At 39.2% G+C, this 144,179-nt stretch overlaps 2 protein-coding genes and 1 pseudogene across 8 annotated transcripts; 1 reads left to right on the forward strand and 2 right to left on the reverse strand.

The window, feature by feature from the left end:
- Positions 1-25,376: 25,376 nt before the first annotated feature.
- On the reverse strand, positions 25,377-27,944 carry LOC129517920 (ATP synthase subunit d, mitochondrial-like). The gene is made up of 2 exons (XM_055338025.1): positions 27,941-27,944; positions 25,377-25,882 (listed from the first exon to the last, which is right to left on the reverse strand). Exons 1-2 carry the CDS (start codon positions 27,942-27,944, stop codon positions 25,377-25,379), a joined length of 510 nt encoding a protein of 169 aa, XP_055194000.1.
- A 106-nt stretch (positions 27,945-28,050) lies between these two features.
- On the reverse strand, positions 28,051-28,348 carry LOC129517529 (small integral membrane protein 14-like; annotated as a pseudogene).
- Positions 28,349-36,594: 8,246 nt separating this feature from the next.
- On the forward strand, positions 36,595-92,309 carry MAGED1 (MAGE family member D1). 7 transcript variants are annotated; one of them, XM_055337653.1, is made up of 14 exons: positions 36,595-36,642; positions 57,429-57,543; positions 86,068-86,141; positions 86,861-87,577; positions 88,225-88,893; positions 89,021-89,084; positions 89,324-89,403; positions 89,576-89,667; positions 89,896-89,975; positions 90,067-90,109; positions 90,368-90,430; positions 91,148-91,262; positions 91,510-91,895; positions 92,100-92,309. In XM_055337653.1, the coding sequence occupies exons 2-13, from the start codon at positions 57,453-57,455 to the stop codon at positions 91,885-91,887; spliced, it is 2,466 nt and encodes an 821-aa protein (XP_055193628.1). In that variant the 5' UTR covers positions 36,595-36,642; positions 57,429-57,452; the 3' UTR covers positions 91,888-91,895; positions 92,100-92,309. The 7 variants fall into 7 exon arrangements, with proteins under 7 accessions (XP_055193628.1, XP_055193629.1, XP_055193627.1 ...); XM_055337654.1 differs by having other exon boundaries at positions 57,429-57,516; XM_055337652.1 differs by lacking the exon at positions 57,429-57,543 and adding an exon at positions 75,526-75,734 and having other exon boundaries at positions 36,624-36,642.
- Positions 92,310-144,179: the final 51,870 nt, after the last annotated feature.

The following is a 144,179-nucleotide window of genomic DNA, read 5'->3' on the forward strand; positions in this document are numbered from 1 at the left end:
AAGGAGACATATGATGAACAAAATATCCCTATACTTCCTTTAAAAGATCAAAACCTGGTGAGGTAGTTCTGACTTACAGATTTACAGTAGTAATTTCAAAAAATATCAAGAATTCTCACAGAGAAGATCCTAAAGAAGGAGACTTCATGCCTGTTCAACACAGACTCAGGAATCTCAACAGTGTATCTTCAAGTGCCATGGCAGCAGTATGGAAAGTACAATGTCTTCATCTTGAGCCTAGCTGGACTTGCACCTGATTTTTTCTCCCTCCTCAAAACTGAAGAACTTTATTGAAAACAATGACTGATAGAAACTCCAGATTTTTGCTTTGAAGTCAACTGACAACATCTTCCAGATTTTCCTAGTACTGCACATTCTTGTCACTATTTTAAAAACTCTGAGTTCCGGGCAGCCCAGGTGATTCAGCGGTTTAGCGCCGCCTTCAGCCCAGGGCGTGATCCTGGAGACCCGGGATCGAGTCCCACGTCGGGCTCCCTGCATGGAGCCTGCTTCTCCCTTTGCCTGTGTCTCTGCCTCTGTGTGTGTGTGTGTGTGTGTGTGTGTGTGTGTGTGTCTCATGAATAAGTAAAAATAAAATAAAAACTCTGAGTTCCAAAACCAAATTAACAAAAACTTTGCTGGCAAAGATTCTGCTCAAATATCTAGCCCTCACGCTACTTATTTTTCTGGATTGCACATATGTACCTTTTTTTGTTACTATATTCCCTATGCTGTACATTATATCATTGTGTGTTATTTATTTTGTAACTGGAAAACTGTACCTTACTGCTTAATCCCCTTCACCTATTTCATCTATCCCTCTACCTCCTCCACTCCGGCATCCATTAGATTGTTTTCTGTAGCTATCTATGTTCCCTGTACTATGAACAAAACTCATAAATAGTTGGTAAATTTGTTAGATTGTTAGTTTGTCTTGTATTTTAGATTCTTCATATAAGTGAAGTCATACAGTATTTGTCTTTCTCTGTCTGGTTTATTTCACTCAGCATAATACCCTCTAGGTCCATCCATGTTGTCACAAATAGGAAGATTTCATTCCTTTTTATGACTAATATTCCACTGTATGTATATATGATCTTTCTCATCCACCCGTTTATCAGTGGACACTTAGGAGGCTCTCATATTTTAGCTATTGTAAATAATGTTGTAACGAACATAGGGGTACATATGTCTTTTCAAATTAATGTTTTCATTTTCTTTGGATAAATACCTAGAAGTGGAATTGCTGGATCATAATGTAGTTCTACTTTATATCTTTTGAGGAACCATCATACTGTTTTCCATAGCGACTGCACCAATTTACATTCCCACCAACACTGTATGAAGGTTCTCTTTTCTCTGCATCCTCCTAAACACTCGTTATTTCTTGTCTTTTTTATAATAGCCATGTTGACAGGTGTGAGGTAAAATATCAAATTGCTTTTTTGATTTGCATTTCCCTGATAGTGATGTTGAGTATCTCTTCATGTGCCTGTTGACCATCTGTATATTTTCTTCGGAAAAATATCTATTCAGGTCCTCTGTCCATTTTTTAACCAGTTTATTTTTGATACCGAGTTTTATGAGTTCTTTATAAATTTTGGATGTTAACCCCTTATCAGCTATATCATTTGCAAATATCCTTTCCCATTCAGTATGTTGCTTTTTTGTTTTATTGCTGGTTTTCTACGCTGTGCAAAAGCTTTTTAGTTTGATATAGTTCCATTTGCTTATTTTTGCTCTTGTTGACCTTGCCCAATGGTAAAAACGCAAGATGGTTTCTAGCCATTGAGAGATCATTGAAGCTGGGAAGTTGGCAGAGATGGTGCAGCACACACCATAGATGATATTGGTTCACAGTGAAGGTACAGTTCCACAGGGTTTGGAAGCTTCTGAAGAAGGTTTTCCAGAAAGTTCAGATATCATGGTTGAACATACCCCATCAGGTACACTACAGCACTACATCTTGTCAAAATTGGTCCATTTCTCAGTGCTAGTGGAGCCAGTGCTCCAGATGCAGGTGACACTGGATACCAAGCCCTCTGTATACATTTTTATGTATTTAACATATTATAATATTTAAATTACTGATCATAAGAACTTATATAATTTAGTCATCTTTCTAAATTTATAAAGTCATTTTATAATGCCCTTAACATATGTTAAGTTCACTTTAACAATTTTATTATGTATTATTCAGATATAAGCTGCTCTTACATAGCATACCATGATTTACCATGTACACTATATTTATATTCGTGTTTCCAAATTAGTATCTGAGGTAATTTAGCAATACATAGGTCTATATAAATGACAACAGTGAAATATTAAAAGAGTAGAATAGAATCCAAGAAATTTGAAACCCAAAACTATATTGGGCACAGACTGTAGAAAAATTAATAAGCAGAGAGGGAATGGGCTGTCAGTATGGAATCCAGAAAGTGGTGCATTAAGAAGAAAATTTGAACATTTAATGCCTTTTTGTAGGTGTGATGAATATGTTAAGGTCATTCACACAACCATGAAAATCATAACTCATAAGAGCTATGACTTACTGTGCACCAAGGAATCTTATCATTAGGATTTTATCCAGTGTAGATAGGAAAAGAACATGCAGACACAAAGATACAAATCACTGGTCTACTTGCAAACTAAAATTCTTATTAAAAATCACCTGTTGGAAAAAAAATCACCTGTTGGTTTATGGTTCTGGTACAAGATAAATTCTTCCCACCAAGTACAACTAAAAACTTTACACATGATACATAAAAATGGATTTAAAAAGATCCTGGACGGTGGGGAGAATGTCTTACAACTCTCCCCTCCAACTCAACAGAATAAAGCAACCCAGGTCTGACATTTTCCAAAGCCCAAACTATCAGTAGCAGATAACCCAGATAGGTTCATTTCTCCCTTGAATTGAAGTATTATCACCAATATCAATGAGCCAGGTGGCAATGGCCAGGAAGATCTATCAGGAGACCTGCTGATAAGCAGCCAGGAGAAGTGCTTTTCTTCCCTGCTAGGCTACCTTCCCTTGTCAGAGACAAGGGGCAAAAGTAGCTCCACCCAGGAAGCTTCTTCATCCCCAGGGTCTGAGATATCATCCATACTAAAAGTTTTAAAGCAACCATTATAAAAATACTTCAACAAACAATTTAGAATTCTCTTAAATGAAGAAAAATAGAAATCTTCAGTAAAAAATAATACAACTGAAATAAGAAAACTTTGCTTAAGTAGGCTCAATAGTAGAATGGAAAAGACAAAGCATAGAGTCAATGAACTGAGGATATATCCATAGCATTTATCCAATGTGGACATAGAAACAGAGTAGAAACAAACAAAGCAGAGCCTGAAGAACCTGTGACAAAATAACAACAACAACAAAATCTAACTGCATTCGGCTGTTTACAAGAAACTTCAAATTCAATGACATAGATTATAGTGAAAAATAGAAAAAAATATACAATGCAAGTACTAACAAAAGGAAATTTTTTGAGGAAAAGATCGATAACATTGATAAACCTTTTGCTAGAAGAGCAAAAATAGAATGAGAGAATACACAAATCATGATACCAAGAATGAAATTGGGGATCTCATTATAGATCCTACATAATTAAAAACATAACAGGGAATATTACAAACAACTTTATACTCATAAAGTTGACAATTTTTTCTTTTTTTAAAATTTGACAATTTAAAAGAAAAAGAAATATTCCTCAAAAATTACAACTTACCAAAACTCAACCAAGATAATATACATAATCTGATCATCTGATTAGCCCTATAACCATGAAAGATTTTGAATTTGTAATAAAAAAGTTCCAGAAAGAGGAATCTCTATGCCAAGAGGCTACAACCTCTGATAAAAGCAGTACAAAAAAGAAAACTACAGAGCATTATTTCTCATGAACATAAATGAAATAAAACAGTAAACTATCAAACTATTAAAACTAAAATCCAAAAATGCAAAAAAGAATTATTTTGATTTATTAATGTACATATGCCTATTCCCACTCTGCACAATGACTGGAACATACCCAATAATACTACAAATAATATTTACTGAAAAGGTAAATGCACCAATTGAAGACAAGCTACCACCATCCAACCACCTAAGCCCCAAATCAAAGGCTGTACAAAATGGTAAATGGCATACATTTTGGACTCAAATAAAATTGCATTCAAATTAAGGTTTGATATTTACCAAATGTGTGAACAGAAACAATTTTTTTTCAACTCCTCTGAGCTTCCAAAGAACTTTTTCTCACCATTTACTATCTGACTGCTAAGTCAATGCCATATATTTTAGGGTTTCATGGGTTTTGTTTCTGTAACATTCCACTTCCAGTACCAGTAGCTATTTCAGTCAGGCTAAACAAGATTAAGTTGTTGTAATAAAATACACCAAACTCTCAGTGATTTGACACTTATTTTTTGCTCACTGTACATGTTTTTCATGGATCAGATGGGGTATTTTCTCTATATTATCCTTTCTTGGGAACATAGGGTAATGGAGGCTACAACCTCTGAATCTTTACCAGTTACAGCAGCAAGAAGAAGAAAGCATGGAGAAACATTCATCAGTTCTTAACTGCTCCCAAAATAAGTGACACTTTTTACTTCCTTTTTAAAAAATATTTTATTTATTTATTCATGAGAGACAGAGAGAGAGGCAGAGACATAGGCAGAGGGAGAAGCAGGCTCCTCACAGGGAGCCTGATGCAGGACTCAATTCTGGAACCCTGGGATCATGCCCTGAGCCAAAGACCAATGCTCAGCCGCTGAGCCACTCAGGTTGTCCCTTTTACTTCCTTTTATATTTCATTTATCAGAGAAAGGAACATAGCTATGCCTAACTTCAAGAGAGCAAGGAAATGTGACACTTATCATTGCACAGCATTTCCCAGATTTAAAATTGATAAGGAATAGTAATATTTACTGCATATTTAATTAAAATAACTATTAATAAGTATTTGCCTCACATGGCATATATGACCCATCGGCAAACCCTGTCAACTCTACCATCAAAAATGTATCCTGAATATGTCCAGTTCTCATCTCCTGCAATATAAACCTCTGTCACAGATTGAGATTTTCGGAAAACAGATGCTGACGTGAAGTTGAGTGCAAAAATTATATTGCAGATTATAGTATATTTGTAAGTGTTCAAGCAACAGAACCAGAGATTGCTTAAAAGGAATTGGCTTACAGACACTGGCTGCCTAACTTGCTTATACCAAGCCCCATACTCCTGTGCTCTGTCCCAACTGCCCTTTTTGGCCACACTTGCCTCAGTCCAGTGAGGCAGGCCCCTCCCCTCGAAGATGAGCACAAGGACTTGTCCACACCACATCCCTAAAGCCTAGAGTTTTAAACGTTAACAGGCTTGGCTGGGATAGAGCCTAGAGGGCACTGTGTTGCTCCTGGAGAAAAGGCAGGCAAACAACCTGAAGGCAGACAGTGTACAAGCAGTGATCTGAGAAACAATTGAGACACACAGGGGGAGAATAGTCCCATCTTCTTAGATTGCTTCCCTGAGAGGCAGCATTCATAGAGATGCCTCTCTGGAGACAAAAAGAGCTGTCTGGCATCATTTTCCTCTCCTGCCCTTTAGTATAAACACAGAGCCACCTGCAGTAAACAGCACAGTTCCAACACTGGCTGCCTAACTTGTTTACACCAAGTTCCACAACCTTGTGCTCTGACAGGACTGCCCTTTTCAGCCAAGCTTGCCTCAGTCCTAGAGAGGTGGGCCCCTGCCACAGAAGACCAGTATAAACTCCTGCACATACCATGTCTCTTCACCAGAGAATTCTGCAGGGCTTCAATTCTAGTGGAGGTAGTACCAGATTTCATTTAATAAGCATACCAGAGCACACCTAGTTAACAATCACCATCCTCTGGCCAAGGACCAAACATTGCCCGCAGCAGACAAGTAGAGGCTCTGCAGATGATGGCCCTGAAGGACAGAGCAGCCAAAACACAACAGCAGACAGCATGCAGCATGCACTAGAGACACTCCCTGAGCAGCAGGTCCTGAACACACATGGCTTCTTCTTTATAAAGCCATTTCTTTCAAGAGCAGGATACACAAATGGCTTTTTAAAACATATTCAGAAAGGCAGAGACTTAGACAAAATACTAAAAGGGAAAAATTCATCCCAAATGAAAGACCAAGATAAGACTAGGCCAAAGATCTAAGAGAAACAGACAAAAGTAAAATACCTGATGGAGAATTTAAAGGGAAAATCACTCAGCATAATACCCTCCAGTTCCATCCACGTTGAAGCAAATGGTGGGTATTTGTCGTTTCTAATAGCTGAGTAATATTAAAAAAAAATAAAGGGAAAATCATAAGGATACTCACTGGGCTTGAAAAAGAATGGAAGACATCAGTGAGAACCTTACCACAGAGATAAATGAGTTAAAAAAAATTAGCCAGAAATGAAGAATATTATAACTGAGGTTGAAAACAGGCTTGATGCAATGAACAGCAGGCTGGAAGAAGCAGAGGAACAAGTAAGTGATATAGAAGACAAGATAATAAACCTGGACAAAAGAGAGAAAGAGGAATTATGGAACATAAGAATAGACATAATGAACTCAGTGACTCCATCAAACTTAATAACATTTGTATTAAGAAGTCCCAGAAGGAGAAGAGAGAAAAAGAGGGAAGAAAACTTATTTGAGGAAATAATAGCTGAAACTTCCTTAATCTTGAATGAAACTGATATCCAGACAAGGAGGCACAGAGAACCCCCATCAAAATCAATAAAAGCAGGCCAACACCAAGACACATTGTAATTAAATTTGCAAAAGTAGTGATAAAGAAAAAAATCTTAAAACCAGCAACATAAAAAGAAGTACTTAACTTATAAGGGAAGACCCATAAGGTTAGCTTCAGATCTCTCCACAGAAACTTGGCAAGACAGAAAAGAGTGGCATAATATATTTAAAGTGCTGAATGGGGAAAATCTGCAGACAAGAACACTCTATCCAGCAGGGCTATCATTAAGAACAGAAGGAGAGATAGAGTTTCCAGACAAACAAAAACTAAAGGAGTTCATGACCACTAAAGCAGCCCTGCAAGAAATATTAAAGGGGACTCTCTGGGTGGGAAGAACAGACCAGAAGTGACAAAGACAAGAAAGGATCAGAGAAATCACTAGAAACTGTAACAGAACCAGTAATAAAATGCCACTAAATACATATCTATTAATAATTACTTTGAAAGAAAATGGACTAAATGCTCTAATAAAAAGATATAGGATATCAGAATGGATAAAAAAAGACAAAACCTATGTATATGCTGCCTACAAGAGACTCATTTTAGATCTAAAGACTTGCAGATTGAAAGTAAGGGTATTGGTAAACACTTATCAAACAAATGGATGTCAAAAGAAAGCCAGAGTAGCAAAACTTTTTTCAGAAAAAGTAGACTTTAAAACAAAGCCTAACAGGAGATAAAGAAGGATATATATAATCATAAAGGGGACAATGCAACAAGAAGATAAAATAATTGTAAATATTTATGCATCCAACATGCAAATATATAAAACAATTAAATACAAACATAAAGAAACTAATTGATAATAATACAATAATAGTAGGGGACTTTACACCCCACTTACATCAATAGACAGATTATCGTAACACAACATCAACAAGGAAACAATGGCTTTGAATGACACACTGGATCAGATTGACTTAGTTATATTCAGAACATTCCATCCTAAAGCAGCAGAACACACATTCTTTTTGAGTGCACATGAGATATTCTCCAGAATAGATCACATACTAGGTCATAAAATAAGTGTCAACAGATACAAAGAGATTGACATCACACCATTCACCTTTTTGGACCATAACATTAAGAAACTAGAAATCAACCCAAAGAAAGATTTTGGAAAGACCACAAATACATGGAAGTTAAACAACATGCCACCAAACAATGAATAGACCAATGAGGAAATAAAGAAGAAATAAAAAATACATGGAAACAAATGAAATTAAAACACAATGGTCCAAAACCTTTGGGAGGCAGCAAAAGTGGTCCTAACAGGGAAGTATATAGAAATAGAGGCCTACCTGAAGAAGCAAGTAAAATCTCAACTAAACAACTTAAGCTTACATCTAAAGAAGCTAAAAAAAGAACAACAAAGCCTAAATCCAGCAGAAGGAAGGAAGTATTAAATATCAAAGCAGAAATAAATGATATAGAAACTAAAAACCAATATAGCAGATCAATGAAACTAGGAGCTGAGTCTTTGAAAAAACTTAATAATATTGATAAACCTCTAGCTAGACTTATCAAAAAGAAAAGAGAAAGGACCCAAATAAATAAAATCACAAATGAGAGAGGAGAGATCACAATCAACATCACAGACATACAAAGAATTTTAACAGAATATTATGAAAAACTATATGCCAACAAATTGGGCCACCTGGAAGAAAGGAACAAATTCCTAGACACATGTAAACTACCAAATCTGAAGCAGGAAGAAAAGAAAACTTGAACAGACTGATAACCAGCAAATAAATTGAATCAGTTATGAAAATTTTCCAACCAACAAAAGTCCAGGGCCAGATGGCTTCACAGGCAAATTTTACCAAAAACTTAAGGAAGAGTTAATATCTCTTCTTATGAAACTATTCCAAAAAATAGAAGAGGAAGGAAAACTTCCAAATACATTCTATGAGACCAGCATTACCCTGATACCAAAATCATATAAAAGCTCCACTAAAAAAAAGAGAACTCTAGGCAAACATCTTTGATGAATATGGATGCAAAAATTCTCAATAAAATACTAGCAAATTGAATGCAACAGCACATGACAAGAATCACACACCACAATCAAGTGGCATTTATTCCAGGGTTGCAAGGGTGTTTCAATATTTGCAAATGAATCAATGTGATATACCACAATAATAAAAGAAAGGATAAGAACTCTGATCCTCTGGGACACGTGGGTGGCTCAGTGGTTGAGCATCTGCCTTCGGCTCAGGGCGTGATCCCGGGATTGGGAATCAAGTCCCACATCGGACTCCCTGAGAGGAGCCTGCTTCTCCCTCTGCCTGTGTCTCTGCCTCTCTCTGTGTGTCTCTCATGAATAAATAAATAAAACCTTAAAAAAAGAACTATATGATCCTCTCAATAGATGCAGAAAAATCATTTCACAAAGTGCAACATCTATTCATATAAAAAAAAAACCTTCAACAAAGTGTAGTTAGAGGGAACACACCTCAACATAATAAAGAATGTATCTAAAAAACCCACGGCAAATATCATATATGGAGAAAAACTGAGAACTTTTCCTCTATGGTCAGGAACATGACAGGGATGCCACTCTCACTACTATTATTTAACATAGTACTGGAAGTCCTAGCCAGAAAAGTAGACAAGAAAAAGAAATAAAAGCCATCCAAATTGGCAAGGAAGAAGTAAAATTGTCATGATTTGCAGATAATATGATATTCTATATGGAAAACCCTAAAGACCACCAAAAAAACTGCTAGAACTGGTACAGGAATTCAGTAAAGTTGCAGGGTACAAGATCAAGGTACAAAAATGTGTTGCATTTCTATACACCAATAATGAAGCAGTAGAAAGAGAAATCAAGGAGTCAACCTCATTTATAATTGCACCCAAAACCATAAGATACCTATGAATAAACCTAACCTAAGAAGTCAAAGACCTGTATTCTGAAAACTATAAAACATAGATGAGAGACATTGAAGAGGACACAAAGAAATGGGAAGACATTCCATGCTCATGGATTGGAAAAACAAATATTGTTAAAATGTCTGTATTGCCTAAGGCAATCTACACATTCAATGAATTCCCTATCAAAATACCAGCAGTATTTTTCACAGAGCTAGAACAAACAATCCTAAAATTTGTACGGAACCACAGAAGACTCCAAATAGCCAAAGCAACTTTGAAGAAGAGAAGCAAAGCTGAAGTCATTGAAACAGTATGTGTTGGCACAAAAATAGACACATTGATCAATAAGACAGAATAGAAAACCTAGAAATAAACCCACAATTATATGGTCAATTAATCTTCAACAAAGCAGGAAACATTGTTCAAAGGGAAAAGGGACGATCATGAAATGTCCCTTTCCACATGAAAGGGAAAAGGACGATCTCTTGAACAAATGATGTTTGGAAAACTGGACAGCACCATGCAAAAGAGTGAAACTGGACCACCTTCTTACACCATGCACAGAAATAAATTCAAAATGGACTGAGACCTAAATATGAGACCTGAAACCATGAAAATTTTAGAAAAGAACATAGGCAGTGACCTTTTGGCATTGGCTATAGCTACTTCTTTCTAGATATATCTCCTGAGGCACGGGAAACAAAAGCAAAAATAAACTATTGGGACTTTGTAAAAATAAAAAGCTTCTGCACAGGGAGAGAAATAACCAAGAAAACTCAAAGGTAACTTATAGAATTGGTGAAGATACTTGCAATCCAATAAAGACTTTGTATCCAAAATATATAAGGAAATTATAAAACACAACACCCAAAAACCAAATAATCCAATTAAAAAATGGGCAGAAAACATGAAGAGACATTTTTCCAAAGAAGACATATAGATGACCAACAGACACATGAAGCAATACACATCATCACTGACCATCAGGGAAATACAAATCAAAACTATAACAAGATATCATCTCTGGGGATCCCTGGGTGGCTCAGCAGTTTGGCGCCTGCCTTTGGCCCAGGGCATGATCCTGGAGTCCCGGGATCAAGTCCCATGTCGGGTTCCCTGCATGGAGCCTGCTTCTCCCTCTGCCTGTGTCTCTCCCTCTCTGTGTGTGTGTGTGTTTCTCTCATGAATAAACAAAATCTTAAAAAAAAGAGGTATCATTTCACACCTGTCAGAATGGCTAAAATCAACAACACAATAAACAACAGGTGTTGGTGAGGATGTGGAGAAAGGGGAACTCTCTTGCACTATTGGTGAGAATGCAAACTGGTGCCCCCACTGTGGAAAACAGTATGGAGATTTCTCAGAAAGTTAAAAATAGAAGTATCCCAAGATTCAGCAATTGCACTGCTGGGTACTTAACCAATGAATACAAAAATACTAATTCAAATGAATATATGCACTCCTATGTTCATAGCAGTATTACTTTTAATAGTCCAATTATGGAAACAGCCCAAGTGTCCACTGGCTGGTGAATGGATACAGAACATGTGGTACATACCCGCTATATTAGCCATAATAATTAATGAAATCTTACTATATGCAATGACATGAGTGGAGATAGAGTATTATGTTAAGTGAAATAAGTCAGAGAAAGACAAATACCATATGATCTCACTCATGTGCAGGATTTAAGAAACAAAAGAAATGAGCAAAAGCAAAAGAGAGAGAGAGAGAGAAGCAAATCAAGAGACAGATTCTTAACTATAGTGAACAAACTGATGGTTACCAGAGGGGAAGTGGGTCGGGGGTGGGTTAAAAAGATGATGGGGATTAAGGAGTGCACTTGTGATGAGCACAGGGTGTTGTATGGAACTGTTGAATTACTATATTGGACACCCCAAACAATTACACTGTGTGTTAATTAACCAGAATTTTAATAAAAACTTAAAAAATAACTATCTTCTCTGGTATCCAGTGTGAAGTACCTTCAAAGAAGTTTCCCACTGTTTTCATTGTCCTCAAAGTCATAAAATCACAAATCCAACTGTGGCATTTCCCACAGGTATTCCTGAGCTTGAACATTACACTGAGTGCCCTTGGGTAAGTCACTTTCAACCCTGGCACCAGTTAACTACACCCTCAAAGTGTGAACATAAAGCATGATTCTATGGCACAGAGCAGAATCCACTTCTGACTCAGGGAATCCAGTGCTCACCAGCCCCTCGGCAGACTGGCATGTCAGGTAACACCTTTCAATGAGAGATGAAATAATTACTCAGAGTCCAATATCTTGGAACAAAGAGAGGCCTGAAGGGGCTACACCATCAGGCACCATCAAGAAGTGCAGGTGCTGAGATGAAGCCCGGAGTTTAGGTTGGCTCTCAGTGTTATTATTATAGAATGTAAAGTATGTGGAAACAAGGAAGGGAAAAAAACTCATGAAACCAATCATGTGAGGGGCAGCAGGAAACTGCAGAGGTGACTGAACTATACAGGTCTCAGAGGAGCATTAATTAGGGGGCTATGGAGGATGGGAGAACTGACCTCTGCAGAACTGGTTATCTATCCACCATCATTGCTGTTTTCAGCATGTACTGTTTTCAGTACAGACTGATGGCAGGAATAATTGGCTTTTGCTATACGCATAAAGCTGTTGCCATTTATGCATATCCTTTTTCTTATTGTTTCTTTTACCCACTGCGGTCTTGCTCTCCCACACCAGCAGATGCCTCACACCTTGGCAGGCTGCTCTTCAAACCATACTGCACCGCAATACTCCACCCATCTATGGCCTTCCACCCATGCAGCCCCCATGCCATTGTGGTTTGGTTTTCACAGGCATGAACTGTTGGCACTGTACACGTGTTCCTGCACTGTCTCAGCCTCCACATGGTTGGTGGTGGAGATTCCAGAGCCCACACTACCAGTCCATGGAGACTCATAGTCCTGGAAATTTTGAGTACAGCATAACAGTCATGGGTATTGATGTCAGGCCTAGGTTCGAGTCCAAATTTTAACTGAACCAGACAAGTCATATAACCTCTTTGAGACTCTGTTTCCTCATCTGTAATACTGTGATAAGGATACCACCCATTGCACAAGGTAGTTGTGATACTTAAGTGAGATCATTTTGTTGATTAAGATACTTTATCACAATGCCTGGCACCCAGTAAATATAGTTTCCATTGTCATTTTTGTGTCATCCCAAGCAGTGTAAGGGAAACATAAATGAGTAAGCCATGGTTCTTGTTTCCAAGGAGCTTGTCAAAAAATAAGGATAAAGTATACATAGCTACTGTAAGAACTATAATAAGATAAATGTCATAAGGGTAGGGTTACCAAAATGCTGTGAGTTCAAAGATTTGAAATGTGGTGTCTGAAGTCAGAATTTTGTATCTAGAGGAGGGGCAAGATGGCTGAAGAGTAGGGTCCCCAAATCACCAGTCCCCACCAAATTACCTAGATAACCTTCAAATCATCCTGAAAATCTACGAATTCGGCCTGAGATTTAAAGAGAGACCAGCTGGAATGCTACAGTGAGAAGAGTTCGCGCTTCTATCAAGGTAGGAAGACGGGGAAAAAGAAATAAAGAAACAAAAGGCCTCCGAGGGGGAGGGGCCCCGCGAGGAGCCGGGCTAAGCCCCGGGTGAGTGTCCCCAGGACAGGAGAGCTCCCTCCCGGAGAAGCAGGAGCTTCACCAAACTTCCCGGGCGGAAAGGCACCCGCAGGGAGTTAGAGCAGGACCCAGGAGGGCGGGGAAGCCCTCAGGCTCCCTGGGACACTAACAGACACCTGCGCGCCCAGGAGAGTGCGCCATACCCCGCGGCAGAGCTCCCTAAAAGACTGCAACGTGCACGGCTGGACCCGGACCAGCTCAGAGGGGCTCGGGCGGCGGCTCCATGGAGGGGGCTGCGCGGCCAAGAGTGCGAATCCAACAGCACAGGCCCCGGAGCACAGGGCGCCAGGACACAGCCCAGGATCAGGCCTCCCCCCGGGACACGCAGAGGCCAGGAGGGTCCAGGACCGCAAGGACGCTCCTACCCCGAGCTGAGCAGATCAGCGGCCCCGCCCCGGAGCCTCCAGGCCCTGCAGACTGAGAGCTCTTTAGTTACTGCAGGGGCTGAATCCAGGGCTCCAGAGCTGGCCGCAACCCCTGGGGTTGTTCCTCCAGGGGCCTCACGGGGTAAACAACCCCCAACGAGCCCTGCACCAGGCAGGGGGTAGAGCAGCTCCCCCAAGTGCTAACACCTGAAAATCAGCACAACAGGCCCCTCCCCCAGAAGACCAGCTAAACGGACAAGTTCCAGGGGAAGTCAAGGGACTTAAAGTATACAGAATCAGAAGATACTCCCCCGTGGTTTTTTTTTTTTTATTTCTGTTTGCTTTCCCCTACCCTTTATTTTCCTTTTTCTTTTTCTTTCTCTTTTTCTTCTCTTTTTTCTTCTTTTTTCTTTTTTCTTTTTCTCTTTTCTTTCCTTCTTTCTCTCTCTTTTTCTCCTTTTCCCAGTACAACTTGTTTTTGGCCACTCTGCACTGAGCAAAATGACTAGAAGGAAAACCTCACCTCAAAAGAAAGAATCAGAAACAGTCCTTTCTCCCACAGAGTTACAAAATCTGGATTACATTCAATGTCAGAAAGCCAATTCAGAAGCACTATTATACAGCTACTGGTGGCTCTAGAAAAAAGCATAAAGGACTCAAGAGACTTCATGACTGCAGAATTTAGATCCAATGAGGCAGAAATTAAAAAATGAGATGCAATCCAAACTAGAAGTCCTAACGATGAGGGTTAACGAGGTGGAAGAACGAGTGAGTGACATAGAAGACAAGTTGATGGAAAAGAGGGAAACTGAGGAAAAGAGACAAACAATTAAAAGACCATGAGGATAGATTAAGGGAAATAAACGACAGCCTGAGAAAGAAAAACCTACATTTAATTGGGGTTCCCAAGGGCGCCGAAAGGGACAGAGGTCCAGAATATGTATTTGAACAAATCCTAGCTGAAAACTTTCCTAATCTGGGAAGGGAAACAGGCATTCAGATCCAGGAAATAGAGAGATCCCTCCCTAAAATCAATAAAAACCGTTCAACCCCTCGACATCTAATAGTTAAGCTTGCAAATTCCAAAGATAAAGAGAAGATCCTTAAAGCAGCAAGAGACAAGAAATCCCTGACTTTTATGGGGAGGAGTATTAGGGTAACAGCAGACCTCTCCACAGTGACCTGGCAGGCCAGAAAGGGCTGGCAGGATATATTCAGGGTCCTAAATGAGAAGAACATGCAACCAAGAATACTTTATCCCGCAAGGCTCTCATTCAAAATGGAAGGAGAGATAAAGAGCTTCCAAGATAGGCAGGAACTGAAAGAATATGTGACCTCCAAACCAGCTCTGCAAGAAATTTTAAGGGGGACTCTTTAAATTCCCCTTTAAGAAGAAGTTCAGTGGAACAATCCACAAAAACAAGGACTGAATAGATATCATGATGACACTAAACTCATATCTGTCAATAGTAACTCTGAACGTGAACGGGCTTAATGAACCCATCAAAAGGTGCAGGGTTTCAGACTGGATAAAAAAGCAGGACCCATCTATTTGCTGTCTACAAGAGACTCATTTTAGACAGGACACCTACAGCCTGAAAATAAAAGGTTGGAGAACCATTTACCATTCAAATGGTCCTCAAAAGAAAGCAGGGGTAGCCATCCTCATATCAGATAAACTAAAATTTACCCCGAAGACTGTAGTGAGAGATGAAGAGGGACACTATATCATACTTAAAGGATCTATCCAACAAGAGGACTTAACAATCCTCAATATATATGCCCCGAATGTGGGAGCTGCCAAATACTTAAACCAATTATTAACCAAAGTGAAGAAATACTTAGATAATAATACACTTATACTTGGTGACTTCAATCTAGCTCTTTCTACCCTCGATAGGTCTTCTAAGCACAACATCTCCAAAGAAACGAGAGCTTTAAATAATACACTGGACCAGATGGATTTCATGGATATCTACAGAACTTTACATCCAAACTCAACTGAATACACATTCTTCTCAAGTGCACATGGAACTTTCTCCAGAATAGACCACATACTGGGTCACAAATCGGGTCTGAACCGATACCAAAAGATTGGGATCGTCCCCTGCATATTCTCAGACCATAATGCCTTGAAATTAGAACTAAATCACAACAAGAAGTTTGGAAGGAACTTCAAACACGTGGAGGTTAAGGACCATCCTGCTAAAAGATGAAAGGGTCAACCAGGAAATTAAGGAAGAATTAAAAAGATTCATGGAAACTAATGAGAGTGAAGATACAACTGTTCAAAATCTTTGGGAAGCAGCAAAAGCAGTCCTAAGGGGGAAATACATCGCAATACAAGCATCCATTCAAAAACTGGAAAGAACTCAAATACAAAAGCTAACCTTACACATAAAGGAGCTAGAGGAAAAACAGCAGATAGATCCTACACCCAGCAGAAGAAGAGAGTTAATAAGGATTCGAGCAGAACTCAATGATATCGAGACCAGAAGAACTGTGGAACAGATCAACAAAACCAGGAGTTGGTTCTTTGAAAGAATTAATAAGATAGATAAACCATTAGCCAGGCTTATTAAAAAGAAGAGAGAAGACTCAAATTAATAAAATCATGAATGAGAAAGGAGCGATCACTACCAACACCAAGGAAATACAAACGATTTTAAAAACATATTATGAACAGCTCTACGCCAATAAATTAGGCAATCTAGAAGAAATGGACGCATTCCTGGAAAGCCACAAACTACCAAAATTGGAACAGGAAGAAATAGAAAACCTGAACAGGCCAATAACCAGGGAGGAAATTGAAGCAGTCATCAAAAACCTCCCAAGACACAAAAGTCCAGGGCCAGATGGCTTCCTAGGGGAATTCTATCAAACGTTTATTTTTTTTTAATCAAACGTTTAAAGAAGAAACCATACCTATTCTATTAAAGCTGTTTGGAAAGATAGAAAGGGATGGAGTACTTCCAAATTCATTCTATGAGGCCAGCATCACGTTAATTCCAAAACCAGACAAAGACCCCACCAAAAAGGAGAATTATAGACCAATATCCCTGATGAACATGGATGCAAAAATTCTCAACAAGATACTAGCCAATCAGATCCAACAATACATTAAGAAAATTATTCACCATGACCAAGTAGGATTTATCCCTGGGACACAAAGCTGGTTCAACACTCGTAAAACAATCAATGTGATTCATCATAACAGCAAGAGAAAAACCCAGAACCATATGATCCTCTCATTAGATGCAGAGAAAGCATTTGACAAAATACAGCATCCATTCCTGATCAAAACTCTTCAGAGCGTAGGGATAGAGGGAACATTCCTCGACATCTTAAAAGCCATCTCCAAAATGCCCACAGCAAATATCATTCTCAATGGGGAAGCACTGGGAGCCTTCCCCTAAGATCAGGAACAAGACAGGGATGTCCACTCTCACCACTGCTATTCAACATAGTACTGGAAGTCCTAGCCTCAGCAATCAGACAACAAAAAGACATTAAAGGCATTCAAATTGTCAAAGAAGAAGTCAAACTCTCCCTCTTCACCGATGACATGATCCTCTACATAGAAAACCCAAAAGCCTCCACCCCAAGATTGCTAGAACTCATACAGCAATTTCACAGTGTGGCAGGATACAAAATCAATTCCCAGAAATCAATGGCATTTCTATACACTACCAATGAGACTGAAGAAAGAGAAATGAAGGAGTCAATCCCATTTACAATTGCACTCAAAAGCATAAGATACCTAGGAATAAACCTAACCAAAGAGGTAAAGGATCTATACCCTAAAAACTATAGAACACTTCTAAAAGAAATTGAGGAAGACTCAAAGAGATGGAAAAATATTCCATGCTCATGGATTGGCAGAATTAATATTGTGAAAATGTCAATGTTACCCAGGGCAATTTACACGTTTAATGCAATCCCTATCAAAATACCATGGACTTTCTTCAGAGAGTTAGAACAAATTATTTTAAGATTTGTGTGGAATCAGAAAAGACCCCGAATAGCCAGGGGAATTTTAAAAAAGAAAACCATATCTGGGGGCATCACAATGCCAGATTTCAGGTTGTACTACAAAGCTGTGGTCATCAAGACAGTGTGGTACTGGCACAAAAACAGACACATAGATCAATGGAACAGAATAGAGAACCCAGAAGTGGACCCTGAACTTTATGGTCAACTAATATTCGATAAAGGAGGAAAGACTATCCACTGGAAGAAAGACAGTCTCTTCAATAAATGGTGCTGGGAAAATTGGACATCCACATGCAGAAGAATGAAACTAGACCACTCTCTTGCACCATACACAAAGATAAACTCAAAATGAATGAAAGATCTAAATGTGAGACAAGATTCCATCAAAATCCTAGAGGAGAACACAGGCAACACCCTTTTTGAACTTGGCCACAGTAACTTCTTGCAAGATACATCCACGAAAGCAAAAGAAACAAAGCAAAAATGAACTATTGGGACTTCATCAAGATAAGAAGCTTTTGCACAACAAAGGATACAGTCAACAAAACTAAAAGACAACCTACAGAATGGGAGAAGATATTTGCAAATGACGTATCAGATAAAGGGCTAGTTTCCAAGATCTATAAAGAACTTCTTAAACTCAACACCAAAGAAACAAACAATCCAATCATGAAATGGGCAAAAGACATGAAGAGAAATCTCACAGAGGAAGACATAGACATGGCCAACATGCACATGAGAAAATGCTCTGCATCAGTTACCATCAGGGAAATACAAATCAAAACCACAATGAGATACCACCTCACACCAGTGAGAATGGGGAAAATTAACAAGGCAGGAAACCACAAATGTTGGAGAGGACGTGGAGAAAAGGGAACCCTCTTACACTGTTGGTGAGAATGTGAACTGGTGCAGCCACTCTGGAAAACTGTGTGGAGGTTCCTCAAAGAGTTAAAAATAAACCTGCCCTACGACCCAGCAATTGTACTGTTGTGGATTTACCCCAAAGATTTAGATGCAATGAAACGCCGGGACACCTGCACCCCGATGTTTCTAGCAGCAATGTCCACAATAGCCAAACTGTGGAAGGAGCCTCGGTGTCCATCGAAAGATGAATGGATAAAGAAGATGTGGTTTATGTATACAATGGAATATTACTCAGCCATTAGAAATGACAAATACCCACCATTTGCTTCAACGTGGATGGAACTGGAGGGTATTATGCTGAGTGAAGTACGTCAATCGGAGGACAAACATTATATGTTCTCATTCATTTGGGGAATATAAATAATAGTGAAAGGGAATATAAGGGAAGGGAGAAGAAATGTGTGGGAAATATCAGAAAGGGAGACAGAACATAAAGACTCCTAACTCTGGGAAACGAACTAGGGGTGATGGACGGGGAGATGGGCGGGGGGTGGGGCTGAATGGGTGACGGTCACTGAGGGGTGCACTTGACGGGATGAGCACTGGGTGTTTTTCTGTATGTTGGCAAATTGAACACCAATAAAAAATAAATTTATCATTTAAAAAAAGAATTTTGTATCTAATAGTTACATGTGTGATTTTGTTAATGCTGATGTCTGGGAATACAATGTTAAAACTAGGAGGGCAAGTATGCTGACACCCCCTTTCCTATATCCATTGGCAGACACTAGTACTCGATCTGAGATATGGCCTTAAAATTTTTGATATACTGCTTCAGGCATCAATACTGATTAATTGAATTTGTCCTTGAAATAGAGTATGGCACCTAAAGTATGATGTTCCTGGGAGGACATCAAGAAGAAAGGGGCATAAGCTAACAGTACTTAATAGTAGGGGTAAAAGAGATAGAAAGGTATCAATTTTGAAGAAAATTATTACTGGTAAATGTTGAGAGATAAATTATATTAAGTTGTAATGTATGATTCATAGTAAAAGTCATAGTTTGAGCTTGAAGTGGATAGAATTAATGGCTGTTGAATTGTGGGCAGGAGATTTGAAGCTAAATTTGATAGACAATCTAAAGAAATCTTGAAGTTGCCCCATGATGATGGTAGAAATTGTGTGGAAAACAATAACTGACTGCATAATGAAGAACAATCACTTAGAACACAGTGGATTATAACAAGGAAGATTTGTTAACATGTTCACTCCCTTTACTAGATTGTGGCATGTAAAAGCCAAGGAATTATGCCTTATTTTCTTTGAATCCCAAGATTTGAATGCAGCATACAAAGCATTGAATGAATAAATGAATGAATGAAGGAACGTTTGGTGATCATTGAGCACGTGGATGTAGACAACTTATATGAGAACAAGTTGAAAAAACACCCTAAAAGAGATTAGATTGGGACTAGAGAAGTAATAAAAATTGAGTATCCATTGAGCAAATCATATCATCCATTTCCTCTGTATTCAATAGGTAATTTGCCCTGCTAAGCAATCATTCCTATCTCAGTCTATGCCAAAGGTTCTTTGTCTACAAGTTAGAAGCACCTGCATACTTCTGAAAAAATCCAATTACCCCAGGGCCTCTCAGACAAATCAAATTAGAATATCTGGAAGCGTGATCTAGTCTTCAATATTTCTTAAACTTTTTTTAAGGTTTATATTTCTAAGTAATCTCTATACCCAATGTGGGGCTTGAATTTATAACCCTGAGATCAAGAGTGGCACAGTCTACTGACTGAGCCAGTCAGGTATACCTAGTCTTTCATATATTTAAGAGCTCCTCGGGTCAGGGCACTTGAGGTGATGAGCACTGGTGTTACTTGCAACTGATGAATCACTAAACTAATAATACACTATATGTTAATTAATTGAATTTAAATTTATAAACAAACGAAGAAATAATAAAAGCTCCCCAGGTAATTTATGCTGCCAAGATTGAGAGCTATGGGATTGAGACTAGATAAAACAAGATGCAAGTGTATTAAATTATCTAATTACACAAAAATTCAACATTATAGCTAGAATTAATTTATAGTAATTTTCTGTAAGAAATGAAGTATCTCAGTTCTCAACTTTTACTTACAATGGTCTTTAAATTAATAAAAATTAATTTATTTGGGTTTTTTTTTTAGATTTTATTTATTTATTCAGAGAGAGAGGCAGAGACATAGGCAGAGGGAGAAGCAGGCTCCTTGCAGGGAGCCCTAGATGGGACTTGATCCCTGGACTCCAGGATCACACCCTGAGCAGAAGGCAGATGCTTAACCACTGAGCCACCCAGGCATCCCACAGTTGTAACATAATAGAACAAACATATATTAGCCTCAGCCTCCAGTGTCTGGAGCAGAGCTCCTAAAACCCTTGTAAATTCCTAAGTGATAAAAAGCACCAGGAGCATCTTCTGTTACAATATTTGCTCTTTGACCCAGATTCCAGACACAGGGCTCCTGAAACTTATGCAAATTCCCAAGTGATAAAAGGACTAGTGATGTGGGAAACAAAGGCAAAAAAAATGCAGATTAAATTAAAATATCCTGGGATACCTGGGTGGCTCAGTGGTTGAGCATCTGCCTTCAGCTCAGGGCATGACCCCAGGATCCGGGATCAAGTCCCACATTGGGCACCTTGCAGGAGGCCTGCTTCTCCCTCTGCCTGTGTCTCTGCCTCTCTCTCTATCTCTCATGAATAAACAAATAAAATCTTTTTTAAAAAATCTCCTTACAGCTTGCAGACTTCTGAGAGATACCTGAAACATGCAGGGTGTGACGTTCCTCAAGGAACTCTTGGCTGCCTTTGTGACTTACTGTTTAAAAGGGACTTTATCCTGGCAACAGCTGGCCTCTCAAGGTCCTGATAGCCTTGCTTCCAGATTTCTGAGAGACTTGCACTATCCCCAATCCCCACTAATTAAAATGTATACAATCTGTCACTCCTCACAATCCCAGTGTAGCTCTTCCTGTCCACAGGTCCTGTCTTATGAATAGGGAAGGCGTTAAGGTATAGGTAGGAGAGATAGGAGGCCCCTGACTCCCCTGACTAGGGGAAACTATTCCTGGCAGATGTAGATGCTGTGACAGAGCTGAACAAGAGATAAGGGAACAAACTAAGATGGCACAAGAATCTCAAGGCCATGAGCTTCCTAGTAGGATATCAATAAAAGATTGCCACTAAAATCCCTCAGTGGGAACCCTTTGAGGACCCCTCTGATTTTGGAGAGCTTTTTTCTTTCCTTTCTGCTCTTATCTTCACTTAATAAACTTTCACTTCACTTCACCCTTTTGTATCCACAAGATTCATTCCTCAACTCTGTGAGACAAGAACCCTGCAATCCTGCAACACTAGAAGCATTTTTTGTTCCAGTGAGGTGACTCTAGGTGAGATCTTGGATGGTGATTGGTATCATCAATTTAGAAATCTTCAGCTATTATTTCTTCAATTTTTCTCTCCTTCCCCTCTCCTCTTTCAGACCCTCCAATTACCCGTCCATTTGTCACTTGGTAAATTGTCCCACAACTTACTGATCTCACTGATACTCTGTTCAGTTTGTAGGATTCATTTTTTTCCTCTGTGTTTTATTTTGGACAGCTTATACTATCAACTACATTAATCTTTTTTTTTTCTGCAGCCTAATCTGCCATTAATTCTATCCATCATATTTACATTGAACAGTTTAGTTTTCATCTCCATTATGTCTATTTGGGTCTTTTTATAAATATTCCATCTCTACTTAATTTTCTGAATAGATGGAATATAGCTATAATGTCTGTTTAAATGCCTATGACAGGATCCCTGGGTGGCGCAGCGGTTTGGCGCCTGCCTTTGGCCCGGGACGCGATCCTGGAGACCCAGGATTGAATCCCACCCACATCAGGCTCCCGGTGCATGGAGCCTGCTTCTCCCTCTGCCTATGTCTCTGCATCTCTCTCTCTCTGTAACTATCATAAATAAATAAAAATTAAAAAAAATAAATGTCTATGACTCCTAATTCTTTTTTTAAAAAGACTTTATTTATTTGAGAGGGAGACAGAGAAAGTGAGAGAGAGCACAAGAGCAAGGGGAGGGAGAAGCAGACTATCCACTGAGCAGGAAGGCAAGGTGGGGCTCAGTCCCCGGATGCTAGGATTAAGATCTGGGCAAAAGGTGGACACTTGACTGAGCCGCCCACTGCCCTTATGCTCCTAATTCTAACATCTCTATCAGCCTTGGATCAGTCTCAATTGTTTTAATTTTCTCTTCGATGTAATTTATATTTTTATGCATTCTTTTCATTCTTTGTTATGTTTAGTTGTATATTAGCCAGACATTGTAGATTTTACCTTGTTCAATGCTGAATACGTCTATATTCCTTTAAATATTCTTGACATAGGTCTGTGACATGTTAAGGTACCAGGACATACTTTGATCCTTTTGAGTCATGCTTTTTAAGTTTTGTTACAGTATTGGAATAGTGTTCAATCTAGGCCTAATTATTTCCCTACCAAAGCCACCCTTCCACGTACTTGATCCAGTGCCCAATGAATTTTGAGGTTTTTTAGTATGGCTGGTGGGAACAGGCATTGTTTCTGGTCCTGAATTCACCCCACAGTTAGCTCTAATCCTTTTGGATGATTCTCTACCTGGCCTGGAGGGTACTTTCCTCAAATGTGTGTTCTGATCAGTCCTTAGCTACATGCTGAAGAGGAATCTTTGTAGATATCTGGGGTTTTACCTCTATGCAGTTTCTTTTCTTTAGTACTCTTTCTTGAAAATTCTAGCCATCTAGATCTCTCTGGACACTTAGCTCTATCTTCTCAATGTAGGGAGTCCATCAATCTTTTTTCAATTCTCCCTCCCTGAACCATAGCCCAGAAAAATCTCTCACAGCAATAGACTGGGAAAATCTTTGAGCTCACCTCATTTGTCTCCAAACTTGAATCTCTGGATCTCCAGTGTCTTGAAAACTGATGTTTCGTATGATTTGAAACATTTACTTGTTGTCTCAGCTATGAGAGTATTTCTGATCTTTTTTACTCCACATTGCTCATAAGCAAAAGCATCTATTCTTTTTTCTTAATATCTTTTAGATGTAGGTATTTTACAGACAGTAATATGCACTGCTCATATGTGTACAGCTCAATTATTTATATATCTGTGCAATCACCACGAAGATCAAGATATTAAACTTTTCAAGCACTTCTAGAAGGCTCCCTCATCCTCCACCATTGCTCTGTTTTATTGAAAACTACCTTGTTCAGGGATGCCTGGGTAGCTCAGTGGTTGAGCGTCTGCCTTCAGCTCAGGGCATGATCCTGGAGTCCTAGGATCAAGTCCCACATCAGGCTCCCTGCATGGAGCCTGCTTCTCCCTCTGCCTATGTTTCTGCTTCTCTCTCTGTCTCTCATGAACAAATGAATAAAATCTTAAAAAAAAGAAAGAAAACTACCCTGCTCTTCATTTTGATCTTGAAGAAACTTATGCTACTGTCAGAATAAAGCCATATAATTTTATTGCTGCCACACTTCAACTATAAATCCCTGTCTTCTATAAGTAGTCTCATTTTATATATTCTGTATTTTTTTTGCAGTTGGCAATTTCAAAAAACTTTTTGCTTTTTTTGTTGAGGTATAATTGACATATAACATTATATTAATTTCAGCTGTATAGCATAGTGATTCAGTACACATATATATTGTGAAATGATCACAAGTCTAGTTAATATCTATCATTATACATAGTTATACAAAAGAATTTTTTTCTTGTGATGAGAACTTTTAAGGTTTACTCTCTTAGCAACTTTCAATGCAATGCAGTATTATTAACTATAGTCAACATGCTTATATTACACCCCAAAATATATTTATTTTATAATTGGAGGTTTATGTCTTTTGACCCCCTTCACCCATTTTGCTGACCCCCTATCCTCTGCCTTTGGCAACCAGTTGTTGTCTGTGTCTGAGCTTGGTTTTTGTTTTGTTTTAAATTCCACTGTAAGCAGGATCATATGGTACTTGTCTTACTCTGACTTATTTCACTTAGCATAATGCCCTCAAGGCCCATCCATGATGTTGCAAATAGCAAGATTTCCTTCTTTTTTGGATGAATAGTATTCCATTGTGGTGTGTGTGTGTGTGTGTGTGTGTATAACACATCTTCTTTATCCATTTTTCCACTGATAGACACTAAATTGCTTACATATATTGGCTATTGTAAATAGTGCTGCAATGAACATGGGGGTCCATAGATTCTTTTCAAATTAGTGATCTTATTTTCTTTGGATAAATATCCAGAAGTGGAATTCCTGGATCATATGGTAGTTCTATTTTTAATATTCAAATAACCTTCATACTATTTTCCATAGTTGTGACACCAATTTACACTACCACTAGCAGTGCAAGAGTGTTTCCTTTTCTCCACATTCTTGCCAACACTTTTTCCCAAAATACTGGGCCTAAATGTACAGGTTTTCCCAGTTTGACACTAAAACCCACCCCAATCTCACTGTTATCTGTTGTTTATCATTCACATAGTAGAATATTGGTAGATGGTAGCAAAAATGAGTGATGCTAATGGAATTATGATCATGATTTTAATTGGGAAAATAATGACTTCCTCTTTTTCATTTTTTTGTCTATGTAATAAGTCAAAGTTTTTGTTTTTAAATGATATTCTTTTCTGAGTTTACGATTTTTTTTACTGTATCATTATTTTTAATGTCCAGTGTTTATAATATGAGGGCCGGGGCTTTCTCCTCAACTCAAGTTTATAGATTTTCAATTGGCTTGTGAGGCCAATAGGGATACTTCTTCTTGTCTAATTTGGTTTCTGGGAAGACTTCATTCAGGTCCTCAATGGTCATCTGATCAAATGGAATTATGTTCTTCATCTTCTCCAGCTCTTTTTCATATTCTTCAATCCTGGCCTTTGAGAGGGACAAAAATTCAGCACAGCTTTTCACATCTTCTTTTTCCTCAGCATCCACCTGGACAGCGTATTTATCCTCTGGCACAGGAACCTTCAGGGCATTAAACTTCTTCTCAAAGTCATCTACCAAGCCAGCCTTTGCCACATTGGCCTTGTAGTAAGCCCAGTTGATAGCAGGTGGTTTCTCAGTAAGAGTAGCCAACCTGGAGGTAAGCATCTCATTCCAGGATTTCAGGGAGTTGGCAATGGCCTTCTGGTTTCGGGGTATGATCTCCCCAAAAGCTACCCAGTCAATAGTTTTTAGAGCAAGTTTTCGCCCAGCTATCTTGAGATCCTTCACCGACCCTGGTGGCCCACAGTCCACAGCCGAGTTTATGATTTTTTGTCTGCCAATTACCAATATTTCATGTTTCCCATACCTCAGCAACCAATAAATAAAATAATACTTTAAAAGGAATATTTCTTTTTTTTCTTTTTTTAAACAGTACAATGATATAGAGAAGTTTATTAGTTCATACAAGCAATTTCTCAGATCGATACAGTGAAAGGCTAGACTGATCTGGGGGGGAAATCCTTACATGATAGCAAAATATCTTCTAGTCTCCATAAACCATCTGTAATCACTTGCTAAGAAAAAAATTCCATAACCACATAGGTCATGCAGACTTGTTTTTATGCCATGTGTATTTGTTTTCTTTCAAAGTGAGCAAAACAATGTAACCTTTTACTTTTTATACATTGCAAAATCTTACTTTTATTAATGGAGCTCCCCACCCCAATTCATCTTATTAATTTTTTTTAAGATTTTATTTATTTGTTCATGGGAGACAAAGAGACAGAGAGAGGCAGAGACACAGGCAGAGGGAGAAGCAGGCCCCATGCAGGGGGCCCCACGTGGGACTCCATCTTGGGTCTCCAGGATCACACCCTGGGCTGAAGGCAGTGCTAAACCGCTGAGCCACCAGGGCTGCCCAATCCATCTTATTACTAAATAAGAATGAGATAAGGGGTGAGAAAAAGATCCTTGATTATTTTTTCATTTTCTTCCTTTTCCCTCAGAGTAAACCAAGAATTCATCAAATATTTTCTAAAGTCAGAAGGATAACAAAAGACTCGATTTTTTCTTCACAGAAAAAAAAATAGACTAAATAAGTAAATAGCATTCAAATTTCAGTAACGAAATAGGCCCCCAATACAGCTTTAAGATAGTTCCATTTAACAGGGAAGTGTTAGAATGGAAAAGAAGGTTCCTGAGAGGCACTCATTTAACAAATAAATTATAGCTTAAATTATTACTGTATAGAATATACCTGGCAAAGGCAGAAAGAATTAACTTTTTTCCTCCTTTCGCGAACCTTGTGAGCTATAATGGGCTGTAAATCATCCACCATATTTAAGTCATGTTTATTTAAAGTTCTCCTAATATTAGACATTTTTGTGGGAATAAAAAACTTAGTAAACAACTATTTCTTTCCCCCTCCTTTTCTAGCCACATAAGCCAGCTGTAGTGGATGACACAGATTTGTAAAATATTCCAAAGGTTGCCACTGTGGAGGCTGAGAAAAATTAAGGCCATCCCACCTAAAGTTTAGCATTAGCACAAGGACAGCCATCTTAGGCCCCTGTGAATAAGAGCTGAACCTTATGGGAAAAACTGCAGAATGTCCTCAGCAGGGAATCCCATATCAGAAAGACAACAGAGCCCACGCCCATGGTGGAAAGTCCCATATTAGAATGAGAACAGAGCTCAATGGCCTTGAAGGCCCCATATCAGAATGTAAACAGAATTTGAGAAATTCTTCCACCCCTTCTGAAAATCCCCTAGACCAGCCTATAAAAAACCCAGCTGTAACCCACTTTGGGGTCCAAGTCCTTGCTCTGCTGTGTCGGGTATACTTGGACCCAAGCTCTAGCTTGCAAATAAACCCTCGTGTGCTTGCATTGGTGTGGGCTCCTTGGTGGTTTCTCGGATTCGCAATCTTGGGCACAACAGCCACAGTCCCAAGAACTAGAAAAAAACACCACCCACTAAAAAGCATCAGGGTAAATGTAAATACAGTGTGGTTCTAATTTTTTTCATACAATCTCAGACAACCCCAAGTAACTTTATAAATACCTTATGAAAAAAAGCAATTTTAAAACCCATCAAAACTATTTAAAATATTTAAGGGCAGAGATCTCAAATTTCCTTCAATCAGGCCAGAAATCATCACCAAAAATTATGATCACAGTTACAAATAGAATGGGTAGAATGTTTAAGTTTAGGATAACCAAAAAAGCCCATGTAACTTTTTAAATATAATTATTTACTCAAATATACTGTAAAAAGGAATGGTGACAACTCAGGAAGCAAAAATAAGCTTGCAAGTGAAATTTCTAGAAGCTCATGGAAACGATACCAACCCATATTGCAGATGCCAAAGGAAAAACAGTCAAATGGGATTAAGAGTACTCTGGTTATCTTCGTTTATTTGGTCGTGCAAGGTGTTAACTATTTTCACTGCCTGTATCAGTTAGTCCACAGAAGGGGCTGTTGGATCTTGTCCATTATGAGGACTGGTTGGCTTGCCAATTAGGTTGGATCCTCTTAAATTAGGAGGTCTCAGTAGAAACAAGATCACTGCAATAACCATCCAGGTCATCAAGACCATGGTAATACTGATGCCATTATCACCAGAGGGCCCTGGTAATTCCTGAAGACATCCTGTCTGTATAGTAGGACTGGGACTGCCTCAAGAAATTGATCAGCCTTCTCATTGCATGCTCATGAGAGCAAACACATTCACGAGGATCGAATCCACCTTCTGCCATGATTGCCCAGCTTGATTTAACTTGACTGTTTAAATCTGCCCAGACAACAACCGATGGGTGGGGGAGGATGGGGGCTGGGACCAAGGCTCGGCAGAAAGACCGCCTGAAGCTTCCGGAACTGACTGCTCGGGGCGCCCGAGGCCGCTGCTGCTCCTGGCCGCTGGCTTCCTCCCCTCCTCTGTTTTCGGAATATTTCTTTAATTCTGTTCTCACTTTGTCTTCAGAAACTTCAGTTCTTGCCAAATTCTACCTAAATGGCTTTGAATAAACCTAGGGAGGTTTAATATGCCTCCAGGTTTCCTCACCTTGATCATTATCAAAATTATCTCAGATTCCATCCTCAGGGAATTGTTATGGTTCCTTTTATTTTTGCATCCTGCTTTTATTACCATAATAATCTTTCTCAAAAACTCAATCTTGGGCAGCCCGGGTGGCTCAGCGTTTTAGCGCCGCCTTCAGCACCTGGGATCAAGTCCCACGTTGGGCTCCCTGCATGGAGCCTGCTTCTCTCTCTGCCTTTTGTCTCTACCTGTGTGTGCGTGTGTGTCTCTCATGAATAAATAAATATAATATATTTTTAAAAACCCTCAATCTTTGGGTCCCTGAGACAGGGCTGGTTGACAGTCTGAATAACTGACAAGGTTATATTTATAATTCCTCTCTTCGTGGCTTTGATATACATTTTCCTGATGGCTAATGATGTTGAGTATCTTTTCATGTACTCACTCGCCATTTGAGGAATGTCCATTTGTATCTATCGCCCATATTTTAAGTTGAGTTATTTGTCTTTGTTTTTGAGTTGTACAAATTCTTTATATATAATATATACAAGTCCTTTATCAGATATATGATTGACAAACATTTTCTCCCATTTTGAGGGTTTTCGCTTTCTTGATGGTATCCACTGGAGCATGAAAGATTTTAATTTTGTAAGTCCAAGTTCACCTATTAGTTTTTTATTCTGTTATTTGGACATTTGTATCCTATCTAAAAGGACTTTGTCTAACTTGTAGTCAGAAAGATTTACTTCTATATTTTCTTCTTAGATTTGCATAGCTTCAGCACTTATATTTAGTCCTATGATCCACGTTTTGCTAATTTGTGTATATAGTATGAGGTAGGGTTGAGGAAGCTTCATTCTATTCCTAGTTTGATGTTTTGTTTGTTTGTTTGTTTGTTTGTTTATTTATTTACTTTATTTTCATGAAAGGGTGTTGGATTTTGTAAAATGCTTTTTTCTGTCTTTGTCCAAATGATTATTTGGGTTTTGTCCTTTATTTTATTGATATGATATCATCTTACTTTAATAGATTTTCAGATGTTATACCAACTTTGCATTTCTAGAATATATTCCACCTGATCATGAAGTATAATTCTTTAATTCTATAATTCTCATCAGTGAGTTTGGTTTGACAGTATTTTAAAAAAAATTTTATTCATGAGAGACACACAGAGAGGCAGAGACATAGGCAGAGGGAGAAGCAGACTTCCTGCAGGGAGCCCAATGTAGGGGCTCAAGGCAGACACTCAACCACTGAGCCACCCAGGCGTCCTGATTTGTTAGCATTTTATTGAGGATTTTGGCATAAATGCCTATGGTTTTCTTTTCTTCTCATGCTTTTGTCTACTTTTATTTGTAGGAAAATACCAGCCTTACAGAATTTGGAAAATGTTTCTCTTCTATTTTCTGTAACAATTTGTAAAGAATTTGTATTGATTATAATTAGTTATTTAAAAGAATTTGGACATGGGCTTTTTCTTGTGAGAAGTTTTTTAAATTACAAATTCAATCTCTATAGTTGTTATAGGCCTACTCTGATTTTCTACTTCTTGAATTTGTTTCTGTAGTTTGTTTCTTTCTAGGAATATGTCCATTTCACCTAGGTTATCTAATTTATTGGCAAACAGTTATTCATAGTATTCTCTTACATTCTTTCTCTTTCTTTAATGTCAGTAGTAACAACTGCTGTCTCATTACTTCTTTTAGTAATTTGAGTCTTTTTTTTCTTGTTCTGTTTAGCTAAAGATTTACGAATTTGTTAGTCTTTTCAGAGAAACATTTTTTGTTTATTTTGTTGATTTTCAATTTATTGAAGCTTATTTTATGGCCTAACATATTGTTTATCCTGGGGAAGTTTCCATGTGTACTTGAGAAGAATATGTATTCTACCTTGTTAAAAGGGAGTTTATTATTAAGTCTCGTTTCTTTATATTGTTGTTCAAGTCTTCTGTTTCCTTGTTGATCTTCTGCTTTGTTGTCCTATACATTCCTGAAAGTGGAGCGTTAAAGTTTCCAACTATTGTTGAATTCTCCTTAACATTCTTCAATTCTATGACTTTGTTTCTCTTCTTTGGGGCTCCGGTTTTAGGTGCATATGCATCTGTGTTTGTATTTTTAATATCTTACAGATGGATATACTCTGTTATCATTATAAAATGTTTTTATTTACTTGTAATAAATTTTTCTGTTTTCAAGTTTATTTTTTTCTAATATTATAGCCATTCCTGCTTTCCGTAATGCTGAAAAATAGAATGTTTTCCCTTTAATTTCTGGAACAAAGCAAAAAGATTCTTCTCATCACTCCTAGTCAACATCGTAGTGGAAGTCCAAAATGGTACAACTACTCATGAAGAAACAACATAATACTAATTGGAAAGGGGAAATACTTTCCCTACATGCAGACAACATAATTGTCTAGAAAAAAACTCCCAAGGAATCTATAAAACAAAAACCCTTAGAAATATCAAGTGAGTTTAACAAAAACTCAGGATTTAAGTCAACACACAAAATCTATCATATATCTGAAAACCAGTAATGAAATGAAAAAAGAATACAATAGTTCCAACAATTAAACAAAATTGAAGAAAACAATACTATTTATGATAACTCAAAAAAGGAAACAATTAGGTGTGAATTTAACAAAAAAAAATAAACAAGACCTGCATGTTGAAAACTATAAAACACTGATTTAAGAAATCCAGGAATATCTAAAGAAATAGAAAGACATCTAGTATTCATGGATTTGTAGAATCTACATAGTAAGATGAAGGATATACCCAAATCTAGATTTAACACAATTTCCACCAACACCACAAGATTTTTTGTAGTTATAGAAAAGCTGATTCCATAACATATAGGAAAAAATCAAAGGAATTAGAATAACCAAAACTATTTTGAAAAAGAAGACCAAATTTGGAGGAATAACACTACTTGAGATTAAAATTCACTTTAAAACTATGGTTATCAAGACAGTGTGGTATTGGTAAAGAGATGGCATATATATAGATCAGTGGGAAAGAATATTTAGAAATAGACCAATACAGGGATCCCTGGGTGGCGCAGTGGTTTAGCGCCTGCCTTTGGCCCAGGGTGCGATCCTGGAGACCCGGGATTGAGTCCCATGTCGGGCTCCCGGTGCATGGAGCCTGCTTCTCCCTCTGCCTGTGTCTCTGCTTCTCTCTCTCTCTGTGTGTGTGTGACTATCATAAATAAATAAAAATTAAAAAAAAGATTTAAGAAATAGACCAATACAAATATGGTGAACTGACTTCTTACAAAGGTGCAGTTTCAATGCAGAAATAATAGTCCTTTTAACAAACAGTGTGGATAATAAAGCCACAGACATTCTATCTACCACATACCTATTTGAATAATTAACATTGAGAAAAGTATGAAGGGGCTCCTGGCTGGCTCAGTTGGAAAAGCATACGATTCCTGATCTCAGAGTTGTGAGGTCGAGCCCTATGTTGGGTGTAGAGGTTACTTAACTAAATAAAAACTTTAAAAAAGTATGAATAATACCAAGTGCTAGCAAGGACGTGGAGCTATTAGAACTCACACATCGCTGGTGAGAATGCAAACTGGTTCATCCACTTTGGAAAACATTTTGCAGTTTCTTAAAAAGTTAAACTTCCACATACCATAACCATTCATGACCAATCCTACTCCTAGGTATTTCTTTTGAGATATTAAAACTATATTCATACAAAAACCTGCATATGAATATTATAGCCTTTAATTCATCATCTCCAGAAGTGAAAACTACCCAAATGTTTCAATTGGTGAATGGATAAAAAATTTGTGATAATCTATACAATGAAGTACTATTCAAAAATAAAAAAACTAATGAACAAATGATACATATAACAACTTGGATGAATCTCAAAGGTGTTATCCTAAGCAAAAGAAGCCTGTCTCAATAGGTTACTTGTTCTATGCTTCCATGTATGACATTTTAGAAAAGCAGAAACTAGATTGAAAGAAAACAGGAGGGCAGCCCTGGTGGCCCAGCGGTTTAGCACCGCCTTCAACCCGGGGTGTGATCCTGGAGACCCGGGATTGAGTCCCACATCGGGCTCCCTGCATGGCGTCTGCTTCTCCCTCTGCCTGTGTCTCTGCCTCTCTCTCTCTCTCTCTCTCTCTCTTTCTCTCTGTGTGTGTGTCTGTCATGAATAAATAAATAAATAAAATCTTCTTTAAAATTTTTTTTTAAAAAGAAAGAGAACAGGAGTCTTTGTCAGGATTTGTGGGTAAGGAAGACTGTGTGACTAAAACAGGGTATCATAGAGACTTTGGGGGGTTATGGGATTGTTATGTATCCTGATTGTGGTGTGGTTACATGAATCTATGCATGTGTTAATGTTCATGGTACTGTTCATACTAAAAAAGTAATCTACTATGTGTAATTTTAAGAAAAGACAGATCTCTTTATGTAACAAGGTGAAACACATGCCTGCATATATAGTTAAGTAAAAAAAATATTGATGCAATATAGTTTGTATTATATGCTGTTGTTTGGTAAAAATGTTAAAAAATATATGTGTGTTTACTTTCATATGTATAAAATATCTTTGAAAGAATAACTAAGAAACTCACCAGATGACTAGGGGCCAGGTATAAGGTAGAAAGTTTTTACTGCATATGATTTTGTGTCAGTTTTGGGTACCTGTTTAAAATTATTCTTTTTAAAAAAGATTATTTATTTATTTACTTGAGAGAGAGAGAACAGAGTAAGCGGAAGAGAACATGAGTAGGGGAAGAGTAGAGGAAGAGGGAGAAGTAGGCTCCCTGCTGAGCAGGGGCTTGATCCTTGGACCTTGGGATCATGACCTGAGCTGAAAGCCAGATGCTTATCTGACTGAGCCACCCAGGTACCTCTAAAATTATTCTTTATATCTTTATTATAATATATGATATATAGAAAATAATGCATGTGGTTATTATGGGCACCCAGAGGTGAGAACTACAGCTTTATAAATTCGTATTTATTATGTTATTTTGCTTATTGCTTGTGTTCCTCACTAAAATGTAAGTTTCAAATGTGTGAGGATTTTTTTCCACTCCTTTAATTAAACATGTATCTGTATTGCCTTGAACAGTGACAAGCACACAGTAGTTAACTAACAAATGTTTGTCGAGTGAATAAAATAAAGTGATAAGAACAAGATACATGGTGGAAGCAGAAAAGAGGAACAGCTGTCTGGTTTTGATTAAGGAGTGGAAGGAAGAGTCAGCAAGGCTTAATGATAGATATAAAATATGAGCTGATCTATGAAAGGTGATACTAGATAGCAGGGTGTGAAAGCATGTAGATTTGAGGTCTCAGTGCGCTTTCCAAATTGTAAGCACTTGTATGAGACTTTGACTTGGGGTGGGAAAAGGAAAAGCTGAGTAGTTAGAGAGGAGGCTGGAGAGAGAGAGAGAGAGACAAAGTTAGACTACCAAGGTTTTTGTATACCATGCTAAGGAGTTGGGATTTGGGGAGAAACATGGAGGGTTTGTACTTAAGTGATCCTGATGACTGAGAGAAATGGATGAAATCTATAACTATTCATACATCACCCTTTCAGTGAGTTTTTCCATAATAGCATTCGTCTCCTCTTCCCCTGTGTACATTGCTATCCTACTTACTTGCTTTGTTTCTTCATAATACTTGTCACCTTCTGGTATGTTTTTTCTTAAATATTTTATTATCTGACACAAAAATGTAGTTCCTGTGAGGGCAGAAATTTATAGCCATTTTGGTCATGGCTCTATCCTCAGAGCCTGGTGCATATTAACTGTTTGATAAATATTTGTTGCATGGATTTGTCAAAATTTTGAATGTGGAGGAAGTCGAGGAAAAATTATCAGATTTCGATGCCTCTGGATTTCTGATAATCCACTGGCTAACTTTTCCAGCTCAATTCCCAAATACAACTAATTATTAATAGCATAAGCCCCTAATTTTCTGTATTTATTCTTTGATTACACCAATATCCTCTGAATCAACCTCTCTGCCTCCAGATTGCACCAGTACAACCCATTTTCTGTATTCTGGTTTTAAATATTACTAAATACTTTCTTGCTTAAAATTCTTCTTTGGCTTTCTGTTTTCCTCATAATTAAGCTCAAACTCCATGATCCTTCCTTCTCTGGCCTCTTCTAACATTCAGATTCATGACCCATTACTACTCCTTTCACAGTATACTTCAAGTCCACTGCCATTCTTCCCTTTCATTTGTCCATTCAATAATCTATTCAACATTAAGCAAATCTTTATTGAGCACTCTCTAGTAGATAAGGTGTATTTCAGGTTTTTAGTATTCACCAATCAATGGGATAGTCATAGTTCCTACACGGTCTCCTTTACCTATTATTTTGTCACATTATAGCGTTGCTACTTGTTTATGTATTCATTTCCCCCACTGTTTGGAGGGTCTTGAAATCCAGGACTGGGTCTTATTCTTCTTTATATGGGCAATATCAGGAACGGAACCTTACGCTGAGTGGTTGTTCAGAATCTGCTGTTTGAATGACAAAATATGAGTTAAAATGTTGAAATGAACTATAAAAATACCATCAAAAGTAAGAACATGGTGCTGGCCCCTGTCATTTCCCTGACCACATTTTGGTTATTTATTCATCTGACAAACATCAATAATCACCTATTTTATGCCAGGCTCTTATGTGTTTAAAATGTCACATTTAGCTCCTAAGCTGTGGGTTCCTATTGCAATGCCCATGAGTGTAGCGCAGTATTTGGGACATGGTAGATGCTCACTGTATAGTAGTAGATTGACTGAAAATAACCACAAAAAAGGAAAACAGGTACAGATTTTGGGCCCAGTGTTTTCTGGAGGTAGTGGCAATAGGTAATTCAATACTGAACTTTTAACCAGAGTAAGGATTATTCTTATTATTGAAAATTTTGGGAATCCCTGGGTGGCTCAGCGGTTTAGCACCTGCCTTCAGCCCAGGGCATGACCCTGGAGACCCCGGATCGAGTCTCACGTCGGGCTTCCTGCATGGAGCCTGCTTCTCCCTCTGCCTGTGTCTCTCATAATAAATAAATAAATAAATAAAATTTTTTTAAAAAAGAGAAAGTTTTGTCAGTTGTCATTTTCTTGGGGGGGGTATATACATATACAAGAATGCTTTCTAGATGAATTTACCTTTATTTGTTAATTTGAGTATAGCATGTAACTCTTTGGATACTATTCCGAGACAAAAATGATTCAGATCTAAGATTTTTTTAAATCTCGAAATCGAAGTATGCCACTTATAAAAATGAACTTTTTACTCAACATGGTATGTTAGAAAACGGTAAACCAGTATGGCAAATACGTAACTGTTGACATCCAAGAGTCAAGGCACTAAGGGTTAGGAAGGTATTTTAAAGGCTAAATCAATAAGGCGAGGTGACAAATTTGGATACGTGGGGTTTGGCTGAAATAATGCAGTTCTTCGGATGACTAGAGTTAAATTTTGTTTTTTTTTTAAAGATTTTAGGGCAGCCCCGGTGGCTCGGCGGTTTAGCGCCGCCTTCAGCCCGGGGTGTGATCCTTGAGTCCCGGGATCGAGTCCCACATCGGGCTCCCTGCGTAGAGCCTGCTTCTCCCTCTCTGTGTCTCTCATGAATAAATAAATAAAATCTTAAAAAAAATAAAGATTTTATTTATCCATAAGAGACACAGAAAGAGAGAGGCAGAGGGAGAGGGAGCCCGATATGGAACTCAATCCCGGGACTCCAGGATCACGCCCCGGGCCAAAGGCCGACTCTAAACCGCTGAACTACCCAGGCGACCCTAGAGCTTTAATTTGTAATAAGTTACTGTTTCTTAGCCGGTTCACATCACTAACCAGCTTCTGATACGCTGAAAGCCAGAGCAATAAAGTATTGTAAAAGCTTGCTAGAGAGGCACAGGAAGTTGCCTGTAAAGGAGGCGTGGCGTCGGAAAATAAGTTTCCGCCAAACGAAGGAAAAGAGCGCTTCCGGTTACGCCATCGTTGTGTCGGGGCTTTCTTCACTGAGGTGAGTGGAAAGAAAGAGGCTCATAATTTTCACGAGTGAGTCTCCAAACCCTCCCGGGAAGCTTTCCTCCTTGCTTCAACATGGGGTGGAAAGATTTCATCCCCAGAGCACATTGTGTGAAGGATGTTTCTGACGCTTATGGTTCCGGTCGCCTGTCTACCTATTCTGAAGATGGCAGGCTGTCCTCCCTCTCTCTTTTGTCCTTTTATCCCTGGTCATTCTTCACCTCTCCTCGTTACCCCAGATCCTCTTCCTGATATTTCTGAGCCTGGGCCATTTCCTCTACCACAGATTTTTTCCTACCTCTTAACTTCCACCTTCTTCCCCGGCCCCTTTTAGTCTCAAAACTTTTGCAACCCCCTTCTCCCATTAGGAATCTACGCCCTTCCTTTTCCTTCAGCTCCAGTACTTTACTCTCCCCCACCCCGCCCCCCGTCCCTCCTGCCCGCCTCTTTCAGAGGCCATTGAATTAAAAACTTGCCAAAACCAGGTGTGACTTCGTTTCAAGGTCAACGCTGTTTTCTTTCCTTAAAATAAGCAGTGGCAGAAATTTTAGTCCTAAGACACAGGAGCTTGTTCAGATTATTATATTATTGCTGAGTTTATTTTTAGTCTAACCAAAATGATGCATCAGAAACTGCACTGATTTTAACCCTCCTGACATCAAAAAAAAAAAAATTGGCACAGAACTCAATCCCCACTTTTTAGAGGAGCAGTCATAGGGGTTTTGCCTGTAAAACTAGTGTCAATTCTTGATGGTGGAAGCTTTCCCATCTCCTTTAGAACTTGTCATAGGACAGAAATGGTTGACAGATATGACATCCAATCACAAATTTATTTTTTCATGAGTTATGCCTATTATGCAAATCTTTTTCTGGTCTTTGGTGGCAACATTGAACAGCAAGCTGGCAGATTTTCAAAGTTTTCCTGGGAACTTCGCAAGTATTCTCTATTTCGTGCAAGGTGAAATCTATTTTTCTGTTCCATTCATCATGTTTACTTTGTCTTGTGAGAACGTTAGTTAATCACAATTTATTATTCAGTTTTTTACCCAAGAGAGGGGATATGATCATTTTTTTTTTGATCATTAAACTTATAACGAGCGTCAGGATTATTCAGGCTCTAAAGAGGAATTTATTCACCAAGAATTTCCTTGAACAAACAATTTATTCCTTTCCTCCTGTAACTAGTGTGTTATACTTGCCAAAATAAGACGTAAATCTTTTTCTGGGCTAGGTGTAATTTTCAGTTCGTTTAGAAAAAAGTCAGGCGAGACTTCATGATACTAAAACACTTAAAAACTTTTTCGAAGGGTATTGCTGATGTCTCTGTATTCTCTAGTCAAGTTATAGTAAGACAGTATTTAAATATCCCACGGCTTCAACCCAGTGTGCAACCATCATTTATTCATCTAAGAATTTTTTTATTGAATAACTTTATGTGTCAGTGTTAAGCACTGAGGATACAACAGTGGAAAATAAAAAGCTTATTAAACTTTAGTTGAGAGACAGTAAATGAATATATAGTAAATATGAGTAAGTTGTAATGGAGAGGAGATATGTAGTATTTTAAATAGGGATGGTGAGGAAGGCTTCTCTGGTAAGGCAACATTTGAGCAGAAACCTAAAGGAAGTGAGGGCATGAACTATGTACAGCTATTAGTGGGAAAAACAGGATATATCTTATGTTGGTGTCTCTGTATTTGTTCACTCTGCTTCCACACCCCCCTTGCCCATTGTCACTTTTTAATGTAGCACTCTACATACTGAAATAACCTAATCCAGGCACATACATTTCCCATATTCTTTTTTTTTAATCTTGGCGAGCTTCTTGCTATCAATTAGGTATGTTGTTAGTTACCAGCCCTCTAGGAAGACATGTCTTTACATACATTTAGGTATGTTGTTAGTTACTAGCCCCTCTAGAAGACGTATCTTTACATCCATCCTCACGTTTTCTTCAATCCTTTATCCGCAGTGCATTGTGTGCTATTCTACAGCATATTTGCTTACCTCTCTCACTGCTCTTATCGCTGTGTGCTCATGATATGTTGCCCATAAATGTTTGGTATGTTAAATTGGAGGAATCGAGTACTTGACTGTCTGTACAGGCAACCTTTTAAATATAGTTGGCCCTGGGATGCCTGGGTGGCTAAGTGGTTGAGCATCTGCCTTTGGCTCAGGTCGTGATCCTTGGGTTTTGGGATTGAGTCCCACATCAGGCTTCCTACAGGGAGCCTGCTTAACCTATGTGGTGGTATTGTTTGATCTTTCATTTGTATTCACAATTTATTTGTAATTGATTTCTTTGTATGTTTTCAGTATGAGTTATCGGTATGAGTAAAGGCCCCCCTTTTTTACATTTTTTGAAATGGACATTCAAGGGTGCCTGAGTGGCTCAGTCGGTTAAATGTCTGCCTTTGGCTCATTTCATGATCCCAGGGTCCTGGGATCAAGCCCTGTATTCGACTCTTTATTCAGCGGAGAGTCTACTTCTGCCTCTCCCTCTGTGCCCCCACTTCACCTCATGCTCCCACTCTTTAAAAAAATGGATATTTAATCAACCTAATATCACTATTGAAAAGATAGCTATTTCCCTTCTATAGAGTCATGTTTTTCATAAATCAAATGACTAAGTTATTTATGTGGGTTTGTTTCTTCTGAATTTTGTTCTGTTTGGTTAATTTTCTATCCTTATATAAGTACCACTGTTATAATTGATGTCCTTTTATAATATATATATATATAGTCATTTAGTCTTACAGTTTTGTTCTTTTTTTTTTCAATAATGCCTAGTGATTCTTGGTCTTTTGAATTTTCATATGCATTTTTAAAAAATATTTATTTACTCATGAGAGACAGAGAGACAGAGGCAGAGGGAGAAGCAGGCCCCATACAGGAAGCCCGATGTGGGACTTGATCCTGGGTCTCCTGGATCATGCCCTGAGCCAAATCAGACGCTCAACTGCTGAGCCACCCAGGCGTCCCTCTTCTGCATTTTAGACTCAGCTCATCAATTTCCACAAAAATTCTTCTTGACATTTTGATTGAAATACCACTTAATACATCCATTTGAGAAACATACATCATGGCACTTTACCCTTAAATATCTCAGTGTTTATCTCCTAATATTAGGGACATTTTATAGATAATTTAATTACCATTATGTCACCAAGAAAATTAAGAATAATTTCCTAATATCATCTAATACCTAATACATTTTATTTTTTTAATTAAAAGTTTTTTTAAAGATTTTATTTATGACAGAGAGACAGAGCATGAGTGGGGATAGAGGGAGAGGGAGAAGCAGACTCCTTGCTGAGCAGGGAGCCCAATGTGGGGCTCCATCCTAGGACCTGGGATCATGACCTGAGCCGAAGGCAGATGCTGAACCGACTGAGCCACCCAGGTGCCCCACTTAATCCATTTTCAAATTTCTTTCTTTTTCCCAATGTGCCTTTCATAGCTGATATTTCTATTTAAAAAAAGACAAGTGCTTACTAAGGTTCTATTTATCATCAGGCAATGTATAACATTTTATTTAATTAAAACAAAAAAAGAGTTATGATGTACAAATTCTTCCATTTAATAGGAAAGGAAAGGAATCAAATTGGTTAAGAAACTTGTTCAATTACAAAGCTTCAAAAGCTGGGACGCCTGGGTGGCTTAGTGGTTGAGTGTCTATTTTCGGCTCAGGGCATGTCCCGCATTGGGCTCCCTGCAAGGAACCTGCTTCTCCCTCTGCCTATGTCTCTGCCTCTCTCTCTGTGTCTCTCATGAATAAATAAATAAAATATTTTTTAAAAAGCCTCAAAAGCTCTTCACATTCAAATGCATAGTTCTATAATATGAAATCCCATGCTCTTATCACTGTATATCATATACAAAAGAATAAAGGTAAAAATCAAATAATAAAGAGGTAGGGAGAGGAAGAAATCCTGCTGAGGGACCTGTTATTTATAAAATGCAAAATATAAGTCTTAAAGCTGGTATTTAAAACCATCACCCATAAGGTATATTTATATTTTTTGAGATGTTTTTGTTGTCCTTTTCTCTATTTGTTCAACTTGTGCATATTTATATATTTAGTACTTTTCAATCCATTGCAGTCATCATTTCTTCTGTTGATCAAACTATCCAGTTTGGAAGAAGCTAGTTGGAACCCTTGATGTTGGCTCCTTTTTTCATTTATTACTAAAATTTTCAAGTACATTTAAAGTTAGTAAAATAGACAAACATGTATCCATTTCTCAGCTTCAACAATTAATACCATTTGTACAAATTCCTTTGATCTTTTCTCCTCACCCACTTTTTTCCCTGGGGTATTTTAAAGCAATCCCAAACATTATGTCATTACACAGGTAAATAACTCACTATACATCTCTAACTCTTAAATGCGTTATACTAAGTAACCACAGGGCCATTATACTTAATAGGATTAACAGTAATTCCTTATATTATCTAATACCCAGGCCATATTCAAATTTCCATGATTGTCTCAAAGATGTCTTTTTAGGGGCACCTGGGTGGCTCAGTTGGTTAAGCATCCAACTTTTGATTTTGGCTCAGGTCATAATCTCAGGGTCATGATATCAAGCCCTGCATTGGGCTCAGGATTCTCTTTTTCCCTTGCCCTCTACCCTTCCCCCCACTTGTGCATGCACACACTCTCAAATAAATAAATCTTTTAAAAATGTATTAATTTTTTTAAAGATTTTATTCGTGAGAGACACAGAGAGGGGCAGGCTCCATGCAGGGAGCCTGATGTGGGACTCGATCCCGGAACCCCAGGATCATGCCCTGGGCTGAAGGCAGGTGTTCAACTGCTGAGCCACCCAGGTGTCCCATTAAAAAGATAATAAAAATGTCATTTTATATTTGCTTTGTTTTGTTTTTTAAAGATTATTTATTTATTCAGGAGAGACAGAAAGAGAGGTGGAGACATAGGCAGAGGGAGAAGCAGGCTCCATGTAGGGAGCTTGATGTGGGACTTGATCCCAGGATCATGGGATCATGACTTGAGCCAAAGGCAGATTATGCTTTGTTAAATCTGTATCTAAACAAGGGCCACTGTTTATTACCACTGGATATTTTTCTTTTAAGTCTTTTCCTAACCATCTGTAGTCACCCCCCACATTTTAAAGACCACTGGTTTATTAGAGAAACTAAGTCACTTATCCTATCAACAAATGGATTTAGATGATTGCTTCCTTGAGGTGGTATTCATTTTGTTTTTCCACTGCATGTTTCTGTTCACTGGCATTTAGAACTAGAGGATTTATTAGATTCAGTTTCAATGATTTTTTAAGGGAAGAAATCATTTCAGGTAGTGATATGCACTTTCTATGGCATTTATCATATCTGGTTTAACTTTTTAACTGGTTCTGGGGTTGATTTTTGTTTTCAGGTTTTGTCAGCCTGATCTCTCCATTGTAGCACCTCCTCTCAACCTTTCTCCTATTGATTTTAGCCATTGAAGATAATTGCCTAAATTCACTATTTCAGTAGTAGTTGAAAAAGAGTGGTCTAATTTTATCAATCCTTCTGCATTTATTAGCTGAAATTATTTTGTAAAAAATACCTTTTCTTTATTAGCTTTTTTTTGTCCCAAAATATTTTAGTAAAAGTCAGGATAAATGTTTTTTTTTCATCTGTCAGAGTAATGGGTTGGTTTCCTAGAGACTTTCGTTGTTTTCTTCAATATCCTTGGGAATTCATGGATTTTTATGTATTTTATTGTATATATCTACCGTGATTTATTTTTGATGCCCAGACTGTGTCATCTTAGAAATTAGGAGACTTTTCTGTTTGGCTCCTGTATCCTTTACATGATTTCATTAGATCTTGGCTTCCTTGGTTTCTTTTTTTTAATTTAAATTTTAGTTAGTTAATCTGCAGTGCAGTATTGGTTTCTAGAGTAGAATTCAGTGGTTCATCACTTATATGCAGTGCTCATCACAAGTGCTCTCTTTAATACCCATCGCCCAGGGGCACCTGGGTGGCTCAGTCGGTTAAGCGTCTGCCTTTCGGCTCCGGTTGTGATCTTGGGGTGCTGGGATCGAGCCCTACATCAGGCTCCCCACTCAGCAAGGAGTCTGTTTCTCCTTCTCCCTCTCCCTGTCCTCACCATTTGTGCTCTTTCTCATGCTCTCTCTCTGTTAAATAAATAAGTAAAATCTTTTAAAAAACCCACCCATCTAGCCGTTCCTTGCTTTCTGACACAAGATATTTTAGGCTCATTAATAATGAGTACATTTTCTGCGCCAGTCCTGGAATCAGCCATTTTGCAAGGAGGCATATATTCCTTCAGTAGTGATTGGTACTAAGAAAGCAAGATGTGAGTGCTCAGGGGATTATTTCTATTTTCAGTCACACTATGTGACCTTTTGTTTTGCCCTTTTCCTCACCTTTTTGAATACAAGTGAATGACTCCAGCAGCATTCCATTGAAAATTAGCTAAGTGTGGCTTTTATTTGTTTATGTAGTCATTCATTCAGTGAAAATTTATAGACCACACTACCTGGTATCTGGTCTCATGCTGGATACAGGGGATGTAAAGGTAAACCTGACTGGTTTCCTGTTCTTGATGAAGATTCATTATAGTGGGGGTATGAGTAAATGAACAGACAGTGTCTAAAGAGTATGATGAATACTATGGTGGGTATTGGCAAATGGGGGCAAATGATAGGCTGTGAGGAGGCCCAGAAGGAGCATTTGCAAATGATTTGGAAGGGAAGATAATGTTTGATATTGGATAAATAGAGGAAATATGAAGGTAGAAGAGCTATGAGGTATATTCTAGTCAGAGGAACCTAGAAGAAGTGGGGGTGGGAATCTAGATATATTTAAAGAAAGGCATATGTGTAGTTGGTTTTAACTGGAACATAAGTTTTATGTAGAGGAAGAGAAATGAAACTGAGATATAGATAAGGGCCAGGATATTGAGAGCTCCTAAAGTCAGGTCAGAAAAGTAGGATTTCACTCTGAAACCTATGAGGAAGAAATAATGGAATTGTCCTAAGTGGATGAGATATACAGTTCTCTTTGTGATGTACTGATGATGTGCGGGGTGGGCAGATGGGAGTGGGACAGTAGGAGACTCATGAGGAGGATAGAGGTGTAGCGGTCCAGGAGAGAGACAATGTCATGTTACGCTGCACCTTATATTTGTGTGTGGTATATGGGAGAGTTGTGTGTGTGTAGTAGTACATCTGTTATAATCTAGTGTAATACATAATTACATACATATATGTAATATATAATATATGCATACATAAACATAGAGTACAGTGTAGCATGACATTTTATATATAATACATACACACACAAACAGAGTACAGTGTAGCATGACATTTTATATATAATATATGTGATAAATATTACAGGTATATAAGATCTGTGCATACACATGGACATAGTGTTGCATGTCTATAATTTATATGTGCATATATATCCTGGGGCCATCTCATTGCAACAGATCTAAAATAGAGAATATTTCAGTGAAGAAACATTGCCCAAGGACAGGACAGCTGAAGAGTGGAAAAGGGCTAACAAATACTCCCTCCTTGACCAAACGGGAGTCATGCTCCTTGGAGCCCTCATTTCAACTAGATCTCATCTTTGGGCATGGTCTTTGACCTGCCTAGTCCAGTTTTAGAAAGAATCCTGCTGAATCAATTTAATGCGACTTTCCCCTACCCCTGATATATGTGATCATCCTGGTCTGCCTTCAACAAGAATTCTAAGTCTGTTTGGCAAGATTTCCCTGTTCTTAATGTTTCCTCTTAATTTTCTACCCACTGAGCCCCCCTCCCTGCATTCCCATCCAGATCTACTGCTTATCTATAGATTCCCAGGTGTCTTTACCCTATTCAGATTGCAGTCCATTTTCTCTTCCCTATTGCAAAATAGTCTTGACACTATCACAATAGTCCTTTTAATCTTATCATTTTAACAAGTGTCAGGATAATTTTTTCTTTAACAGGCCCCACCAGAACTTTTGCTGATTGTGTTTCCTCCTTCAAAGCTCCACCAATTGGCACTGAGGCCCAGTTGTGTATCCTTAAGTAATCTGAGAATTCCTCTTCCTTTTCTTCATGGGCTTCAAGAGTATGAGGAGGAATGAGATGTTTGTTCAGCATTCCCCAGAGGTTGGACTGTAGCCTTAACAGTTATCTCTGGGAGAGTGGAACGATAATCAAAGATACTTAATCTCCTTTTATGAGTTTCTGTGTGTCAGGCACCGTTGTATACTAATGAACATGTATTGTGTTTGTCTTTTAAGACTACTATCTTAAACTTTTTAAAATATAAAATGTGAAATTTCTGTACATAATTATATAGGATGTAGACTGAGAGGATTCTATTTAATCTAATAGATTTAGGGGAAACCAGGGCAGCGAGTATGTATGGATCAGTGTTAGTGAAGGCCCATGTGCTGAGGACTAATATAATTGGTGAAAGTGTTGATGAAACGAGTGTAGATTTTGATGTCAAAGATCTTATCTGAAAAGCATAATAGATACTACATGGTACATGTATATTTTTAAGATGAGAGATTTGAAGATGTTTAGGTGTTCTGCAGGGGAGGAACTGATAAAAACAGTTTAAATAATAGGAGAGAGGGATCCCTGGGTGGCGCAGCGGTTTGGCGCCTGCCTTTGGCTCAGGGCGCGATCCTGGAGACCCGGGATCGAATCCCATATCGGGCTCCCGGTGCATGGAGCCTGCTTCTCCCTCTGCCTGTGTCTCTGCCTCTCTCTGTGTGTGACTATCATAAATAAATAAATTTAAAAAAAATTAAAAATAATAGGAGAGAAAGGGGATAACTAGTGAAATAAAATGTAGAAAAGATTTCTAGAGACATATGAAGTACTGGCCATGAACAGAAGGGGCATTACTTTTGACATTGGAGTTAAGGAGAGTCAGAAAGGGATGTTTTTAAGGTTTTGGAGAAGCAAGAAATAGGGGGAGTTTCTTGATGCCCCTTTATTCTCTGTGAATAAGGTAGTAAGGGCATTTTGGAGTGTGAAAGGGGATGGCCAGGGGCCAGAGCAAAAAGGAGGAAGCTTGCAACTTTCTTTAGGGAATGAAAGAAGATTGATAGGCAGTATTGAACACCTATCTAGGTTGGAAATAAAATGTTTTTTAGTTTTGTCTTTTTATCCAGGTATGTTAAGCTGCCTAGAAGTAGGAGCAAAGAAGGCAAACATTGGGTTTGATTTTAGACTGAATGGGGTGGTGATGATTGTGGGTGGTAGAAGGTTTGAGGGGCGAATAAGTTGTTGAGGTTACTGATGAGATTTGTTCAGGTTATAGGCCATGGGATCTAGTCTCGTCAGGGAAGAGTATATTCTCAGAAAGATTATTCTGTGGATCCAGAGAAAGAGAAGCTGTGTGAATATGTGCATGGGCGTGGGAGAAGTTACATAGAAATTTCAAAGCTCAGGGATCCCTGGGTGGCGCAGCGGTTTGGCGCCTGCCTTTGGCCCAGGGCCCGATCCTGGAGACCCGGGATCGAATCCCACATCAGGCTCCTGGTGCATGGAGCCTGCTTCTCCCTCTGCCTGTGTCTCTGCCTCTCTCTCTCTGTGTGACTATCATAAATAAATAAAAATTAAAAAAATTTTTTTAAAAAAAAGAAATTTCAAAGCTCAGAGTAGAAGTAATAAGGTGATATGGCAGACAAGAAATTGTGGTCAGTAGGTTATTGGAACTTAGGATTTCAAAGGAAAAGTAGTTCTGGATGATGAGTAAGTTGGAGTAGAGGAGGTCAAGGAGCTGTGAAGCTGGGGTGATGCACAAGTTAGCTATGGGATAATCAAAGATATTGCAGAAGATAAAAGGTGATAAAAAGAGTAGAGAGGAAGACAAGGAAGATGCTATATTTTGTGGAGGGAGTGAGTATAGCACTGAGATAGATGGCATGAAAATCAAAGGAGCAGAGATTTTCTTTTTTTTTTTCTTGAGGCAGCCAGTTTATTCACATCTTCATTTAAGTTCTTCAAGTCTCTCAAATGTAAAAGGCAAAGTCCCTGCACTCTCACCTAAGATACAAGTTAAGGTGATACTCAAAATATTTATCGGCTAGTACAAAGTGGACACCAGGTCCTCGTGCTCTTACCCCGGCCTCCCCTTCAGCCTGTGCTTGGTTGCTTTCACGTAACCACTTTGTGCTTCAACAATGTAGATTCCATCTTACTTTGGCCCCTGAAAGATTCAGAGCTTCAGAGCTCATCTTATGTCCCAACTTTAGTAACAATATGGCCTACCAAAGCATGCATTTCAAAGCACAAACTTCCTTTGTAATCATGCTACTTCTGCCCATTTGTCCTTAGTCAAAATAGTAGTCCTAAATTATACATATGCATTCATTTCTATTTTGTATGTCTACATATTTTATGATATATGCATGATATAAATATGCTTAGGATATAAACGTAGAGAGTGGTGCGTGTGTGTGATGTTGGGTGTCCCAGAGAGGAGCAGAGATTTTCATAGCAGGAAGAAGAAGTAGGGAATGGAAGCAGCAGTGGCTAGCATGAGTTGTTGCCCTTAACCAGCTTAGCAGTATATTCCTTGGCCTTGGCTTTGTTTGTTTCAGTTCTGTCTTTGTCTCTGTCTTTGCCTTTTGGTGGTACATAACCAGGATTAGGGCCAAGAAAGGACTGGTGGTAAAATCTTGAATGTAAGAGCTAAGATAGCATTCTATATTGATCTCTATTCTTGGAGAGACTTGAACAACTGCCTTTAGCAACTTTAAGGTAAATGATATGGCTGGTAGAACCCTGGCTTGCCCAGGTGTGTGCTTCCAAAAATCCTATTGCAAATGGATATGATAGGCAGTCCCTGCAGCTTTTATAGAAGTAGATGCTTTTTTTAATAATAATATTAATCACCTCAGAAAGGTTGAGAGCACATGCTTTAAGGAACTTCCATAGGAAGGCCCTGGATTCTTCCTTTTTTTAAAAAAAAAATTTAAAATGTGCAATGTAACAAAAATACAGAAAGTTGCATAAAATGTAAATGTACACTAAAGTGAATAATTATAAAGTAAGCACCCATAAAAGAACCTTCCAGAACCAAAAAACAGAACATTGGAAGTTATTCAGAAGCCTCCATTTGTAATCCCCTCTCTCTCTCCCAGAGGTAACCATATTTCCTGACTTGACTTTGTCTATGTGTATAGACACATGTGTACATATACACCTATTTATACATTTTACTGTTTGTAGACACTTGGTTTGCCTCCCATATGTGCTGGTAAGAATGTTCTTGTGCACATCTGTTGCATCTGTGCATGAGTTTCTCTAAGATACATTTATGGCAAAGGGATTATGTGGTAATAGTATGTGCATCCTTTCAACTTTATTAGACAATGGAAAAATTGATCTTCACAAGAATTGTACCAGTTTTGACTATGAAATGTATGTGGATTTATACCTTGTTTTTTTTCCTCCCCCACAGTTTTGAGGCCAGAAAACTATGGCTTGGAGATGATCAGGGTCAGCCAGGACCTGTAATTTGCTGTGGATATGGGGGACTTGGTTACTATTTCACATTTCTCCTGGAACAGTTACATTTAGCTGCTTCAGGGGTCTTCTACAGGAGAACCTTGGTTTGGTTTTATCTTTTCCAGAATCTTAAGGCCCAAGAATTGGGCACCACAATTGAATGTGGTTGCCCAGCCTCTGAGGCCATTTGAGAATGAGGGAGGCTGCTTTATTATTCTGTGATATACACAGTTGATTTTAGCAATAATTTTTTAATTTTTTAAAAAAATTTTTTAATTTATTTTTTATTGGTGTTCAATTTACCAACATACAGAATAACCCCCAGTGCCTGTCACCCATTCACTCCCACCCCCCGCCCTCCTCCCCTTCTACCACCCCTAGTTCGTTTCCCAGAGTTAAGAGTCTTTATGGTCTGTCTCCCTTTCTGGTATTTCCCACACATTTCTTCTCCCTTCCCTTATATTCCCTTTCACTATTATTTATATTCCCCAAATGAATGAGAACATACAATGTTTGTCCTTCTCCCATTGATTAGCCAAGGGTTCTGTAGGGGGGCTTTGAGTCCGTTGTCTCTTCTTCAGACTCAAGGGTCAAGAATCAGAACCAGGAAGTTAATAACCAGCATCTGTGGATGGCAGAGTATAAAGACTAGTATAAAGACTAGGCTTAGATGACCCTGTGTCTTTGGAGGGTCCTTGAACAACTGTCTTTAGCCCACTCCCTCCTTATTCCTTTCTTTCCCAGAATCTGTCCCTTAGGGAGCCCTTGCATAGGGCCAGGAGGGCCCTGGCTTTTTTCTTTCCTTGCCAGAGTTTCAAGGTTTTATAGAAGTAAATTGTAGTGATTAAAAATTAGGAGTTTATTAACTTTCAGAAAGTTGACAAAATGTTCTATATGAAGATGTGAAATATCATACATATATATTGTTGATTTAATTATTTAATTTTTTAAAAGATTTTATTTATTAATTCATGAGAGACACAGAGAGAGAGAGAGAGGCAGAGACACAGGCAGACTGAGAAGCAGGCACCACACAGGGAGCCCGACGCCGGACTCCAGGATCACTCCCAGGGCCAAAGGCGGCGCCAAACCACTGAGCCACCGGGGCTGTCCTTGATTTTTAATTTTAAAACAGATAATGGAATAATAATTCCAAATTTTAATTACAATTAGTATTTAATGTACCTTTTGGACCTGACTATATTTTTTAGCTATTTCACAAAAACGAATGCATTAGCATATTTACACTTAGGAGATGCTTATTTCATGTTTTAGTTCATTATTTCTTTACTTTTTACTACTGTTACTACTTTTGCTTTCTCTGTACATGTTGAGAATTTGAATTTTCAAGATAAATCATTGAAAACAGTGGCATGTTGTAGCTCTTCACTTGATTTCCTTTCATCCTTTGGCTGCTACTTGTGTAAAGTTGTTTTAATGCCTTGACTACAACCTCTCACATATTTGCAAGGCAAAGATATTCTAGAAAACATGTCATCTTTCTTTATTATCAGTTGGACACTAAACTAACCCTGTTAACTTTTACATGTGCTTTGCTCTATATTACATGCAAACCCAGCTGAGGATGCCCATCTCACAGACACTGCTTGAATGTGTGTTATTCATAGGTTTGGCATACCAGGGTACTGGGGTTTACTAGTTGGGAATGTTGGAACCGAGTGGGGTTGGGGAGAATCAGCATGCTTATGAGAAAACTGTCTCATCTATGGCAAGGTGAAGGGTCGTTCTAAAAATACTGAAGGGTTTAGGTAAGCTTATTTTTTAAGGAGGGGGGATTCTAGAGGCCACTAAGGAAGGATTTCAAATGGGAAGGAGCACAATGAACTGATAGTTTGAAGGGGAAATGGGCATAGCTTACTACTTTTCACTCCCTCTATTTATCTTCTTGGTTTTCAGGAAAATGTTTTTCCCAGGTCCCTGAAAGACAATAAGTTTGAGTGAACAAAAGGGGAAGTCATAGAAGGTGAGAAGGGAAATATACATAGTCTAAGAATATCAGAAGTGCTGGGATACTACTGGGAAAGATAGAGTGGAAGCCTTAGAAAAGTTAGATATACCATTAACTATCAATCAATTAAGTAAGCAAATATATAGTGATCTAGACTCTGCTGGATAATGAGGACATAGATAAATTAGATGTATTTTCTACTGAGTCTGGTGGATGAGATAGACAATTGCAACAGGGAGTGCTATGATGGAAGGGAGACTGTACTGTCAGTAGAAACATGGAAGAGGGTCCTCCAACCCATTCTAGAACTCAGTGAGCCTCCTGGAAGGCATCAGGTTGAGAACTTATTTTGCATAGAAGTAGCCATTAATCTGTCAGATAAGAATCCCTGAGTGTGGGGCCTAGCGAGCTACTGGTCATTAGACCATGTAGCTACCTGAGTATGCCATATAGCTTTTGAGTTTGGAAAGTACCTGAAGAAATGGGCAGTTCAGAAGCCATTCTGGTTTAGTAGAGCTAGGGAACAGGAGTTAAGTAGAAGTGAATAGTTTCAAAATGGTTACAATGATTGATTGATTGATTGTATATATTTTTATTGGAGTTCAATTTGCCAACATATAGCATAACACCCAGTGCTCATCTCGTCAATTGCCGCCCTTAGTGCCCATCACCCATCACCCCAACCCCATGCCCACCTCCCTTTCCACTACCCCTTGTTCGTTTCCCAGAGGTAGATATCTCTTGTGTTCTGTCACCCTCATTGATATTTCCCACTCATTTTTTCTCCTTTCCCCTTTACTCCCTTTCACTATTTTTTATATTCCCCAAATGAATGAGACCATAAATATTTGTCCTTCTCCAATTGACTTACTTCATTCAGCATAATACCCTCCAGTTCCATCCACTTTGAAGCAAATGGTGGGTATTTGTCGTTTCTAATGGCTGAGTAATATTCCATTGTATAATAAACCACATCTTCTTTTTCCATTCATCTTTCGATGGACACTGAGGCTCCTTCCACACTTTGGCTATTGTGGACATTGCTGCTATAAACATCGGGGTGCAGGTGTCCCGGCGTTTCACTGCATCTGAATCTTTGGGGTAAATCCCCAGCAGTGCAATTGCTGGGTGGTAGGGCAGTTCTATTTTTAACTCTTTGAGGAACCTCCACACAGTTTTCCAGAGTGGCTGTACCAGTTCACATTCCCACCAAGAGTGCAGGAGGGTTCCCCTTTCTCCACATCCTCTCCAACATTTATTGTTTCCTGCCTTTGTTAATTTCCCCCATCCTCACTGGTGTGAGGTGGTATCTCATTGTGGTTTGGATTTGTATTTCCCTGATGGCAAGTGATGCGGAGCATTTTCTCATGTGCGTGTTGGCCATGTCTGTGTCTTCCTCTGTGAGATTTCTGTTCATGTCTTTTTGCCCATTTCAGGTTGGATTGTTTGTATCTTTGCTGTTGAGTTTAATAAGTTCTTTATAGATCTTGGATACTAGGCCTTTATCTGATACATCATTTGCAAATATCTTCTCCCATTCCGTAGGCTGTCTTTGTGTTTTGTTGACTGTTTCTTTTGCTGTGCAAAAGCTTCTTATCTGATGAAATCCCGATAGTTCATTTTTACTTTTGTTTCTCTTGCCTTTATGGATGTATCTTGCAAGAAGTTACCGTGGCCAAGTTCTAAAAGGGTGTTTGTTGCTTGTGTTCTCCTCTAGGATTTTGATGGAATCTTGTCTCACATTTAGATCTTTCATCCATTATGAGTTTATCTTTGTGTATGGTGTAAGAGAATGGTCTAGTTTCATTCTTGTGCATGTGGGTGTGCAATTTTCCCAACACCATTTATTGAAGAGACTGGTTTTTTTCCACTGGATAGTCTTTCCTGCTTTGTCGAATATGAGTTGACCATAAAGTTGAGGGTCCACTTCTGGATTCTCTCTTCTGTTTCATGAATCTATGTGTCTGTTTTTGTGCCAGTACCACACTGTCTTGATGACCACATCTTTGTAGTACAACCTGAAAATGAAATAAAAGGCATTCAGATTGGCAAAGAAGAAGTCAAACTCTCCCTCTTTGCAGATGACATGATAATGTACATAGAAAACCCAAAAGACTCCCCCCCCAGATTGCTAGAACTCATACAGCAATTCAGCAGTGTGGCAAGATACAAAATCAATGCCCAGAAATCAGTGACATTTCTGTACACTAGCAATGAGACTGAAGAAAGCGAAATTAAGGAGTCAGTCCCGTTGACAATAGCACCCACATGCATAAGATACCTAGGAATAATCCTAACCAAAGAGGGAAAGTATCTATACCCTAAAAACTATAGAACACTTCTGCAAGAAATTGAGGAAGACACAAAGAGACAGAAAAATATTCCATGATCCTGGATTGGAAGAATTAATATTGTGAAAATGTCAATGCTACCCAGGGCAATTTACACATTTAATGCAATCCCTATCAAAATACCATGGACTTTCTTCAGAGAGTTGGAACAAATTATCTTAAGATTTGTGTGGAACCCGAAAAGCCCCTGAATAGCCAGGGTAATATTAAAAAAGAAAACCACAGCTGGAGGCATCACAATGCCAGATTTCAGGTTGTACTACAAAGCTGTAGTCATCAAGACAGTGTGGTACTGGCACAAAAACAGAAACATAGATCAATGGAACAGAATAGAGAATCCAGAATTGGACCCTCAACTTTATGGTCAGCTCATATTCGACAAAGCAGGAAACTATCCACTGGAAAAAAGACAGTCTCTTCAATAAATGGTGCTGGGAAAATTGGACATACACATGCAGAAGAATGAAACTAGACCATTCTCTTACACCATACACAAAGATCAGCTCAACATCGATGAAAGATCTAAATGTGAGACAATATTCCTTCTATCTCGTTAAGCCTCGTCGTTACGACCTCCAGTTTGGATTGCATCTCATTTAATTGATTTTTAATTTTGGCCTGATTAGTTCTAAATTCTGCAGTCCTGAAGTCTCTTGAATCCTTTATGCTTTTTTCTAGAGCCACTAGTAGCTTTATAATTGTGCTTCTGAATTGGCTTTCTGACATTGAATTGTAATCCAAATTTTGTAACTCTGTGGTAGAGAGTACTGTTTCTGATTCTTTCTTTTGTGGTGAGTTTTTCCTTCTTGTCATTTTGCTCAGTGCAGAATGGCTAAAAATAAGTTGTACTGGAAAAAGGAGAAAAAGAGAGAAAAATCGGGGGGTGGGGGAACAAAGAAAAAACAAAAAACAAGGAGGGTATCCTCTGATTCTCTATACTGTAAATCCCTCAACTTACCCTGGAACTTTCTAGTGCTGCTTGGTCAATAACTTGCTTTTCCCCTGTCCTTCCAGGTGGTCTTCTGGGGGAGGGGCCTGCTTTGCTGATTTGAGGTTGTGCACCTGGGGGAGCTGCCCAGCCCCCTGCCAGGTGTATGGCTCAGTGGGAGCTGTTTATCCTGTGAGGCCCCTGCTCCCTGGTGGCCCTGCTCAGTCCCAGGCACAAGGTGACACCAGGAGGAACAACAGTGGCGGTGGCCAGCTCTCCAGTTCTGGAGTCAGCTTCCACAGGAACTACTGCAGTTCCCAGTCTATGGGTTCCTGGATGCTCCGGGGTGGGGGTGCTGATCTGCACAGCTCGGGGCCACCCAGAGGCAGGAGCTTCCTTGCTGCCCTGCGTCCTCCCGGCCTCTGCCGAGTTCCGGATCCTGGGCTGTGTCCCCCAGCGCCCTCGGCTCTGGGGCCTGCACTGCTGGAATCCCGCTCCCGGGGCCACGTGGAGCCGCTGCCTGAGTTGCTCCCAGGCTTGCCAGGCGTGAATTCCAGCCCTTTCCGGAGCTTGCCCCGTGGTGTGTGGCGCACTCTCCTCTGGGGAACAGTTCCTCTGTTAGTGCTCCTGGTAGCATGATGGTATCCCTGCCCCTCCTGGGATCCTGCCCGAGTTCCCTGGGAGCACCTTTCCATCTAAGAAGATTTGTACAGTTTCGGCTTCTCCCGGACTGGCCTTTCCTGTCCTGGGGGCACTCGCCACCCCCCTTAGCTCGGCTCCTGGCAAGGGATCCTCCCCCTTGGATGCTTTTTTATTTCATTTTTTCCTCGTCTTCCTACCTTGATAGAACCACGAACTCTTCTCACTGTAGCATTCCAGCTGTTCTCTCTGTAAATCTCAGGCCGAATTCATAGGTTTTCAGGATGATTTGAAAGTTATCTAGGTAAGTTGGTGGGGATAGGTGACTTGGGGACCCTATTCTTCTGCCATCTTGCCCCGCCTCCCTCTCTGTAAAAGTTTTATAGTTTTCTTTTCACAATTAGTTGGAATTTATTTTTGTGTATCGTATGAGGTAGAGAATTTATTATTTTTTTCTGAATGATATATCATTGGTTCCGGGACTATTTACTGCACTCTTCTTTCTCCACAGATTTATAATGCTGTGTCTATCATATACCAAGTTGTAATAGATGTATATGTCTGCCCTTAGACTTTCTATTCTGTTCTATTGGTCTATTTTTCTGTATCTATACTAATACTATATTGTTAATTACAATAGCTTTGTAATGCATGTTAATATTTGGTAGGGAAAGACCTCTTATTCCTCTTCCTCAAAAGTATATTTTTTACCCTTTACTTTTCCATACAGATTTTAAGGTAAGCTTAATATGATCTATAGGAAACATTGAGATTTTGACTTGAACTTCTTCCTATTTATTGGTTTATAGATCCTGTTACATCTTTTCAACAATGCAAGTGGTTCATCCCTCCTTTTGTCTAGGTATCTTTAATACCTTTGAAAAAATGTTTTATAGTTTTCTCCATAAGGGTGTCATGCATATTCTTTTAGAGGTATTTCTATGAACTGTAAGTTTTTGTTGCTCCCATGAGTATTTTTAAATTACATTTTTTAACTGATTGTGACTGGTGTATGGGAGTGTTTGATTCTGGTGCACTGTTTTTAGAACCATTCACTTTGCTTACCTCCTTCTCTAGGTCCAATTGTTGTTTATAGGTTTTGTTGAATTTTTATATAAACTTTATATAAAATATACTTAGAAGTATGTAAATCTTAACTATACAGCTCACTGAATTATCACAAAGTGTTTTGGGCTTGTTAGTGTAATTTGTGAATAATTGTAATTTTTCCGCTTTCAGCCCTATGCCTCCAAATATTGATATCATTTTGTATAAAATAAAATAGAATTTCTTTTCTAAAGCAATTTCACTGAAGTGTTTCTGAGGCTTTGTGCTCTAAATAGTGGTGTTTGATATCTAAATACTTTTGAAGTTATCGAAGAAAGGAAATTATCTTTATTTGGAAATTCCAACAGTACTTAATAAAAGAGCCTTGATCACTTATGCAAAGTCCCATTTGCTGTGTAAAGTGACATATTCACAGGATCAGGACATCTTGGGAAGGTTATTATTCTGTCTAGTATACCAGGTTAATGAGTTAATAAACAAGATATCTAGTTAGAATTACACATTTCTTTTGTAGGTTATTTTCATAGTTTGTCAATTTCTAAAGTTGTGGGAGTCCTTACAAAATGTCTTTCTTTAAATAGTACTTCTAAGGAAAGATTTATATTAACAAAGAATAGAACTAGTTGGTAAGTTATTATTGATAAGTCTCCGTATTGTAAAAGAGAACTAGATTGACATTCTTGTTAAAATGTTTCAATTTAATATCTAAATTAAATTTAGATTATTTGAAATAAGTGTGAAGTACTATGGTTTCTATCCCTCCACAGCTGGAGGGAAGAGAGTACAGAGCCTTTATGTCTCTGTAAGTTTCCTTTTTGTTGATTGTGAAGATTTGTATTTGTAAAGTTAGGCTCTGGATTCCATAAGTTAATTTTAAGTAAAAAGCGAATCTGGAGCCTAATTTTGCTTGTGGAAATGGAGAAAGGGCTGAAAAGAATTTTATTATCAATGAAACACTATATCTTGTGCCTTGTAAAGTAGTTAAGATTCAGTGTGATCACTTCACAAGGCCCTGACGCCTGTTAAGTGAGAGAAGTTTGAGCAGTTCAGAGTATTAAAGAATCCTCTTTCTGTACTTTCCACCTTTTTGTCTCTTTGTACTGTACTCTAATACTTTTTTTTTACAAATTATTAATCTCTTGATTAATGCAATCTCTTGGGTTTTTCATGTGAGATGCTATATTTTTCTTCCAAAAGTTTGATTAGGTTTGTGATATATTATGTATTATGGTTTCCTGATGCTTGGAAATATCTTCAAGTTTGTTTACTTCTTTATCTGTAGTAAAGTTGTTATCTTACAGTTTGTTATTTGCTAACCCCAGTGTTAAGTCTTTTATCAGCTGATCCTGCTGTTTTGCCTCTTTATCTAATTCGCCTCAAGGATCCCCAGGGCTAGTCATGTAATTTAGCCTGAACTGCAAAATGACCTGCTTGCATTCATTCAACCCCCTGAGAGGGTAGCCTTTTGGCATCCCTGCTTATTGTAGGGAGAGTCTCCTATTAGTTTTCCTACTCTGTGTAGATCTGACTTTAATCTGTCTCTTTTGCCTATAAAACAACCAAAATGAAAGTTAAAATTTTATTGGGAATGGATAGATATCCTCAGGGCAGAAATTGCCTCCCTGCATATCTGTTTCTCTAGATTCCCCTTTTCTCCTGCTGTGCCCTGTTGTTTCCATATTTTAATTGCCCTCTATTTTTACTGTTTTTAAGTAGATGTTGTTTCTCTTTTGTCAAAAATTTGTTTTGTTTTCAGCATGAGGGTTTGTCCAAACAGCCTTGTGGGCAATTACCAGAAATATGAAAATTTCCTGTAACTCTTTCCTACATTTTCTTTGAGATTAAGTTTAGGCTCAGAACTTTTCGTTACCTTGTAGGTTTTCTTTACTTTATGGATGAAACATCCAGGGCTCAGAAAAATAAAGATACTTTCCCAAGGTCATATACCAAGTAAGTAGTAATACCGGTTTTGAGCCCAGCTCTGTCCAGCCCTGAAGCCTGTGTGCATAACCAGTTCAGTGCACTGCATCCTTTAGATTCCATTGTTTTTTGTGCCTGGAATATGGGACATCTAGGAGAGTAAATGTCATATTGTTTTCTCCTGTCAGGTTTTTCTCCCTCAAAGTCAGCACTCTCTCTTGTTCCTGGGGCACACATGCATTTCTATGCCTCTTTCAGAAGATCCATGCCTGTTTCTGAGACATCCTATTAAATAACAGACCCTCTTCTACCACCTACACTGTACCTTTCAGAACTGAATTTAGGGGCAGTCAGTTTCCCAGCTTTAACTACAAAGTTTTATGTTCTTTTTAACTGCAGGATTTTCCACCTCGAAAGACCAAAATGCATTCCCAGCTCAATTTGGAAAGATCTAAGGACAAAGGGATCGAGGAAGAAATTCTCTTAGGTGAGCAAAGAAGGGAGAATGAAACAGGTAGGAGCTTGAGAACTTGTTTTGTTAGTGTTAGGATGGTTTTGGATTTTGGTTGGTGAATGCCCATGGCACCTTGACTTGGTGGAAAACACAGGAGTTTTGTAGCTGGACATACTTGAATTGACACTAGGTTCCCTTACTTACTCTAAAATATTGGGTAAGCCAGTTCTCTTTTCTGACATCAGTTTCTTCAGCTATACGATTTGAATAATACCTATTTCTCAAGGTTTCCATTTGAAATATAATTAATATATTTTGGTGAAGTGTTTGTGCTTGGTACATGCTTACTAAGTATTTGTAGTATTATTATCATTATTGTTACAACTATAGGGGCAGAAAAATGTTCCTTTTTTTTTCTAGGTGTATTTAATTTTCTGTTTGCATTTCTTTTTTGTGAATGGTTTACTCATGTTCTTTGCCCATTTCTGTATGTGGGTCTATCATTTAGTTGATAAAATTTTGACTAGGAATAGTGTCTACTTCAAAGAGGGAAATTTCAGAAAAAAATCAAAATTCTAAAGAATGTTATGGATCTAGAATCCAAGGCTGCTTCTCTACTGTAGAGAAGACTTGGCATGTGATGACATAGGCTGAAGGAAAGCTTGGCAGAGAAGGGTCTAATATACTCATTTTTCTGTGGAAATCTGCTGTGGGCACAATACCGCCACTTAGAAAAAATAATCCTACCGAAGAAGACTGTAAGTACCTTGACTGAGGAAAGACTGAGCTAGATGTTTTATATGAGGAAAACCTGTAGGAGAAAGAGCAGAGAGGTATGGTTTATTTATTTATTTTAAATTTTTTATTTAAATTCAATTAATCAACTAATCAACATAGAGTATATTATTAGTTTCAGAGGTAGAGTTCAATGATTCATCAGTCTTGTATACCCAGTGCTCAATACATCACATGCCCTCCTTAATGTCCATCACCCAGAGATGGGGTAACTGGGTAGGTAACAGAGGTATAGTTTATAGGACTAAAACTCTGCAAAGGTTTTAGAATTTGTGAGACGCTGGAAAATTTCCAGTGGGTAGAAGTGCTACATGTATGATTAATGTCTAAAAGCCTTTCGTCGATGTTGAAGGCTGATGCCTCAGAGTACTCATAGTAGAGAGAAACCCTATGAAGGTAATGAATATAGAAGTTTCTTGTCATGATGCCCAGCTTATATGACATCTGAGAATCCCCACCTGAGAATTTATTAATTCATATGGCTATGAAAACAAGGGAAGGCCTTCAGGCAGAATTTAATTCTCTTTTCAACACCAGAGATTTTATAGGGTAGGAAAACTTTCCCAGTGTGAGAGAAATAACAGTGAGTAATCAAGCTTTTTCAATCATACGAAAATGCACAGTGGAGAAACTCTGTGAATGTGTTGACTATGGGAAAGACTTCAGGACAAACTCATACTTTTTTTTTTAATGTAAGAGAGTTCATAGAGAAGAACTCTATGTTTGCAATGCTTGTGGGAAGACTTGCAGATCCCGCTCAGACCTTACTCAGTATGAAAGAATTGGTAGTGCAAAGAAACCTTATGGTGTGTAATGAGTGTGGGAAAGGGATTTTGGTGATATCAGTCCTTATAAAACATCAAAAAATGTATAATGGAGATGGAAGGAGGAGATCCTTGTTTAACATCTGTAAATTCATAGTGGAGAGAAACTGTACCCATAATAATAAGCCTTCATTTAGAGGCTAAGTCTTAACTATCATCAAATGATTCATAGAGGCAGGATCTTCTATGTATGTAAAAAATGTGAATCTGCTTTCAGTAGGATTTAGTCTTATTTGACATCAGTGGGTCCATAGTGGAAAAGAATCTTTCAGATGCAGTGAATGTGGAAAGGCCTTCCATTTGAAGTATAATCTTACTCAGCATTAGACAGTACAGGCATCTTACTAATGTAATGCTATGGAAAGGTCTTTGTGAGAAAATCAGATTGTAGTAAAAATGAAAATAAAGATTCATAATAAAAGTTGATTAAAATACATTTTTCCCATATAATTATACACCTACCATGTGCCAAGCAGTATAAGAACTTTATGTAGTCTGTTTAATCATTTAACTGTTGCAGCAATCATGTAATATAGGAACTCTCATCCTTGTTTTACATGTGAAGAAACTAATGAAATGAGATGGAAGAATTTTCCCAAGGTCACATAGCTATCACTGGAAGAGCCAGGATTTGAATATTACATCATTTAATTGTTATGGTTTTATAATGACAATGTGTAAATATTCAGAGATGTGTTAGCCTTTATTTGTCACTAAGAAATGCATTCCAGAAATTGGAATTCACTCGTCAGTGCAATGAGTTTTGGAAGCCTTACGTCAGTTTTGGGATCTGGTAGATACTCCCAGAAACTCCACATTGGGCTTCATAAAATGAAGTAAGGGTTATAAAGAGTTAATCCTGTAACTCTCTTTGAATGGGGATTACCTCTGGAAAGATTTCATTAATAGCAAAATTCTGTTCTCAAATGTCCATCCTAACCACTTCTCATGGCTTAGGCAATTTGGTGTACTATAGAGAACACAGACTTGGGGATTAGCTTGGACAGCTTCATCATCAGGAAATAAGGGAGAGCAGCAGTCCAATTCTAAAATAGACTGAGCAGAAATGGAAGACAGATGTGCTGGGAGCTTTAGGAACAGAGCCAGGTCATTTTAGGAATTATAACTAGACAAGCCAAAATAAACAGAATCTAGCCCATAAGATGTAGAGAAACTAGATTGTATACTATGATTTTCCTCCTTGGATGGGTATAGATACAGGTTGCTTGTCTGTCACCCAGTATTCAGAGGAACTGCTACTTGATAATGCACAGGAATATTCATTGTTCTAGCAGTGAAAGATCAGTGTGACTTCCAGAAACCCTAAGTATAAGAAATAATAATAAATTGATTTTTATACCCTCTCATTCTAAGGAGGCAACATGGTATAGCAGAAAGTATCTGGGTTTTAGAACTGGATATACCTAGATTTATTTCCCAGCTTAACCACCTTCTAGCTATGTGACTTAATTACATTAACAAATCTCTCTGAGCTTCACATTGTTCATTTTTAGGTCTTCTAATACCATGCCCAGTTGTGAATATTCAAAGGATTATAAGGGATATAAAGTGTCTAGTATAATGCCCGCCACGTAGTACACACTTAATGAATGTTTGTTATTATTTTTGTTGCCAGGGCCTCAAGCCTCTATAATACAGAATTCTTCCACCCTTGTGGTTTTACAGCTGTGTTGAGATATTAATCCCTTTAGACCATGGGGCTTCTGCTAACTCATATGGTACCTTTGTGTAAATTGGAAAATGGTACCTCTTTATCAAAATACTTTATTACTACTTGTTAGAAAAATGTCATAATCAATATAAGTATCTATGATGTTGTAATGTGAATGATATTCTACAGAATCACATGATGCACAGTTTGTGCCACCTGCATTTGGTAGGCTAAATAATGGACCTCCAAAAATGCCCTTTTTTATGAGAGAGAGTGAGAGAGCATGCACAAGTGATGGGGAAGAGGAGGGGCCGAGAGAAAGGGGTAGAGTGAATCCCAAGCAGGCTTCACACCCAGCACATAGCCTGATGTGGGGGCTCGATCTCATGACCCTGAGATCATGACCTGAGCCAAAATCAGGAGTTGGATGCTTAACTGACTGAGTCACCCGGGAGCCCCACAAAATGTTTGCCTCTTAATTTACATTCAGAACCTGAATGTAAACTTGATATGTTACCTGAAATGGTCGAAGGGACTTTGCAGATATGATTAAGATTTTGAGATGGCAGAGATTATTCTGGACTGTTAGGGTGGGCCCAGTGTAGTTACAAGGGTCCTTATAGGAAAGAAGATCAGAGTTCTAGATAGATGATGCAATGAGGACAGAAGCAGAGGTCAGAGAGGAAAGAAGATGTTAAGCTGCTGGCTTTCATGATTAAGAACCAAGAAATGTAGGCACTTGCTAAAAACTAGAAAAAGCAAGGAAATGGATTCTCCCTTAGAGCTACCAGAAGGAATGTAGCCTTGCAAACCCATTGTAGATTTGTGACTGCCAGAATTATAAGAAAATAAGCTTATACTGCTTTAAGACACTAAGTTTGTGATAGTTTGTTGTGGCAATAAGAAATGAATTCCCTGCATAGGCGGCCCAGTTTGCCTGGAGTCTCCAGGCCAGTTACTTGTGGTCATGAACAGTCTTATACCTCCATGAGCTGTACATAAATCATCATTTTATTTATGCGTTAATGGATTTTGGTATTTGGGAAAAATGCTCCAAAAGATTGTTTTTCCTTTGAGAAAGAGGTTTTTAGTCTCCACTATACTTTTCCAGGGGGTCTAGATACAGAAGGAATGAATAAGATAAATTGATCCATTGTTTCTCTAAGTATGATAGGCCTGTTACCTGGTTTCTCAGGTGTAGTACTTTGCTTGTTATCAGATTTTTGATCCTCAGAGATGAATATTTTCTGAATGAATTGATAAAACTGGAGTATAAATCAGAACAACAGTATATGGGGTTTTGTGTTTTTTGATGACAAGATGTCTCTTCAGTGGGTGATGTTGGATGCACATGGACAGAACTTACCTCTCAACACCCAATTTTTGCTACAACATTCCTTTGTTATATGTGCCATTGCTGTAGTCATACTGTTGCAAAGATTGTTTAGGAGATACTCTGCCTAATCCCATATTAATTTGCTTAGACCAACTCTGATAATTACTGAGGCACATCATTGTGGTGCCCTGCACTCCTAGAAGAGAATTGTATATCTCATGCCAATTCCAACTGATTGAAGTAGATTTTCATGGTATGCTGTCTTGAGAATGACTCTGAGGTCCAGGGAACTATATTGGGGTTGATTACTGATGTCTGCCATGGATGTGAGATTGGTGTCAGACTGGCCTCCTATATTACATCCTCATGATGACTCTTATTCAGAAACATTTGTTAAGCGTCTTCTCTGTGCCAAGCACTGTGATAGATGCTTTGAGTAGAGATGTTAATAATATGCTTCTGCTCCCAGAGGAGCTGATATTAGTAGAAGAGACAGGTAAACAAATATACACAGCAGAATATTACACATGTTTGATAAAAAAATACATATAGAATACATTAGAGACATAAAGGAGGAAATAGTTAATTCCAGTGGGTGGGAGAGGGTTCCAGAAAGAAATTAATGCTTAAGTATTGAAAGGTATGTAGATGCTATCAGTGTTAACTGCTGGGGCTGAGGAATAGAAGAGAGTTAGTCCAAGCAGTGGTGGTATGAGCAGAGATTTATATGAAATATCTCTGTTTATAGTATGTTTATGGTCCCTTTAAGAAGCTAAGTGTAGTTGGAACATAGAGAATGAGAGAGGATGTAATGAAAAGGAGACAGTGGTTAGATCAGGGAGAACCTTGAATGCTATACTAAGAACAATGGAGAGATATTTGGAAATTTTAATCAATAGATTAACAGAATCAGATTTGTATTTTAGAACTATCCAGTGGATGAGAATAAAATGGGTAAACTGGAAAAGATAGAACTGGGTATAGGAAGACTAATTCACAGGCTATTACAGAAGAGAAGAGATGTTGAAGCCTGAGTTAAAGCAACGGGAATGAAATGAGAATACACATGTGAGAAACTATGATCACTGGGATGCCTGGGTGGCTCAGTGGATGAGTCTGCCTTCAGCTCAGGGCATGGTCCTGGGGTCCTGGGATCGAGTCCTGCATCGGGTTCCCCACGGGGAGCATACTTCTCCCTCTGCCTATGTCTCTGCCTCTCTTTCTGTGTCGCTCATGAATAAATAAATAAAATCTTAAAAAAAAGAACTCAGTCACTGACTAGATATGGGAGCAGGGCAATGGAGAAGAAGGAATCTAAGATCTTCCATTTTCTTTCTGCCTTAGGTGGTTGAGAAGACATTAAAGCCATACTATGAGGGCTGCCTGGGTGGCTGAATTGATTAAACATCTGCCTTTGGCTCAGGTCCATGATCCTAGGGTCCTGGGTTTGAGCCCCACATCTGGCTCCCTGCTCTCAACTTCTCCCTCCCTCTCTGCCCCCCTCCCCTTGCTTGTGTGCACATGCTCTCTCTTGCTCAAATAAGTAAAATCTTTAAAAAAAAAAGTGTCATTCCATGAGCTGGAGAATTTAGAACTAGGAAGAGATTTGAGGTGGAGGGCTAGAAATGATGAGTTTCAATTTTGAGCATGCAAAATCTCAGGTACCTTCAGAGTGTCCAAGAGGATTTATCCAGTAGGCAGGCAGGAATTTATTCTGCTGCCATGAAGTAAGATTATGGATAGATTTGGAAGTCATCAAGGATAGAGGTGGTGGTTTTAAGGTATGAATGAGATTTCTCCAGGGGAGTGTGTGGAGTGAGGGAGAGAAAGGCAGGGCCGGAGAGCATAGCAGAATCCCAGAAACACAGGCATTGTAATGGAGGGAGGGCAAAGCAAGCTGAAAAAGCTGCAGGGAAGGTAGGAGGGGAACCAGAGGAACTTGTGCATTCAAGTTGTGCCCTCTTGTGGTGGTCTGAGTTTCTTTCCCAGAATAAATCTCTTTCCTGTCTTCAGTCTCCCGTCTCTCCTGTCCCTAACTGATTTGGACCTATAATTCTCAGTCCCACTCTTCATGTAAGACTGGGACTACTGGGTCCTTTGGCAGTTACTTCTCAAGTGTAAAACTCCTCTTTGCACAATTTAAGAGCGATTTGGAACATCCCCTCCCCTCAAAGAGTTGTAAAAGAATTAAGAAGCAAACATTGGAGGCCCTTCAGTTTCTCTCTTTATATCTTCCCCACCTCTTTTGATCTGTACTGTTGGCCACATTAATTTCAGTAAACCCCAGTTCTCATCACATCCCTTTCCTTTATAATTAAATGGCTCCCTTTACAACGAAAATATATTTTCGTTTTTATTATATGTATAATAGTATAATATATATTCTGTATTAATGTAATACCTATATATGGCTTAAAAACCAAATAGTAACAAAAATAGTAGTGTTTACCTTCATCTTTTCCCACTCACCAAGCTTAAATACCCGAAGTAGCCAGCTTTGAAATATACTGGCTATTTGTTTTGGTTTTTATCTCAGTTAATGCTAAACAATATGGCTATACCAGCATAGCTTGGAGGTGCTGCAGGTTCAGTTCCAGACATAGAATAAAATGAGTCAAATATTTATGGTTTCTCAATGCATGTAAAAGTTATGTTTATACTATACTATAGGTATAGGTATTCAATAACATTAGGTCTACAAAAACAATTTACAGACCTTAATTGGAAAATACTTTATGGCTAAAAAATGCTGACCATCATATCATCTCAGCTTTTGGCGAGTTGTAATCAGTGATCACAGATCACCATAGTAAATATAATAATACTAAAAAAAACTTGAAATCTTGCAAGAATTACCAAAATGTTGCACAGAGACACAAAATGAGCAAATCCTGTTGGAAAATTGGTACCAATTGACTTGCTTGATGCAGAGTTGCCACAAATCTTCAGTTTGTAAAAAAAAAAAAATGCAACTATCCATGAAACTCAATAAAGTGAAGTGCAATTAAAATATGCCTATATAATGGGATGAGTACTGGGTGTTCTATGTTAGCAAATTGAACACCAATAAAAAATAAATTTATAAAAAATGCCTATAATATTTCTTGCATTATTTTAGATATTAACTGTTGATTGCCTGTTATAGTAGACGAAGATTAAACTCTTTTTCTTTTCCACTTTTCTTCTCCATCTCTTTAACATCGTTGTAGCATATATTTTGGTTAATGATAATGTTTGTATCATGGTTGTGTGAAACAAGCTATTAGGATATTTTAGGAAGACTTAAGTATAGTGCAAATAGCTTAACTGCATAGATCATAATTAAAGACACGTTAGTGAAATATTTAAAAACCTCATCTAAATACTGTAACAAAACATGAAGAAATGCTTCTTGAAGGCAAATATATCAAAAGGAATCCATTCACAACTATTTACCAAGTGGGAACATTAAATATTGTACCTTTTGAGTGTGATATGTACCTCTACTTACTAGAGCTTTGAAATGAGGCTTTGGGTGAGAAGTTTCTCTGTATTATCTGGGTTCATGTAGTATCTGCATGTAGGGAAAGTGTGCATATGGGTAGGGAGAAGAAAAGGAAGGGAGAAGAGGAAATGGGATTTCAGGGGATGGGCACCATGTGTAAAATTGTGGATGATTTGGGCCATGTGTTTGCAGAGATGGGGAGAGTATTGAGTGACAGTGGGATAGTGTGAGTGATATGGGCAAGCAAGATATATGTGATAATCATGACATTGGGATCAATGTGAATGATGGGGGAGAATGGTCTGAAATCACTGAAAATGAAGGGGGGCAATGTGAATGATAGTGACAGGACAACATCAGAATGTATGTGATAATGGTAGTTAAGGATGGGAAGTATGTCATACTGTGGAAGATGAGAACTGCGCGTGTGCATGTGTATGGTTGTGTGAGAGAATGAGGAAGGAGAGAGTAGTGTTAAAGGACACAATGAGAAAGTGGGATTGTTGTGTGTAAAAATGTGGAGGGATATTTCAAGTAGTCGTAGGAGGACGTAGATGGTGTAATGGGGAAAGTTTAAGTAATGATAGAAGATAGATTCATAGTGGAAGTGATAGGGTTAGTGTTTGTATATGTGTCATGCTGGGGGAAATGAGAAGTATATTTACTTTTGGGAGCAGATAGATGCAGTGAGTATGTGTGATAAGGGGGAATGGAAAAGTTTTATGATAATTTGGAGTGTGAATATCATGAATGCCTGAGGGGGGTTGTTGAATGAAGCATATGGGAAAATGCAGAGTATCAGGTGTCAGTGAGGAACAGGAAAATTATGTATGTGATAATAGAGGCGATGTAGGTATTGGTTGTGAGTATATAATAGGGAGATGGCATTAGCATGTGAGAAAGTTTTGGAAGATGATGAAGGTTTTATAGTGGGGTTGTGAACTGTGTGATTGTGAATGTGTTAGACACTGATAGTCTAGGGATTGAGTGATTATAGGTGTGACGGGGTGGCAGTGGTATGTGTTGATTAGAACTAGTTGTATTTGACAGTCATGGTACTGTATGGACATTGTGTGTATAATAGTACAGGATAGAACAATGTATGTGCAGAAATGGGAGTAATAGAGATAGTGTGCATGCTAGTGGGATAGTTTGGAGAATTGGGGGATCCCTGCGTGACGCAGCGGTTTGGCGCCTGTCTTTGGCCCGGGGCGCGATCCTGGAGACCCAGGATCGAATCCCACATCGGGCTCCCGGTGTATGGAGCCTGCTTCTCCCTCTGCCTGTGTCTCTGCCTCTCTCTCTCTCTCTCTCTCTGTGACTATCATAAGTAAATAAAAAAAATATATATATATAGTTTGGAGAATTGGGACAGTGTGTAGAGATCATAAGTCATAAATCATAGACATTGTAAGTCATGGAGGAAATCATCTGTGAATGAGATAGTCTGTTAAAGACTGTGCGCATGCAGGAGAAAATTTTCATGTTAACAAATCTGAAAATGAGTTGTTTAACATGATTAGGGAGTGTCTTTATCTTATCTAAAATCTAATAGATTGAGGTCCAGGACCTCCATGATTTTATCAATGTCTCAGGCCCCTCACATACACATACTTTTTTGATTCATGATCTTTAGCATGTGGTTCCCATCTTTCAGGTGCCTCGTGGTTGCAGGATGCCTTATACAACTTTATCCATCATGTCTGTCTCAGGTAGGAAGGTAAGGAAGAGGAGAGAACAAAATACCTTGTCAGTAGAAGTAGTCTCCTTTATACAGAGCTTTCCCCAAGATCTTACCCAACAATTTCCACTTACATCCATTGAACAGAACTGACACATATGGCTACCACTGTCTGCAAGGGGGTCAGTGAAATGTAAGTTTACAGCTGAGAACGTTGTCACCTATTATAAAAGTTGAGGTTTATTTAATAAGAAAGAAGGGATGCTAGGTAGGATATAGCCAGGAAAGAGTGGTTGCAGATATGAGAGAGAGGGTATAATTAAAAGATCAAAATCCCAGAGGTAACAGATATAGGTAGGATTCAGCGTACAGGGGTACTATAAGACTGGCATAGTTCAAGATGCTGGAGATACCAGGGCAAACAAAAATAAACATGTTTTCTCTGCCCTCATGGAGCTACTGTCTTCTAATTTAAGACAGACGATCACAGACCCAAATATTTGTGAGATTGACATTGTAATAAGTGTTATAAAGGGAGTTTGACCTACTCTGGAAGGCCAACGAAGGAGGAAGTGACAATTGAACTGAGACCAGAAGGTAGGTTCAGAATTTATATATATATATATATATATTTTATTGGAGTTCGATTTGCCAACATGTAACACCCAGTGCTCATCCCGTCAAGTGCCCCCCTCAGTGCCTGTCACCCAGTCACCCCATCCCCCCTTCCACTTCCCCTTCCACTACCCCTTCCACTACCCCTTGTTCATTTCCCAGAGTTAGAAGTCTCTCATGTAGATTCAGAATTGATTGGTTGAAGGATGGATGGATGGTTGGGATGGGGGAAGAGTATTCCCAGAAGAGGAAATGGCATGAACAAAAGGCACTTAATGTGCTGTTTATTTTTGTATTTTAATTTTATTTCATTTAGAATATTTGCTTTTATGTCTTAAGTTCACTAATTTATTTACTAGTTAATTCCATCCAGTAAATTCATTTCAAATATTATGATTTTTATTACTAGACATGATTTGTACCTTACTAATAATGTCTCATTTCTCTACTTAATATGACAATTCTTCTAGGTTTTTGCACATAAGGAACACAGTTATAGTAACTTTTTTTAGGGAGAGCGACAGAGAGCACTTGTAGGGAGTAGAGGGAGGGGCAGGGGGAGAGAAAGATTAATTTAAGCAGGCCAGTGTGGTAGAGCCTGAGGCAAGGCTCAGTCTCACCACCCTGAGATTATGACCTGAACTGCTGAAATCAAGAGTGGATGCTTAACTGACTGAGCCATCCAGGCACCCCAGTTATAGTAACTTTTTAAATGAGCTTGTCTGCTAAATATAACACATATGAAAGTTGTGGGTCAGTTTGGATTGATCGATTTTTATCCCCTCACATTTTTCTGTTGCCTTGCATGCCTGGTTATTACTATTATTATTATTTTTGAATGCCAGGCATTACAAACTTTACCTTTTGAACTTTACATTTTGGTGAAATTTTGGTAAATTTTTTTGCCTTTTGGTGCTAGATATCTTTGTATTATTATACATCTTCTTGATGCTTATTATGAGATGCAGTTATTTGGAAGCAATTTAATCTTTTTTGAGTTTTGCTTTTAAGATTTTAGGCAGGACCACAGCAATGTTTTCCATAAAGCTAATTATCCCAGACTACTGAGGCAAGTCCCATCTGAATAGCCCATGCCTCATGAATTAAAGAGTTTTTCTGCTGTGGATGGTAGGAACAGGCGGGAAGAGGCATGATCCCCCAGACCTGTTTGAGCTTTTGACACTTGTTCCCTCTAATCTTTTCAAGTGGTTCTTTCTCCAGCTTTGGGTAATTTACTTTTATGCATTAACTGATCAGTATTCTGCCAAATATTTTATGACATCTTTCAAAATTTTTCAGAATTCTGCTTAAGTGCAGTTCTCTGCTTTTTGGTATTCTGTTCTCCAACCTCTAGCTGCTTTGGTCTTTCTGATGTCATCTGTCACCTCAACGAAGGAAAACTTCTGGGCTCTGACTGCATTCTCCTTCATTGCACTATGAGCTGGAAACATCCAAATTGTTAAAGCTCACCTCATTCCCCTGCCCCCTCCCAATCTCTCAGGGATCACAGTTTTTTACTGCCTAGTGTCTAATGTCTTAGAAACAATGATTTCATGTGTTTGTCCTTTTTTGTAGTGTTTTTCTTTTTTCAGATTGGAGGGTAAATCCAGTCCCTGGCTTGCCTCTTAGGAAGCTATATAGTGGAGACTTGTTAGATAATCCTTTCCTTTTTAGTTTTCCTTTTTTCTCTTCCTTTTTTCTCCTTCTCCTCTCTTCTCCTTTGAGCTTCTTGGTTTCCTTAGTACTGCCAAGTATCAGATAATAAGTGACAGTTGTACTTCTAAAATTTTTGTTATCAAGATGAGAAGGAAGAGTCTGAACAAAACGAGAAACATATTCAACGTCAGGGGTTTGAAGATTTTTGGATCACAGGGGACATGACCACATATTCCAAGGGTAAATCTTTATACTTGAGTATAAAGTTAAAGAGAAAGATTAACGTCCCTTCAAAGGTAGATGTTTAAGGCTTGGGATAGATACAGAATTGGCTCCCAACCAGGGAGCTTCCAAGACTATAGTAAATGTTGGAATAATCGTGCTCTAATCTCAGACACTGTCCTACATGAGGATGAACCCATACATAGGATAGGATAGGCAGCCTATGGTGTGGGTCACAGGATCTTAACTTTACCCAATTTCAGAGATTACAGGTCACCAAGAAGGTTATGATGGTGAGAAAACACATCTAAAGAGCATTAAAGAGCCTTTAGCCAGGCTTCTGATTTTGTTAACATCAGAAAATTCATCAGTAGAGATAAACCCTATAAATGTAATGATCATGGATCTTTCAGCCAGAGTTCAAATGTTAATTTGGTATAGTTGAATACATAGTGAAGAGAAGCCATAGGAATGCAGTCGATGCTGAAAGGCCTTTAGGAGTGAGTCAAACTTGAGTAACCATCAGAAATTTCAATCTGGAGAGAAACTATTAAATATCCAAAATGTGTTAAAATACTTCCCTCTATTCTTATCCTATGCAGGCTTCCCCAAACTCTATAAGTGATTCTTTGGATCCCTCCTCTCATGGCCTTGACAAAGGAGGGAGACCATTCCTTATAAGACAAGGACTTATAACACTGTGAATTCTTCTCTCATTTTTCCTGGTCTCTAAGTACATTTGGTCAGAGAAGGGATAAAATATGTATCAGTAGGGTGACTAGTCTGCTATTCTGACTAAGTCTTGTAAGAATGTGTTGTTCAGAACTCCTTGGTGGCTCCCTTTAGGATAGGGAGATACTTGGTGTCTTTTTTTTTTTTTATAAGCTATGTGGCTTTAACTAAAATTTTGAGGCAATATTAAAAGTCGCATTCAATATTCTGCTAAATTTGTATTGTGTTTTCTTCATGCTGTAAAAGAAGTTTCTGTCATTATTTAAACATCAGAATAATTTAGATTTTTTTGATTTCCGGCTAAGAACAAAGTCTTCATAGGTAAATTACTGAGAAAGCATAGATTATTTTAGGCATAAGTATGCATTTCTGAATTACTTTCCATAAAAATGAATATTTACTTGGTTTTGAATGGGTAAGGACACCCCTAGTGTTTTTCTAAAAAATGGAGGAAATGATAGTGGAAAAGAAAGTAATAGTTTGCAGGTTATCCTAGATAAAGAATTCACGAGCAAGATTAAGAGGCAAGCCACAAACCAAAAAAAATGTATTTGCAATGAATATGATAGACATAAAGTTAATATCCTTAATGTTTAAAAAACTCTCACAGAAGTAGAAATGACTAAAAAACACTGAAAGTGTGTTCCCCTTCATTAATCACAAAATGAATACAATTTAAATCAATTAAATATTTTGTTTAACCAGAATAATATTTTTAAAGCAAATACTTAATATGATCAAGGGTACATGAGAACTCTCCTACATTACTAGTGTTGAAAAAACTTTCTGGAAAGCATTTTGGTATTGAATAACAGCCTTAAAATGGTTCATACCCCCTTGACCTAGTAATTCTATTTCTAATAATATATCATAAGGAAGTAATTGGAGATATGCACAGAGCTTTGTGGGGAAAAATCACCACAATGATAATCTGATGAACAAAAATAAATGGAAACTACACCTTTGTTAATTAGTTGAGTAGATAAATTTATATAACGGGATATTATATAATTATAAAGAAGTTTGCAAAGGCTTTTTAATATCTTGGAAAATGTTTTATCAGAATAATTGTTATATAACATTATGTTCTAAAAATTTCAGATGCAGTGTATGTATCATTGTGCATGTGGGGGTGTATGTGCAATGTTGGAGTTGGTATGGACCATCTTTTCAGTGTTTTTCAGATGATTCTTGTGTCATTAAATGAAATCAGAAAATGCCTTAAGCTCAAGTATGTGATGACTTAAGTCCAGCTCTATATCCTTCATAGTTGTTAATGCTTCATGATTCTCAAATTAGGTGGTTTATAAGTTTTATATTGATGCTAAACATTGAGGACACCTGTGGAGCTAAATCATATCCCAGGTATCTAAGAACATTCACATTCAGATATACCTGTGAATTTTCCAGTGCAAATGACAGGTCTCCAAGTCATAAGATACCAAAAGCCCATGTGGTACAATTATCTGATGAGATATCAAACAAACACCCTCAAACTGCATAGAGGTTCTACTTGCAGGCTTCCTCCTCTTGTTTCTTCTGATAACCTTCTCCCTATTAATGGAATGTTAATTGCTGTGGTGATGGGAGTGAGGAATCAATTGGAAGGGAATAAGGAATTGTTCAGTGCGAAGGAAGATGTAACCTATTTAAGTTTATGCCAAGATGATTTGATATAATCTTGAGAGGTCACTTTGCCTTCTCTTATGGTGCAAATTGGCATCACAAACTCAATAAAAATATCTCAAAATTGTGCAGGTCTAACTGGACTAAGTTTTGTTCATATTTGACTGAAATCCAGTAGTCCTTGAAAACAGGTAATAAATGTGTTTTTTCTCATCATTGTTTCCCCAGGATTTACACAATGCATAGCATTTAGTAGGCATACTTTAAAATTTCTTTTAAAATACTTGCACATATATAAAGGACATTAAATCAAGTTAACTTCTACCCAAAAACACAGAAGGATTTAAGAATTCTGTAGTGCTCATTTTGAGGCAACATAATGTTTTTATTAAATTTTTTAAGTTTTTTAATTCCAGTATAGTTAACATACAGTATAATATTAGTTTCAGGTGTACAATACAGTGATTCAGCAATTTCTAAAGTTTTTTTTATTATTTATGTATTCATGAGAGACACACAGAGAAGCAGAGACATAGGCAGAGGGAGAAGCAGGCTCCCTATGGGCATCCTAATGTGGTACTTGATCCTAGGACCCTGGGATCACTACCTGAGCCAAAGGCAGATGCTCAACCACTGAGCCACCCAGATGCCCCTGATTCAGCAATTCTATACACAACTCAGTGCTCATCATGATTAAGTGTGCTCTTTAATCCTTGTCACCTATTTCACACACACACACACCCACTTCCCCTCTGGTAGCCATCAATTGCTTTCTGTAGTCTGTTTCTTGGTTTCTCTCTCTTTCTCTTTTTCCTTTACTTGTTGGTTTTGTTTCTTAAATTGCACATATGAGTAGATTCATATTGTATTGTCTTCCTCTGACTTATTTTGCTTAGGATTATACGCTCTAGCTCCATTCATTCTTTGTTATGGCTTAATATTCCACTGTATATATACATCACATCTTTATCCATTCATCTGTTAGTGGATTGCTTGGGCTGCTTCCATAATTTGGCTATTGTAAATAGTACTGCAATAAGCATATATCCCTTTGAATTAGTGTTTTTATATTTTTTGGGTAGATACCCAGTAGGAAGCACCATAATGTTTTATGTTTGGGTCTCAATGTATAGTACCTATGTAGAAATTTCAAGAAGGACCCATTATTTTGCATGATTATTCTATCATTAACTCCTATGATTTTGGTTTTAGTATTTCTTCATGCATATCTGTTAAATTATGATTTGTGTATTATTTATATTATGCAGTGAACCTTTTCATCTAAAATGTTTTGCCTTAAAGTACTATGTCTGATATTAATACATCATTTGTTTATTGTGTGCCATAACTTATTCCATTCTTTTATTTTTATCTTTGATATATGTTTATGTTTGAAATGTTTCTCTTATGTGTTGCATGCAATAATGGAGAAATGTATTGCATAAATTTCCTTTGATTAAAGCACCCCAAATTATCTATAATTGCAGTTTTCTAAAAAAGATTTTATTTATTCATGAGAGACACACAGAGAGGGACAGAGACATAGGCAAAGGGAGAGGCAGGCTCCCTGCGAGGAGCCCAATGCAGAACTCGATCCCGGGACTCTGGGATCACGCCCTGAGTTGAAGGCAGATGCTCAACTGCTGAGCCACCCAGGCTCCCCTATAATTGCAGTTTTGATTTCCTCTTTGAAGGAAAGCTTCATTTGTCCCCTCTCCAATGCTCCTGTTTTTATGTAATTACAAGTTTCTGCTATATATTGTTTTCCTTCTGCTCCAAGAAAATCTTTTAACATTTCTTGTAGAATAGATCTAATGGTGATGAATTCCTTGTTTTTGTTTGTCTGAGAAAGTATTTCTCTTCCACTTTTAAAGGATACTTTGCTAGATATAGAAATGTAGGTCAGTGGGTTTTTTTCTTTAATGTTTTACATATTTCACTCCACTCTTCTTGCTTGCATGGTTTCTGATGAGAAGCCTTTAGTTCTTACCCATGTTCCATTATAAATAAGAAACTTTTTTCATCTAGCTTCTTTCAAGATTTTCTCTTTTTTTAAAAATTTTTTTTATTTATTCATGAGAGACACACAGAGAGAGGCAGAGACATAGGCAGAGGGAGAAGCAGGCTCCCTGTGGGGAGCCTGATGTGGGACTCATCCCAGGACCCCGGGATCATGACCTGAGCCAAAGGCAGACGCTCAAGCACTGAGCCGCCCAGCCCAGGTGCCCCTCAAGATTTTTTCTTTGTCTTTGGTCTTCTGCAGTTTGAGTATTAATGTGCCTCAGTGTAAATCTTTTAATATTTACCTGTTTGATGTTCTTTGAGCTTCCTGGATCTGTACTTTGTTGTCTTTGTTAATTCTGGAAAATTCTTAGCCATTATTATTTGCAATATTTCTTCCACTTCATTCTTCTCCCTCTGTGTTCCAGTCATGCATATGTTGCATATTTTGAAATTGTCCCACAGTTCTTAAATGTTCCTTTTTTAAAAATTATTTTTCCTGTTTACCTTTCAGTTTGGGACGTCTCTCTTAATCTACCTTCCAGCTTTCCTCAGCTATGTCTAGTCTACTAATGAGTTACCAAAGGCATTCTTCATTTGTTAGGAGTTTTTTCTAGCATTTCCTTTTGATTCTTAGAATTTCCATTACTCTGCTTATTTTACCCATATCTATTCTTGCATGTTGTTTGCTTTTCTCATTAGGTCCTTTAACATATTAATTACAGTGTGTTGAATTCCCCATCTGATAAGTCCAACACTCTGTCATATTTGAGTTTTATGTTTCCTTTGTCTCTTCAGACTTTTTCTTCTTACTTTTTGGTGTGCCTTCTAATTTTTTGTTGAAAGCTAGACATGATATACTAGGTAATAGATAGATTGGTCTCTAGTGTGAAGATTTATGTTAATATTGTTAGGACTGGGCTTTGTTTAAAGTTTCCATTAGCATTAGGTGCCAAAGGCTCCATATTCTTTCAGCATCCCTGATTTTGTTTCCTCTCTTGACTTTAGGCTTCCTTAAGTCTTCTTCCTTAGAGAGTCTTTGTTTTGAAGTTCATTCAGCTGTAACCCACTGTTAATATACTGGAGTCCCTGTTGGTGTGGTGGTATGGTATGGGAGAAAAGGGAGTGTTTTGTAAGATTCCAATTAAATCTCAGAGTTTTAGTGGGCCTGTGACCTTTACAGATATTTCTTCTTGTGTAGTCCCCCTCTCTGTGACCCTGTCTTAGATGAGATAGGAAAACTAGAGGGGTTTGGAATGAAAAGGATGTCCTTCCTCCATGGCTCTGGAACAAGGCCCTGGTAATCTTTTCTCCTAGAAAGTAGGCCTTTGTTATGGAGAAGGCTCTGGGCATATTTCATAAAGATATTCACAAAGATTCTTCCCCTCTTCCTGCCAGGACTACAAGGGTGTCTTTTTTGGATCTGCACTGTGAGAACCTGGTGAGATTCCTGGAAGTAAAGCCCATGAAAGTGTGCCTCCCCCCAAGACTACCACTCCCAGGAGTTTCTCACTTTCACTCTAGTCCACACTCAGCCTCCAGCATCTTGTCAAAATTATCAGTTAAGTGTTCCTACAAGTTTATAGCTCTAGTGGCTTCTGTTTCAGGTAAGTATATCTCATTTGTGATTCTGGATTTGCCTGTTCCTCAAGACTTCAGGATGGTGGTTTATTTTAAAACTTCATTTCTCTGTTGGGTCCAAGAAAAGTCATTGATTTTTATTTGTTTAGCCTTTTGTTGTTTTTAGCACTTCTTTTCAAGGCTGTGCCTCCAGCTTCACATTGATTGTGTTAAGAAGAAAAGCAGACAGGAAGCAAAGAGTCAGTAGCTATTGTGGGTTCCTGAAAACTGAAAAAACCTAGGCCCTGTATTTCAGGGATAGGAAGAAACCCCAAGGTAGATTCGTGAGCTCCTCTAGCAATGTGGCTTCTAGCTTCACTTCCTGGGTAAGACCAGCTCCTTGTTGATGAAGACTACAAAATAGAAATGGTTGTATGGTGTCCGTAGGGATTTTGAGCTTTGGGTTTCCTCACATAGTTTCTCTAAGCTCAGGATGTCATGGGAATATAAGGATATGTTAGGCAAAGTCAGCCGCACAGAGTTGAACAGGCCCCAACATGCAATAGATATGATAGGAGAAGCAGAATATTTCTCATGTATAAGAGTGGTATATGACACCCTCAGAGAGACCCCAAGAGGGTTTTGTAGTAAAGAATGAGGCTCAACTCAACAGCTACCTGCTTGAATAGACACTGGTAAACCAGCTATCACATGAATGTCAGAATGGATATAGGAGACTCAACAGAACCTATTCTGATGGTTTAACACTAAGGTCTCATAAATTAGATACAACCCCAAAGAAAGGGATGAGGAGAACTCCATACTGCTAGAGATTGAGTTTCAACCACTCAAAAGATTGGGAAATTGACACAGAATTTATAAATTGAGTTGCAGAGAAAAAGAAAACTTATTATTTCCTGCATACCTGAAATGTCAGATAACATCCATACCTGATGAACAACCAGCAGCAGAAAGTATGTGGTAAATGATGAGTATTGCAAACAAATTTATCTATTCAAAATGTGGGGCACATGGCTCTTACTAGTTGAAAACCACAGTGGTCTTACCATAAGAGTGACATAATGTGAGAAATGACCTTGGGCACTTTGGTGGGTACCAAATATAAAGGGAACTGGGTATTTAAGGAGAAAAAAGAGGAACTTCTTATAGTCGACATTCTCTCTGCAGAATGAAATCTGCCATTTGTGAGGTGTGACTCCACATCATTTCTTCTTATCCCTGTCCCTCTTACTTCAAACACACTCTTTTCTCCCGTATTACTTCCTTTGCTCCCTTCTTCCCCATTTTCTTCCTTCTCCTTTTTTATTTTCCTTTCTTTTCCATCTACTTCTTAATCTCTCTTTCTCCTTCTGTCTCCCTTCATACTCTTCTACATCTTTTCTTCCTTCTGCATTCTGGTTCCTTATTCTCTTTCTTACTGCTTTTTCTGTTTCAACTTAATATCTATTCTTTCTCCACTCTTATTTTTCCTTATCTTAATTATTCCATTTATTTGCAAGTATTTTCATTCATCCTTTCTCTGATCCTTGTTTTCTTCTTTTTTCTTTCCTTCTTCCATCTATTCCTCTTCTGCCTCATTCTTCAAATTTTCTTTCTCCATTTCCCTCTTTTTTCATGATCCCTTCTAACAATAGGATGATAGAATAGACCGTAGTTAAGGTGTACTTAAAATAGTAGAATCAACAGGAATAGGTGGTGGATTAGATTTGTGACTAAGACAGAGGAAGCATTATGAATAAGTAAAATAAGAAGAGAAACTACTATATATAAAAAATATATAAAAAATAAAAAGAAGAGAAACTACTAAATATGATTTTTAAAACTACTTGTAAAAAAGCAACAAACATTCTAAATGGGGGAAATGGTAAAGTCATTTCAGGAAAAAGAAAAGTATGTTACTTACTGAAATTATTACCCAAAATTGTTCTTGATGTTTTAGCAAATCATCTAAGACAACAAGATAAGTGCTGTATATATTGTAAAATAAGAGATCAAATTATTTTTCTTATAGTATGATTGTACATTAGAAATGCCAGTTAGTTGTACTTTTTTTTAAAAGCATCAGAATTGAGGACTTCTGCTTCCAGCAGGAAGGGCAAATGGTGTAGATGTACTTTTTCCTGTTGATCCTTGGGGATTATATATAAACCAAACATGAGAAGACCTTGAAAGTTAGAGATAAGATGGCATACCCTCTAGGGAATTTGGATCCCAAAGAATGACATGGTGGTGAGTTCCCTGGGATTTCTTTTGGCCTCACATATCCCAAACCAGATGCTGGAGAAGCTTGCAAACTGGAAACACGTAAGGACATAGATCAAAAAATAAAAAGCCCCAACATCTTTATATATCTAAAAGACAAAGATAGAATAGCAAGACAGAAAAAAATTTTTAGACAGTAACTTCCCTACTTTAGCTAAATGCCAGAGGGGAGACTCTGGCCCTACACTTAACCAACAAAAGCCAACGAGAGACTGTATACTTCCAGTCTTGCCCAGGCTGTCATGAGGTCTTTAGTCTCCTGACAGAGTGTCAGGGAAGGGCAAATGGGGAGTGGGAATAGCCCAATCTCCACAATGTCAGAAACCATGTGGGGACCCTGGATCTCCATCCCTAAAGATGATAATGAGATGCATCTTTCCCTAACCAATGAAGCTAGTGGAGAATTGAGATTTTTATCACCACCCAGCACTAAAAATGATACACATTTACCATGTAATTAGGTACCCAGGGTCCCTCCCAGTGAGGCTGATATCAGTAAAACCTTAATATGAAGCTGGAACTCTCACTTAGCCCTCAATAAAAAGGAGATCTTCTCTCTCAGGTGTCATTGGAGGCTGAGTGGGAATGTGGACTTAACCCACATGTGATAAAACAGAAGATTTAAATAAGATTCAGATCCTCCTACTATGTAGAATATCTAGGATTCATTTGAAAATGACTTGTTATATCAAGAACTATGATAATTACGACTAGAATGAGAAAAGACAGTCAACACACACCAACACCAAGATGACACAGATATTAGAATCATCTAATAAGGATTTTTAAATAGCCATCATAAACATGTTTCTTTTTTCAAAAAGATTTTATTTATTCATGAGAGACAGAGAGAGAGAGGCAGAGACATAGGCAGAGGGAGAAGCAGGCTCCATGCAGGGAGCCCAATGAGGGACTCAATCCGGTACTCTAGGATCACACCCTGAGCTGATGGCAGATGCCCAACTGCTGAGCCACCCAGACGTTCCCTCATAAGCATGTTTCAGTGAGCAGTTGTGAGCATTCTTAGAACAAATGGAAAAAGAGAAAGTCTAAACAAAGAAACAGAACATCTTCCAAAGAAATAGAAAGTATAAAGACAAATCAAAAAGAAACTTAAGAACTGAAAAATCTAATAAATGAACTTTAAGGAAAACCTCAATAGATGACTTCAACAGTAGAATAATATGACAGAATGAATCTGTGAACTCTAAGATGGAATAGAAATTATTCCATCAGACCAAGAGAAAAGAATAAAGTGAAAAACAAAAACAGCCTCAAGCCCATGTTGGACTATTACAAAAAATTTAACATAGTTGTCATAGTCACAGAAGAAGAAAGAAGGGCTAGAAAGTAGCTGAAAATTCCCCAAATTTGGAAAAAAAGCATAATCCTATAGACTTAAGAAGCTGAGTGAACTCCAGAAAGGATACAGCCAAATAAATTTACACCCAAGGCGCATCATTTTCAAACTTCTGAAAGCTAAAGACAAATTAAGTCTTGAAAGCCACCAGAGAGAGAAATGATACCTTACTTGTAAGAACACCAAGTCAATGACAGCAGACATCTCATTAGAAACCATGAAGGCCCGGGGGCACCTGGGTGGCTCAGTGGTTTTTTATATATATAGATATCTCAAAACATAGATAAAATAGACTTTGTCTTAATCCATTTGGGTTGCTATAATAGAATATCACAGACTAGGTATAAACAACAAATTTATTCATCACAGTTCTGGAGGCTGAGAAACCTAAGATCAAGGCACCAGCATGGTTGCGTTTGGTGAGGGTCTTTTCATAGCTGGCCTTTTCTCACTATGTCCTCACATGGTGGAAGGGATTAAAAATATCTCTGGAGCCTCTAAAGCACTAATCCCTTTCATGAGAACTCTATTTTCACAACCTAAGCACTTCCCAAAGCCCACCTCCTAATACTATCATCTATGGTGAGGTTTGGATTTCAACATGAATTTTGGAGGGGTACAAATAGAATAGCCCAATTCTACAAAAAAGTTTAGCTCATCGGAAGGCAAGAAATAGAGAAATGAGAAAGAAGAAAAATGAATTAGAAAATGGGCAAAAGACAGTTTACCAAAGAGGATATATGGATGACTATAAATAAGTACATGTTAAAAATCTTCAACATCATTAGACATTAGGGAAATGGAAATTAGAACCACAATGAGTTATTAGTTCACATTTATGAGAGTGGCTAAAAAAATGCAACAGATGCTGGCAAGGATTTGGAGAAAATGGATCACTCACACGTTGCTGATGAGAATGAAAAATGATACAACCACTCTGGGAAAGTTTGGCAGTTTCTTATAAAACTAACATGTACTTACTGTAATACCCAGCAGTTGCACTGTTGAGCATTTGTCCCAGAGAAATGAGAACTTCTGTTCACAGAAAAAAAAATTGTAGACAAATGTTTATAGCAGCTTTATTCATAATAGCCCAAAATTAGAAACTACTCAGATATCATTCAGTGGGTGAATTGTTAAACCGACTGTGCCACATCTATATCATGGAATAGTACTCAGCAATAAAAAGGAACAAACCATTGATACATACATATAACAGTTTGGGTGTATCTCACAAGCATTATACTGAGTGAAAAAAAAGTCACTCTGTTACAAATGGTGTGATTCCAGTTTTATAACCTTTTTAAGTGTCAAAATTATAAAAATGGAGAACACATTAATGGCTGCTAAGGGTTAGGGATAGTGGAGGGAAGGTTGATGAATGTGAGTGTAAAGGGGAGTACAGGGAAATCTGTGGAGGTGGAATAATTCTGGATGTTGATTGCTGTGGTGATTACTACAGAAAACTCCACATGTGATAGAACTATGCATGTATACCAGTGTCGTTTCTTGGCTTTTATATTGTATTATAATTTTATAACTGCCCATTGGGAGAAGTGGTTGACGGGGTACATAGGACTTCTCTGTACTATCTTTGCAATTTCCTATGTATCTATAATTATTTCAAAATAAAAAGTTAAAACATTTCTAAAGTAGAATTAATAAAATAATTTGTTATTTCAAAAATCATGTCATAATTATTAGCTGGGTGGCTACCATTACTGCCACCAGTTAACACTGGATACTAGATGCTGCCCTTGGCCCTGCTACCAATGCTGCTCCTAGAAACTGGATTTTCTTCTGGCTGCTGCTCCCACCACTACAGATATGGCATGAATTCCTTCATCGCATCTCTGAATCACTCCATTCAGACTAAGTGTTAGGTTGGAGTTGTGATTATTTATGCAGTAAAAGCATTGACTCCACAGGTGTGTGGGCTCTATAAACCCTGTGATTTCCAGAAAATATCTACACATTCTAAAGATAGGTCTGGCTCTTGACAAACTCCCAGGGGAAAATCTCCAAGCCCTTGGAAAATCCTGCTTGATTAGAGTGCCTTTTGGTTCGCTTGGAACTTTGGGCCATACTAGATTGTTAACAGTATGATTTATAGTGGGCCTGTGGCCTTGTGGTACCTCTGTAAAGCCTGGAGGATGAGTAGCTAAGGTCAGCCACGCTGGTGTCCCATGCCTACCTGACTGATCCCCAGTAAAATTCCAGCTTAGGCAAACTTCCCTGGTTGCCACTTCTTGCTGGGAGATTGAAGCACGACCGTACAACTCCACTGAGAGAAGACAACCAGAAGCATATGCCTGGTTTCTCCTAAACCTATGTACCTTTTAGTTTTGTTGATTTAAAATCAGTATGCTTCACTGTAATAAACAATAGCTGTGAATATAACTATTTTTCGGAGTTCTGTGAGTCCTTCTAGTGAATCAAATGAATCATTGAACCCCAGAGTAGATTTTAGGACCTTGCCACATTGGTAAATCCTAGATCACATTCTCTTGGCTGCTAAGGGAATGTAAAAAAGTGAATATCTGGCCCTCAAGGCTTTTGCAGTTGAACTGTTATGTAATATAGAGTATATATTTACTAAAATGTGAAAAAAAATAATTGAAATGTAGGGTGGATCTAGTTTTCAATAAGCATCTGTAAGACTATATAAAGTAAAGCAGTCCTAAAAATAAGACAAAAACAGACAACACAAGATAAATAGATAAAAGACTTGCACAATTACTTTACAAAAGAAATCTAGAAGTTCCGTTATTAACATATGAATGTGTGTTACACTACTTACATCAGAAATGTAAATTAGGGCAGCCCGGGTGGCTGGCTAAGCGGTGTAGCGCCGCCTTCAGCCCAGGGCCTGATCCTGGAGACCCAGGATCAAGTCCCATGTCAGGCTACCTGCATAGATAGAGCCTGCTTCTCCCTCTGCCTGTCTCTGCCTCTCTCTCTGTGTGTGTCTCTCATGAATAAATAAATAGAATCTTTAAAAAAATGTAAATTAAAACCACAGGAGATAGCCAATAAAACCGACATCGCATTGGTAAAATGTTGGAAAAAGTTTTTGTATTGCCAAGCACTGTAGAGTATGTCAGTCTTAGTCCTGGGAATCTGGTGTCACAGGAATGAAAAACATTAAGCATAAAATACAAGGATATATGTACGAACATTTTATTTCAGTGTCGTTTGTATGTACGTGCTCCCCAAAACCTTGAAACTAGAATGGCCATGAGTGGTGAAATAATTGGCTACATCATGGGACATCCCTATCATCGAATATTATGCAGCAATGTAAAAGAATTAATAGATTAGTGTTAAATAAATATGCATTAAAGTGTATATGATCTTAATTTTTGTAAAATGGTTAAAAATAACATGACTTTTTGAACATGCAAAGATATAAAAATGGTTGTTAAAATGCATGTTTGGCAGAGGAGGCTAGAAGTGGAAGAAAGGAGTGGGAGGCAAGTAAGCAAAAGAATGCAATTTAAAATATGTATGGCATACATAGTCCCATTTATGTAAGCATATATATACACCAAGTATTACATGAAAAGGTAGCATCAAATCTTAACATATATCTCAGGTTGGTGCCATTTGGAGTGATGTTTACTTAATATCTAAAATATTTAATGCTTAAATTTTTATTTTTATTTTTTTAAAGATTTATTTATTTAGAGAGTGTATGTGAGCGAGGGAGGGACAGAGGGAGAGGAAGAGAATCTCAAGCAGACTCCATACTGAGTGTGGAGCCCGACTGGGGTCTCGATCTCAAAACCCTGAGATCATGATCTGAGCTGAAATCAAGAGTCAGACACTCAACCGACTGAGCCACCCAGGTGCCCCAATGTTTAATTTTAATGACAAATATGCATTGTTTGTATAAGGAAAAGTAAGTGAATTCATCACAGGAAGGGAAAAAAAATACCTGTCATTTTTCTTGCTTGAGCAATAGGGTGGATGGTGTGATTTATCTATTTATTAACAAACATTTATAAGCATATAAAATACACCAGGTATCATTGTAGGTACAGGGTATTTATACAGCAATGAATAAAACCAAAATCCATCTCCCTAAAAGGTTTTATTCTAAGGGGGAGAGAGTGACATAACTAAAGGAGAAACACAGCGTTGGTAAGGAAGAGGATATATACAAAGGAATCAGTTTGAGACCTGTTAGATTTGAACATATTAGGAATATCCAGTTGCAGAAGTGAGGCAGGCAGTTGAATTATGGATCTAGAATTCATAGGCCAAGTCAAGACTGGAGGTACAGATACAGAAGCAGATAGCATATAAAATGGTGTTTTCAGACCTCCTTTCCTGAGTCTGATCACGTCCCACTGCAGACATTTTACAGAGGAAGTGCTTAGGAAAAACAGGCAGCTGACAGGGGAGGTTGCTATGCAACAGATGAGGAAAGTCATCCAGCCAGGCAGAATTGACGTTGGCCCTTGGGGACCAAATGCTGCCATCCTTCTTAGTATTAGCTTTCTTTCATATGCAGACTCCCGGCAGGAGCTGTTGCCAGAACAAATGTGAAATGTACCAAGGTCTGCCTTGTATTTTTGGAAAGTATCCGTTCAATTTGAGTCATTTCACATCTGTATATGATTTTCTGAGTCTCCAGTCATCTGGAAGCACAGCAGCATGTGTGTCCTTCGGTCGGACTCCAGGCAGTGCTATTTGTGCTTCCCATTTTGTATTGAGAAGCTGGCTCAGAGAAGTGGAATGACCTGAGTCAGTTCACACAGCGAGGGATAGAACGGCCCAGCAATTCGTCCCAAGAATTGAGGCACAAGGCCTGGAAGGAACCAGGGTAAACATTTACACTGAATCAGGGTTTGCCATGGTTCAGACACACAACTGTCTGATTGTCCTGGCTGCTCAAGCAGGCACCAAGAAGGCCACAGGGGCAGCAGTGTTCATGCCACTCACAGGGAGAGACCCGACAATTTGAGCAGGGAATGGGCCCCAAGGAACAATTCCCACACTTGGATGTATCCATATAGAGGGGGTGGGGACTAGGAATCTCTATCTGGGTACACCTAAATGCAGAGCATGAGCTTAGGTCTTGGAGAACACAAACCTTTGGTTGTTTGGGACAGGTGTTGACAGTGCAGGGAGGTGTATGTGTGGGAACTGTCGCTCAAACTGGAGAGGAGAGGGTGCCTCAGTTCCCAGGCCAGCACTAGTGGAACATAGGTTTTGGAGTCAAGAAGACTCCAAGGCCCACATTTTGCATTTGCTCTTTACTGGCTCTGTGGCCTTGTCTGGTTCATGCAGTGTGTCTGTGCTTTGGCTTCCTGACCTGTAAAATGGGGATGCTGACATCCACCTCCCAGGGCTGCTGTGAGAGAGACGAGTCCCAGCACAGATTGCGCTGTGGTGGTCAAGCTGTTCCCTTCCCTCCCTTCCTCACCTGCGCAAAAAATATGCGCATGGCTGGAGCTGCACAAAGGGCACGAAAGAAGCTAATGTTTATGACCCTGGGATCTGTTGAGAGAGATCATACAGATTCATGTGGCAGGTGCACACTTTTTCTACCTCTTACAACGTATTCTCTCTGGCCATTCCTTTTCCTGGGTCCCAAAGTCGGTGAGCTTAGCGGGAGCCTAGCACTTGTTGCAGTTAGAGACCCCACACGGACACCTCCTTATTAATGACCTAAGTGTTGCTAAGCGGGGGGTGGAGATTCTTGCCGTACGAACGGACATGACAGGAGGTGCCTCTAGAGGGGAGGGATAGAACTGAGACGCATTGCGGAAAAGGTAGGGGGCCAGTGTGTGGGCAAGGGGTGGGACCTAAAGGCACAGCGCATCTTTTGGGGGAGGGGATGTTGTGGAGGGGGGTGGGGCCGTGGTGTACTGTCGACCTGGTTGGTGGTGGGGTGGTGTGTTGGCAAAGGGGCGGGATTGCCTCCCACTGCACATGCGCACCATGGCGTTAAGGACGAAGCTTTTGTTGGGAAAGCGGGTGGGACTTTTATTTGGTCGGTCAGTTCTTGCGCATGCGCACAACTATCTGAGGCGGTGGGTGGTATATTAGGCGGAGAGGCGGGGTCGTCCTAGCTGCCGCGCTGGCATTTTCTCCGGGACAAGGAGAGGGTGCGGCTGCGGAGAGCCGAACACTGCAATCCCGATCCTCTGAGTCGTGAAGAAGGGAGGCAACGAGGGGGTTGGGGTTGGGGCCTGAGGCAAGGTGAGAATTAGCCCCCAGACAGGGCATCTGCCCCCTGGTGCGGGCCACCCATTTTTCATTTCGATCCCTTTACCCTGGATTCTGATTCCCCTTCCACTCCCCGAACCCCCATTCACACTCTTCACCTGATCCTTCCTTACTCAGAACCCCTGTTCATTCTCCGAACCTCTCCCATCGTTAAAAATCTCCACAGATTTCTCGAGCTTAATCTGTACTGTCATACGATTCCTCCTGATTGGAAACCTCCATTCAATTTACCATATGCGCGTCCCAACCCATTCCCCCTAGATTCAGAACTGTTGTTGGCTTTCCGAATCCCGATTTGAAGCTTCTCCCGGGTCAGTAGCTTCTCAGGATTCAGAGCCTCCATCCTGACATCCATTCACTTTTCCCACTCTGATCCAACCGGTTCCCCTCACAGTCAGCGCCTCGTTCGCCCCCACAGTCAAATCCCAGACACCCCCCCATTCAGTCCTTCGCATTTGCCCTTTGGAGTATAACGCCCAGCTCCTCCTACCCCCACCCAGGCTCTGCTCTTGCCAGAGGGACGGGAGCCATGGCTCAGAAAATGGACTGTGGTGCGGGCCTCCTCGGCTTCCAGGTGAGATATCCACTCCCCACCCCACTATTTACCTAGCCGATAGTTCCCTGGGGCCCCTTTGGCCGCCCAGAAGCCTCGATCTGATTTGCCCTCTTCGTGCCTATACTCCATCGCTTTTCAAATTCCCATGGTTTATGGGGGGGGAGGGGCGTCCCCTTTCAGCCATCAATCCCTGCTTAGAGAAAGGGGAGACCCTGTTAATAGGGCAGTCTATCCAGAGAATGCGGGTTGGGTAAGGAACCATTTTTTTCCTCAGTCCTGACGCTTGTAGAGAGAGCAGTCTGCCACCCCCTCCCCCAACCTCCCTCCGCCACCCTCTCTTCTGCATTCCCCTCCGCTGAGACCCCCCCCCCTTATTCTCCTCAACTCCTCGAGGCGGCACCCTTGCTCTGGCTCCCCTCGCGTCCGTCCTTAGCTTCTGCCGCACACCGCATTGCTCTGCTCTAACCTCCTCCATCAACCCCCACCACCCCCTTCATTCTACTTCTTCCCAGCTATTCATTCCGCCCCACCCCTCACTTAGTCCCTGCCCCACTCCAGCCCTACCACACGTTTTGTTACCACTCTGCCTCCCATCCCCCCTTGCTGGTGGTCTAGATCTGTGCCTCAGCCTTTTTGCACCATCCGCCTGCCTGTACCTTCCCAGCATTGCTCCCCCTACCCTCCTGCTTCTACTTCGGAGGCCCAGAAATTTCATTCCCCACCCCCTGTATTTGCAGGCTGAGGCCTCCGTAGAAGACAGCACCTTGCTTATGCAGACCCTGATGGAGGCCATCCAGATCTCAGAGGCTCCACCTACCAACCAGGCCACAGCAGCTGGGCTGAATGCTAGTGCCCAGAGTTCACAGCCCCCAACATCCAGTGAGATGGCTGATATTCAGGTTTTGGCAGCTGCCACTAGGCCCAAAACAGCCTTTAAGGCTCAGAATGCCATCACAAAAGGCCCAAATGGTGCCTATGATTTCTCTCAGGCTCTTAATGCCAAGGAGATGCCCAATGCACCACCTAAGGCAGCCTTTAAGTCCCAGAATGCCACCCTAAAGGGCCCAAATGCTGCCTATGATTTTTCTCAGGCAGCAACCACCAGTGAATTAACTGCTAACAAGTCCGAGATGGCCTTTAAGGCCCAGAATGCCACTACTAAGGTGGGCCCAAATGCCACCTACAATTTCTCTCAGTCTCTCAGTGCCACTGAGATGGCTAATGCTCAACCTAAGACAGCCTTTAAGGCTTGGAATGACACCACTAAGGCCCCAACAGTTGATACCCAGACCCAGAATATTAACCAAGCCAAGATGGCCACTTCCCAGACTGAGGTAGAGACCAACCCAGGTATCCCTGAATTTGATGGTGCAGCTGCACAGACATCAGCAGATGGTTCCCAGGCTCAGAATCTGGAGTCCAGGACTATAATTCGGGGCAAGAGGACCCGCAAGGTGAGATCCCTGCTAGCTTCACTTTGCTTTGGGCTCTCTCCTTTCTTCTCTGAGTTTCATTTGTTCTCAACAAAACAAAGCATACATATGTAATGGCCTGTGTTGAGTTAGGTTGTAGGGGACAATAAGGTGAATGTCATAATTCCTGCCCTCTGAATATCCACAGATTAATGGGGAGATGAGACATGGACAGGTAATATGTACACTATGTAATTCAGTTTACATTTTCATAATAGCCATAATGTGTTAGGTCTTGAGCTAGGCATATTCACACAGGTTACCTCATTAAATCTTCAAGGTATTACTAGCTAGGGATAATAGTCCCAGTTTTACAGAGAAGGAAACTCAGTCCCAGAGAGGTGAGTGACTTGAGTGATTTGTCCAGGGTGGTACAAGCAGAGCCAGTGTTGGACATAGGAAGAGGAGAAGCCTCAGGCCCCACCCTTGGGTTGCTCCTGGCCTGATTCAGAGATGAAACTCCTGCCTGGAAGACAGTGAAAGACAAGCCCAGGACTCAGGGTGACCATTGACTAGTGGGTCAGGCTGTCACTACAGGTGAGGGTTTTAGAGGGCCTTCCTGGAATAGATAGGGTGAGGACACAGAAACAACTGGTGACCCTGGACTTTCCTTCTCTCTGATGATGCAGATTAATAACTTGAATGTGGACGAGAACAGCAATGGGGATCAGAGGCGGGCCCCACTGGCTACAGGGACATGGAGGTCTGCACCTGTTCCAGTTACCACTCAGAACCCACCTGGCGCACCCCCCAATGTGCTCTGGCAGACCCCATTGGCCTGGCAGAACCCATCAGGCTGGCAAAACCAGCCAGCCAGGCAGACCCCACCAGCACGTCAGAGTCCCCCAGCTAGGCAGACCCCACCAGCCTGGCAAAACCCGGTTGCTTGGCAGAACCCAGTGATCTGGCCGAACCCAGTGATCTGGCAGAATCCAGTGATCTGGCCAAACCCCATTGTCTGGCCCGGTCCGGTTGTCTGGCCAAACCCACTGGCCTGGCAGAATCCACCTGGATGGCAGACCCCACCTGGATGGCAGAACCCACCAGGCTGGCAGGGTCCTCCAGATTGGCAGGGCCCTCCTGACTGGCCACTACCACCTGACTGGCCTCTACCACCTGATTGGCCACTTCCCACTGACTGGCCACTCCCACCTGACTGGATCCCCACTGATTGGCCAGTTCCACCTGACTGGCAGAACCTGCGGCCCTCACCAAACCTGCGCCCCTCTCCCAATTCACGTGCCTCACAGAACCTGGGTGCCTCACAGCCCCGAGATGTGGCCCTTCTTCAGGAAAGAGTAAGAACTTATTCCCACTTTTTCCTCTCTTCCTTCTTCCTTTTGTCTTTATTGTCCTTCTATCTATAATCCAATCAAGTTTTCTTGAAGTATCAATAAATTTAATGATTTCCTTTTCCCCTTCCAGGCAAATAAGTTGGTCAAGTACTTGATGCTTAAAGATTATACCAAGGTGCCCATCAAGCGCTCAGGTAGGCATCCAGTGCCTTCCCCCAAGCACACTGTCCTTCCCCTCACCCCATGCTCTGTTGACATCCCTTTGCTTATATGTCCCCTCCCCTTCCATGGCTTTAATCCCCTTTCCATGGCTGATTCTTCATTTTTCATCCTCCTTGAGGGTCCTGACTGTGTTCCCTTTAGCAGGCCTGGCAAAGAGGATGTAGCTCTGTGGCCTCTGCTCAGCTCAGGTGCTCTCTTCTCTCTTCTACAGAAATGCTGAGGGATATCATCCGTGAATACACTGATGTTTATCCAGAAATCATTGAACGTGCATGCTTTGTCCTGGAGAAGGTGAGAAGGCAGCCCTGAGGAACACAGGAATGAGGGAAGATTTTGATATCAAAGATGTGTGGGATTCCTACTGGTAATTTAGAGCTGAAGACTCACAGGGTGGTAAGCAACTGAGCATGGGTAATTGGTGCTGGATTTTGTAATTTCACAGTCCATTTTCTTGTCCATGTAGAAATTTGGGATTCAACTGAAGGAGATCGACAAAGAAGAACACCTGTATATTCTCATCAGCACCCCCGAGTCCCTGGCTGGCATATTGGGAACGTAAGATGGGAAAAGAGGTGGAACATTGCCTTTCTCAGTGGTGCTTTTTTTCCCTGGGAGCATCAAGTAGTTCGGGGTCCAAGATTCAGGGTCATATACCAGGTCATGGTTGGGACTGTGGCAGAAATAGCCCTTTGCTGAGGAATACTGGGGAAGCTAGATGAATAAGCTGCCTGAGCTGTTTCATACAAACGGCTGCTGAAAATATCTTTTTTTGTACACTTTTAGGACCAAAGACACACCCAAGCTGGGTCTCCTCTTAGTGATATTGGGCGTTATCTTCATGAATGGCAACCGTGCCAGTGAAGGTGAGTGGCTGAACCTGCAGCTGGGGGTTGGCTACCACCTGATTTCCATGCTCATCTTCCATCCCTTGTCTCCCCTTGCCTCCCACTGCAGCTGTCCTCTGGGAGGCACTACGCAAGATGGGACTGCGTCCTGGGTATGATTGGGCTCTCTCATCTCTTGCCTGTTCATATCATCCTTTGGCAACAGAGGATGGTCCCAGGATTGCATCAGCCTGGTGGTATAGGGAATTGGTCTGGGGAGGTACCAGAGCCCAAGGATGTGACCTGGGTGGATGGGCAAATAGTTCTGAACTCTATGCCTCTCCTCTCATCTCTGATCTCCGCTAGAAAGCTCTTTTCTTTGGGCAATGTCATAGTCTTTGATTATGGGTTTCTTTTTTTTATACTATCAGTGTGAGACATCCTCTTCTTGGAGATCTGAGGAAACTTCTCACTTATGAGTTTGTAAAACAAAAGTAAGTGATGTCTAAAGGTTTTTTTCTGGTCTTCATGAGTTCTGTGTGCTAGTCAGCCTCAGACAGTCCTTACTATGCTCATTTCTTACACTATACCTATATATCCCCATAGAAAAACACATACATACTTGGAAGTGTTTATTGAGTATCCCTGCTTGTGGTTGGATTTTTCTGCAGTATTATAGTTATCTTGCAGGTGAAGTCTGTCCACTATATCCACAGTAGACATTTCCAAGGCTGAGGTTTACATTGCATAATAATCATTGCAATGGGCCAACTGTGGCTCAATAACAAGATTACAAGAACATGGAGCTAGAGCTGTGACACAAGGGGAGAGATTAAATGTTGCCCTTTCTATGACCCTATATAAGCCACCCTGCAGTTCAAGGTAACTGCTTAATGTAGAAGCACTAGTACAGGAATTTGAAGGCCTATTAGAATATAATTAAGCTAGGTTTATGGGCAGCTGGGTGACTCAGTTGGTTAAGTGTCTGATTCGATCTCAGCTCAGGTCTTGATCTCAGGGTCGTGAGTTCAAGCCTCAAGTATGGAGCCTACTTTAAAAAAATAAATTTAAAAAAGAATATAATTAAGCTAGGTTTAAGAATGAGTCTGGGTGGGATTGCTACCTGAAATTGGGGGTATCAAAATAGAGTATTATGCATTGTTGGATTACTGTTCTTACCTGGGTAGAAACAAAGACCTTTCTGCTCTAAGGTACCTGGATTACAGACGAGTGCCCAACAGCAACCCTCCTGAGTATGAGTTCCTCTGGGGCCTCCGTTCCTACCATGAAACTAGCAAGATGAAAGTGCTGAGATTCATTGCAGAGGTAATAGAGGAACTGCTCCAGACTTGATAGGTCAAAAGATGAGGTGTGGCTGGCTGGAAAGGGTCCAGAGCAGGGATCAGACCTTAGATATTGCACGTGGTGCTATATTACTGGTGGTATTGATTGTTGCTGTTACGTAAACAGTAGCACAAAGTAGGGCACTAAATATATAGCAAGTGCTTCATAAATATTAACTCCCATTATTACGGGTTTTGTTTTATTTTCTATTTTCTGTTCTTCATCTCAGGTTCAGAAAAGAGATCCTCGTGACTGGACTGCACAGTTCATGGAGGCTGCAGATGAGGCCTTGGATGCTCTGGATGCTGCTGCAGCTGAGGCTGAGGCCCGGGCTGAGGCGAGAACCCGCATGGGGATTGGAGATGAGGCCGTATCTGGGCCCTGGAGCTGGGATGACATTGAATTTGAGCTGCTGACCTGGGATGAGGAAGGAGATTTTGGCGATCCCTGGTCTAGAATCCCATTTACCTTCTGGGCCAGATACCACCAGAATGCCCGCTCCCGATTTCCTCAGACCTTCGCTGGCCCCATTATTGGCCCTGGTGGTACAGCCAGTGCCAACTTTGCTGCCAACTTTGGTGCCATTGGTTTCTTCTGGGTTGAGTGAGATGTTGGGTAGGTATATCACTTTGGTTTGGGCAGTTAGGGTTATTGGGAGATACAGGGTCCATGGGAATGTGTTTATGTCACAACCTGGGAGTCCTAGAAAACCCATGGTGGGGAGGTGAGGGAAGTATAGGAAGCATATACTTGGTATATTTCTTACTATTTGATATATATCACTGATTATTCGGGTTTTTTTCTTTCTTATGTTCACAGATATTGCTAATCAGTTGCAATAGTCTTTCCCCTGAGTGAGGCTGAAGCCTCAGATTCCTTCTAAACACAGCTATCTAGAGAGCCACATCCTGTTGACTGAAAGTGGCATGCAAGATAAATTTATTTGCTGTTCCTTGTCTGTTGCTTTTTTTCCCCTTGTGTGCTGTCAAGTTTTGGTATCAGAAATAAACGTTGAAACTGCAAAGTGAATTACGTGTGCTCTCTGTTTTTAACACATTGGGGAGAGATTGACTTGTTTATATGGGAAAGAGAGGGCCTCACTTCTAGCCTGAGGGGCAGATTAGTTTTCAATTGGTAAAAATATGGGTAGATTCTGTTAATGGATTGGAAAACAAAGGAGGAAGTAATGAACACAAGTGTTAATGAGGTCCAAGAACCAGTATAGTTTACTTTAGAAATATTACCTCAGGAACTCATGTGATAGGCTGCTAGGAGTCCTGGAGTGATGATGCTTAAAGAGATGAGAGACAGGGTGTAGGTGGTCAGACAGTTGAATTTAAGAAGGCAGAGGAGTTGGAACCCCAGTTAATGACAAAGTCCAGAGAGTGGGTGGTTGAAGGGGAGTGAAGATAACTGTTTCTGGTGATGCATCTCCTGAGATTCTAGGGTGTTGGTTGTATGTGGAAAGTGAAACAATTCCAGAATGGGGGCAAGAGGAGGAACAGAGAACACTGTGATCCAGGTGCTGGAGTCTCCTGTGTGAAAAGGAAGATCTCATACTCCTAGTCACATTGCCCATAAAGAGATGGGCTCATAGGGCCCTCTTCATCTCTGGAAATGCTGCCCAGGAACTTGTCCCTCTAGAAAGCCCTCACAATCCCCCTGCCCTGCCCCCCACAACAGGACCAGGGCCTCATCACAGAGACAAGTTCTTATGGATAGTGAAGGAAACCTCACATTGGCCTCTTCTCTCCTCCTGCAGGGAGAAAGGAATCTTTATTGCTTAGAGAATAAGAATTGAGAAAGTAAGACAGGGGCAAGGTTTTATGTAAAGCTAGACTGCCTTTCAGTGTTACTGTGAACAAGGACCTGGCTTGAGCTACTGAAGTCTTCACTGGAACTCTGAGGATGAAATTAGGCCTAGGCCATAAATTCCTCAGAGGCTTGGTGATACTTAAGCATGTGGGCAAGGGCAGAAACAGGAGCTCCCAGGGTAGAAAAAAGCAAGAGCAAAGGTAATTTAGCCTCCTGTGAAGGTCTCGAGAGTGGGAAGGGATAGTGTCCAGGGTTTCCTCAGGTTCTGGAGTGATGTCCACATTCTAGGGGGATAGAGCCCAGGATTAAAAGGAAGGAGCCAGCACTGTGAAGCCCCAGCCCCTCACCTGCCTTTTGTCCTCACTGCCAGGCTCCTTTCCTTCAGCCAGGCCTGGATCCTGACCCTTTTCTCAGGCAAGTTTCTGGGAAATCTCAACCTGAGGACTTTGGGGTAGGGGTTGCTGTAGCCCTGCGTCTCTATGGCACCTCAGGCCTGCCACAGTTCCTGCATTTCTGGGTGCTGATTATTCTACCTGTTGGTATGAAACATCCAAGTGCTGAGGGATTGGGCCAGCCTTTCTCTGCAGGTGGGTGCTTTCACCATGTGCCAGCTCAGGCCACAGAATCCCTCACCTACTTCAAGTTTCTCCTGGTTTGTGTTTATGGCTCCCACATTCAGATGGATGAACTCCAATTTGCAGCCTCAAAAGAACAACCTGCCTATCCATAAGATCCCTAAGTTCAGGTCTTTCTTGGAAGTGCCATTCGCTCCCACACCCCTACCCCCAGCTCTACCCTGTGTGGAAATTGTGACTGCTCTCTAAGGAAGGAAATGTAGACCAGCTGGGTGATGTATGGGGAAGACACCAGGTCTAAGAGAAGACAATGGGATGTTCTCCCAACTGCCCCTAATAGTCTCAGAGTTCTCTGAGCCTCAGTTGCTCAAATGGGAATGGGAAGATAAGAATAGATCACCTCTGGGGCCTCCCCCAACTCTTGTGCTCTGTGAGACAGCAATCTAATCTATATAATAGTGATGGAACTCTCTGGGTATTCTAAGCTGTGCTAGGAGTTGAAGTGTTGGAAGAGTCTTGGGACAATCAGTCCCAGGTAAAGTTTATTTAGAGAAAAACGTGTTTAGGGCAACATCAGAGGTGTGGAAGGTCACAAAGGAATTCTGGAAGCCTGAAGAGAGGAGGGGTTGTATCATTGGAGCCTGGGGATAGCAGAAAGGCCCAATACCCATGGAAACATTCTTAACTCTGTGGGGATTGTACCCTACTCTGGGCTTCAGTACGCTGTCTGCCCTGGTCACACCCCAGAAGATATTTGATTCTGTCCCTTCCTTGCTCACAAAATTCAAGTGCAATGTGGACAGTTGCCAAAATCTATTGAATCTATTGAATAAGGTCTTTAAATTAGATAAAAGAGTATTATATTGTTAGTGGTGTGATTTTGATTATTGTACTGTTTTCCGTAAGAAAATGCCTTTGTAACTTACATTCAAACTATTTTAAAAAGTGCGTGCGTGCGTGCATGTGTGTGTGTGTGTCTGTGTGTGTGTGTGTGTGGAGAGAGATAGATAGGATAAAACAAATACAATAAATGTTAACGTTGGAGAATCTAGGTTAAGTGTATACAGGAACTTTTTACTATTCTTGGAACTTTTTTATCGGTCTTAGAATAACAAGTAAAAACTAAAAATTATTTTTATTTTAACAAATTTCACTAAAGTTTGCTTATCCACTTCTTGCCATTGCACCCTTTGGAAAAAGGACACTGTAACACAATGCAGTTATTCTTCATGCAAACAAAAGTGCCTTCGCTCCTCTCTAAAGAGAAAAAAACCCCTAAGTTTCATGAATTGTTGCATCTAGATCCAAATCCAGGGATAATGGTTTATCCTAATTAGCAGAGATTTTGAATGAAGACATTTGGGGAAATGGACAAAAAAAACCTTTAGGGAAGTGGTATATTAACTTCTTGGGGGCAGATCAGGAGCATGAGACTAGTATGTTAGATGTGAATGCTCACCAAAAGGCTTTCTCAGTAATCAGGTGGGCAATATGACCTACTCAGTGGTGGTCAATAAGCCTCTTTACTCAGCTACTCCTGTGCTTGCTCAGTGGGCACCTGTACAAAATGGTAACAGTGGCATGAACAGGGGCTGTATATGGCCTCAGCAACATGGTTTCCCCTCAAAAAGGCTGATGTGACCACCCTCCTACCAATTGTTGAATGCCCAACTTCTGAGTTAGGACTATACTGAGTTCCTGGTATGTACCAATCTCAAGGGGACCAGTCAGATACCTGAGAGTATGGTAATTACTTTGGATCCATTATATCATGGAGAAATTACTTGGCTTTATGATTTCTCTGGGATAAATATCTTAGATATGGATTTGTCCTTTCTGCCTGCAGTACTTCTTTCAGCTCCACCATCTGTGATCTTACAGAGATCCACAGTTGTGAAATTTCATGCAATGTTGCTTCTGATCAAGGGACTCACTTTAAGACCAAAAGTGTGGTGATTGTCTTATACCCATGGAATTCACTGGTTTTATCATGCACTGCACCACTCAGAAAAAAAGTTGTCCTTATACAATGACCCTATTGAAGACAGTTATATCACCAGTTGAGAGATAATGTGTTAGAGGTACTGTCTTACAATATATAGTATACAGTATGTATTCTAATCTAGTCACCTCTAGATATAACACCATCTAGTCAAGAACCAGGATTCCTAGGTCTAAGAACTAAATGATGGAAATTAGAGTTGTTTCTAAAGACCTATTCATAAAATGTTTTGTTTATGGTCCCTGTGACTCTGGACTCTACCAGATTAGAATTTTTAGTACCCAGGCAAGACATATTTCTATCAGGTTCCTCAACAATGATTCCATTGATTTGGAAGTTGAGATGTCCACCTGGCAGTTTTGGAATCATCATGCCAATGGAGAAATAGGTAAAAATGGGCTTTTGTACTAGCTGAGATAATTGATTTCAGTTTTCATGAGAAAGTAGGGTTGCTGCTACATAATGGGGACGGAAAGGAGTGTGCGGTCAGGAGATCTCCTGGGGTGCCTTTATCACATCCCAAAGTGGTTAAAATTATTAGGCTACTACAGCAACCCCATAATGTGCAAGGCTACCAATCCCTCAGACTACACATAAATGTTTGAATCATTTCTCTAGGTAAGAAGCCTATATGACTGAGATGGTGACTCGATGACAGAAAACATGATATATAGTAAAGAAAAAGAGTTTATACCAATTTTGACCAGGTAACCAGTTTTAGAAATGAAGACTACAATAGTTACTCATATTTTATTTTTTATAATAAGTATATATTTACATATTTTAATGTACCTCATTTTATTTATCTTTTACCTACTATTTTATATATGGTGAGCTGGTGGCAGTTGAGTTTTTTATTCATCCACATTATTGCAAAATATTGATATAGCATTCATTTGAACTAGAGGAAGAATGGATGTCATCTGAAGATCCTAAACATGAATGTAGATACTATGATTGGTAAGACTTTATGTTTATCTCCATTTCAGGATGAGTGAGTGCATTTTGCTCATATGAAGAATAGTTGCATGTTGTCATTTTTCCAAACTATGGGATGGCAAAAGTATGTGCAGATGTTGAACAAACATACTGTAGTGAATATCTCTCTTGTAGGTATCCATTTATCTTTCCTAGTGGCACTCAATTTCCTTTTAGGTAATACAGTTCCCTCATTTTTGTGGTAGATGAAACTGTGGTAGACAGGATTTAAGGATGGCACACAAGATCTCCATCCCTTGGTTACATAGACTTTTTAGTAATTATTCAAGAAAATACTAATCTAGTTGATGCTGTGAAGAGATTTTCCACATGTAATTAAGAGACCAAATCAGTTGAACTTAAAATATAGAAATCAGCTTGGGTGGGCCTGACCCAATCAGGTGATACCTTGGAGGGGACTGCGCTCTTACTGGCAAGAAATATTGGAAGAGTGAGAGAGATTTGATGCATGAAAATTCTCTATTCCTGAATTTGAAGGTGAGGGCTATGTGGCAAAGAATATGGGTGGCCTCTGTCAACTAAGTGAGGCCTTTAGCAGATAGCCAACAAAGAAACAAGGACATCAGACCTACAGCTGCAAAGACAGGAGTTCTGACAACAATCTGAATAGCTTGGAAGTGGATACTTTCCCCAGAGGCTCCAGAAAGGAATGTAGTCCTGCCAAACCCTTGATTTCAGGCTTGCCTAAACAGAGTCAAACCCTGCCCAGACTTCTGACTTACAATTACTATGAGATAATAAATGGATTTTGTTTTAGTCACTCGAGTTGTGGTCATTTGTTGGGCATTAATAAAAAACTAATATATAGTCTTTGTGAGATGACATGTCCAGATGTTTGCCTCCCCCTATTGAAATAGGGTAAGCCAAGTTCTTCCTTTCCTTGTTCTAGTATTGCCAAGAGGCAGGCCTGCAATCTACTCTTACTCAATAACATGCCCTTTTGTTGCACTTTGAAACTTAAGTGATTGACACAGGGGTGAAAAAGAATGGTTTATGTGATTTTATCCCCAGAACAGAATCCTGATCAGACAACTCCCATCTTTGTGTTTCCGATCCAATTCTCAAGTTACTTTCTTCAGTCGCCCTTCAGTTCTGTGAGTCTGTGACATCTTTCTAGTAACATCCATTTATTTACATTGGCAAGGAAAACTTTCTGTTGCTTATGACCAATAATGTGTTGGGGACAGCTTGTACCTGTGTGCACTTTATCCTGCATTTACATTCAGTGAAATTGGTAACCTGAAATTGGTTGTGGTGGGATTATTTACTCCATGAAAAGTGGCAATGGCTACCAATCAAGGCTTTTTTTTTTTTTGGCAAGTTGTTAAATGTTTGATAATTTTTTTATAAATTTATTTTTTATTGGTGTTCAATTTGCCAACATCTAGCATAACACCCAGTGCTCATCCCATCAAGTGCCCCCCTCAGTGCCCGTCACCTAGTCACCCCCACCCCCCACCTCCCCTTCCCCCACCCCTAGTTCGTTTCCCAGAGTTAGGAGTCTCTCATGTTCTGTCTGTCAATCAAGGGTTTTTATATTTGTTTTGAGAACCAGTTGTTTACCATTTACCAATACACCATTTCTCACAATCAAAATCATAAATGATGGAACATGTGAGTGCATGGAAAAGGCTGAGATAATATGAGCTCTAGGAGGTCAGAGGCAGCAGGGTGTTGTAGAAAGAACTTGGACTTTGCCATCAGAGAGCCCTGGATTCTAATTCTGAATCCTCTAATGAATGATTTGGGGCAGGTATTCTCTCCTCTCTGTGCCTTAGCTTACCCATCTATGAAAGTATATGAGGAAAATAAAATACTTGGGGGAAAAACAGCACTTTGTGTTTATGACATTTCTGTGCACTCTCCTACATTTCTCAGCTGCATTGCAGTTTTGTTGGGGTCTTATGACTATTTCTAGCTGATGAATGGTAGTGATATATGCACTTCCAGGACAACAGAACATATATCTTCAAAATATTGTGTGCCCAGTGGAGTCCAAGTTGGGTGGTTCTCTGGGTGAGTAGTCAGATATCCTGGTGGAGGCAAAGCTGGTGGTAGTAGAAAGAGAACAGGGAAAGACCAGAATGGCCTTTAAATCTGGGTCCAGCTCCAATTTCTCTGCCAGTGTACCCAGCTATAAAAGGGCTCACATGCAGGAGTTGATTTTAATATTTCTTTTGGAGTGGAGGGGGTAAGTGAAAGACATAGACTAGATTGGGAGACCTACTCCAAAGGTGACCAGTGGGACAAGTGTAGATTGGGGCCAGGTTGAAGAAAAGCTTCAAAGATCAGACTGAGGGGGATCCCTGGGTGGCGCAGCGGTTTAGCGCCTGCCTTTGGCCCGGGGCGAGATCCTGGAGACCCTGGATCGAATCCCACGTCAGGCTCCCTGCATGGAGCCTGCTTCTGTCTCTGCCTCTCTCTCTCTCTCTCTCTGACTATCATAAATAAATAAATAAAATATTAAAAAAAAAGATCAGACTGAGGGAGATCCCTGGGTGGCACAGCGGTTTAGCGCCTGCCTTTGGCCCAGGGCGCGATCCTGGAGACCCGGGATCGATCCCACGTCGGGCTCCCGGTGCATGGAGCCTGCTTCTCCCTCTGCCTGTGTCTCTGCCTCTCTCTCTCTCTGTGTGACTATCATAAATAAATAAAAATTATTAAAAAAAGATCAGACTGAGGAATTTAGACTCTCTTCTGGGACATTAGCCATGCACATGATGTTCTTTTTTTACCCACTAGTTTTAGTGTCCATTGATGATTCTTACCTCATTCAATTATTACTATGCTTATTGTCCAGAGATGATTTTCTAGTTTCATCACTCTACTTTGTGAAGGCTGGATTTCTATGTTGATTATTTTTTTGCTGTAGAGAAATTTATTTATCCTCCCATGTAAGAATGCATATAAATATGTATGTACCAATGTTGCCTCATTGATATTATTCTATTCAATGTGTTATAATCCTTTACTAAGATTAATTGTTTAGATATGATAATAGTTACAGATTTCGTCAGTAGGAAACACTTCAAGTTGACTCCTGAGTCCATTTAAAATATCCCCATCATTTTAAGCATTTCTTACATCTGGCCCAACAAGATATTACAGATTCATCTTGAATGTTTCCTGCCCCAACCATCATACATTTAATCATGGAGCCCTGGCTTTTATCAGTGGGTAGTAATGCTTATAAACCAAGACCTGGGTGTTAAGTGCACTCACTGCTATTGAAGTATCATTGCTAATAGACTCTCTCAGAGGACACATCTTGGAGATATATATATATGTATATGTATGTGTATGTGTGTGTGTCCATATTTTAATCTATTTTATATCCATATTAAAGACCATGTTCATATCATTATCCAAATTACAGTCCAATATAGGACTCATTTCACCTTTCTCCTTTCAATAATTGTAACCCACTTCTCAGACAGTAAGAAACATAGCTCCCATTATCCAACTATGTATATAATTTACTTATTTACTCAATGCCAGTTGTCACAGAAATTAGTTTCAGAATTTCTAACCCATGATTCTTTTTTTAAAGGTTTTATTTATTTATTTATTTATTTATTTATTTATTTATTTATTTATTTATGAGAGATCTAGAGAGAAAGAGGCAGAGACACGGGCAGAGGGAGAAGCAGGCTCCATGCAGGGAGCCTGATGTGGGACTCGATCCCGGGTCTCCGGGGTCATGCCCTGGGCCAAAGGCAAGCGCTAAACCACTGAGCCACCCGGGCTGCCCTAACCCATGATTCTTGAGGAAAAATAAAATCAACAGCAAAAGCAACAATAAAATTATTACTTAAGAGTTCCACTTTTTGTGTATTTTTTAATTCTAGTATAGTTAACATACGGTGTTCAGATTACAATATAGTGAATCAACAATTCATTACATCACCTCTTGCTCATCTTAAGTACATTCCTTAATCCCAGTCACATTTTTCATAACCCCCCACCTACCTGCACTCTGGTAAACCATCAATTTGTTCTCTACAGATAAAAGCTGTTTCTTGATTTCTCTCTCTCTCTCCTTCTTTTCCTTTCCTCATTTGTTTTGTTGCTTGAATTCCATGAGTGAAATCATATGGTATTTGTCTTTTCCTGACTGACTTATTTCGCTTAGCATAATACTCTCTAGATCTATCCATGTCATCGAAAATGGCAAGATTTCATTCTTTTTTAATGGCTATTCTGAATATTCTGTTATATATATATTATATTATTTATATATTATATATTATGTATATTATTCATATATTATATATTATAAATAAATAAATAAATGTATATATATATATATATATATATATATATATATATAGCACTTTCCTTATCCATTCATCTGCTGATGGACATTTCAGCTGCTTCCATGATTTGGCTATTGTAAATAATGCTGCTATAAACATAAGGGTGCATATATCTTTTTGAATTAGTGTTTTCATTTTGCTTGGGTAAATACTTGAAAGTGGAGTTATTGAATCATATGGTAGCTCTATTTTTCACTTTTTGCAGCACTTTCATGCTATTTTCTACACTGGTTGCACCATTTTGCCATTTTGCATTCCCACCAACAATATAAGAAGGTTCCTTTTTCTCCATTATTACATCATTGTAAACACTTTTTTAAAGATTTTATTTATTTATTAATGAGAGACACACAGAGAGAGGCAGAGACACAGGCAGAGGGAGAAGCAGGCTCTCCCCGGGGAGCCTGATGTGGGACTCGATCCCAGGATCCCAGGATCCCAGGGTTGCGATCTGAGCTGAAGACAGATGTTCAACCACTGAGCCAACCAGGCACCCCAACACTTGGTTTTTATTGAGTTTTTTTATTTCAGTGATTCTGACAGGTGTGACATGATATATCATAGTTTTGATTGGCATTTCCCTGATGATCAGTGATATTGAGCATCTTTTGCATCTTTTCATGTGTCTGTTGCCCATCTGAATGTCTTCTTTGGAGAAATGTCTATTCATGTCTTCCCATTTTTAATTAGAATACTTGGGTTTTGGGTGTTGAGTTGTAGAAGTTCTTTATATATTTTGGATACTAAACATTTATTGGATATGTCATTGGAAATATCTTCTTCCATTCCATAGGTTACCTTTTAGTTATGTTGATTGTTTCCTTCCCTGTGCATAGCATTTTATTTTGATGTAGTGCTAATAGTTTATTTTTGCTTTTATTTCCCTTGCTTCAGGAGACAGATCTAGAAACACATTGTTATGGATGATGTCAGACAAATTACTGCCTGTGCTCTCCCCTAGGATTTTTACAGTTTCAGGTTTTACATTTAGGTCTTTAATCCCTTTTGAATTTACTATGGTGTATGGTGTAAGAAAGTGATCCAGTTTCATTCTTTTGCATGTAGCTGTCCAGTTTTTCCAACACCGTTTGTTGAAGAAAGTATTTTTTTCCTATGGGCTATTTTTTTCCTACATTGTAGAAGATTAATTGACCATATAATTGTGGGTTTATTTCTGGGATTTCTATTCTGTTCTATTGATTTATGTGTCTTTTTTGTGCCAGTAACATACTGCTGTGATTACAACAGCTTTGTAGTATGACATGAAGTCTGGAATTGTGATACTTCCAGTTTTTCTTTTTCAAGATTGATTTGGCTATTTGGGGTCTTTTGTGGTTTTGTACCAATTTTAGGATTGTTTCTTCCAGTTCCATGAAAAATGTTATTGGCATTTCAATAGAGATTGCATTAAATGTGTAGATTGCTTTGGGTAGTATACACATTTTAACTACATGCGTTCTTCCAATCTATGAGCATGAAATGTCTTTTCATTTCCCTTTATCGTTTTCAATTTCTTTCATCAGTACAGTACTTTTTTGAGTACAAATCTTTCACCTGTTTGGTTAGGTTTTATCCTAGGTACTTTATTATTTGAGGTGTAATTTTAAATAGGGTTGTTTTCTTAATTTCTCTTTCTACTACTTCATTATTAGTGTATAGAAATGCAACAGGTTTCTGCACATTGATTTTGTATCCTGCAGCTTTACTGAATTCATTTATAACTTGTAGTATTTTTTTGGTGGAGTCTTTAGGGTTTTCCATATAGAGTATCATGTCATCTTCAAATTGTGAAAGTTTTACTTCTTCCTTCCTAATTTGGAGTTCTTTTATTTCTTTTTGATGCCTAATTACTGTGGCTAGGACTTCTATAGAGGTGAATAGAAGTGGTGAGAGTGGTATGTTCCCTCTAAACCTACTTTGTTGAGGTTTTTTTCTTTTTATCATGAATGGATGTTATATTTTGTCAAATTCTTTTTTGACATCTACTAAGTTGATCATATAGTTCTTATTCTTTCTCTTGTTAATGTGATGTATCATGTTGATTGATTTGTGAATATTGAACCACACTTGCAACCAAGGAATAAATCCCACTTGATTGTGGTGAATGATTTTTTTAATGTATTGATGAATTCGCTTTGCTAATATTTTGTTGAACATTTTTTGCATCTATGTTCACCAGATATAATGGCCTGTAGTTCTCTTTTTTAGTAGTGTCTTTATCTGGTTTTGGTATCAGGGAAGTGTTGGTGTCATAGAATGAACTTGGAAGCTTCCCTCCTCTCTTATTTTTTGGAATAATTTGAGAAGAATAGGAATTAGCTTTTCTTTAAATGTTTTGTAGAATTCGCCTGTGAAGCTATCTGGTGCACTTGAAAAGAATGTGTGTTCTGCTGTTTTAGGATGGAAAGTTCTGAATGTAATTGTTAAATCCGTCTGGTCCATTGTGTCATTCAAAGCCACTATTTCCTTGTTGATTTTGTTTTCATGATCTGTCCATTACTGTAAGTGGTGGTATTAAAATCCCCTACATTATTATTGTATTACTATCAATTAGTCCCTTGATGTTTATTATGAATTGTTTTATGTATTTGGGTGCTCCCATGTTGGGTAGATAAATACTTATAATTGTTTTTAGCATCTTGTTGGATTGTCCCCTTTATTATTATATGGTGTCTTCTTCGTCTCTTGTTACAGTCTTTGTTTTAAAGTCTATTTTGTCAGATATAAGTATTGCTACTCTGGCTTTCTTTTGACACCCATTTGTATGATAAATGTTTCTCCATCCCCTCACTTTCAGTCTGTAGGCATCTTTAGGTCTAAAATGAATCTCTTGTAAGCAGCATATAAATGTGTCTTATTTTTTTATCCACCATGTCACCCTGTTTTTATTGAAACATTTAGTTCATTTATATTCAAAGAAATTTGTTGATAGATATGTATTTATTGCCATTTTGTTACTTGTTTTGTGGTTGTTTCTATAGTTTTCTCTGATCTTTCCTTCTCTTGCTCTTTTTCCTGGTTTGTTCGCTTTCTTCAGTGATATATTTGGATTCCTGTCTCTTTATTCTTTGCATGTCTGTTAATCGTTTTTGATTTGCGATTACCATTAGGTTTATATATAACAACTTATGCTTATAGCAGGATATATCGATGGTCACTTACGTTTGAACCCATTCTTTTTTTTTAAAGACTTCACCTATTTATTCATCACACACACACACACACACACACACACACACACACACACACACGCAGAGGCAGAGACAGAGGCAGAGGCAGAGGGAGAAGCCGGCTCCATGCAGGGAGCCCAACGTGGGACTCCATCCCAGGACTCCAGGATCACACCCCGGCCAAAGGCAGGCACCAAACTGCTGAGTCACCCAGGGATCCCCTGAACCCATTTTTTACTCCTCTCTCCCCCACTCATATTTTAGGTATATGGCATCATATTTTACATAATTTTATTTTGTGAATTCCTTGATTGATTTTTGCAGATATACTTATTTTTATGGTCTCATTTATTGTCTTTCCTTTCCATTCAAAGAGTCCCTTTTAATATTTCTTGTAAGACTAGTTTAGTGGTCATGAACTCCTTTTTATTTGTCTGAGAAACTCTTTATCTCTCCTTTTACTCTGAATAAGAGTTTTGCTAGATATAGTATTATTGACTATAGATTTTCCCCTTTCATCAAATTGAATATATCATGCCACTCCCTTCTGGCATACATAAGTTTTGCTGAGAACTCTGCTGATAGCCTTAGGGGTTTCCCTTGTATGTTACTGTCTTCTTTGGTGTTGCTGCTTTAAAATTCTTTTATCACTACTTTTTGCCATTTTCATCACTATGTGGCTTGGTGTGGACCTCCTTGGGTTGATTTTGTTGAGGGATCTCTTTGCACACAGGGGTGTCTCCTTTTTTAATTTTTTTATTGGAGTTCAATTTGCCAACACATAGCATAACACACAGTGCTCATCCCGCCAAGTGCCCCCATCAGTGCCCATCACCCAGTCACCCCAACCCCCCGCCCACCTCCCCTTCCACTACTCCTTGTTCATTTCCCAGTGTTAGGTGTCTCTCATGTTTTGTCACCCTCACTGATATTTTCACTCATTTTCTCTCCTTTCCCTTTATTCACAGGGGTGTCTCCTATATGCGATGCATGTGCCCTGTTGTTATGGTTGAGCCACTTTTTCTTTATGTCTAGTCATTGGCATTGGCTTTCTGCCTTTGTGGGCAGGGTTTGTTCTCTGTATTGTTAGTGGGCCAGGCTGCAGATGCTTTGAGCTTGAGTTGAGTCAGACCAGGCATTTGCCAGAGATGCAGTATCACCAATCCGTAGGATGTTTTCCCTGGATTGTACCCTAAGAAGCTGTCATTGGTGGATGAGGCTGGCAAACAGACCAGTTGTCTGCACCAGCCCACTGCTGGGGCCTCCATCATACTGTTGTATGAGGTTATCTTCCCCTTTCTTTGGAGCAGTATTCACTTTGGAGTGGTGCTGGCCGCTGTAGGGCCTATTTGCACACTGCCACACCTGCAGCACTGCCCCGTGAGGGCTCTGGCCAAGAGCACATTGGAGAGGGTGGATTGGCAGAAACACAACATGTGGTAGTGGAGTGGCACTGCTAGCAATTTAGGTAGCCATTCCCTCAGGTGCCATGTGTTCATGATGGGGGGCAGAGGAAGGAAATGGCACCTGCCCATTTCTTTGTTCCCCAGCAATTTCTGTCTCTCCAGGGCAGGCACTGATATAAGTAAATAAGTTTCCCTATATGTGCAGGCACATTTTAACCTGCTGCTTATATGCTGTATCTCCATAGGCTGTTTGTTGTGTTGTCTCTTTAAGGTCAGGGACTCAGTTTCCTCTCACCCTTCTGGCTCTCCCAAAGCTGAGTCTGCTGATAATTTTATAATAAATTTATTTTTTATTGGTGTTCAATTTGCCAACATACAGAAAAACATCCAGTGCTCATCCCGTCAGGTCCCCCCTCAGTGCCCGTCACCCATTCACCCCCACCCCCCGCCCTCCTCCCCTTCCACCACCCCTAGTTCGTTTCCCAGAGTTAGGAGTCTTTATGTTCTGTCTCCCATTCTGATATTTCCCACTCATTTCTTCTCCCTTCCCTTATATTCTCTTTCACTATTATTTATATTCCCCAAATGAATGAGAACATACACTGTTTGTCCTTCTCCGATTGACTTACTTCACTCAGCATAATACCCTCCAGTTCCATCCACGTTGAAGCAAATGGTGAGCATTTGTCGTTTCTAATGGCTGAGTAATATTCCATTGTATACATAAACCACATCTTCTTTACCATTAATCTTTCGATGGACACTGAGGCTCCTTCCACAGTTTGGCAATTGTGGACATTGCTGCTAGAAATTTCGGGGTGCAGGTGTCCCGGCATTTCAATGCATCTGAATCTTTGGGGTAAATCCCCACAGTGCAATTGCTGGGTGGTAGGGCAGGTCTATTTTTAACTCTTTGAGGAACCTCCACACAGTTTTCCAGAGTGGCTGCACCAGTTCACATTCCCACCAACAGTATAAGAGGGTTCCCTTTTCTCCGCATGCTCTCCAACATTTGTTGTTTCCTGCCTTGTTGATTTTCCCCATTCTCACTGGTGTGAGGTGGTATCTCATTGTGGTTTTGATTTGTATTTCCCTGATGGCAAGTGATGCAGAGCATTTTCTCATGTGCATGTTGGCCATGTCTATGTCTTCCTCTGTGAGATTTCTCTTCATGTCTTTTGCCCATTTCATGATTGGATTGTTTGTTTCTTTGGTGTGGAGTTTAAGAAGTTCTTTATAGATCTTGGAAACTAGCCCTTTATCTGATATGTCATTTGCAAATATCTTCTCCCATTCTGTAGGTTGTCTTTTAGTTTGGTTGACTGTATCTTTTGCTATGCAAAAGCTTCTTATCTTGATGAAGTCCCAATAGTTCATTTTTGCTTTTGTTTCTTTTGCCTTCGTGGATGTATCTTGCAAGAAGTTACTGTGGCTGAGTTCAAAAAGGGTTTTGTTGCCTGTGTTCTCCTCTAGAATTTTGATGGAATCTTGTCTCATATTTATATCTTTCATCCATTTTGAGTTTATCTTTGTGTATGGTGTAAGAGAGTGGTCTAGTTTCATTTTTCTGCATGTGGATGTCCAATTTTCCCAGCACCATTTATTGAAGAGACTCTCTTTCTTCCAGTGGATTGTCTTTCCTCCTTTGTCGAATATTAGTTGACCATAAAGTTCAGGGTTCACTTCTGGGTTCTCTATTCTGTTCCATTGAACTATGTGTCTGTTTTTGTGCCAGTACCACACTGTCTTGATGACCACAGCTTTGTAGTACAACCTGAAATCTGGCATTGTGATGCCCCCAGCTATGGTTTTCTTTTTTAAAATTCCCCTGGCTATTCGGGGTCTTTTCTGATTCCACACAAATCTTACAATAATTTGTTCTAAGTCTCTGAAAAAAGTCCATGGTATTTTGATAGGGATTGCATTGAACGTGTAAATTGCCCTGGGTAGCATTGACATTTTCACAATATTAATTCTGCCAATCCATGAGCATGGAATATTTTTCCATCTCTTTGTGTCTTCCTCAATTTCTTTCAGAAGTGTTCTATAGTTTTTAGGGTATAGATCCTTTACCCCTTTGGTTAGGTTTATTCCTAGGTATCTTATGCTTTTGGGTGCAATTGTAAATGGGATTGACTCCTTAATTTCTCTTTCTTCAGTCTCATTGTTAGCGTATAGGAATGCCATTGATTTCTGGGCATTGATTTTGTATCCTGCCACGCTACCAAATTGCTGTATGAGTTCTAGCAATCTTGGGGTGGAGGCTTTTGGGTTTTCTATGTAGAGTATCATGTCATCGGCGAAGAGGGAGAGTTTGACTTCTTCTTTGCCAAGTTGAATGCCTTTAATGTCTTTTTGTTGTCTGATTGCTGAGGCTAGGACTTCCAATACTATGTTGAATAGCAGTGGTGAGAGTGGACATCCCTGTCTGGTTCCTGATCTTAGGGGAAAGGCTCCCAGTGCTTCCCCATTGAGAATGATATTTGCTGTGGGCTTTTCGTAGATGGCTTTTAAGATATCGAGGAAAGTTCCCTCTATCCCTACACTCTGAAGAGTTTTGATCAGGAATGGATGCTGTATTTTGTCAAATGCTTTCTCTGCATCTAATGAGAGGATCATATGGTGCTTGGTTTTTCTCTTGCTGATATGATGAATCACATTGATTGTTTTACGGGTGTTGAACCAGCCTTGTGTCCCGGGGATAAATCCTACTTGGTCATGGTGAATAATTTTCTTAATGTGTTGTTGGATCCTATTGGCTAGTATCTTGTTGAGAATTTTTGCATCTGTGTTCATCAGGGATATTGGTCTGTAATTCTCCCTTTTTGTGGGGTCTTTGTCTGGTTTTGGTGATTTTTTTTTAATTCCAGGTTTTTAGTCCCGCTCCTTATAAGAACTCATGAAATTCAGCCCCTCTGTGGCAGCCTGGGTGGCTCAGCGGTTTAGCGTCCCCTTCAGCCCAGGGCCTGATCCCGGAGTCCCGGGATCAAGTCCCATGTCAGGTTCCCTGCATGGAGCCTCCTTCTCCCTCTGCCTGTGTCTCTGTCTCTCTCTCCCCTCCTCTATCTCCCTGTCTCTCTCTCTCTCTCATGAATAAATGAATAAATCTTTTTTAAAAAAGAAATTCAGCCCCTCTGGTTTTCAAAGCTAAATGTTATGGAGATTCATCTTCCCCTTACAGGTGCCACAGTGTGGAGCTCTTGATCTCTCCCCTTTCCATGCCCAAGGCATCGCTTCCCACCCCATGGACAGTCCTGCAAATCTATTTAGCTCTCAACTGCATCTCTGCCCTTCCTACCCTTTTTGAGGTGGCCTCTTCTACACATTTAGTTGTGGAATTTATTCTGCCAGTCTTTGGGTCATTTTCTGAGTTACTTACACTGCTATGAGTATTCTCTAGTGTTACCAGTAGGATAAGATGTGCCTAGGGTCTTCCTACTCTGCCATCTTTCCCAGAAGTCTTCCTAGAGTAAATATTTAAGTTGGTTTTTATTGTTAGTCCTAAAGAATGCAATGGAAATAATTTTCAAAAGTCACTTGATCTTGCTTCCAGAATTATGGACTAGGTGTTTTTTTTAATTCCTGAAAGGAATACAAATTTCTGACTGTAACTGCCAAACACCATGGAAAAAGCTGCCATGCACCCCACTCCTTATCCCCACTGAAGTTTGGGTGGAAAGCTTAGATTTCTACCCTCACCTGGGTGTAAAGAAGCACTCCAGATTCTGACCCTGCCAGGATGGTGTCAGACAAGATGGGTGGGGAGCCAGGACTTTTATCCTTTCTAGGTAGTAACTACTTCAGTCCCTCACCTGAGGTGTCATGAAGACATGTTGGAGAGATTGGACCTCCATTCCAATCCAGCAGTAATGAGTAATCCTTCCCATTCCTGACTGTGGTGGTGTAAGAGAATACCTAGTGGACAGTCAGAAATTTCATCAACTCTAGGGTAAAGAGTCCACCCTTGTTCCTAGTAGCCTTGGTGGAGACCATGTGAGGAGCCTAGACTTCTACACTCACTCAGAAGTAATGGGTTGGTGTCAGAGGAGACCTGTAGTGAGCCCAAATTATCACAACCCCTTATCAGTAAAAAGGCCACCATCCCACAGTGTCAGTAGAAGCCACATGGGGTATAGTAACAAGGCACTTCTGTCTTTCCAGCCAAAGTGGTATCACAAGAAGCCTAATGGGAACCTGAACTCCTGACTATGCACAGCAATAATAAGGAGTCTCTCTTGCACTCTGGGTATCAACAGAATCCACATGGAGAAACTTCACTTCCACTCTTCTGTAATAGGAATGAGGCAATGCCATTAAATCACTGGAGTATTGTCAGAGGATGCAATAAGATTTGAATGAGATATCAGGTCTTATCACAAAATACTCCTAAGTTTCCAGATTACAGTATGAAATCACTCATCATAATAAAAACTGAATTTGTTTTAAAAATATTTTATTTTTTAATGTTTATTTTTATTATTTTTTATTGTGGCAAAATACATACAACATAAAATTTACTACCTTAATCATTAAGTATACAGTTCAGTGGTATTAAGTACATTCATATTGTGCAACCACGACCACTATCCATTTCCAGAATTCTTTTCAAACTTGCAAAACTGAAACCCTTACTCATTAAACAATAACACCTCATGACCCAACCTCTGGTAACCACTATTATAATCTCTGTTACTATAAGTTTGGATTTTTTGTAGTTTTTATTTATTCCACATATAAGCGAGTTCATGCATTATTTGTCATTTTAGGTCTGGCTCATTTCACTCAGCATAATGTCCTCCAGGTTAGTCCATGTTGTCACAAATAGCTGAATAACATCTCATTATATATATTATTAATATATTAATGTTATTATTACCATGATTATGTATTATATGCTACATATATTATGATATAATATGTGGTACATAATATAATAATTGATTATTAATATATATAATTTATATCACATTTTATTTACCCATTCATCAATTTATATATATATATTTATTTATTTATTTTTATTGGAGTTCAATTTGCCAACATATAGCACCCGGTGCTCAACTGGCCAAGTGCCCCCTTCAGTGCCCATCACCCAGGGACCCCAACCCCCCGCCCAACTCCATTTCCACTACCCCTGGTTCATTTCCCAAAGTTAGGTGTCTCTCATGTTTTGTCACCCTCACTGATATTTTAACTCATTTTCTCTCCTTTCCCTTTATTCCCTTACACTATTTTTTATATTCCACAAATGAATGAGACCATATAATGTTTGTACTTTTCCGATTGACTTATTTGACTCAGCATAATACCCTTCAGTTCCATCCATGTCGACGCAAATGGTGGGTATCTATCATTTCTAATGGCTGAGTAATATTCCATTGTATACATGTACCACGTCTTCTTTATCCAAACATCTTTTTTTTCATTCATCTTTTGATGGATACTGAGGCTCCTTCCACAGTTTGGCTATCGTGGACATTGCTGCTATAAACATCGGAGTGCAGGTGTCCTGGCGTTTCACCTGCATCTGTATCTTTGGGGTAAATCCCCAGCAGTGCAATAGGGCAGGTCTATTTTTAACTCTTTGAGGAAGCTCTACACAGTTTTCCAGAGTGGCTGTACCAGTTCACATTCCCACCAACAGTGTAAGAGTGTTCCCCTTTCTCCACATCCTCTCCAACATTTGCTCTTTCCTGTCTTGTTAATTTTCCCCATTCTCACTGCTGTGAGGTGGTATCTCATTGTGGTTTTGATTTGTATTTCCCTGATGGCCAGTGATGCAGAGCATTTTCCCATGTGCTTGTTGGCCATGTCTATGTCTTCCTCTGTGATATTTCTGTAAAAGCCTTTTGCCCACTTCACGGCAATCCATTTCATGATTGGATTGTTTGTTTCTTTGCTGTTGAGTTTAATAAGTTTTTTATAGATCTTGGATACTAGGCCTTTATCTGATACGTCATTCGCAAATACCTTCTCCCATTCTGTAGGTTGTCTGTAGTTTTGTTGACTGTTTCTTTCACTGTGCAGAAGCTTTTAATCTTGATGAAGTCCCAATAATTCATTTTTGCTTTTGTTTCTCTTGCCTTCGTGGATGTATCTTGCAAGAAGTTACTGTGGCCAAGCTCAAAAAGGGTGTTGCCTGTGTTCTCCTCTGGGATTTTGATTGAATCTTGTCTCACATTTAGATCTTTCATCCATTTTGAGTTTATCTTTGTGTATGGTGTAAGAGAGTGGTCTAGTTTCATTCTTCTGCATGTGGATGTCCAATTTTCCAGGCACCATTTATTCAAGAGACTGTCTTTTTTCCAGTGGATAGTCTTTCCTGCTTTGTCCAATATTAGTTGACCATAAAGTTGAGGGTCCACTTCTGGATTCTCTATTCTGTTCCACTGATCTATGTGTCTGTTTTTGTGCCAGTACCACACTGTCTTGATGACCACAGCTTTGTAGTACAACCTGAAATCTGGCATTGTGATGCCCCCAGCTATGGTTTTCCTTTTTAAAATTCCCCTGGCTATTCGGGGTCTTTTCTGATTCCACACAAATCTTAAAATAATTTGTTCTAACTCTCTGAAGAAAGTCCATGGTATTTTATTTTGATTAAAAGTATAAATTGCCCTGTGTAACATTGACATTTTCACAGTATTATTTCTTCCAATCCAGAGCATGGAATATTTTTCCATCTCTTTGTGTCTTCCTCAATTTCTTTCAGAAGTGTTCTATTGTTTTTAGGGTATAGATCCTTTCCCTCTTTGGTTAGGTTTATTCCTAGGTATCTTATGCATGTGGGCGCAATTGTAAATGGGATTGACTCCTTAATTTCTCTTTCTTCAGTCTCATTGTTAGTATATAGAAATGCCACTGACTTCTGGGCATTGATTGTGTATCCTGACACACTGCCAAATTGATGTATGAGTTCTAGCCATCTTGGGGTGGAGGCTTTTGGGTTTCCTATGTACAGTATCGTGTCGTCTGCAAAGAGGGAGAGTTTGACTTCTTCTTTGCCAATTTGAATGCCTTTTATTTCTTTTTGTTGCCTTATTGCTGAGGCTAGGACTTCTAGTACTATGTTGAATAGCAGTGGTGAGAGTGGACATCCCTGTCTTGTTCCTGATCTTAGGGGAAAGGCTCCCAGTGCTTCCCCATTGAGAATGATATTTGCTGTGGGCTCTTCATAGATGGCTTTAAGATGCTAAGGAATCATCCCTCCATCCCTACACTCTGAAGAGTTTTGATCAGGAATGGATGCTGTATTTTGTCAATGCTTTCTCTGCATCTATTGAGAGGATTATATGGTTCTTGTTTTTTCTCTTGTTGATATGATATATCACATTGATTGCTTTATGAGTGTTGAACCAGCCTTGCATCCCAGGGATAAATCCCCCTTGGTTATGGTGAATATTCTTCCTAATGTATTGTTGGATCCTATTGGCTAGTATCTTGTTGAGAATTTTTGCATCCATGTTCATCATGGATATTGGTCTATAATTCTCCTTTTTGGTGAGGTCTTTGTCTGGTTTTGGAATTAAGGTGATGCTGGCCTCATAGAATGAGCTTGGAAGTACTCCATCTCTTTTTATCTTTCCAAACAGCTTTAGTAGAATAGGTATTGTTGGGATCCCTGGGTGGTGCAGCGGTTTAGCGCCTGCCTTTGGCCCAGGGCGCGATCCTGGAGACCCGGGATCGAATCCCACGTCAGGCTCCCAGTGCATGGAGCCTGCTTCTCCCTCTGCCTGTGTCTCTGCCTCTCTCTCTCTCTCTCTCTCTCTCTCTCTCTCTCTGTGACTATCATAAATAAATAAAAATTAAAAAAAAACACTCCTGTCAAAAAAAAAAAAAAGAACAGGGATTGTTTCTTCTTTAAACGTTTGATAGATTCCCCTGGGAAGCCATCTGGCCCTGGACTTTTGTGTCTTGGGAGGTTTTTGATGACTGCTTCAATTTCCTCCCTGGTTATTGGCCTGTTCAAGTTTTCTATTTTTCCTGTTCCAGTTTTGGTAGTTTGTGGTTTTCAAGAAATGTGTCCATTTCTTCTAGATTGTCTAATTTATTGGCATATAGCTGCTCGTAATATGTTTTTAAAATTGTTTGTATTTCCATGGTATTGGTGGTCATCTCTCCTTTTTCATTCGTGATTTTATTAATGTGAGTCTTTTTTGTTTTTAATAAGGCTGGCTAATGGTTTATCTATCTTATTTATCTATCTTTCAAAGAACCAACTCCTGGTTTTGTTAACCTGTTCCACAGTTCTTCTGGTCTCTATTTCATTGAGTTCTGCTAGAATCTTTATTAAATCTCTTCTGTTGGGTGTAGGAACTGTTTGCTGTTCTTTCTCCAGTTCCTTTAGGTGCAAGGTTAGCTTTTGAATTTGAGTTCTTTCCAGTTTTTGGATGGATGCTTGTATTGCAATGTATTTCCCCCTCACGACTGCTTTTGTTGTATCCCAAAATTTTGAATGGTTGTATCTTCATTTTCATTAGTTTCAATGAATCTTTTAAATTCTTCTCTAATTTACTGGTTGACCCTTTCATTTTTTAGCAAGATGCTCTTTAACCTCCACGTGTTTGAATTCCTTCCAAACTTCTTCTTGTGGTTTAGTTCTAGTTTCAGAGCATTATGGTCTGAAACTATGCAGAGGACAATCCCAATCTTTTGGTATCATTTGAGACCTGATTTGTGACCCAGTATGTGGTCTATGCTGGAGAAAGTTCCATGTGCACTTGAGAAGAATGTGTTTCCAGTTGCATTTGCATGTAAAGTTCTGTAAATATCTGTGAAATCCATCTGGTCCAGTGTATCATTTAAAGCTCTTGTTTCTTTGGAGATGTTGTGCTTAGAATATCTATCGATTATAGAAAGCGCTGTGTTCAAGTCGCCAAGTATAAGTGTATTATTATCTAAGTATGTGTTAACTTTGGTTATTAATTGATTGATATACTTGGCAGCTCCCACATTCGGGGCATAAATATTCATCATTGTTGTTAGGTCCTCTTTTTGCATAGATCCTTTAAGTATGATATAGTGTCCCTCTTCATCTCTTACTACAGTCTTTGGAATGAACTTTATCTGATATGAGGATTGCTACCCCTGCTTTCTTTTGAGGGCCATTTGAATGGTAAATGGTTCTCTAATCTTTCATTTCCAGGCTGTAGGCGTCCTTAGTTCTAAAATGAGTCTCTTGTACACAGAAAATAGATGGGTCTTGCTTTTTTATCCAATCTGAAACCCTGTGCCTTTTTATGGGATCATTATGCCCATTCACATTCAGAGTTACTATTGAACAATATGAATTTAGTGTCATCCTGCTACCTATTCAGTCCCTGTTTTTCTGGATTTTTCCGTTGGACTTCTTTCTTTTACAGAGTCTCCCTTAATATTTCTTGCAGAGCTGGTTTGTTGGTCACATATTCTTTCAGTTTCTGCCTATCTTGGAGGCTTTTTATCTTTCCTTCTAATCTGAATGAGAGCCTTTCTGGATAAAGTATTCTTGGCTGCAGGTTCTTCTCATTTATTACCCTATATATATCATGCCAGCCTTTCTGGCCTGCCAGGCCTCTGTGGAGAGGTCTGCTGTTAACTTAATACTTCTCCCCATAAAGTTTATGGATCTCGTGTTTCTTGCTGCTTTAAGGATCTTCTCTTTATCTTTGGAATTTGCAAGTTTCACTATTAAATGTCAGGGTGTTGAACGGTTTTTTTGATTTTAGGGGGGATCTCTCTATCTCCTGGATCTGAATGCCTGTTTCCCTTCACACATTAGGGAAGTTCTCAGCTATGATTTGTTCAAATACAGTTTCTGGACCTCTGTTCCTTTTGCGCCCTCAGGTACCCCAATTAAACGTTGATTTTTCCTTCTGAGGCTGTCATTTATTTCCCTTAACCTTTCCTCGTAATCTTTTAATTGTTTTTCTCTTTTTTCCCCAGCTTCCTTCCTTTCCATCAACTTGTCTTCTATGTCACTCACTCTTTCTTCTACCTAAGGTCCTCATCCTTAGGACCTCCAGTTTGGATTGCATATCATTTAATTGATTTTTAATTTCGGCCTGATTAGATCTAAATTCTGCAGTCATGAAGTCTCTTGAATCCTTTATGCTTTTTTCTAGAGCCACCAGTAGCTTTATAATTGTGCTTCTGAATTGGCTTTCTGACATTGAATTGTAATCCAAATTCTGTAACTCTGTGGGAGAGAGGACAGTTTCTGATTCTTTCTTTTGTGCTGAGTTTTTCCCTCCAGTCTTTTTGCACAGTGCAGAGTGGCTAAAAATAAGTTGCACAGGAAAAAGGAAGGAAAAAGAGAATAAAAAGGGGGGAACAAACAAAAAACAAAAGGGGTATCCTCTGATTCTACATACTGTAAGTCCCTAGACTTCCCTTGGAACTTTCCTGCGCTGCTTGGTCAAGAAATTGCTCTTCCCCTGTTCCAGCTGGTCTTCTGGGGGAGGGGCCTGCTGTTCTGATTCTCAGGTGTGTGCACCTGGGGGAGCTGCCCCGCCCCCTGCCAGGTGCACGGCTCCGTGGGAGCTGTTTATCCTGTGAGGCCGCTGCTCCATGGCGCCGCGCTCAGTCCCAGGCAAAAGGTGACACCCAGAGGAACAACAACAGTGGCGGCGGCCATCACTCCAGCTCTAGAGTTAGCTCCTGCAGTAACTACTGCAGTCTCCCAGTCCGCAGGGGCCTGGATGCTCCGGGGGCGGAGAGTGCTGATCTGTACAGTTCGGAGGTGCCCGGCAGCAAGAGCGTCCTTGCTGTCCTGTGTCCTCCCAGCCTCCACCTGTCCCGGGGGGAGCTCCGTATCTTGGGCTGTGTCCCCCGGTGCCTTGGGTTCCGGGGTCTCACCACTGGAATCTCATTCCCGGGGTCCCACAGCCCCCTCCCCACAGAGCCGCCACCTGAGCTACTCTCAGGGCCCTGCTGGGTGCACGCTCCAGCCCTTTATGGAGCTCAGCCCGTGGTGTGTGGCACACTCTTTCCCAGGGTACACTTCCTCTGTTAGTGACCCCGGGAATCTGGGGGCTCCACTGCCCCTTCTGGGATCCTGCCCAATTTCCCTGCGAGCTCCTTTCCGTCCAGGAAGTTTGGTAAAGTTCCTGCTTCTCCAGGCCTGGGCTTTCCTTTCCTGTAGGCTCTTGCCACCTGGCCTTAGCTTGGCTCCTCACAGTGGACCCTCTCCCTTGGATGCTTTTTTATTTATTTATTTTTTCCATCTTCCTACATTGATATAAGGGCAAACTCTTCTCACTGTAGCGTTCCAGCTGTTCTCTCTTTAAATCTCAGGCCAAATTCGTAGGTTTTAGGATGATTTGAAAGTTATCTAGGTAAGTTGGTGGGGACAAGTGACTTGGGGACCCTACTCTTCTGTCATGTTGCCCCACCTCCTCTACACATTCATCTATTGATGGACACATAGGTTATTTTTTTTGAGACATGGATTTTTAAAAATTTAAATTCAATTAATTAACATATAACATTAGTTTGAGAGGCAGAGGTTAGTGATTCATCTGTTTTTTTTTTAAGATTTTATTGATTTATTCATGAGAGACAGAGAGAGAGAGGCAGAGATATAGGCAGACGGAGAAGCAAGCTCCCGGCGGGGAGCCCGATGTGGGTCTCAATTCCGGGATCATGCCCTGAGCCAAAGGCAGATGCTCAACCACTGAGCCACCCAGGCATCCCTCATCAGTCTTATATAATACCCAGTACTGAATACCCGGGACATTACATGCCCTCCTTAATGCCCATCACCCACTTAACCCTCCCACCATCCCACTCCCCTTAGCATCCCTCAGTTTGTTTCCCATGATTAAGAGTCTCTCATGGTTTGCCTCCCTCTCTGATTTTATCCTGTTTTATTTTTTTCTCTCTTCCTCTATGGTCTTCTGTTTTGTTTCTTAAATTCCACATAGGAATGAGTTCACATGATAATTGTCTTTCCCTGACTGACTTGTTTCACTTAGCATAATACCCTCTAGTTCCATCCACATCATTTCAAAAGGCAAGGTTTCACTTTTTGATGGCTCTGTAGTATTCTCATATATATATATATATATATATATATATATATATATATATATATATACCACCTCTTTATTCATTCATCTATCGATGGACATCTGGGCTTTTTCCATGGTTTGGCTATTGTGACATGGCTGCAATAAGTATTGGGGTGCAGGTAACCCTTTGGATCACTACATTTGTATCTTTGGGGTAAATACATAGTAGTGCAATTGCTGGGTCAGAGGGTAGCTCTATTTTCAACTTTTTGAGGAAACTCCATACTTTTTTCCAGAATGGCTGCACCAGCTTGCATTCCCAACAACAGTTTAAGAAGGTTCCCCTTTCTCTGCATCCTTGCCAACAGCTGTCATTTTCTGACTTGTTAATTTTAGCCATTCTGACTGGTGGGAGGTGGCATCTCATTATGGTTTTGATTTGTAGTTCCCTGATGCCAAGTGATGTTCAGCACTTTTTTCATGTGTCTATTGGCCGTTTGTATGTCTTCTTTGGAGAAATGTCTGTTCATTTCTTCTGACCATTTCTTGATTGGATTATTTGTTCTTTGGGTGTTGAGTTTGAGAAGTTCTTTATATATTTTGGATACTAGTTTTTTATAGAATAAGACATTTGCAGGGATCCCTGGGTGGCTCAGTGGTTGAGCATTTATCTGCCTTTGACTTAGGGCGTGATCCCAAGATCCAGTCCCACATCAAGCTCCCTGCATGGAGCCTGTTTCTCTTCCTTCTGCCTGTGTCTCTGTCTCTCTCTCTGTGTCTCTCATGAATAAATAAATAAAATCTTAAAAAAAGACATTTGCAAATATTTTCTCCCATTCTGTCAGTTGTCTTTTGGTTGTATCAACTGTTTCCTTTGCTGTGCAAAAGCTTTTTATCTTAATGAAGTCCCAGTAGCTCATTTTTGCCTTTGTTTCCCTTGCCTTTGGAGACGTGTCTATCAAGAAGTTGATGTGGCTGAGGTCACAGAATTGCTATCTTTGTTCTTCTCTAGGATTTTGATGGATTCCTGTCTCACATTTAGGTCTTTCATCCATTTTGAGTCTATTTCTGTGCATGGTGGTAAGGAAATGGTCCAGCTTCATTCTTCTGCATGCAGCCGTCCAATTTCCTCAAACCATTAGTTAAATAGACTTTTTTTCCATTGGATATTCTGCTTTGTCAAAGATTAGTTGACCATAGAGTTGAGGGTCCATTTCTGGGTTCTTTATTCTGTTCCATTGATCTGAATCTGTTTTTGTGCCAGTACCAAACTGCTTGACGATTACAGCTTTTTTGTTTTGTTTTTATTGAAGTTCGATTTGCCAACGTATAGTATAGCACCCAGCACTCATCCAATCAAGTGCCCTCCTCAGTGCCCGTCACCCAATCACCCCAACTCCCCTTCCACAACCCTTTGTTCGTTTCCCAGAGTTAGGAGTCTTTGTAATAGAGCTTGAAGTCTGGGATTATGATGCCTACAGCTTTAGTTTTCTTTTTCTTTTTAAGATTTTATTTATTCATGAGAGAGAGAGAGAGAGAGAGAGAGAGAGAGAGAGAGAGACAGGCAGAGGGAGAAGCAGGCTCCATGCAGGGAGCCCCATGTGGGCCTGGATCCCGGGACTGCGGGATCATGGCCCAGAGCCTAAGGCAGACACTCAGACGCTGAGCCTGCCAGGCTTCCCGGGACTATAATATTTAACACCCATTTCTGTCTCAGCGCTTTCTCTGAGACACACCGTCCACTAAGGGTATGTCGGGGATGCATAGGAGTGATTGGGTGCTTGGAAAAACAGACGCTTCAAGCGTCATTTCTTCACGTCAGCAGACACCGTGCGGCGAGGCTCTGCATCACAGGCGGGAATGCCTCACCCCGGCCTGCACGCACACAATGCTGCGCGCACGCTCACCGCTGGGAGCCACCAGTGCGCGTGCGCCTTGCTCTGAGCAACCGTTGCCGGGCATGCGCATTGCTGCCCGCCATTCCGGGAGCGGTACTGAGATCGACTGGACAGGGTCGCTTTCTCTCTGTCCTGAGCGTCCTCGCTACCTAACTTGGAGCGGTAGGCCTCTCTCTCTCTCTCTCTCTCTCTCTTTCTTTCTCTCTCTCTCCCACATCATATAATTTATATACAAAAAGCCCATAACGAATATTATTCTCAATGGGGAAAAACTCAGAGCTTTTCTCCTAAGGACAGGAACATGGCAAAGGTGTCCAGTATCACCACTGTTGTTCAAGATACTCGAAGTCCTAGCCTCAGCAATCAGATAATAAAAGGAATTAAAGACATCTGAATTGGCAAGGAAGTAAAACTCTCACTCTTCACAGATGATATGATGCTGCATGCGGAAAGTCCAAAAGAATCCACTCCAAAATTGCAAGAACTCATACAGGAATTCAGCAAAGTGGCAGGATACAAAATCACTGCACAGAAGTCAGTTGCATTTCTATGCACTAGCAACGAGACAGAAGAAAGAGAAATTAAGGAGTTGATCCCATTTACAATTGCACCAAAAACTATAAGATACTTAGGAATAAACAAAACTGAAGAGGTAAAGGATCTTTACTTGAAAAACTACAGAATACTCGTGAAAGAAATCAAGGAAGATACAAAGAGATGGAAAAACAATCCATGCTCATGGATTGGAAAAACAAATATTGTTAAAATGTCTATGCTACCTAGAGCAATCTATACATTCAATGAAAGCCCTATCAAAATACCATCAATTTTTTCACAGAGTTGGAACAAATAATCCTAAAATTTGTATGGAGCCAGAAAAGACCCTGAATGGCCAAAGGAATGTTGAAAAAGAAAACTAAGGCAGCCTGGGTGGCTCAGTGGTTTAGCGCTGCCTTCAGCCCAGGGCGTGATCCTGGAGACCCGGGATCGGGTCCCATGTCCGGCTCCCTGCATGGAACCTGCTTCTCTCTCTGCCTCTCTCTCTCTCTCTTTCTCTCTCTCTGTGTGTCTTTATGATGTTGAGGTATGTTCTCCCTATCCCTACACTGTGAAGAGTTTTAATCAAGAAAGGATGCTGTACCTTGTTAAATGCGTTTTCTGCATCTATTGAGAGGATCATATGGTTCTCCTCCTTTCTTTTATTAATAGAGTGTATCACATTGATTCATTTGCAGATGTTGAACCACCCTTGGAGCCCAGGAATAAATCCCACTTGATTGTGGTGAATAATCCTCTAAATACACTGTTGGTTCCTATTTGCTAGTATCTTGGTGAGAATTCTTGCATCCATGTTCATGTTGGATATAGGTCTGTAATTCTCCTTTTTGGTGGAGTCTTTGTCTGCTTTTGGGATCAATGTAATGCTGGCCTCATAGAACAAGTTTGGAAATTTTCCTTCCATTTCTATCTTTTGAAACAGCTTCAGAAGAATAGGTATTAGTGTTTCTTTAAATATTTGGAAAAATTCCCCTGGAAAGCCATCCAGCTCTGGACATTTGTTTGTTGGGATATTTTTGATTATTTTTTAATTTCTTTGCTGGTTATGGGTCTATTCAAGTAAAAGGTTAAAGTAAAAAAGTAAAAGTAAAAAGTAAAAAGGTTACAAATATATGAAGGATAAACAACAAAAAATGAATATGTCAACCAAGAAAATCAAAGAAGAAATTTTAAAAATACATGGAAACAAGTGGAAATGAAAACACAATGGTACAAAACTTTTAGAACGTAGCAAACGCAGTCCTAAGAGAGATGTATATAGCTAACAATACAGGCCTCCCTTAAAATGTAAGAAAAACTTCAAGTAAACAACCTAACCTTACATCTAAAGGAGGTAGAAAAAGAACACTGAATGAAGCCTAAAGCCAGCTGAATGAAGCAAATAACAAAGATCAGAGCAGAAATAAATGACAAAGAAACTTAAAAAAAAAAACAATAGATCAGTGAAACCACAAGCTGGTTCTTTGAAAATTAATTTTATTTTTTAAAATTAACTTCATAACCCTGAGATCATGACCTAAGCCAATATCAAGAGTCAGATGCTTAATGGACTGAGCCACCCAGGCTCTATCACCAAATGATAGAACTTCTTCAACTTAGTAGAGGGTAACTGCAAAGAATCTGCAGCTAATACCATACTTAATGATGAAAGACTTAATGCTTTCCCCCTAAGGTCTGGTACAAGGCAAAGATATCCATTCTCACCACTCCTTTTCAAAATTATACCTTAAATCCTAAGCCAATGCAGTAAGGCACTAAAGAAATAAAAAGCATACAGGTTGTTATGGAGAAAATAAAATTGTCCTTGTTTGGTGTAGAAAATGTCAATTAATTCTTCAAAAATATAAAATAATTAAACTCCTATAACAAATACATGAGGGGATCAAGGTTATAGATTACAAGATCGACACATAAAATCCAAACCTATTTTTATATGCTAGCAATGTATAATAGGAAACTTTTAAAAACCACTGTAGATATTTAGCTCAAGCAAAAACAAAAGAGGTACATAGTGTATTGGTCAGTTTTATGTTTCAGATTGCTATGTTATAGTACTCAGTTATTCAATCAAATACTAATCTATGTTTCACTGTAAAGAGATTTTGTTGTTGTGATTAAGGTCTATGATCAGTTAACTTTAAGTAAGAAAGATTATTTTAGATAATCTGGGTGGATCTGAGATAATCTGGTGGGTTTCAGATACCTGTAGTCAACTGTGGTCTGAAAGGAAATGATCTTTCTGAAGAATTATCAGAAGATCAATAGTAGTCTAGTGGTAGGTCACAATGCCTATGTCAGTCACCTCACTTCATCTCATCACATAGGCATTTTAACCCTTTCACATCACCACAAGAAAAAGAGCGAGTACAGTATAATAAGATATTTTGAGAGAGACCATATTCACAAAAATTTTAAAAGTATATCTTTATATTCATTCTATTTTATTGTTAGTTATTACTGTTAATCTCTTACTGTGTCTAATTCTTGAATTAAACTCTATCATAGGTGTGTAAAGGAAAAACATTAGTATATATAGGGCTCAGTACTATTCATGGTTTCATGCATCTGCTGGAGGTCTTGGAACATATCCTCTGCAGATAAGGGAAAAACTACTGTACATGCATTGTATCAGTACCAATTTCCTGGTCTTGATATTGTGCTATAGGTGTGTAAAATGTCACCTTGGGAGAAACTGGGCAAGAGGTATACAATAACTATCTATCATTTTTTGTAACTTCCTGTGAATCTATAACTATTTCAAACTAAAAAGTTTCAGAAAAGTTAATGAAAAAATCAAATGCTAGAGAAAATTGGAGCAACTGGAAATCTCATACATACATTTTAGATGGGAATGCAAAATAATAAAAACAATTTGGAAAATGGCCTGCAAGCTTCATATAAAGTTAAACATGCATTTGCTATATAACTCAGCAATCACTCTTCTGGGTATTTATCCTTGAAAAATTAATTTATGATTAAATGGAAACCTGTACATGAATGTTTCTACCTATTCCATTCAAAATCTTAAAAATCTATAAACCAGTCAAATGTCCTTCAACAGGTAAATGGAATTTTAAAAATCTAGGGTATAGTAAAAAAAAAAAAAGTAGAACATACATCAGCTGTGGGGGGGGGGGCAGGTGGCTCAGTCAGTTAAGCCTCTGACTCTTGATCTAGGCTCAGATCATGATTTCAGGGTCATGAGACTGAGCCCCACTCAGGCTCCATGCCCAGCACAGAGCCTGCTTGGGATTCTTTCCCTCTTCCCCTCCCTCCCCCTTTACCCCTCCCCTCCCTCTAAAATAAATAAATAAGTAAGTAAGTAAATAAATAAATAAATAATAAATAAAACAAATATTTTAAAAAAGAACATACTTCAGCAATAACAAAAAGTGAACTATTGATATATGTAATAACCTGGATGAAACTCAGAAGCATACTTAGCCAAAGAATCCAGTCTGAAAGACTTACATAATGTATTGTCCTATTTATATGACATTCTAAAAAAGATAAAAGTAGAGTAATGTAGAACACATAGTGATCATTGCCAGAACAAGGCTGGGGAGAGGGTGTGACTATAAAGCAGGGATTTGTAACTAAGGGAGATTTTCTCTTCTCCCAAAGGAACATTTGTTTTTGTTTGTTTGTTCGTCTTTTTTTCTTTTTGTTTTTAAGATTTTATTTATTTTTTACATATTTTTTAATTGGAGTTCAATTTTCCAACATACAGCATAACACCCAGTGGTCATCCCATCAAGTGCCCCCATCAGTGCCCATCACCCAGTTACCCCCACCCCCTGCCCACCTCCCTTTCCACCACCCCTTGTTCATTTCCCAGAGTTAGGAGTCTCTCATGTTCTGTCTCCCTTTCTGATATTTCCCACTCATTTTTTCTCCTTTCCCCTTTATTCCCTTTCACTATTTTTTATATTCCCCAAATGAATGAGACCATATAATGTTTGTCCTTCTCCAATTGACTTATTTCACTCAGCATAATACCCTCCAGTTCCATCCACGTCGAAGCAAATGGTGAGCATTTGTCGTTTCTAATGGCTGAGTAATATTCCATTGTATACATAAACCACATCTTCTTTACCATTCATCTTTCGATGGACACCGAGGCTCCTTCCACAGTTTGGCTATTGTGGACATGGCTGCTAGAAACATCGGGGTGCAGGTGTCCCGGCGTTTCATTGCATCTGTATCTTTGGGGTAAATCCCCAGCAGTACAATTGCTGGGTGGTAGGGCAGATCTATTTTTAACTCTTTGAGGAACCTCCACACAGTTTTCCAGAGTGGCTGCACCAGTTCACATTCCCACCAACAGTGCAGGAGGGTTCCCCTTTCTCCACATCCTCTCCAACATTTGTTGTTTCCCGCTTTGTTAATTTTCCCCATTCTCACTGGTGTGAGGTGGTATCTCATTGTGGTTTTGATTTATATTTCCCTGATGGCAAGGGATGCGGAGCATTTTCTCATGTGCTTGTTGGCCATGTCTATGTCTTCCTCCATGAGATTTCTGTTCATGTCTTTTGTCTATTTCATGATTGGATTGTTCCTTTCTTTGCTGTTGAGTTTAATAAGTTCTTTATAGATCTTGGATACTAGTTGGATACTAGTCCTTTATCTGATATGTCATTTGCAAATATCCTCTCCCATTCTGTAGGTTGTCTTTTAGTTTTGTTGACTGTTTCTTTCGCTGTGCAAAAGCTTCTTATCTTGATGAAGTCCCAATAGTTCATTTTTGCTTTTGTTTCTCTTGCCTTCATGGATGTATCTTGCAAGAAGTTACTGTGGCCAAGTTAAAAAAGGGAGTTGCCTGTGTTCTCCTCTGGGATTTTGATGGAATCTTGTCTCACATTGATATCTTTCATCCACTTTTGAGTTTATCTTTGTGTATGGTGAAAGAGAATGGTCAACTTTCATTCTTGTGCATGTTGATGTCCAATTTTCCCAGCACCATTTATTGAAGAGACTGTCTTTTTTCCAGTGGATAGTCTTTCCTGCTTTGTCCAATATTAGTTGACCATAAAGTTCAGGGTCCACTTCTGGGTTCTCTATTCTGTTCCATTGATCTATGTGTCTGTTTTTGTGCCAGTACCACACTGTCTTGATGACCACAGCTTTGTAGTACAACCTGAAAAAGAAATCAAAGGCATTCAAATTGGCAAATAGTCAAACTCTCCCTCTTTGCAGATGACATGGTACTGTACATAGAAAACCCAAAAGACTCCACCCCAAAAATATCAGAAAGGGAGACAGAACATAAAGACTCCTAACTCTGGGAAACGAACTACGGGTGGTGGAAGGGGAGGAGGGCGGGGGTGAATGGGTGAATGGGCGGGCACTGAGAGGGACACTTGATGGGATGAGCACTGGGTGTTATTCTGTATGTTGGTAAATTGAACACCAATAAAAATTAATTTATTAAAAAAAAGGAAAAAAAAGACTCCACCCCAAGATTGCTAGAACTCATACAGCAATTTGGCAGTGTGGCAGGATACAAAATCAATGCCCAGAAGTCAGTGGCATTTCTATACACTAACAATGAGATTGAAGAAAGAGAAATTAAGGAGTCAATCCCATTGACAATAGCACCCAAAAGCATAAGATACCTAGGAATAAACCTAACCAAAGAGGGAAAGGATCTATACCCTAAAAACTACAGAACACTTCTGAAAGAAATTGAGGAAGACTCAAAGAGATGGAAAAATATTCCATGCTCTGGATTGGAAGAAATAATACTGTGAAAATGTCAATGTTACCCAGGGCAATTTACACATTTAATGCAATCTCTATCAAAACAGCATGGACCTTCTTCAGAGAGTTGGAACAAATCATAAGATTTGTGTGGAATCAGAAAAGACCCCAGGAATAGCCAGGGGAATATTAAAAAAGAAAACCATAGCTGGGAGCATCATAATGCGGGATTTCAGGTTGTACCAAGGGAGCATTTGGCGGTAACTCCAGACAACTTTGGTTGCCACAACTTAAGGGATGCTGCTAACTGACACCTCTTGGGCAAAGGCAAGGATGCTTCTAAACATCCTACAATGCATACAACAGCTTCTCACAACAAAAAGTTATTCAGTCCAATAAGTCAATAGTGCCAAGGTTGAAAAATCCTGCTGAAAGAGATAGCAAAAGGGAGTTTGAGAATGATGGAACTGTTCTCTATCTTGACTGTGACAGTGATTACATAAATGGGTACATGTGTTAAAATTCATAGGAATAAGGGAAAGTCAGTTTTAATGTATGATGATTTAAAAAGTAAAATAAATTAAATTTTTTATGTCAACTAAGTTGTAGAACCAAATAAAGCAGATGGGAGCTATTCAATACTGGTCTAAATATATAATAGTAATAATCAGAGGGGCAAGCGAGAGGGTGAAGAATGCTCAGAAAGTATGCACAATGCTTTACATGTCAGGTCCAAAGTTTTTATGCAAAATAAATTGAGAAACATTGAGCACTAGCATACAAATTCATATCCAGTGTCTCCAAAGCCATACTGTTTCTGGAAATCATTTGTTTTACAAACTTAAAGTACTCTTTGAGGAGCTAATATTTTCCAAATTAAATAAACATTTAAACAATTTTTTTCTCTTTCTTATTTCATCTTCATTTATCTAATTATACTTAATTTATTGCTTTTGGTTCTGAACAGAATGTAGGGTATAATCCTATTGTCAAATTCATTTATGTCAAGTTACCTTTATTTCTAGCTATCTACATATTAATCTATCCTTTTATTTCACAAGTGAATGGAAATATGTATAAATAAATTTTTAGAATTAAACTTTAAATTTTGAGTTAACTATAGATTCTTAAAAAGTATATGAGATTTTGAGATTGGTTTTTAAAAAATTCACATAATGCTTTTAAGATTCCTACATATTGTTGCTTTTCAATTTTTAGTTCCTTTTTATTGCTGAGTAGTATTTCATGGTAGGCTGTATCACCATTTGTTTGCTCATTCACCCACTGAAAGACATCAGAGTCATGTTCAGTTTTAGCTATTATAAATAAAGTTGCTATGGACATACATATACAGATTTTTGCATGAATCTAAATTTCCAGTTCCTTTGGAAAATACCCACTAGTGGAATTCCTGAATATATGATAATTGCAGATTTAATTATATTTCACTGAATTATAACTCATATATAATAAATTTCATTCTTTTATAATGTTCAATCCAGTAGTTTTTAGTATATTTACAGAGTTTTGCATTCATTACCACTATCTATTCCAAAACACTTTAATCACCCCAAAAAGAAACCTATTAGCAGTGATTTCCCATTTCTCCTTTTTTATTTTATTTTTTTAAGATTTTATTATGTATTCATGAAAGACACAGAGAGGGAAAGAGAGGCAGAGATACAGGCAGAGGGAGAAGCAGGCTTCATGCAGGGAGCTGGACATGGGACTCGATCCTGTGGCTCCAGGATCATGCCCTGGGCCAAAGGCAGGCGCCAAACTGCTGAGTCACTCAGGGATCCCCTCCTTTTTTTATTTAAGAATTTGACAATCACTCAACTAGTTTCTGCTCTATGGCTTTCCCTATTTTGGACATGTCATAAATAAAGATCATAAAATATGTCCTGTTTTCTGACTGGCTTCATTCACATAGTATGTTTTCAGTATTGCTCCATGTTGTAACATATGTCAGTACTCCACCCCTTTTAATGGCTAAATAATATTTCGTTGTGTGAATTTGTCATATTGTGTTTATGTGTTCACTGGTTGATGGACATTTGGGTTATTTTCACTTTTTTGGCTACTATAAACAATGCCTTTATAAAAAACATTTGGATACTAGTTTTTGCTTAGGTAAATGTTTTCAATTCCCCTGAACATATATGTAGGAGTAGAATTGCTGTTTAATATGGTAATTCTATGTTTAATTTTTGGAGGAACCATTATCCAAAGTGGATGAATTATTTTATATTTCCACTCATGCTTTATAAGAATTCAAATTTCTCTATATCTTCCCCAAAACTTGTTATTCTCCACATTTTTTATTGTATCCCTCCTAATGGCTGTGATGTTATTTCATTTTGGTTCTGACTTACTGCCTCTAATGACTAATGATGTTAAGCATATTTTCATGTACTTGTTGGCAATTTGTACAGTATTTTGGGAAAATGTTGGGCCAAATCGCTTGATCATTTTAAAAATTAAGTTATTTCTTTGTTTTTGAGTTGTAAATATTTCTATATTCCAGACACCTATATATACCTATGTATCCTTGTATTCCAGATATATGTATTATTAGATATATGATTTGAAAATATTTTTCCCATTCTATGGATTGAATTCTCACTTTCTTGATAATGTCTCTTTGAAGCATGAAAGTCTTCAAATTTCATAAAGACCAATTTGTATGTTTTTCTTTTGTCACTGTAATTTTGGTGTCATATCTAAGAAACCACTGCCTAAACCTAGTTCACTAAGATATACTCACATTTTCTTCACAGAATTTTATAGTTTTAGCCATTATTTTTAGGTTTGTTATATATTTTGTGTTTTTTTTCTTTATGGTATAAGGAAACAGTCCAATTTAATTCCTTTTGTATATGGATATCCAGTTAATCAAGCATCACTTGTTGAAAAGACTATATACTTCTCCACTGAATTGTACTGATACAGTTTCAAAAATCCATTGAACATGAATATAAATTCAATTCTATTCCATCAAGCTATATGTCTATCCTTGTGCCAGTACCATACCACCTTGATTATTGTGGCTTCTTAGTAAGTTTAAAAATTATGAAGTGTGAGTCCTCCAACTTCATTCTTTTTGAAAATTGCTTCAGCTACTTTTGGCCAATAGTATTTTTCCTCCAGCTTTATTGAGGTATGATTGACTCATTAGAATGGTACATATTTAGGTTGTACATGATATTTAGATATATGTATACATTGTGAAATAATTACCATAGACAACCTAATTAACATATTTATATCTCACATTGTTATCCTATTTTTGTGGTGGAAACACTTGAGATCTTGTCTTTTAGCTAATTTCAAGTATTCAATACAGTCTTATTAACTTTAGTCATCCTGTTATACATTAGGTCTCCAGAACTTATTCATTCTTTAAATAAGAGTTTATACCCTCTGGGACGCTTGGGTGGCTCAGCAGTTGAGCATCTGCCTTTGGCTCAGGGCATGATCCCGAAATCCTGGGATTGAGTGTCGCATCGGACTCTGCATGGAGCCCGCTTCTCCTCCCTCTTCCTATGTCTCTGAGTCTCTCTGTGTGTCTCTCATGAATAAATAAATAAATAATCTTTTTAAAACAGTTTATACCCTCCCTCTAATGAACAGTTTCCCTTTTTTCTCACTCCCCAGGTCCTGGTAACCACCCTTCTACTCTCTGTTACTATGACCTTATGTTTTTTTTTTAAAAATGATATATTTTTAAAATTTTTATTTATTTATGATAGTCACACACACACACACAGAGAGAGAGAGGCAGAGACATAGGCAGAGGGAGAAGCAGGCTCCATGCACCGGGAGCCCAACGTGGGATTCGATCCTGGGTCTCCAGGATCGCGCCCTGGGCCAAAGGCAGGCGCCAAACTGCTGCGCCACCCAGGGATCCCCCATGATCTTATGTTTTAACTTAAATTCCACACATAAGTAAGATCATAGAGTATTTGTCTTTCTGTGTCTGATTTATTTCACTTAGCATAATGTCCTTCAGGTTCATCCATGTTGTCACAAGTGACAGAATTTCCTTTTTTAAAAGGCTGAATAATATTCTATTGTTTTTTTCTCTACTCATTCATCTAGCAATGGACATTTAGGTTGATGATTCCATGTCTTGGATACTATAAATAAAGCTGCAGTAGCATGGGAGGGTAGATACCTCTTTAAGACAGGGATTATTTCCTTTGAATATATACTCAGAAGTGGGATTGCTGGATTGTATGGTAGTTATATTGTTAATTTTTTGAGGAATCTCCATACTGTTTCCCATACTGGTTGTGCCAATTTATATTCCAACCAACAGTGCACAAGGGTTCCCTTTTCTTCATATCCTCATCAGTGTTTTTTATCTTTTGTCTTTCTAATAGTCATTTTAACAGATGTGAGGTGATATCTCATTGTGAGTTTCCTGATGATTTTAATTTTAATGTTGAATGTCTTTTCATATATTTATAAGCCATTTGTTGATTGTGTTTTGTATGCCTTATAGCTTTTTTATCCCATCTTTCCTCTCTTACTGCCTTCATTTGTGTTTTATTGATATGTTTTAGTGACAAGCTTGCATTACCTTATTTACCTTTATGTATATTCTACAGATTTTTTGTGCATATCATAGAGAGTATATAAACATCTTAAAGTCATAACTATCTCTTTTTTTAAATTTTTATTTATTTATGATAGTCACACAGAGAGAGAGAGAGAGAGGCAGAGACACAGGCAGAGGGAGAAACAGGCTCCATGCACCGGGAGCCCGACGTGGGATTCGATCCCGGGTCTCCAGGATCGCGCCGTGGGCCAAAGGCAGGCGCCAAACCGCTGCGCCACCCAGGGATCCCCATAACTATCTCTTTAAACTGACAATAACAACTTCAGTGTTATAAAAAATCTCTACTCATTTACAGTTCCAATTTATGTTATTTACGTCAAAAATTACATCTTTATTGGTATATATATATATACAATGGAATATTACTCAGCCATTAGAAATGACAAAAACCCACCATTTGCTTCAATGTGGATGGAACTGGAGTGTATTATGCTGAGTGAAGTAAGTCAATCAGAGAAGGACAATCATCATATGGTTTTACTTATATGGGGAATATAAGAAATAGTGAAGGGGATTACAAGGAAAGGAGGGAAAATGAGTGGGAAAAATCAGAGAGGGTGACAAAACATGAAAGACTCTTAACTCTGGGAAACGAACAAATGGTAGTGGAAAGGGAGGCGGGCAGGGGGATGGGGTAACTGGGTGATGGACACTGAGGAGGACACTTAACAGGATGAGCACTGAGTGCTATACTCTATGTTGGCAAATCGAACTTCAATAAAAAATATATAAAGTTAATCTTTATATATTGTGTACCCATTAATATAGATTTATAATTGTTTTTGTGCTTTTATCTTTTAACTCCTATATTAAAACTGGAGTTATGAACCAAAATTAAAATAAACCCAGGTTTTATTTATTTTATTTTTTTATAATAAATTAATTTTTTATTGGTGTTCAATTTGCCAACATACAGAATAACACCCAGTGCTCATCCCGTCAAGTGCCCCCCTCAGTGCCCGTCACCCATTCACCCCCACTCCCACCCTCCTCCCCTTCCACCACCCCTAGTTCGTTTCCCAGAGTTAGGAGTCTTTATGGTCTGTCTCCCTTTCTGATATTTCCCACACAATTCTTCTCCCTTCCCTTATATTCCCATTCACTATTATTTATATTCCCCAAATGAATGAGAACATACACTGTTTGTCCTTCTCCGATTGACTTACTTCACTCAGCATAATACCCTCCAGTTCCATCCACGTCGAAGCAAATGGTGGGTATTCGTCGTTTCTAATGGCTGAGTAATATTCCATTGTATACATAAACCACATCTTCTTTACCATTCATCTTTCGATGGACACCGAGGCTCCTTCCCCAGTTTGGCTATTGTGGACATTGCTGCTAGAAACATCGGGGTGCAAGTGTCCCGGCGTTTCATTGCATCTGTATCTTTGGGGTAAATCCCCAACAGTGCAATTGCTGGGTGGTAGGGCAGATCTACTTTTAACTCTTTGAGGAGCCTCCACACAGTTTTCCAGAGAGGCTGCACCAGTTCACATTCCCACCAACAGTGTAAGAGGGTTCCTTTTTCTCCGCATCCTCTCCAACATTTGTGGTTTCCTGCTTTGTTAATTTTCCCCATTCTCACTGGTGTGAGGTGGTATCTCATTGTGGTTTTGATTTGTATTTCCCTGATGGCAAAGGATGCGAGGCATTTTCTCATGTGCTTGTTGACCATGTCTATGTCTTCCTCTGTGAGATTTCTCTTCATGTCTTTTGCCCATTTCATGATTGGATTGTTTGTTTCTTTGCTGTTGAGTTTAATAAGTTCTTTATAGATCTTGGAAACTAGCCCTTTATCTGATACGTCATTTGCAAATATCTTCTCCCATTCTGTAGGTTGTCTTTTAGTTTTGTTGACTGTATCCTTTGCTGTGCAAAAGCTTCTTATCTTGATGAAGTCCCAATAGTTCATTTTTGCTTTTGTTTCTTTTGCTTTCGTGGATGTATCTCTGAAGAAAGTCCATGGTATTTTGATAGGGATTGCATTAAACGTGTAAATTGCCCTGGGTAACATTGACATTTTCACAATATTAATTCTGCCAATCCATGAGCATGGAATATTTTTCCATCTCTTTGTGTCTTCCTCAATTTCTTTCAGAAGTGTTCTATAGTTTTTAGGGTATAGATCCTTTCCCTCTTTGGTTAGGTTTATTCCTAGGTATCTTATGCTTTTGGGTGCAATTGTAAATGGGATTGACTCCTTCATTTCTCTTTCTTCAGTCTCATTGTTTGTGTATAGAAATGCCACTGATTTCTTAAACCCAGGTTTTAATATTTGTCCATACTTTGTTGGAGCACTTTATATTTTTATGTGGCTTCAGGTTATTGCCTAGCCTCCTTTCATTTCAGCTTGAATGACTCATTTTGGCATTTACTTATAGGGCATTTCTAGTGATAATAAACTCCTTAGCTTTTGTTTAACTGGGCAAGTCTTAATTTCTCCTTTATTTTTGAAAAATACATTTGCTGAATGTAGTGTTCTTGGTTGACAAGTTTTTCTTTCAGCCCTTTTAAAAAATATTTTATTTATTTATTCATGAGAGACATACAGAGATAGATAGATAGAGAGAGAGAGAGAGAGAGAGAGAGAGGCAGAGACACAGGCAGAGGGAGAAGCAGGCTCCCTGCATGAATCCCTTTGTGGGACTCGATCCCGTGACTCTAGGATCATGCCCTGGGCTGAAGGTAGGTGCTAAACCACTGAGCCACCCAGGGATCTCCATCTTTCAGCATTTTGAATATATCATGCCACTTCATTCTGCCCTGAAAGGCTTCTGATGAAATTCCCACCGATAATTTTATAGAAGCTCCATTGTAGGTGATAAGTCACTTTTTTCTTACTGCTTTCAAAATTATCTTTTTATTTGAATTTTGACAGTTTATTTATAACATGTCTCATTTGGGTCTTTTTGAGTGTATACCAGCTGGAGCTAATTTACCTTCTTGCATGTGGATATCCATTTTATTCCCTCAATATACGGAAAGTTTTGGGCCTGTTAAAGAAAAAAACTCTCAGCCCCTTCTCTCTCTCTTTCCCCATTGGGACTCAGATAATGTGTTTTGGTTTAGTCAATAGTTTCTACTCTGGAAAACAGTATGGAGGTTCCTCAAAAAGCTAAAAATAGAATTACCATATAATTCAGCAATTGCACTGCTAGATATTTATCCAAAGGATACAAAAATACTGATTTAAAGTGGTACATGCACCCCAATACATATATGCATGCAATGGAATATCATTTGTAACAACATGGATGGCACTAGAGTCTATTATGTTAAGTAAAATAATTCAGTCAGAGGAAAACAAATACCACATGATTTCACCCATATGTGGAATTTAAGAAACAAAACAAATGAACATATAGGAAGGAAGAACAAAAGGGAGGGAGGCAAATCATAAGAGACTACAGAGAGCAAACTGAGGGTTGCTGAAAAGAAGGTGAGCAAGAGATTGGTTAAATGGGTGATGAGTGTTAAGGAGTGCACTTGTGATGAGCACTGGGTGTTATATGTAAGTGATGAACCACTAAGTTCTACTCCTAAAGCCAATTACACTACATGTTAGCTAACTAGAATTTAACTAAAATCTTGAAATTAAAATATATATTTAAAAAATAAAATTTCCATAACCATGAAAAATAAGTTTCTCATAAGTCTTTTTAGGCTTTGTTAACTTAATTTTTTTTCTTTTTCTTTTCTTACTCAAAGACTTCAAATGACTATCTTCATTGATTCATTTTTCCACTTAATCAAATCTGTTACTGATCCCCTCTAGTGACCTTTTCAATTCAATTATTTTATTTCTCTGCTCTAAAATTTCTACTTGGTTCATTTTTATAATTTTTATCGCTTCATTGATATACTCATTTTACTGTCATTTTGCTGATTTTTTTAGGTCTGTCTGTGTTCTCTTTTACCTCACTGAATATCTTTATAACAATTATTTTATTTTTTTAAATTTAAATTCAATTAGTCAACATATAGTATATCATCAGTTTCACATGTAGAGTTCAGTAATTCATCAGCTGCATATAATACATACTTGAGAAATAATTTAAAATAATTGTTTTATAACACTCACTGATGTGATAAGCCCTGGGTGTTATAAAACAATTATTTTAAATTATTTCTCAAGTAAGTCAGAGGCCTGCATTTCTTTAAGTTGATTTAAACAGACTTATTTTGTCCCTTTGAATGGGCCATATTTTTCTGCTTCTTTGAATTCTTTGTGATATTTTGTTGAGATTTGGGTATTTGAAACAGCCACCTCTCCAAGTCATTATGGATGGCTTTGTTCAGGGAAAAAGCTTCACTGACCAGTCCACCTTAAAGGCTCAGTGTACTTTCAAGCCTTTTCTGATAGGTGTCTTCACTAGACTTGTGCTTCTATTTTTATACCAGCTCCTAGAGTATACAGCTGATTTTAAATAACTTAATTTCCTTAAGAGTCTCACCCCTGCTTCTCCTCAGAAGCTTTGGTTTTTTATTGTATCCTTCTGTCCATAATCTCTAGCCCCTTGTTACCTTTGGGTCTGCAGACCCCCTGAGATTCTATCACACCCACCTCTACTCTCTGGGGCCTCCAAGCTGATATTCGAACGATGTCCTTATACCCACTAGTGTCCTAAGTCAGGGGAGACAGACACCAGTCTCTTAGGCATCCCTAAAACAAGCTAGAATATTGCAAGCAAGTTCCATTCTTTTCCTTCCATCCTGAGGGAGGAACTGGGAACTGGGAATTGGGAGGTTTCCTCCTGACCATTCTGTCTTGTGCCAAGGAGCAGGTGGGCAAGAGTGAACAAAATGCTATGAAGTTTCCTACCATCTTCATTGTGGCTTTTCTTGTTTAGATGTTTTCTTGGTTGCTGCTGCTTTTCATCTGGGTTCTAGAGTTCTCACAAAGCAATTTTGGTTTATGCAGTATTTCTGTGGAGGAATGAGTGTCAAGAGCTTCCTTTCTTTAAAGAAGAAAATATATTTAGTTTTTATTAAAAACATTTCTTTGTTTTGTTCTAAATTTTCTTTAAGTTTTTATTTAAATTCTAGTTAATACAGTATAACATTAGTTTCAAGTATACAATATAGTGACTCAACATTTCCATACAACAACTGGTACTCATCACAAGTGCACTCCTTAATCCCCATCACCTGTTTAACCCATCCCCACACCCCTCTCCCCTCTAGTAACCATCAGTTTGTTCTCTATAGTTAAGAGTCTGTTTCTCCAGTTGAGTGATGGGCATTAAGAAGGGCACTTGATCTAATGACCACTGGGTGTTATATGCAACTGATGAATCACTATATTCTACCCCTGAAACTAATAATACTCTATATGTTAACTACATTGAATTTAAATAACAATAAAAAGAGTATTTCCTAGCTTCTCTTCTCTTTTTCCCTTTGCTTTGTTTTGATTCTTAAATTCCACAGATGAATGAAATTATTGGCATTTGTCTTTCTCTGACTGACTTATTTCACTTAGCATAATACTTTCTAGCTCCACCCATGTTGTTGCAAATGCCAAGCAAGAATGAAAAAAGATTTCATTCTTTTTTTATTATATATTATATATATACCATATTGATGGACACTTGGGTTTCTCCCATATCTTGGCTATTGTAAATAATGATGCAATAAACATAGGGGTGCATAGATCCTTTTGAATTAGTGTTTTCATCTTCCTTGGGTAAATACCCAGTAGTGGAATTATTGGATTATATGGTAACTCTATTTTTAACTTTTTTAAGAACCTCCATTCTGTTTTCTTTTTTTAAAATAAATTTATTTGTTATTGGTGTTCAATTTACCAACATACAGAATAACACCCAGTGCTCATCCCGTCAAGTGTCGCCCTCAGTGCCTGTCACCCATTCCCCCCCACCCCCTGCCCTCCTCCCCTTCCACCACCCCTAGTTCGTTTCCCAGAGTTAGGAGTCTTTATGTTCTGTCTCCCTTTCTGATATGTCCCATTCTGTTTTCCAGAGTGTCATTACCAGTTTGCATTCCCACCAACAGTGCAAGAGGGTTCCATTTCTCTGCATCTATGCCAACATTTGTTGTTTCTTGTGATTTGATTGTAGTCATTCTAACAGGTGTGAAGGGATATCCCATGTGGTTTTGACTGGCATTTCCCTCATGATGAGTGATATTGAATATCTTCTCATGTGTCTGTTGGCTATCTGTATATCCGCTTTGGAAAAATGTCTGTTCATGTCCTTTGCCCACTTTTAATTGGATTGTTTTCTTGGTATTGAGTTGTATAAGTTCTTTATATTTGGGATATTAACCCTTTGTTAGATATATCATTGCAAATATCTTCTCTCATTTGGTGGGTTGTCTTTTTGTTTTGTTGATTGTTTCCTTTGCTGTGCAAAAGCTTTTGATTTTGATGTAGTCCCAATGGTTTAATTTTGCTTTTATTTCCCTTGCCAAAGGAGACATATCTAGAAGAATGTTGGTAAGGCTGGTCAAAGAGATTATTGACTATGTTTTCTTCTAGGAATTTTATGGTTTCAAGTATCACATTTAGGTCTTTAATTCATTTTGATTTTATTTTTGTGCATGGTGTAAGAAAGTAGTCCAGTTCCTTTTTTTTTTTTTTACTTTTTGCATGTAGTTGTCCAGTTTTCCCAGTACCATTTGTTGAAGACACTATGTTTTTCCCATTGCATATTCTTGCTTCCTTTGTTGTAGGTTAGTTGAGCATACAAACATGGATTTATTTCTGGGCCATCTGTTCTGGTCCATTGATCTATGTGTCAACTTTTGTCCAATACCATACTGTTTTGATTATTACAGATTTGTAATGGATCTTGAAATATGGTATTATGGTACCTCCAGATCTATTCTTTTTTCAAAATTGCTTTGGCTATTAAGAGGCTTTTTGTGATTCCATACAAATTTTAGGATATTCGTTTTAGTTTTGTGAAAAATGCATAAACAGTCCAGATTTTAATAGTAAAGTCAATTTTTGTGCATAGTGTAATTTGTCTATGATCAAATAAGTTTCTGTCAAAGCAGTAATGATCTATGTTATTGAGGTGGGGAAAGTTCTCCTACAACTGCTCCTTACCTCAGGGAAAGCCTTCTCTCCCAAGCCCTTTCCTCATTTTTCCTTTAGAGGGAAGACTGATGTGATGGGCCAGATTCTGGAGAACTGAGAGCTGCACCACTGCACACTGTGAGGTGACAACCATGCATGTAGGACGTATATGTGCTTTCTTTCTTACAATACTAAGTGGTAAGCTGAGCCAGGGCCGACTTGGAAAGGCTGGGTGCTGCCACATTACTCCCTTTCTTCTCACTGAAGATTTTGGAATGAGTCATCATTCTTGTACATTAGGGGTCAGTAGTGCATCTAAGATGCAGAATTAGAATCAAAGAAATTCTGTTTTATTCTGGAGCCCAAGCCTTTGTTTCAACCCAACTTGACCAGAAGTCTACTTTTTTTTTGGGCCTCATTAACTGGATATGATCATTTTCCTATCAACACAAGATGTTCTGTTCTCTTGGAAGTTACCCCCCCCCCTTATTTCACTGTTTTTCTTGATTACTTCTACCCTCTTTGATCCCTTTTTCTTTTTTTTTTTTTTGATCCTTTTTTCTAATTAGCTCCAGGATTGATGTCTAGGAGACAAAATTAGCACATCATTCTATTCAAACTTTTAATCCATGCTGCACTTTACCAGATTTTCTTAGTGTTTAGTATATTATATGGTATTTTGTATTTGTTGCTATTTTTTAAATGCCACACATATTCTATAATTTATTAGAAAATGTGCTTTAGTGAAAAGATCATGTGGTTTGAGTTCTGACTTAACAATTTTTTAGTTGTGCTGAAGGCCTTACATTGAAGGGTACTGGGAGCTTGCCCAGTGAGTAATATTACAGGTTCTTCAGCATATGTGTCCTTTAGGAAAAGCCCTGGGAGGAGGTAGAGTGGCAATTTAGGGTAGGAGTGTCCCTTAGACAAATACTAGCTTCATATTGTCCGATTCTCACCAGGAACCTCATACTCTACTGTACATGGTAAACATACCCACCCAAAAGTCATCACCTACATTAAAATGTCACATGTACCATTCAAAGGTGAACACTGGTGTTTGCAGGCAGAGTTGGTGGACTACATGTATGAAAAGACAAGGTAAGTTTCTGCAGTTCTTAGTTGTTTCAGCCTTGCAGGGTCGTCATTCCCTTCCTGTTCTTCTTTCTGCTTCTTCCCCATTCATTCCTTAGAAGAATCTATCCTACTTAGCCCTTTTGTCACATGTTCTCATTTTTGCATTCATATTAAGATATCATTAGTGCCCTTCTGCCTTCTTAGGGCACATTGTGGTGCAAAAACATGTCTACTGATAACCTGAATGGGAAGACTGGTTGTTTGGAGGTTGGGTCAAGGCCACCTAAATTCTGGTTCTTAATCTGTTCTTATAATAAAACATCATTTTGTCTCTCAGTAGTTTGACCTTGACCTTTAGATTGCCCAAACTGGCAAACATATCCCAGGCCAACTTACTGATTTTTGCTATTTCTCAGTTGTCTCAATTATAGTTGAATGGAACACATCAGTTTATCTTTAATAGCCAATCCTTCAGATATAACTAATTATAGTCTTTCCTTATACATGATGTTATGTACAATTGCCTTGAAATAGGTAATATATACTGATCCATGCCTTTTAGCAGTCACTGTTATATATTTTGAAGCATCACAATCCTTTTCCAATATAAAATTTTCTCTTGCACAATAATCTCATACTTACAGGCTCATATCAATTACTAATATAAACATAGTCAAAATGGGATGAGATAAATTTCTCTTTGGTGATCAGTTGCCAAATATGCCTCCACATGAGCAGGTGGAGTCATCTCTGTAGCCTCCATAATCCATCCTAAACTGCCTGTTAACACAACAATTTCTCCACTGTTGGAAAATCGATTCTCTGTTATCATATGGTATCATATCATACCATATCTGGTAAAGTTGCATTCTTTTGTCATCCCAAAATAAATCCACTACTTAGATCACACCCATATCACATGGTGCCATCACTCAAATTAAGCCCTTAGTGGAATGGTCATACCCTAAGTACTCCCTAATACAAGCTCAAGAAAGAGCAATAAAAGATGTTATGACGAAGCTAAATTTAATGCAATAAAGTGGTTTCAGAATGGAAGGCAATTTTCCATTTTAGTTCATCTGAGTACCAAATATCTTGGCTAAAAGACTCCTTATCACCAGTGTTAACAATACTGGCCCATCATGAATTATAACACAACATATATCTTAAGAAATATATAGCACCATCTGAGAGCTTTACATCAAGATTACTTTGGTGTTTAATTGTCATAGTTAATAATATATGTATCAGAAAACTAACATTTTCATGGCTCCTGAATGCAAGTTCCTTGTTTAGTAGATTTATTTTTGTCCAGTGAATTAAAAATACCAGTGTATGGGTGCCTGGGTAGCTCAGTTGGTTAAGCATCTGCCTTTGGCTCAAGTTGTGATCTCAGGATCCTGGGATTGAGCCCCACATTGGGCTCTCTACTGAGCAGAGAGCTTCTCCCTCTGCCTCCCCCACCTTCCACCACTCGTGTTCTCTCTCTCTCGGTCAAATACCAGTGTATTTTGCTAAGAGAAAAGATTAGATAATACGCCAGTGTTCCCAAAAGAATAATGGAGATTTTATACCAAAATATTCAAAAGATTCCCAAGAGTATCATTTTAGTAATGATAAATGCAACAGTTTGTTATTCACTATGTGAGAAAGGAGGCATCCACCACTTTTGCCCATTCCCTGCAATTGATGCTAGCATGAATTTTATAGAAACAAATCCCTGTTAAAATTATTTCAGCTCTTTTTTCAACTATTCTTTCTTTCGAGAATAAAGATAAAAACTTCTTGGCATGTGATTTTTATTTTTATTTTTTTACTGATGTATAATTAGCTTACATGCAATGTTATATTAGTTTCAGGTATACAACATATTGATTCAACAATTCCATACATTATTCAGTGATCACCATGATAAATGTAGTCACCATCTGTCACCACACAATGTTATTACAATATTATTGACTACATTTCCTATGCTGTGCTTTTCATCTCTGTGACTTATTTATTTTATAGCTGGAAGTCTTTACCTTTTGATCCTCTTTACCTATTTCACTCATTCCCCCAACCATCTTCCCTCTGGCAACCACCAGCTTGTTTTCTGCATGTGACTTTAAAGGCTTCTTGTGTTTTGAACACTTCTGAAAGAAATTGAGGAAGACACAAAGAGATGGAAAAATATTCCATGCTCATGGATTGGCAGAATTAATATTGTGAAAATGTCAATGTTACCCAGGGCAATTTACACATTTAATGCAATCCCTATCAAAATACCATGGACTTTCTTCAGAGAGTTAGAACAAATTATTTTAAGATTTGTGTGGAATCAGAAAAGACTGCGAATAGCCAGGGGAATTTTTAAAAAGAAAACCATAGCTGGGGGCATCACAATGCCAGATTTCAGGCTGTACGACAAAGCTGTGGTCATCAAGACAGTGTGGTACTGGCTCAAAAACAGACACATAGATCAATGGAACAGAATAGAGAACCCAGAAGTGGACCCTGAACTTTATGGTCAACTAATATTCGATAAAGGAGGAAAGACTATCCATTGGAAGAAAGACAGTCTCTTCAATAAATGGTGCTGGGAAAATTGGACATCCACATGCAGAAGAATGAAACTAGACCATTCTCTTGCACCATACACAAAGATAAACTCAAAATGGGTGAAAGATCTAAAAGTGAGACAGGATTCCATCAAAATCCCAGAGAAGAACACAGGCAACACCCTTTTTGAACTTGGCCACAGTAAATTCTGGCAAGATATATCCATGAAGGCTAGATAATGAACAAAAGCATAAAGGCTAGATAAAGACAAAAGCATAAATGAACTATTGGGACTTCATCAAGATAAGAAGCTTTTGTATAGCAAAAGATACAGTCAACAAAACTAAAAGACAACCTACAGAATGGGAGAAGATATTTGCAAATGATGTATCAGATAAAGGGCTAGTTTCCAAGATCTATAAAGAACTTATTAAACTCAACACCAAAGAAACAAACAATCCAATCATGAAATGGGCAAAAGACATGAAGAGAAAGCTCACAGAGGAAGACACAGACATGGCCAACATGCACATGAGAAAATGCTCCGCATCCCTTGCCATCAAAACGACAATGAGATACCACCTCACACCAGTGAGATTGGTGAAAATTAACAAGGCAGGAAACAACAAATGTTGGAGAGGATGTGGAGAAAGGGGAACCCTCCTGCACTGTTGGTGGGAATGTGAACTGGTGCAGCCACTCTGGAAAACTGTGTGGAGGTTCCTCAAAGAGTTAAAAATAGATCTGCCCTACCACCCAGCAATTGCACTGCTGGGGATTTACCCCAAAGATACAGATGCAGTAAAACGCCGGGACACCTGCACCCCGATGTTTCTAGCAGCCATGTCCACAATAGCCAAACTGTGGAAGGAGCCTTGGTGTCCATCGAAAGATGAATGGATAAAGAAGATGTGGTCTATGTATACAATGGAATATTACTCAGCCATTAGAAACAACAAATACGGAGGGAGGGGCAAGATGGCGGAAGAGTAGGGTCCCCAAATCACCTGTCCCCACCAAATTACCTAGATATCCTTCAAGTCATCCTGAAAATCTACGAATTCGGCCTGAGATTTAAAGAGAGAACAGCTGGAATGCTACAGTGAGAAGAGTTTGCGCTTCTATCAAGGTAGGAAGACGGGGGGAAAAAAGAAATAAAGAAACAAAAGGCATCCAAGGGGGAGGGGCCCCGCGAGGAGAAAGTGCTGAAGAAGCCATTAGAAACGACAAATACTCACCATTTGCTTCAACGTGGATAGAACCTGGGGGGTATTATGCTGAGTGAAGTAAGTCAATCAGAGAAGGACAAGCATTATTTGGTCTCATTCATTTGGGGAATATAAAAAATAGTGAAAGGGAATAAAGGGGAAAGGAGAGAAAATGAGTGGGAAGTATCAGTGAGGGTGACAGAACATGAGAGACTCCTAACTCTGGAAAACAAACAAGGGGTGGTGGAAAGGGAGGTGGGCAGGGGGGTTGGGGTGACTGGGTGATGGGCACTGAGGGGGGCACTTGATGGGATGAGTACTGGGTGTTATGCTATATGTTGGCAAATTGAACTCCAATAAAAATTATACAAAAAAAAGGAAAAGAAAGTGCTGAAGAAATACAAGCAGCTGACAGGGGTGGTTGCTATGCAACAGATGAGGAAAATCATACAGGCAGAATTGATGTTGATCTTTGGGACCAAATGCTGCCATCCTTCCTAGCATTAGCTTTCTCTCATATCCAGATTCCCGGCAGGAACTAATGCCAGAACAAAGTGAAATGTAGAAAGACTTGCCTTGGATTTTGGAAATATATCATTTCAATTTGGGTCACCTTACATTTGCATATGATTTTCTGCTTTTTTTAGTTTCTCCAGTCATCTTAGAATCATAACAAAATGCATGTCCTTTAGTAGGACCCCAGTAAGTATGTCTTATACTTTATATTTTGCATATTAAGAAACTGGGTTCAGAGATGTCCAGTGACCTGAGCACGCTCACACAGCTAGCAACATTCTGGCCTGGCACTCTATCCCTGGAATTCTGAAGGCTGGCCCAGATTCTTTTTGTAAAACAACAGCTGCTCTAGGCCATAGCCCTGGAAGGAACCCAGGCAAGCATTTACTCTGAATTAGAACTTGCCATGGCTCAGATACACAAGTGCCTGATTATCCTGGCTGCTCCAGCAGGCACCAGGAAGGTCTCGGGGGCAGCATGTTTGTGCCACTCACAGTGAAAAGACCTGAGAGTTGGGGTTGGGAGTGGATCCCAAAGAGCAATTCCCACACCTGGATGGACCCATGGTAGAGTAGGCGAGGGCTGAAGCCTGAGGAATTTCTACCTGTATCCTAGATGCAGAGCTTCAGCTTGGGTTTCAGAGAACACAAACTTCACTTGTTTGGGACAGGTGTTTGCAGGTCAGGAGAGGTGTGTGTGTTGGGGAGGGGGTAATGTCACTCAAACTGGAGAGGGGAGCATGCCTCAGTCCCCAGGCCAGCACTATTGGGACGTGGGGTTTGGAGTCAGGAAGACTCAGGCCCACATACTGCATTTTCTGTTTACTAGCTCTGTGGCCTTGTCTAATTCATACAGTGTGTCTGTGCATCAGCTTCCTAATCTGTACAGTAGGAATGCTGACATCCACCTCTCAGGGCTACTGTGAGAGGAAGATAAGGCCTAGTACAGATGCTATAATACACAAGCTATGCCCTTCCTTGCTCTCCTGCCCACCTGCACACACAAAGTAAGGTTATGGCTGGAACTGCACAAAGGGCAGAGAAAAAATATGTAGGCAATTCATGAGTGAGGGGCTCACATGGAGCCAGTTGGTATTTACTAAGGTAATTGCCTTCCCCCTTAGTGTATTTTCCATATGTTCTTCTTTTTCATGAGGCCTAGAGCTGAAGAGATGCTTAGTAGTTGTTTGGTATAGAATTTCTTCCCTCATAGAGATCTATTTCAGAGAGGCATATGGATTCTTGGACTGATCACTCTTATGGCTAGTCATGTTGGTCGCCAGATTTCAAGTCATGGGTACTCTGCAAATATTCAGCCTGGAAAGGCTGGCCAATGACATTTAGACTGAAAGGAGACTAATATATAGCAAAAGCCAATACATTAACTTTTAACTGGCTGGTGATCAGTCTTGTACACCCCTTCTCTCAGTAAAGGAAAACAGTCATGGTCCTTTTGG

This window comes from Nyctereutes procyonoides, unplaced genomic scaffold (assembly GCF_905146905.1).
Source record: "Nyctereutes procyonoides isolate TBG_1078 unplaced genomic scaffold, NYPRO_anot_genome, whole genome shotgun sequence".
Taxonomy (NCBI): domain Eukaryota; kingdom Metazoa; phylum Chordata; class Mammalia; order Carnivora; family Canidae; genus Nyctereutes; species Nyctereutes procyonoides.

Bases quoted from the DNA above. Each gene is read 5' to 3' on its own strand.
- MAGED1 (XM_055337652.1), top strand. From the start codon at position 75,593: ATGAAAGTGTGCCTCCCCCCAAGACTACCACTCCCAGGAGTTTCTCAC. The intron at 88,894-89,020 runs GTAAGAACTTAT...TTCCCCTTCCAG, and splicing joins TGGCCCTTCTTCAGGAAAGA to GCAAATAAGTTGGTCAAGTA. The intron at 90,110-90,367 runs GTATGATTGGGC...TTATACTATCAG, and splicing joins AAGATGGGACTGCGTCCTGG to TGTGAGACATCCTCTTCTTG.